This window comes from Tachypleus tridentatus, chromosome 5 (assembly GCF_004210375.1).
Source record: "Tachypleus tridentatus isolate NWPU-2018 chromosome 5, ASM421037v1, whole genome shotgun sequence".
Lineage (NCBI taxonomy): Eukaryota > Metazoa > Arthropoda > Merostomata > Xiphosura > Limulidae > Tachypleus > Tachypleus tridentatus.
Genome location: NC_134829.1, coordinates 33,306,473 through 33,450,651, shown reverse-complemented (window position 1 = coordinate 33,450,651; position 144,179 = coordinate 33,306,473). Strand labels below are relative to the sequence as shown.

General features: G+C 34.0%; 3 protein-coding genes across 6 annotated transcripts; 1 reads left to right on the top strand and 2 right to left on the bottom strand.

Moving 5' to 3' along the window:
* Positions 1-3,398: 3,398 nt before the first annotated feature.
* Positions 3,399-49,910, bottom strand: LOC143250880 (CKLF-like MARVEL transmembrane domain-containing protein 4). The gene is made up of 4 exons (XM_076502034.1): positions 49,486-49,910; positions 16,058-16,222; positions 11,759-11,893; positions 3,399-6,656 (listed from the first exon to the last, which is right to left on the bottom strand). The coding sequence occupies exons 1-4, from the start codon at positions 49,657-49,659 to the stop codon at positions 6,570-6,572; spliced, it is 561 nt and encodes a 186-aa protein (XP_076358149.1). The 5' UTR covers positions 49,660-49,910; the 3' UTR covers positions 3,399-6,569.
* Positions 49,911-93,893: 43,983 nt separating this feature from the next.
* LOC143250260 (uncharacterized) lies at positions 93,894-101,479 on the bottom strand. The gene is made up of 5 exons (XM_076500728.1): positions 101,159-101,479; positions 99,099-99,161; positions 96,335-96,443; positions 95,934-96,210; positions 93,894-94,567 (listed from the first exon to the last, which is right to left on the bottom strand). Exons 1-5 carry the CDS (start codon positions 101,457-101,459, stop codon positions 94,358-94,360), a joined length of 960 nt encoding a protein of 319 aa, XP_076356843.1. The 5' UTR covers positions 101,460-101,479; the 3' UTR covers positions 93,894-94,357.
* Positions 101,480-103,959: 2,480 nt separating this feature from the next.
* Positions 103,960-136,890, top strand: LOC143250879 (anoctamin-6-like). Of its 4 annotated transcripts, XR_013028417.1 has the most exons (7): positions 103,970-104,740; positions 105,545-105,642; positions 107,045-107,200; positions 113,740-113,832; positions 117,497-117,557; positions 121,263-121,411; positions 124,646-124,780. XR_013028417.1 is itself a non-coding variant. In XM_076502032.1 (6 exons), exons 1-6 carry the CDS (start codon positions 104,692-104,694, stop codon positions 136,143-136,145), a joined length of 651 nt encoding a protein of 216 aa, XP_076358147.1. In that variant the 5' UTR covers positions 103,966-104,691; the 3' UTR covers positions 136,146-136,888. The 4 variants fall into 4 exon arrangements, 3 of the variants coding, with proteins under 3 accessions (XP_076358148.1, XP_076358147.1, XP_076358146.1); XM_076502032.1 differs by lacking the exons at positions 117,497-117,557; positions 124,646-124,780 and adding an exon at positions 136,040-136,888 and having other exon boundaries at positions 103,966-104,740; XM_076502031.1 differs by lacking the exon at positions 117,497-117,557 and having other exon boundaries at positions 103,979-104,740; positions 124,646-134,982.
* Positions 136,891-144,179: the final 7,289 nt, after the last annotated feature.

The following is a 144,179-nucleotide window of genomic DNA, read 5'->3' as shown; positions in this document are numbered from 1 at the left end:
AGCAAAACACAGAGAGGACCAACTTATTGAATCTTACAGTTGCATACCTGAAGATGATTTTCCAAAGCTGAAGCAGTTCGCATCTGGTATGGCATCAGTGTTCGGAACAACTTATGTCTGTGAACAAGCATTTTCAAAAATGAAGTATGTGAAGTCGGTACATCGATCAAGGTTGACTGATGAACATTTGAAAGCAATTCTAATGATTGGATGCAGCAATTCAAAACCGAACATTGAAGATATTTTGAAAGCCAAACGTCAATTTCATAAATCTACCTTTTTTGCGGCTTAGTGAAATTCAGATATGTGCTCACTATGTGCGATGTGACAATTGTTTTTGCTAATGTCATCTTCTTTGATAACCTTTTGGTAAATAAAAATGTTGGTTATATTTCTGTCTGTTTTTTATTACATGTGTGTATTGCATGCTACTCCCACATGGCTAATGTGGCATCCTAAACTTAGTGTTAAGTCTTTTACAGAGAGCTTTCGTTCTAGTTTATGAGTGTTGAACGTAATTATCAAGTGACCCGCGCTTCTCATTCCCCAAGTAATCTGGCCTTCTGTGAAAAAAGTTTGGTGACCCCTGTTTAAAACAATCAGACTTCTAAAACACGAGGGAATATGATTAAATTGGTTAAGCATAGTTTAATCATTACCGCAACTAAAACAAAATTGTCATGTCATTTGTGTAAGTTTTTCGTAATAGTTAAAGCCAAATGTGTTTGTTAGAGGTATTAACACAAATCTACAAAAGGACTACTTGTACAAGGCATCCTAAATTTTGAACTAAAAGACTAGAGATAAGGAAGAAACTCAACAGCTCAAGCCCTCAATTCTTGCGCTACTGTAATCGAATAGTAGGATTTCACCATCTTACTTCTAACGTACTCAAGCTTCGTAGCTAGGTGGTTAGAGGACTTGATGTGTAATCCGAGGGTGACGGGTTCGAATTCCCGTCACACTAAACATGCTGACCCCTTTTAGGCGTGGGGGCGTTATAATGTTTCGGCCAATCCTACTATTCGTTGGTGAAAGAGTAGCTTAAGAGTTGGCGGTGGGTGGTGATGACTAGCTGCCTTCCCTCTAGTCTTACACTACTAAATTCGGGATGGGCAGCGCAGATACAGCCTTCGTGGATCTTTGCGCGAAATTCAAAACAAACATTACATCATATTGAGTACTTACATTTTTGGCCTACTACAGCACTTAAAAATTGTGAAACTATTTTCTTTAAAACACTTAGGTAGCACTAGTAGTCATAAGTGAAATTAAATATAATGTAGAAAGTACATATCTTTCTTTTTTGTACGTGTGGTATATGACTTATATGTTATTATGAAACGTGTGACTAAAAAAATCATAGAATTATGAGTAATTTGATGCATAAATAGTTTAGAAAATAAGTATTTAAAAAGCTTAATGTGTTACATGCATCATATCGGTGATTCTGTGGTAAGAAATCTGGGATTAGACTGAAACAAGGCCTCGTGTGAACGGCAACTGCTTTTAAATAATAGCAAGGTTCCGTACGCGGGATTGAATATGATTGCATCTACTGTTGGGCTTAAAAAGTGTGAGCCACCAGCCAGTCTTTAAATTATCCAGATGTAAGTTTCCATTATAGTGGTTACAAGGTTGGAAAAGTTTGTGCCATATGACTAAATGGTGTTATTGTGAATATGTAACGCATAATAACTTGGCATTCGATTTTTGTTTGTATTATGCTTGAATATCCAAGTGTTCTGTGTAGAGTCAAATTAAAACCTTTGTTTTGTAGAACAGATGTGTTATGAAATGGGCTCGTCCAGGCCCGTTATGGCCAGGTGGTTATAGCGCTTGACTCGTAATGTGAGGTTCGCGGGCTCAAATCCCCGTCACATCAAATATGTTTGCCCATTCTACTGTGGGGACGTCGTAATATGGCGATTAATCCCACTATTCGTTGGTAAAAAAGTAGCCCAAGAGTTGGCAGTGGGTGAGGATGAATAACTGACTTCACTCTAGTCTTACACTGCTAAATTAGGGACAGCTAGCGTAGATAGCCCTCGTGTAAATGGGCATGAAAATTCAAAGCAGGCTCGTGCAAAATTTCTGTTTTTGTCATTTGGCAAGAACACTTTGTTATTGCTAGTTACCAGATATAAAATCATTCTTGTTTCATATGAGTTGTTCTAATACAGTTCAAACATTTGTGTACTTTCAACAGAACAGCAAATTGTTACGATTTTTTAAGGAAGATGTGATTCAGTCAAACAAAAATGTTTAAGTTTGGTTTCACAGTTCCGGGCGTGACTTGGTTATTAGCAAGCTCGGCTGTGGATTAGAATGTTCCATATTTGCGATCGCAGTATGCCGTTGAAGACTTTCCTTCTTTTTTTTTTCTTCCATATTTGGATGTGTTATAAAAGTAACAGTCAAACCCGTTATCTACATAGACAGCAGTTCTGCTCAAAGGTTGACTTCCTTATGTTTACATTTCTAAGATAGAGAAGACTGTGTAAACATTGTGATCTCAGGCCTGTCTCTTTAACTGAGAAATGCACTGGGTGCTGCTCTAGTTGAGAACGTCGAACACCCAACATACTATGAAAGAGTCAATAACCTTCTAAACAATGCGTATGACGGACGTTTACTGAAAGCCTTCCATTAAAACTTATTTATATTCGACAAGTTGTGCACCTTACTTGCTGAAGAACGTAGATGGAAGCACCGGTGAAAATAAACGGAATACAAAATCGTTTCTTCATTTTTGTTATATTAATTCGGTCATTCTACTTGTTTCTTCGTCCGTCTGTAAACTGTAAAAAGGTACAGTGAGCTTCAAAAGAGGGGATTTCATCCTGAAGAGAATAGAATTGAGTTTTAGTAACGCTGTAAATATAAACCTTCTCTGTTGAGAACAACAAAATACCTGTCAAGCTTCTTCAAGTAGTTTTTCTCCAAAATGAGTGTAAGAAAACACTGACACTGCAAAGTGAAAGGTCTTGTACAACATACAGATATTATGAAGGGAAACCTCGTTGGATACAACTTCCACGAGTACAATGTGGTATCGATTTCTGGTGAAGTTATAAATACTATTTCAACTGTATTGTTTTATTAAATTTAATTACCACGTGTTTTTTTGTTGTGCTTTAACCATTTAACGTTATCCTGACCCACGTGGAAATTTCACATTTGTGGTTATTCTACAAAGGCTTTCAAACAATATCCGGCAGTATACATAACAAACTATAACTAACCTTCACACAAATAAAATTAGATATGTTTCACGTGCTCCCTTCTGAAAACAATACTTATTTGAAATAAGACGATTTCCAATTATGTTTAAAGTTAATTTAGCTAGAAGAATAAGAAAATATGGAAGATATACCTAAAAGAATTACAATAAATGCTTCATTTGAAACTTTATTCAAAACACGAACATTTACAGTGTTATTTAAACATTTAGAAACAAATTAAAACTTCAACTTACAACAGCAACAATATTAGAATGCCAATAAGACCATTTTATAGATGTATTTATACATATATAGTAACAATCTGTTAAATATAAGCTTTTGTTTCAATAACCAATCAACATCTTTAAAATGATTTACGTACAATCATAAACCTAACATAATGTGAAAATCTTATGTGAGCCTCATGTGGCGTGAACAGTACAATCTCACACCAGAAGGTATTCTTATACATATCTTGATTAGCAGAAAGGCTTTAAACCCTTATCCAAGACAAGGAACTATAAGAATGATCTGTTTTGTTTTTCTTGTAATTATTCGTGAGACGGAAGTTAACTTAGTTGTACATTTGACGTTCCAGTTTACGATATCATTGGCGTTTGTCTTCAACCAGGCTAATGTTCTTATAAATGAAATTTCATACGATGAAATACTAACAAGTCTTTTGCTTACACAGTCAAATAATATAACTTTACCATAAAAAAAAAACATGATCTATTAATTTTGGCCTTTAGTTAACTGTAACGTTTAAATTCTACTCAAAAGCGCCGTAATTATATAAAAAAATGTTTTTTATGGAAAGCAACTGCCTAGACATTGCTTACACTAAAAAAGGTTTGGATTCTATATTGAGACCAGAAGATAGCTCCAGAGTGGATCCGAATCGGCTACAGTGTCAAACGTTCCTAGAAAATCCTTGCCCACAAATAATGTTCGTTTGTTTACTCAACTGGCTAAAATATTGCCTATTCGGGTTGGTTAGTAAAACTTCTTTCTCGAAGATACTATCTTGATCAACATTGACCATTGAAACAAAGGTAATTAAGCTTTTATCAGTTCTGCTAAACAAATTAAAAACGTCTGAGATTACGTTTTTCTTAAAATCTATAGAAAGTTATAAATTTAAATCGGTTGTTTTCAGATGCTATAGAAGTTTTATCAGTGAGCCTCTTGAGACTACCATGAAAAAGTCTGAATGGTTAGTATTTTATTACAAAGTAATATATATTTAGATAGTTTTTTTTTTATTCTAATTAAAACACCACGAATTAGGTTTTCGTTCCATGTTCCCTGAGCAAAGGGCGTAGGGTTTGCCCTGTGAAAAACTTTGGATTTCAGAAGTGATGATCCGGGTTTGAATCCATGCGATACCACAAGATGTGGGTGCGTTATAAGAATGACAGTAAAACCCTTAGTATGGATGGTAGGGGTGTGCTGCCTTCACTCTGGTACGTGGTTCAAAATTAGGGAAAGTGGGAGATGGCCTTAGTAGCTTTACCACAAATACAAATACCCTGAGCAAAACTAAACCTCAAATTTAAGATAAAGCCCTTAAAAAGCGTTATAAACGTTTGTTACGAACGTAAAAAAACTAAACGCTATTCTCTTATAGATATACAACTAGTAATTCTGTCAAAAAAGCAAATTAGACGCGTATTCCCTAAATTGGGTGTGACCTTTATAATCCTTAAACAACAGTCACTGCTCAAAATAACTTTGTAGAAACTACACTTTGGATATATATATACATAAAATTTAAGTAAACCATAGATATTTGTTGGAAAAATAAGATATATAAATGTGTGTGTTAAATATTCAAGATATTATTATTTTATTCTGTTTTTAATAATTAATCATATTAAAATTAAATTTGTATTTTAAGATGTTTAGTGTTAATACTGATATATCTTTCTAACAAATCTTGCTTATGGTCTGGAAAGAAGATTGATATTCTCGATAAAGCAGTTAAGAATACCAACTTTAATAACACTAGAAAAAAGAAATGAAACTAAAACGAGTATAGTAAAAAAAAAACTTTTCAAAACTCATTGATAGTTAAGTAACCCCTGGTTATATATATATATATTTCTTTGTTGGATGCTCTCAATGGTTCAGCTCTTAATATTGAATGCAACGCTAAACATTGGTTTTTTTTTGGTATCCGTGGTAGTCATAACACAGATAGCTCATTGTGTAACTTTGTGCTAACAATAAACAAACTTTTGTGAGATTAATATTATACTCTGTCACATCCTTACATATTGTAATCCTAACTCATTGTAATACGTGATTTGTTAAGATATTTACAACCAATAATATTGCATATAGTAGTAATGATCCTAAATCAAAAACAAATGATTAAATTTGTTGAGGTAACCGAGAGCAGCGCGCGCACACACACACACATGTTGGCTCCCCATGAAAATGTGTCATATGAAAAATATTTCCATTTTACACCATTCTGATTATGAGTTAGAGAAACCATGGGCGTAATTTTTTTCACGGGAGACGTGACCCCCGCACGTTTTTAAGGACAGAATATCTTGTTTTTATATAATATCAGGTACAGAACTGTTCCTATATCATCCACACTTACGAAAACAAAGTTAGGCCGCTAAATAAGAGGAATGGTTCACATATACAGAGGAATATATCAGCTTTCGTTGAAAATACTTAATAATAAACACATTTTCATTGACATTTACCTGAATATAAGTTAAAGAAATAAAAACAATATACACACACATATCAGCTTTCGTTGAAAGTACATAATATAAAAAAACAACATTAATCTGATTATGAATTAAATAATAGAATATAAAATATAAGAATTCATTTGTTTACGAGCATGGTGTCCTTTAAGTGCGCTAAACTACAATTCTAAATTATTACTAAGAGATAACCCTCTGAATTATTTAATAAAGTCATTCCAAAAAATATCTTGTTTAAATGACGTAGTTTCTTTAACTTTAAATTCGCCATGACATCAACCATCGATAAAAAAAAGACCCTGGTATTTGATGTATTAATTATCATAGCTTTTTCTGACGTAGTTTTACTTAAACTTCATGAAAGAGTAAACAGTAATTTAAAGAAATACAACCACTATTAATATAGTACTCGAATTAAGTTTGTCTGAAGACAGTATGCGTTTTGCATGCAGGACAAACGTAAGCGTCTCTGAAAATATTTATTTAATTAAATATGGAGGCAATTTTTTTAGCACGAGGGCTGCCTCTGAAACATCAACTACTCAGAGGTCCCACCACATAATCCCACTTCCAATAGAAACTTTTCGATGTGATGGCGCGATGAAGTCTCGTTTTCTTACGGTGTCTGCCTCAGTTCTCGCCATTCTTTAAGGAGGAAGAAGAGTCCAACGCTATAGGCTAAGACGTTGAATAGACCAAACACCTAAAAAAAAAACGTAGGCTAGTAACATCATTAACTTAAAATAATCCTACAGTTAAGACTGTGGTGAAAAGAGTATTACAGTAACTGTCAACTTGTAGTTACCATCACATTTACCACAACAATAACCACCTAAAGGTCACGTATTAATTGAATCATAACCTTATTATCAACTGAATATCACATATAGTTAGTTCACGATTCTTACCAGCCATAGATTTCAAATTATTAAAGTTGCACTAAATATTGTAAATGAGACTTCAAACCACAGCTACTCCACCTTAAAGTTTGAATTACTGTATTCACAGAATAACACACCACAGCTACTCCACCTTAAAGTTTGAATTACTGTATTCACAGAATAACACACCACAGCTACTCCACCTTAAGTTTGAATTACTGTATTCACAGAACAACACACCACAGCTACTCCACCTTAAAGTTTGAATTACTGTATTCACAGAATAACACACCACAGTCACTCCACCTTAAGTTTGAATTACTGTATTCACAGAATAACACACCACAGTCACTCCACCTTAAGTTTGAATTACTGTATTCACAGAATAACACACCACAGTCACTCCACCTTAAGTTTGAATTACTGTATTCACAGAATAACACACCACAGCTACTCCACCTTAAGTTTGAATTACTGTATTCACAGAATAACACACCACAGTCACTCCACCTTAAAGTTTGAATTACTGTATTCACAGAATAACACACCACAGTCACTCCACCTTAAAGTTTGAATTACTGTATTCACAGAATAACACACCACAGTCACTCCACCTTAAGTTTGAATTACTGTATTCACAGAATAACACACCACAGTCACTCCACCTTAAGTTTGAATTACTGTATTCACAGAATAACACACTACAGTCACTCCACCTTAAGTTTGAATTACTGTATTCACAGAATAACACACCACAGCTACTCCACCTTAAGTTTGAATTACTGTATTCACAGAATAACACACCACAGTCACTCCACCTTAAAGTTTGAATTACTGTATTCACAGAATACCACACCACAGCTACTCCACCTTAAGTTTGAATTACTGTATTCACAGAATAACACACCACAGCTACTCCACCTTAAAGTTTGAATTACTGTATTCACAGAATAACACACCACAGTCACTCCACCTTAAAGTTTGAATTACTGTATTCACAGAATAACACACCACAGTCACTCCACCTTAAAGTTTGAATTACTGTATTCACAGAATAACACACCACAACTACTCCACCTTAAGTTTGAATTACTGTATTCACAGAATAACACACCACAGCTACTCCACCTTAAGTTTGAATTACTGTATTCACAGAACAACACACCACAGCTACTCCACCTTAAAGTTTGAATTACTGTATTCACAGAATAACACACCACAGTCACTCCACCTTAAAGGTTGAATTACTGTATTCACAGAATAACACACCACAGTCACTCCACCTTAAAGTTTGAATTACTGTATTCACAGAACAATTTACCACAGTTACTCCACTTTGACGTTTAAACTTTTGTATTCACAGAATAACACACCACAGCTACTCCACCTTAAGTTTGAATTACTGTATTCATAGAATAACACACCACAGTCACTCCACCTTAAAGTTTGAATTACTGTATTCACAGAATACCACACCACAGCTACTCCACCTTAAGTTTGAATTACTGTATTCACAGAATAACACACCACAGTCACTCCACCTTAAAGGTTGAATTACTGTATTCACAGAATAACACACCACAGTCACTCCACCTTAAAGTTTGAATTACTGTATTCACAGAACAATTTACCACAGTTACTCCACTTTGACGTTTAAACTTTTGTATTCACAGAATAACACACCACAGCTACTCCACCTTAAGTTTGAATTACTGTATTCATAGAATAACACACCACAGTCACTCCACCTTAAAGTTTGAATTACTGTATTCACAGAATAACACACCACAGTCACTCCACCTTAAGTTTGAATTACTGTATTCACAGAATAACACACCACAGTCACTCCACCTTAAAGTTTGAATTACTGTATTCACAGAACAATTTACCACAGTTACTCCACTTTGACGTTTAAACTTTTGTATTCACATAATAACACACCACAGCTACTCCACCTTAAGTCTGAATTACTGTATTCATAGAATAACACACCACAGTCACTCCACCTTAAAGTTTGAAATACTGTATTCACAGAATAACACACCACAGCTACTCCACCTTAAGTTTGAATTACTGTATTCACAGAATAACACACCACAGTCACTCCACCTTAAGTTTGAATTACTGTATTCACAGAATAACACACCACAGTCACTCCACCTTAAAGTTTGAATTACTGTATTCACAGAATAACACACCACAGTCACTCCACCTTAAGTTTGAATTACTGTATTCACAGAATAACACACCACAGTCACTCCACCTTAAAGTTTGAATTACTGTATTCACAGAATAACACACCACAGCTACTCCACCTTAAGTTTGAATTACTGTATTCACAGAATAACACACCACAGTCACTCCACCTTAAAGTTTGAATTACTGTATTCACAGAATAACACACCACAGTCACTCCACCTTAAGTTTGAATTACTGTATTCACAGAATAACACCACAGCTACCCCACCTTATGTTTGAATTACTGTATTCACAGAATAACACACCACAGCTACTCCACCTTAAGTTTGAATTACTGTATTCACAGAATAACACACCACAGTCACTCCACCTTAAAGTTTGAATTACTGTATTTACAGAATAACACACCACAGTCACTCCACCTTAAGTTTGAATTACTGTATTCACAGAATAACACACCACAGCTACTCCACCTTAAGTTTGAATTACTGTATTCACAGAATAACACACCACAGTCACTCCACCTTAAGTTTGAATTACTGTATTCACAGAATAATACACCACAGCTACTCCACCTTAAGTTTGAATTACTGTATTCACAGAATAACACACCACTGTCACTCCACCTTAAGTTTGAATTACTGTATTCACAGAACAATTTATCACAGTTACTCCACTTTAACATTTGAATTCCTGTATTCAAAGAATAACTTTAATAAAACTAATCCAAAGAAAGAAAAGTTTACTTGATAAACCTTACTACACAAATTCACCAAGTTGTTTACATCATAACATCACCATTATCCTTGAAATATTTAAATACATATAACATATCAGGACACAACTGTTATTCATACACAAAACTGATTTTTTTATAAAGTGAATTTATTAATACAATTTAGCTTTGCTATTAAAAATTTACAGATTAAACTATAGTTAACAACCTGAAATATGCCTGTGTTAGATACAGTTATTCATAAAATGTAAAATAAATAATTGTTCCTGAGCAAAATTTGTCATTTGATAAAAGAATTGGTGTCAATATGCCTTAAAGATATTCATGTCATATCTTCATAAAAATTTTATTAATTTAATGATTAATATGATAATTGTTTACGAAAGTACTACATCCTTCCCACATCACAGTTCTCAAGATATTGAACATCAGAAGACACATACAATAATAAAAAAAAAACTTTGTTTCATTTAGTCATCACTGTCATGTGTATCACTCTCGTCAGCAGAATCCCTGGATAGATGAGATGTATCGTTTCTTTTTCACAGGATCTATAGAAGGAGAGCAGGAATATATCTCCTCAGTAAACTGAAATCCAAAGTTCCATACAACAGATGTAACAAGAAATTGCTCTTGGGTGAAATCAAGTACTTATTGGCTAACCAACTGAGAGAAACTCCAGAGGCTTTTGATGCCATGTACTATGATTGGAGACTAAATGATATAAGTTTCAGAAGAAATAGATTTTTGATCCCACAAGCAGTGATCAGTATTTAATAGATAGGAGCTCCAAAGTTTTTTATTGCAGATGTGGTGATTAGTAATTAATGGACAGGACATCCAGAATTAGTAGAGTTTTGGTGTTCATGTCAAGCTTAGAGATCAATTGATGGGAGTTCCAGAGGCAACATATTTTAATGCCAAATGTGGTACCCAATAGTGTTGCATATCTTCTACCATGTTTTACCATTTCCACAGGTCTTTAGTACCTTCAGAGTTAAGGAAGATCAAGTTATCCATGGAGTACACAGTTAAAACTTGTTACAAGCTGATGTCTCCACATCCTCATTATCAACAAGTATTGATATTTATACCCCACAAGTTCTCCTTGGAGTAAACAGTTAAAACTTGTTGCTAGTTAACATCTCCACATCCACATTATCAACAAATATTGACATCATGCTCAACAAGTTCTTCATGGAGTAAACAGTTAAAACTTGTCGCGAGTTAATATCTCCACATCCACATTATCAGCAAATATTGACATCATGCACTACAAGTTCTCCATGGATTAAACAGTTAAAACTTGTTGCTAGTTAACATCTCCACATCCATATTATCAACAAATATTGAAATCATGCCCTAAAAGTTATCTATGGAGTAAACAGTTAAAACTTGTCACGAGTTAATATCTCCACATCCACATTATCAACAAGTTTTGATATTACACCCCACAAGTTCTCCTTGGAGCAAACAGTTAAAACTTGTTACAAATTGACATCTCCACATCCACATTATCAACAAGTATTGATACCATACATCACAGAAAGCCATTCCATATCAAGTAATGCCGTGTTATTCATACCTTCTATCTTAAAGCCAAACAGTGGAGCATGTTGGCTTAAACCGGGTGTGTTCCACGTGTCTGTTTTATATGTACAATAAAGAACATGTTCCAGGTTACATACAGTCGTTCAAGCCACATTTATATCCTACTGAACATTATTTTTTGGTACCTTGAGCCATTTTAGATCCTTAATAAAACTAAAACTTTAAACACTGGCTTAGCTACAGAATACTTAAAAACAATCCAAGCTGAAAGAGATTTGAAAGCGAGCTAAGTCAGAACAAGTATATTTAAGAAAATGAAAAAGTTGGCAGCTGTGGCAAAGCTTACATTGAATTTCAACCATTATGACAGTATCAAGAGTTCATGTCACGCAATTTTACCACAGAAACATAAAAATATATTATAATTCAAGTTATTACCCCAGCAGCAATGTACGAGCGGTAGTACCCTACAAGACGAAGAAAAAATTCAAACTTGGGATCTGACGTCATCACGAGCTCGACTATAGCAGCTATTATATAAAGAGCCGTGGCAACGGCCGTGTGGATGAGCTCCTGAAAATAGGAAAAAATAATTATAAAAATTAGTTGTAATCACAAACAGCATAACATCTAAATTAACAATAAAGAATTGCCTGTTTTATTCAGATACCTAAATTAATTTAGGTTACAATTAGGTGAAGTAAAATGGACCCAAACTTCATACTTACAAAATGTCCAATTCTTAAAAACTTGAATTTTCGAGAAAACGTTCAGCTATGTTATATATACTGATATGAGACATAACTGCACTTGTAATCAAACATTTCTGATAAATACTCGGGCCTGACATGGCCTAGCGCGTTAAGGCGTGCGCTTCGTAATCTGAGGGTGGCGGGTTCGCGCCCGAGTCGCGCCAAACATGCTCGCCCTCCCAGCCGTGGGAGCGTTATAATGTGACGGTCAATCCCACTATTCGTTGGTAAAAGAGTAGCCCAAGAGTTCGCGGTGGGTGATGATGACTAGCTGCCTTCCCTCTAGTCTTACACTGCTAAATTAGTGACGGCTAGCACAGATAGCCCTGGAATAGCTTTGTGCGAATTTCCAAAACCAAACCAAAACCAACCTGATAAATACAAGGAAAGTGAAACTTAGAGAGAAACCTAAAGCAGTTGCTGACATTTAAATAAAATTTCTGATTTATAGTAAATCAATATCCTCTGGTATTTGAAATTATCGGGTTTGGCCAAATAGGTACCGAGTCTAGCTACATATTGAAAGGTACAAAGTTTGTGTCCTGACGCCACTAAACATGTTCTGCAGTTTCAGTTGTGTGTGTATGATAAGAGTGACAGCCAAACCCAATATTTTGTTCAAAGTCCTTGTGATGGCGGATACTTCTGACTGCTGCTTTCCCTTTGGTCGGCAGTTCAAAACTAGGAACGGCTATATCTGAATTTTACGGCTGAAAATGTGAAATACCTTTTTAAATATATACACAGATATATAAACTTAGAATAGTCATGGGACAATGCTATCACTAACACATTTGTTACAGAATTGTCATACAAAGCTACACAAAGCAGGTCGGCGTACAGCACTCCGTAATATTGAATTGATAACACATCGAATCAACAGTACTCACCGACAACTCTTATCGGACCGAATAGTGGGATTTGACTGTCAGACTTGTAGCGCAATCAAGGCTCGTAATTGTGTAGTGCGCTTCTGCAACAACGGGATGCAAATTATGAACACACAGATTCACGAACATAATAATAGCTGAAAGTGAATAACAAAACTTATATTAGTAACTGAAATCATAATCAGTCATGTCGAGAAAACCCACTTGTAGAGAAATATGTATGCAAAAACGGCTCGTTTGGGTTGAGAAAATATTTTACGTAGAAGAGCGAACAACGTTTCGACCTTCTTCGGTCATCGTCAGGTTCACAAAGGAGTGATGGAGTGCCTAATCATACTATACTAATAAATAATGATTAGGGTTAACCATCAATTTTAGTATTATGTGTTTATGAAGTAATTTACTATTATTGACTAACATCATAATCATCTACTGAATTTTAATAAGAAAAAATCCTAAACAGTCGCGTATGTAATATGAAATCAAGTGGTCAAGAGATGAAGCTATGAGCTAAAAGTTTGTATTTGACAAAATGAAAAGAAAAGAAGAGGGTATCCTCAATAGCTGTGGCACTTGAAATTATTTTAGGCATGATTAGAGTAAAATAATCTATGAAACCTTGGACATGATCAAATACATTAATAAAAAGGGTTGGGCCTCCTGAGTCCAAAACTATGATTAAATCTCGACTCAGTCAAGAGATTCTGGAGCTATAAACTATGATTAAATCTCAATTCCTAATCCGAGTGTCGCGGGTTCGAATCCCGGTCGCACCAAACATGCTCGCCCTTTCAACCGTGGGGGCGTTATAATGTGACAGTCAATCCCACTATTCGTTGGTAAAAGAGTAGCCCAAGAGTCAGCGGTAAGTGGTGATGATTATCTGTCTTCCCTCTAGTCTTACACTGCTAAATAAGGGATGGCTAGTGCAGGTAGCCCTCGAGTAGCTTTGCGCGAAATTCAAAAACAAACAAACAGTGTCGATAAATAGTACCTTATAATAGCTTAAATTGAAATATAAGGTGCAATAATCCATTGTTTTAAAAAAGCTATATAGAATTATGTTTATATCCCATTACAGAGTACAGTGTTAACACACACCTCGGAGATATGTTTCTTCTCATTAGTCACCGAAGTTATTTATATTTTAAAACTGTTTTGAACTCCCGATTATTAAGCCGTACTGACTCATTAAATCGTTTTATCACGTCAGGTTGAACATAAATAAATGCTTTAATTTTATTTTTTTTGTTATTTATTTTAAAAATACTAAAAAACAACGACAAAAAAACTGGTGATCAAAGAGATGACCTGTTCCAGTTTCTTAAGGCAGCTCGCTGCACGATTTCTTTTGTTGCAAAAAAACAATGTAAATGTATTTGTTTTTCTTATAACAAAGCCACATTGGGCTATCTAATGAGTCCAACGAGGGGAATCAAACCCCTAATTTTAGAGTCGTAAATCCTAAGACATGCCGCTGTACCACCGATGTAAACGACAAATGTTGGAGTAATATTGTCATGAAACTCTACGCGCGACCTGCCTGTTTGCGACCAACTTTGAACTATCCTTGACTGTTGTCATCCCTCGTACGAGCATATACAAAATTTGGGAAATACAAAACTCTCTTTGGGACTAAGTCTTCAGGACTTTACTGAAAGTTTCTGAAATATCAACATGAAATATTTAGTGATTATTCAATATTAACTTTTTATTTACCCAGCATTCTATGTAAATATCCTTATGAATATTCTTTTCTTTACGAAAAAATATTAATATGACAAAAGACAATTTTGTATAAGTGTATAGTAGTTCCCTCTATAGTAATGATAAATACGGCTTCCATACATTTATTGTTATTTCTTCTTAACAATTGTCAGATGTGACAGAGTGGTTTACATACCGTAGTGTAAATCCGAAGGTTTTGTGAAGACAAAAAAATAAGATGCATACATTTATTTTGAATTATGTGGTTAACTAATACTAGATGGCAGCACGCAATCTGACTAAAAATAATAACACGGAACAATGATCACTACTACATATACATTTTTATAATTTTCTGCTACACTCATATTGACATAAAACAGTCAGTGTTTCATGTTGCTAACGCTAGGATTAGCACATATCATAAAATTAGCCAGAGATAAGGCGAAGGCTCCTCTGATCATATTTGATAAACGTTCAAGATGCAAGTTCTCTATCTAATCAGCTACTACATCGATGTCCTTACCTTCCGGAGTTAACACCGAATAATAACGAAATACGGGTTGTTGTAAAAGCCATTAAAAAAGAATATTTTTACATTTTTGACAATCAAACTTTGATGCAAAAGCGAGAACACTGAACTTTTCTTTTTTATATTCATATCACGAAAAAGAATAATACATGGACCAAGGGTTTTTTTTTATTGCTGGACATTATCTTGGTGATTGAACATTTCTGGATAGTTTCATGTGGCTTAGACAAAAAGAAAACAAAGCTGTTGTAAACGACATTTTGTAGACCTTTTCTAAAGGTGCTAAATGTTCAAAATAAATGCCAAAAAGTTTGCCATATTTAGTTCAAACCAAGTAATAAGCATCCATCATTTACGAATATTTAACGAAGTATGTAACATATCAGTTGTATTTGTTATTCTCCTGTTTTAGTTTCGGCTTACAAAACTACCAATTTCTTTGATTCTGTGCGAAAGGTATAAAAAAATAATTCCATGTAATAGATGAACCAATAATAATATATTGTACATATATACACATATGAGCCAGTGATGATACATTTTGCATCAAAGGTGGCTCACTGATGATAAGATGTTACGCAATAGATGAACCAAAAATGTTAGACAGTACATAAGATATACATCAATGGTGTCATTGTTTGTCATATAAAAAATGATTCATGGCGTTAGGTTTCTAAACTGATTCAGTAAATTGTTCTGTGGTGATTGCTGACACGGGAAAATTTTTTTCCAGTTTATTAGGACGACATTATACACTTTGATATATCTTTCGTTTGCATAATAATAACAGAAAAACAAGAGCAAAAAAGTAGAATTAGTTTTTTCAGTTTTTTTTACTTTGTTTAAATTTACTTACTGCAAATAACCAAGGGAAGTTAGGCAGAAGAGCATGAAGTCCGATGAGATGAATGAAGACAAGGAAGATGGTGAAAATGAAGCAAATGGAGATGACAAACAGGTAGAAACGACTGTAGCTGGTGATTGCTGGAGATCCACATCCAAAACATATGATGGCAATTAGCTAGAAATGGAAGAAAGAAATAGTAAGTTAATTTATCAGATAGATTAAACACATAACAAATACGAATCACAAATATTTTATCTGATCAAAATATTTTACAGGTACAAAAAAGCGAAGTTAGAATAAAGGGGTCAACCATGTAAAACTGTAATATCAATATATATGTAAATTACAGAATGGTAAACCCTGTAAAGACGAACAAGTGAATAAATCATGTTTATTGAAGTAAAGCAAGGAGGAACATGAAAACAAAAAGGGAATTACGAATTTCATTATTTTTTTCTTTTTGGTGTGTTCTTAGCCACTTTTATGTCACATCTTTTTACATATTTTTACCAATACTTTTTATTTTTACTTCAAATTCAATTAAAAACAAAATCCTTCCTCAAATGGTATTCCAAGTGTAACACCCCCTAAATGGCACAGCGGTATGCCTGCGGACTTACAACGTTATGAAATAGCCAAACAGACCGTATATGTGCAATTATATTTCTATTGAGATGATAATATTACGACAGTTATACCTTCAAACACTACATTATTTATTCGATCCATTAGGGTCTTTCCAAGAAGAAGGGTGTGTAATAATATTCCAATCACCGAAGTCCGCCATAGCTGTTGCCAATGGCGCGTTTTGCTCAATGACACAAACTATTCATACCAGTTGGAACACAACAAACAGTGGCTGAAATATTAATTATATAGGCCATTTGTTAGTATAACAGTTGTTATGGTGTCAACCGTCTTTTGTTGGTTGATATCCACAGCTACCCACCCCATGTAATACTCTAATGTGTTACAGGATAATTTCCTGTATAAGTCTACGAGAGTCTTCAATATAAATCTGTCCATCTGTTGTACAGCATAAGATGTAAACTAATTGTTGTTTTGAAGTGCATTTGTCGTCCTACCTTGAAGTGCAACCTATACCAGGACAGGAGGAAGGAAAGCATAATTATTTTTTTGTCAAATGTTTCAAGTGAAGTTTCTTATTCTCATTACAACCACTGCATTTCAGGATATTTTAACAATTAAGCTGTCATTAGCAACCGGAAGTGATAAAGTGAATCAAGCTTTTGAAGCAACGTATTCTTTCCACGTGTATTTATCGCTTTATTAATGGTGCTGGTTGCGTATCCATGTTCCTGCAGCTGTCGTTTAATTTGATCTGTATTCCTTTGTTTGATATTGTTATGACTGGCTCACAACGATTCCAAGTGAAAAGCTTACTGTACTCTTGAAACCGGATGTGCAGGACCCAAGTTTAAAAGGTGTGAAGGTTTCGTGTACAGGTCGTACCTCTCGAAAACACCAGAGCTCAGCGTGAACTGAATATCCAGGAACAGCTGTCCCGTTTTTACTGAGGTGTGCACAGTAAACACGCTATCTGGGTGAAATACATTCATGAAAAAAACAATTCAATGAGAACGACATTATCATGAATATCTTTGTGGACATCAAAATCGTGTCCTCGATTTTATTTTATGTTTTTACTTTCTTTACTCACTTGCGCACGCACGCACGCACATATATATATATACATTAGTGAATAGCCCGCGAGTAGCTATGCGCGAAATTCAAAACAAATTAAATAAATACATTTAAATGAAGTTAAATAAGTAAACATAATCAGTAAATCCCAATACCTAATTCATTATATTGTAACCATATATTTTTTTAAAAAACCAAAACGAAACATTAAAAATTATAGTTTTATATATATAATTGGAAGTTATGGCTTAAAACCTAAGTTTGACCTTGATAAAATATTGTCTCTGTTACGGCGCTGCTCCTAACCTTGAGTCCAAAAGAAAAACATGCCTTTTTTTTTATAAAATAGTAGCGTTGTAAAACTTTCAGACAGAGTTTTAGTTTTTGGAGTTTGCATGAAAATAATGGAGAAACGGATACAGTATGGTCGCCCATAAGTAACTCCCATTCATGAATGTTAAAAGAATATCCAAACCAAGAAAATAATTGTGGGATAATTTGCGTATTTATGAATAATCAGTTTAGTATATGCATAAAGATACAGAATTTAGTTGTACAACACTTTATCTTACGTAGGTGCCCGACATGACCAGGTGGTTAGGGAACTTGACTCGTGATCTGAAGGTCGCAGGTTCGAATCCTTCTCCCACTAAACATGCTCGCCCTATCAGCCGTGGGGACATTATCATTTACAGTCAATCCCACTATTCTTTGGTAAAAGAGTTGGTGGTGGGTGGTGATGACTAGCTGCCTTACCTCTAGTCTTACACTGCTTAATTAGGGACGGCTAGCACAGATAGTCCTTATTTTTGGTGGAGTAAGTGTAACGTTTCATATTGTTATCAAAGAATATCATATTAGATTAAGAATGTTATCACAAGTAACACCCCAGACAGAAGATTTAAAAGAGATTACTTGAACAAGATTAAAGCTGCATGCATTATCTTACTTAGAGTAAAATACACGACGTCTCTGTCATCTGTTAAGCTGTCATATTACGAAAAACATCAGACATTGATATAAGTACTTTGTTATTTGAAGGTAGTATAACTGAACTTTTGAAAATTACGCCACTTATAGCAAGTTACGTGTACATGAAATACCCTGGACATTAAAATACCATATTTTATCTTTAGTGTAAAAGAAAGGTAAAGTAATTCCCCTTGCATAAAATATTTTTACATTTGTTCAAGGTGTGTCAGAAATTTGAGTACTAGTTTATTCGAAGTCAGTATTCTAAAATGGAAATAAAACCCGTATCGTTTTAACCAAATCCATATTTCTATGTTGTTGTTTTTATTTCGCATTATTCTTGTTGTTATTGTTTTGTTTAATATAGTTAGGGAAATCCTCAGTTCTTACAGCTCATAATGTCGTTCTGACGTCATTATCTTATTTTTAATAGAAGAACTTTGGTCACGTGCATTTACGGTTTTTAGTATGCAGAGGTATCACGCAAACCTGTATTTCAGTTAGTTTATATACACACTACGGGTCAAACGTTTGACAAGTAATGCACAGGGGTACTTCACAAGGGTTTGAGTTGAATTTCGTGCAAAGTTACTCGTGGGCTATCTGCGCTAGCCTTCCCTAATTTAGCAGTGTAAGACTAGAGGGAAGGCAGCTAGTCATCACCACCCACCGCCAACTCTTGGGCTACTCTTTTACCAACGAATAGCGGGATTGAGCGTCACATTATAACTCCCCTACGGCTGAGAGGGCAAGCATGTTTGGTGCGACGGGGATTCGAACCCGTGACCCTCAAATTACGAGTCTAACGCCTTAACCCACCTGGCCATGCCGGACCTGGGTATAAAAAGTACTTGTACCTAAAGGTTACATACCACATTCATTGTTTTTGGTAAAGATACCTATACAAGTTATAATGATTTGGGGGTTTATCTCTCACGTACAATTGGAGGGATCGTTATCGTTAGTAATCTAACATTTGTGAAATACCGCACCAGGATTTTGATTCGATCTTTATTCATATTTTGATTTCGTCTAATATAGGTGTCTCTGACTTGTCTCGACAGCCACTCTAAGTTAAAACTCCGAACACAAGCCGATCACCTCCACTGTGTGATTTCTGTAAGCCTAAATATTATTAACTCATTCCATCACATTTTTGGTTCATTTTTATTTGGTTTTCCTGTTTGACATTCTTATTCCATGAATAACGTTTCCGGAACCTATGAAACTTGTAAAATATCAATGTACCTGAATATCGTGTGGGAAAATATTGGTAATTATTCTGTAAACTGCACAAGGTTTGTATAGTAAGTTAGCCATTTTAGTTCTAACGAAAACTAATATCCATGGTTTTCGTTAAAACAACTACTGATAACCTTTGTCGTTAGTGTAAGTAGTTCTAACGAACTATAATACCTTTATGTTGTTTATACCATTAGTCCTAACAAACAATGCCTCTATGTCGTCTATCCAACTAGTTATAACAAACAGTATCTCTATGCTGTCTGTCATAGTAGCCCTAACAAACACTAACATCTCTGTGTTGTTTGTCCCAGTAGTTCGTACAGACAGTAATACCTCTGTGCTATAACGAAAAATAATACATCTTTGTTGTCTCTGTTAGTCATTTTAAGAGGTCTAGTTTCGCATATTATGTCAACACTTGGAAATTATTCATGAAATTCTGCTTTATCCTGTTCATATCATACAATGAAGACATTAACACAAAGAACCATCAAACTTTCCACCTTACTGAGATGACTGTTCCACAAAACCGGTATTTTCAAGTTTCATTTGCGTTCACGTTCTTTTTCATGTGTTTCTGTATGCATCATGCAAATAGTTTCGAGTTCTATGAAAGTGCAAGTTGTTTTTCGGCGTTGTGTAATTCCAAATGACGTAGCAACGCCTCATCGCCTGGCAACAGCATTACCGTGAGTTTAGCCTCCAGATATTTATTTTGGTTTGTTTTGAATTTCGCGCAAAGCTACTCGAGGGCTATCTGCGTTAGCCGTCCTTGATTTAGCAGTGTAAGACTAGAGGGAAGGCAGCTAGTCATTACCACCCACCGCCAACTCTTGGGCTACTCTTTTACCAACGAATAGTTGAATTGACCGCGTCACTTTATAACGTCTCCACAGCTGAAAAAAAGCGAGCATGTTTGATGTGATGGGGATTCGAACCCGCGACTTTCAGATTACGAGTCGAGTGCCCTAACTACCTGGCCTCCTTAGATGCAAATACACCCTTTGAAGTCATTATCGGTGGGCACGGCATGGCCAGATAGGTTAAGGCGTTCGACTCGTAATCTGAGGGTCGCGGGTTCGAATTCCGGTCACACCAAACATGCTCGCCCTTTCAGTCATGGGGGAGTTATAATGTGACGGTCAATTCTAATATTCGTCGATAAAAGAGTAGCCCAAGAGTTGGCGGTGGGTGGTGAAGCGTTTTATGTACAAAATGAAAGTGTCGTTGAAAAATTCACTAACATTTAATACCCTTTGTGAATTTTGAACCAGTGAACCATTTTAACGCTGCTCTGATAACCAATTCTTAGGCTACGGTTAAGATTCCCAAAGAGCTTGGTGATATAAAGTAACAGATATAGGGAGTAAACCTTGCTGTATTTCACGATACAAATGAATAACGATTAGTGAGATTTTCTAGCTTTACCACACAGTTCTTCAGCAGGAAACATGTACATGTCTTTCTTCATTCCAGTTTTAACTTGCACACGTTTCCTTCGTTGATTTCTCTGATTGCCTCTTTTATCATTTTGTACAAAAAGGACATTCTTACGAAACAATTAAAACAGTTTTATACATTCAACAGTGGAATAAGAATTGCTTTCAGTTTGCACGTTTTTTTTCATTTTATTTATCGATATGAAGTCGCGGGTTTTCAGTGAAATTCGAATTATTTCATAAGACACCTTCTTTCTTTCATCATACCGTTGACAACTAGTGTGTCTGCCACGGAAGTTTCTGCACATATGTGACAATTACTGCGTGTTTCTTATCAAAGTGTTTAAACATATATGATAACCGCTACATCTTTTTCAAAAATTATTTCGTGCACATTTTCGTAACCTGTGATTTGTGGATAGTTGTAGAACATCACTGAACCTTGTGTGTATGTTATTATTTTGTTAACCATAGTTTATGTAGAAAGATAGCCATTCCAGTTCTAACGAAGACTGATACATCTATGTTGTCTGTGTCAGTAGTTTTAACAAAGACTATTACATCTCTGTTGTCTGTGTCAATAGTCTTAACAAAGACTGATACATCCATGTTGTCTGTGTCAGTAGCCTTAACGAAGACTATTACATCTTTGTTGTCTGTGTCAGTAGTCTTAACAAAGACTATTACATCTCTGTTGTCTGTGTCAATTGTCTTAATAAAGACATATATCTATGTCGTCTGTGTCAGTAGTTTTAACAAAGACTATTATATCTCTGTTGTCTGTGTCAATAGTCTTAACGAAGACTGATACATCCATGTTGTCTGTGTCAGTAGTCTTAAAGACTATTACATCTTTGTTGTCTGTGTCAGTAGTCTTAACAAAGACTATTACATCTCTGTTGTCTATGTCAATAGTCTTAACGAAGACTGATACATCTATGTTGTCTGTGTCAGTAGTCTTAACGAAGACTGATACATCTCTGTTGTCTGTGTCAATAGTCTTAACGAAGACTGATACATCCATGTTGTTAGTGTCAGTAGTCTTAACAAAGACTATTACATCTCTGTTGTCTGTTTCAGTAGTCTTAAAGACTTACATCTCTGTTGTCAGTGTCAGTAGTCTTAACAAAGACTATTACATCTCTGTTGTCTGTGTCAATAGTCTTAAAGAAGACTGATACATCTATGTTGTCTGTGTCAGTAGTCTTAAAGACTATTACATCTTTGTTGTCTGTGTCAGTAGTCTTAAAGGCTATTACATCTCTGTTGTCAGTGTCAGTAGTCTTAACAAAAACTATTATATCTCTGTTGTCTGTGTCAATAGTCTTAACGAAGACTGATACATCCATGTTGTCTGTGTCAGTAATCTTAAAGACTATTACATCTTTGTTGTCTGTGTCAGTAGTCTTAACAAAGACTATTACATCTCTGTTGTCTGTGTCAATAGTCTTAACGAAGACTGATACATCCATGTTGTTAGTGTCAGTAGTCTTAACAAAGACTATTACATCTCTGTTGTCTGTGTCAATAGTCTTAACGAAGACTGATACATCCATGTTGTCTGTGTCAGTAGTCTTAACAAAGACTATTATATCTCTGTTGTTAGTGTCAGTAGTCTTAACAAAGACTATTACATCTCTGTTGTCTGTGTCAGTAGTCTTAACGAAGACTGATACATCCATGTTGTTAGTGTCAGTAGTCTTAACAAAGACTATTACATCTCTGTTGTTTGTGTCAATAGTCTTAACGAAGACTGATACATCTATGTTGTCTGTGTCAGTAGTCTTAACAAAGACTATTATATCTCTGTTGTTAGTATCAGTAGTCTTAACAAAGACTATTACATCTCTGTTGTCTGTGTCAGTAGTCTTAAAGACTATTACATCTTTGTTGTCTGTGTCAGTAGTCTTAAAGGCTATTACATCTCTGTTGTCAGTGTCAGTAGTCTTAACGAAGACTGATACATCTATGTTGTCTGTGTCAAGTCTTAACAAAGACTATTACATCTCTGTTTTCCGTGTCAATAGTCTTAACGAAGACTGATACATCCATGTTGTTAGTGTCAGTAGTCTTAACAAAGACTATTACATCTCTGTTGTCTGTGTCAATAGTCTTAACGAAGACTGATACATCCATGTTGTTAGTGTCAGTAGTCTTAACAAAGACTATTACATCTCTGTTGTCTGTGTCAGTAGTCTTAACAAAGACTATTATATCTGTTGTTAGTGTCAGTAGTCTTAACAAAGACTATTACATCTCTGTTGTCTGTGTCAGTAGTCTTAAAGACTATTACATCTTTGTTGTCTGTGTCAGTAGTCTTAAAGGCTATTACATCTCTGTTGTCAGTGTCAGTAGTCTTAACAAAAACTATTATATCTGTTGTCTGTGTCAATAGTCTTAACGAAGACTGATACATCCATGTTGTCTGTGTCAGTAATCTTAAAGACTATTACATCTTTGTTGTCTGTGTCAGTAGTCTTAACGAAGACTGATACATCTATGTTGTCTGTGTCAGTAGTCTTAACGAAGACTGATACATCTATGTTGTCTGTGTCAGTAGTCTTAACAAAGGCTATTACATCTCTGTTGTTAGTGTCAGTAGTCTTAACAAAGACTGATACATCTATGTTGTCTGTGTCAGTAGTCTTAACGAAGACTGATACATCTATGTTGTCTGTGTCAATAGTCTTAACAAAGACTATTATATCTCTGTTGTTAGTGTCAGTAGTCTTAACAAAGACTATTACATCTCTGTTGTCTGTGTCAATAGTCTTAACGAAGACTGATACATCTATGTTGTCTGTGTCAGTAGTCTTAACAAAGACTATTACATCTCTGTTTTCCGTGTCAATAGTCTTAACGAAGACTGATACATCCATGTTGTTAGTGTCAGTAGTCTTAACAAAGACTATTACATCTCTGTTGTCTGTGTCAATAGTCTTAACGAAGACTGATACATCCATGTTGTCTGTGTCAGTAGTCTTAACAAAGACTATTACATCTCTGTTGTCTGTGTCAGTAGTCTTAAGGCTATTACATCTCTGTTGTCAGTGTCAGTAGTCTTAACGAAGACTGATACATCCATGTTGTCTGTGTCAGTAGTCTTAACAAAGACTATTACATCTCTGTTGTCTGTGTCAGTAGTCTTAAAGGCTATTACATCTCTGTTGTCAGTGTCAGTAGTCTTAACGAAGACTGATACATCTATGTTGTCTGTGTCAGTAGTCTTAACAAAGACTATTACATCTCTGTTGTCTGTGTCAGTAGTCTTAACGAAGACTGATACATCCATGTTGTTAGTGTCAGTAGTCTTAACAAAGACTATTACATCTCTGTTGTCTGTGTCAATAGTCTTAACGAAGACTGATACATCTATGTTGTCTGTGTCAGTAGTCTTAACAAAGACTATTATATCTCTGTTGTCTGTGTCAATAGTCTTAACGAAGACTGATACATCTATGTTGTCTGTGTCAGTAGTCTTAACAAAGACTATTATATCTCTGTTGTTAGTGTCAGTAGTCTTAACAAAGACTATTACATCTCTGTTGTCTGTGTCAATAGTCTTAAAGGCTATTACATCTCTGTTGTCAGTGTCAGTAGTCTTAACAAAAACTATTACATCTCTGTTGTCTGTGTCAATAGTCCTAACGAAGTCTGATACATCTCTGTTGTCTGTGTCAATAGTCTTAACGAAGGCTGATACATCTTTGTTGTCTGTGTCAGTAGTCTTAAAGGCTATTACATCTCTGTTGTCAGTGTCAGTAGTCTTAACGAAGACTGATACATCTATGTTGTCTGTGTCAATAGTCTTAACAAAGACTATTACATCTCTGTTTTCCGTGTCAATAGTCTTAACGAAGACTGATACATCCATGTTGTTAGTGTCAGTAGTCTTAACAAAGACTATTACATCTCTGTTGTCTGTGTCAATAGTCTTAACGAAGACTGATACATCCATTATGTTAGTGTCAGTAGTCTTAACAAAGACTATTACATCTCTGTTGTCTGTGTCAGTAGTCTTAACAAAGACTATTATATCTGTTGTTAGTGTCAGTAGTCTTAACAAAGACTATTACATCTCTGTTGTCTGTGTCAGTAGTCTTAAAGACTATTACATCTTTGTTGTCTGTGTCAGTAGTCTTAAAGGCTATTACATCTCTGTTGTCAGTGTCAGTAGTCTTAACAAAAACTATTATATCTGTTGTCTGTGTCAATAGTCTTAACGAAGACTGATACATCCATGTTGTCTGTGTCAGTAATCTTAAAGACTATTACATCTCTGTTGTCTGTGTCAGTAGTCTTAACGAAGACTGATACATCTATGTTGTCTGTGTCAGTAGTCTTAACGAAGACTGATACATCTATGTTGTCTGTGTCAGTAGTCTTAACAAAGGCTATTATATCTCTGTTGTTAGTGTCAGTAGTCTTAACAAAGACTGATACATCTATGTTGTCTGTGTCAATAGTCTTAACGAAGACTGATACATCTATGTTGTCTGTGTCAATAGTCTTAACAAAGACTATTATATCTCTGTTGTTAGTGTCAGTAATCTTAACAAAGACTATTACATCTCTGTTGTCTGTGTCAATAGTCTCAACGAAGACTGATACATCTATGTTGTCTGTGTCAGTAGTCTTAACAAAGACTATTACATCTCTGTTTTCCGTGTCAATAGTCTTAACGAAGACTGATACATCCATGTTGTTAGTGTCAGTAGTCTTAACAAAGACTATTACATCTCTGTTGTCTGTGTCAATAGTCTTAACGAAGACTGATACATCCATGTTGTCTGTGTCAGTAGTCTTAACAAAGACTATTACATCTCTGTTGTCTGTGTCAGTAGTCTTAAAGGCTATTACATCTCTGTTGTCAGTGTCAGTAGTCTTAACGAAGACTGATACATCCATGTTGTCTGTGTCAGTAGTCTTAACAAAGACTATTACATCTCTGTTGTCTGTGTCAGTAGTCTTACAAAGGCTATTACATCTCTGTTGTCAGTGTCAGTAGTCTTAACGAAGACTGATACATCTATGTTGTCTGTGTCAGTAGTCTTAACAAAGACTATTACATCTCTGTTGTCTGTGTGTGTCAGTAGTCTTAACGAAGACTGATACATCCATGTTGTTTGTGTCAGTAGTCTTAACAAAGACTATTACATCTCTGTTGTCTGTGTCAATAGTCTTAACGAAGACTGATACATCTATGTTGTCTGTGTCAGTAGTCTTAACGAAGACTGATACATCTCTGTTTTCCGTGTCAATAGTCTTAACGAAGACTGATACATCCATGTTGTTAGTGTCAGTAGTCTTAACAAAGACTATTACATCTCTGTTGTTAGTGTCAGTAGTCTTAACAAAGACTATTACATCTCTGTTGTCTGTGTCAGTAGTCTTAAAGGCTATTACATCTCTGTTGTCAGTGTCAGTAGTCTTAACAAAAACTATTACATCTCTGTTGTCTGTGTCAATAGTCCTAACGAAGTCTGATACATCTATGTTGTCTGTGTCAATAGTCTTAACGAAGGCTGATACATCTATGTTGTCTGTGTCAGTAGTCTTAATGAAAACTAATGCCTTTATGTTGAAAGTGCCAGCTTCTCTTTACGTGCTAATACATGGAATTTTTTCTAGAATTTTGCTGTGTCTCTCATTGAAATGTTTGTATTTATAGTTCAATATCGGAAGTGAATAAGTTAAAATGTTTTCTACGACCAACACGAAGAGGTAGACGTCCCGTTTGATAAGTAATACATCATCTTTGCGATGTGAAACCTAAATGGAAAAGTTAAAGGCGTTGGTGAAGGAGACGTCTTTTGAAACCCATTCTGTCACCGATAGAACATGATAATTACAAGCTTTGTTTGTTAATTAACAGTTAAACTACAAAATGAGCTATCTGTGCTCTATCCACCACGATTATAGAAACCAGGTTTCTAGCAAGCATTACTTTTAACACCACGAATGAAGAAAAACAAAACGGTAGCTCCTGATCATAAAGCCAAATATTTGGTTGTGTAGATAATGAGCGGAAGATGAATAGCCAATGTCGTTAACAGCAGTATTTACCTTTTAACCAATCAAATGTAAATCAAAAAGTTGAAGAAAAACTTCTGTCTAATCGCTGATAGGATGGCCAGGTGATTAGTAGGTTTGACTCACAATATGAGGATCGCGGGTTCGAATCTCACTCACACCAAACATGCTCGTTATTTCAGCCGTGGGGGCGTTAAAAAGTAATAGTCAATCCTACTACTCGTTGACAGAGGAGTAGCCCAAGAGCTGGCAGTGGGTGGTGATAACTAGATGGCTAACTACCTTCCGTCTAGTCTTACAGTGCTAAATTACTGACGGCTAGCGCAGATAGCCTTCGTGTAGCTTTCCGCGAAATTCAAAATAAACAAACTCTGATAAGATGGAGGTGTACAGAACCAAGACCAGCAAACATTCTGAAAGTTGCAGTTAGAGAATCATATAAAATGTAACCATGAGCACAAGTTATTATTATGTGTATACAAGAAAATCAAGGTTTAAACGAGTGAATGCACATTGAGAACACTACTGTTTCTCGAACAATAAATAACGTTATCAAATACTGTTCTTGAATACGATTTAAAGACATTTTTATTTCTCCATATCGCTTGATTTGTATCATATTCCTATGACCGAGCGTTTTGGTTTGATGTTTTATGGCACAAAACAGCTACGCTATCTGCACCAAACATCCGTTAAACAGTTAAAGTAAATTTAGTAAAATTCATAAAAGGAAATCAAGGTAAAAAAAAACAAAGTTAAAAAACATAAATAGCATAAAACCAATGTTTACATCTCGTCTACAACGTCAAGAGAAAAGCTACAGTAATACATAATAGCATAATTGTAATTATCATAACTCACCAGGAAGACTAACAGGAAGTACAAAAACCACCGTCAGTCATCTGAAGTTGGCCTTTCTAGTCCTGGTTCCGAGTTATTTGACGTTATGACCATTTTCAGAAAGTAAAGTAATATAAATTTTAAAAGGCTTGTGGCAAAATGCTAATTATTATAACTCGCCAGGATGGCTAAACTAGTCTGCAAGTTAGTCCAGAAGAAATAAAAAATCGAAGAACTGATTGTCCTGGAAACTTGAGGTTTTTATTTACACACAAGCACGGAAACTTATTCCTTTAAATAATAAAAAAAATGTGAGCGTGCCCTTCCAGGACGAATTCCTTCTCATTTCCGTTCACGGTTAACATTCTTCCTTTGAAAAATTATATAAAATGCAGAACAAAATAGCTGCACGTAAACTTACACGCACTATTCAAAGTAACGTGCTTAAAAATTTGCTATGGGGAAGTTTGAATTTTTAATTATGCTTAGGAACAACACTTTGCAACACTGAATGAACAGGTTAAATATTTGGAATTTATTTTTAATAAAACGTACTAATATAAAGTTGTATCCGTGTGTGCAAAAAACTGGTAGAAATAATCGAGAGTAAACTAATTGTACTAAGTGCATTTTCAAGTTCGTGGCGGCCCGGCATGTGGGGTTAAGACGTTCGACGCGTAATCCGAGGGTCGCGGGGTTCGAATCCCCGTCACACTAAACAAGCTGGCCACTTTTAGGCGTGGAGGCGTTATAATGTTACGGACAATCCCATTATTCGTTGGTAAAAGAATAGCCCAAGAGTTGGCGGTAGGTGGTGATGACTAGCTGTCTTCCCTCTAGTCTTACACTTCTAAATTAGGGACGGCTAGCGCAGATAGCCTTCGAGTAGCTTTGCGCGAAATTAAAAAACAAACAAACAATCAAGTTAGTGGGTTATTTACCAGAAGCTTTATGGGGTGGGTATTGATGAAACCACTCACCTTGGGCCCTGTGTAGAACGGTAGGTTGCTATATCTTGCTTATAATATCATTGTAAAAACTAAATAATGTAATGTCCGATTTACTATTAAACTTCAACAAAAAATATGAGACCTTATAAGCTAGTAACCTATTGATTTGATATCAAGATGGGATAGGATAAGAAAGTAACAATGTTTAAAGCGTACTTTACTCTTTAAATATAAAAAATAAAACTGAGAACACTGAAAGTAGCTCCAGTACTCACCTACAAAGGGCACACTCTACAATCACAAGTACATTTATTTGAGATCACACAATCTGAGAATTAAAGGTTTACATTCTACACCTGGAAACTTGTGTGAAATGCATCTTACACTTACATACACAAATTAACATACATGAGCTTACACCTGCATACATAAGTGATCATGCTTAAACGTACACATGCATACACAAATGAAAATGCTTATGAACTGAGCCACGTGCGAGACTACACATTAAGATTTTTGTGCCCTTTCAACTGAAGATATAAATGCAGTTAAGAATTATTATCTAGATAATTATAAAGGTCATTAAAATTTCCCGCAAGTAAAATTAAATCTTGGATTATAACGATATATTCCTTAGAACGATAATAATTATATAATTCACGATCCAAATATTGCTGTATTCAAACAACAAGCGACCCGATTCATTATATATACATATATATAATTACAAGATTTGCTTTGATGATGTGCTTCACAGTAATTACCTGTTATATACTGTGATTAGCCCTTAACACTTGTTTATAATGTAAAATCAGGTGCAGCTTTAAGATTACACGACATAGGAGATTTCATACCTGGGGTATCCAGCATTAGTACGGGAGCAGACTTAATTTCTACCTAGGGCGACAGATGAGCTATCACTAGTCCTGAAAATTTATAACTAACTTTTAATTATATTTCTACAGGGAAAACAATTTAAAAGAGTGAGTGAAAGAGTCTTAGAATTAAGCTTTTTCTCAAAGACGGAACAACATCGAAACACAACAAGATGAAAAATGTATTGTTCCCCATCCTCTCAAGCGTAAAGTGAGAGTTCGAAACTCTCTGTGTGGCGTAACAGGTAGATTTCTCTGAATGTGGTGAGCTCTGTGTAATGGTTTGTTTGTTTTGAATTTCGCGCAAAGCTACTCGAGAGCTATCTGCGCTAGCCGTCCAGAATTTAGCAGTGTAAGACTAGAAGGAAAGCAGCTGGTCATCACCACCCGCCACCGACTTTTGGACTACTCTTTCACCAACGAATAGTGGAACTGATCGTCACATTATGACGCCCCCACAGCTGAAAAGGCGAGCATGTTTGGTGTGACAGGGATTCTCTGAAGGACGCTGATTGTAAAAACTTAGGTTTATCGACTTTGTTTATCACAACAGCGAGAACTTGATAAATAAATTAATTAGTTCATTCATACTGTCTGAACTTTGTTGCCAAAAATTTCTGTTTATATCTGTGAAAACTGTATTACGAGTAACACAAGAACAAGTTTTAAATAAAAATGTCCAAACACCAACCTACCGCCTCTTCGAATGATGAACCTATATTCTTTACAAATTAGGAAGACGCTGTGTGTCATGATGACACTGCTTTTTTTGTCAGTAGAATGTCTGAAGACAGATATACAACTATAAGTCTCTCTGATAGCCACTTGTCATTGCTTAGAATGTTTGTTAAAAGATTGGTTTGTTTTGAATTTCGCGCAAAGCTACACGAGGGCTATATGCGCTAGCCGTCCCTAATTTAGCAATGTAAGACTAGAGAGAAGGGAACTAGTCATCACCACCCACCGCCAACTCTTGGGCTACTCTTTTACCAATGAATAGTTGGATTGATTAAAACATTATAACGCCTCCACGGCTGAAAGGACGAGCATGTTTGGTGTGACGAGGATTCGAACCCGCGACCCTCAGTGCCTTAACCACCTGACCATGCCGGGCCTTTGTTAAAAGTTACTTGAGGAGTACATGTGCATTGCCGTCTATAACTCTTAACTGATAGATGAAAAGAAAGGTAACTACTCAATAGTGACTACCTCTGCTCTTGTATTTTCAAATAGTGGGTTTCGACTGTCACTGTTATACCGCACACACAACCCTAAAGTGCTAAGTGCGTTATTACGGCTAGAAACATTAAGCCATGCTCAACTCCTAATGAATACAATTTTTAATTATATCAATATCACTGTGAATTCATATGGTCTGGCTGAAACGCCTTATCATCAACCATGATAGTAGTTCAGGATAGAAATCGCAATGAATTGCACAAAATGCTAATAGAACGCTTGGGCAAAATGCACGTTAATTAGTGAATATTCAGTTTAAACGTTTTAATTAAAACCTTTACTATAGACTTCTAAGACTGCACACGTGTAAAAATGCACAAAAAAGCACGCATGTTAGACTTACAAGGAAAGGAAAATCAGCTCAAAACGACCCACTTGTATGTTTGTTTGAAATGAAGCCCAAATCTACAAAATGAACTATCTATACTCTGCTCATCGCATCACAGGTATCAAAACCATTAAACGAAGTAAACCTTTGTGTCTTATCTGCAATGTGTTACTCAGTCATTACAAAGCCAGTAACTTGAAACGCCACTATGAAACAAATCACAAAAACGTTTCCTCTGATTATCCACCTGAATCAGAATTACGAAAAAAACAAGTTAACTCTGTTAACATCATCACTAAATAACCAGCAGACATTGCTGACAACGGTCAGTAGGGAAGTTGATAGAACGACTGAAGCTAGTTTTGTTATATCATGGAATATTGCTCGTGCTAAACGCCCATATTCTGATGGCAAATTTGTTAAAAAGAATATAGCTGAAGTTGTTGCAGTGTTAGATCCAAATAACACAAAACTTCAGTGACTAATAACACAAACATCTGCTTCATGCCACACTATAGAGAGATGTATTTCTCAGAGCAGTGCTGATGTTGCAGACAAAATGATTTAAAGAATTCCCTTGCATTCAGCTTAGCCCTTGACGAATATACAAGCAAACAAGACAACCTACAACTGGCGGTATTTATTCGTTATATTTCCTCTGATGTAACTGTGAAAGAAGAGATGTTGGACTTAGTGGCACTAAACAAAACAACTCGTGGTGTTGTCATTAAAAAATGCTCTTAACAAAGCCTTAACAAATGCTGATATTCCACTGGATAAACTCATCAGTGTTGCAACAGATGGAGCACCTGCAATGGTGGAGGAAAATGCAGGATTAATTGCACTTATGAAAAGTGATCCCAACTTTCCAGAGTTTCTCCCTTCATTGTGAGCACCAGGCAGCCAGATATGTCTAGTATAAAGATGTTATGAAATATGTTCTTGAAATTGTCAATTTCATACGCTTAAATGGGAAGACCCACCGACAGTTCAAAAGTTTTATTGAAGAACTGGAGCTTGAAGATAAACCCAGTGATGTCTCTATCTACTGCACTGTGAGATGGCTGTCAACCAGCAATGTCTTAAATAGGTTTGTGGCTCTGTTGGAACCTATTATTACTTTTCTTGAAGAAAAGAAAAGATTCTATCCTCAGCTGGGAAGTGATGAATGGATGCAATGTCTAATGTTCCTTACTGGTATAATGAATCATCTATAAACTCTCAACTTGGCACTTCAGGGGAAAGATATTTTTTTTCCAATCTTATTCAGACAATTTTCAGCTTTAAGAATAAAATAAGATTTTTTCAAAGAGACATATTGTCAAGAAACTTCAGTCACTTTCCCAATCTCAAAAGAAGATTAAATACATTTCCTGATATTGAAATAAAATACCACAAACTGGAAGAATACAAAGATAAATTACAAGGACTGCTTGATAAGTCCCTAGACAGGTTTGAGGACATGCAGAAGCTGAAGCCCTGCTTCGCATCTCTTGTAAATCCATTATATGGTTGATGTGATCAATGATGGTTGTCCAATTCTTGAATCTCTGGTTATAGAATTATCTGCTGTGGAATGAGAACTAAGAGAACTACAAGAGGACCTGGGTCTAAAGATGATCTATAAATCCCATTCCACAATTCAGTTCTGGAAGCAAGTTCCAAAAAATAAAATATCTTGAACTGAAGAAATCTAGTGTGCGACTCATATAAATTTTCAGCACAACACACTGCTGTGAATCACTGTACTCTGTAATGAAGTTTGTGAAGTCGAAGCATCGTGCAAACCTTACAAATCAACACCTGACGGAGCTAATTCGTACAGCCTTGACAACATATCAGCCGGAATTTCAACGACCCACAACCAAGATGGAAACTCACAAGGCCTATACCAGCAGTAACGAGGCTGATTATTGTATCAATGTCTGTTTGTGTCAGTATTATGATAAGACTAAAATTTTGTAAGGTGGTATCTGATTAAAATATCTCTAATTTTATTGTTTTACATATTTTCCTCCATGTTTTGACCAGATATGTACTGAAACAAATAAATATCATTAAAAATATCTGTTTTACCCCTTTTATTTGTATTTTTGGCAGTCTCATTTAATGTTAATGAAATGCAAATTTGCATATGTTTCTTAAATGTTTCCGTAGTTCATTGCCGTATTAAATACGCTCAGTATAGTTAAAACAATAATCAGCTAGGATTTTGGAAACATTTGGTGTGTATATATGTGTATTAAAACTAATACAAATTAACAGTTTAAAAACTATATACATGAATAAATATTATTACGTAAACGTATTTCTTAAAATTTATTTATATATAAAATTTATGTAATAAAATGTGCATGTAACAATAAAAACGTGTGTAATAATTGTTCATGGCTTGCGGCTGTCAAACATGTGAAGTTTATCGGATGTGGCGCTTACGTTAAGCAAATTTGGCGACCCCTGGTGTAGATATTATTCACTCAGACTACAAATAATTATTTAAACTCCTCTAAATGTAGATTTTGGTAACAACATGCAACCGGAATAGGAATTTGCAATGTAAGTAAATAACGTCTACAGTATTTCCAGGTTTCATTCTTTAATTTTTACAAATCCTATTTGCACGTCTTTTAATTTTCAATTTTTTACTTATCTTGTCCAAAATTTATTAATCTGAAAATTCACATGAAAATTAAATACAATAAGCTGTAATAATTTAACCGTTACCCAGCATTCTAATACTAAATTTTAAAAATCAGCTTTATCAGAACTGTAATTCGTGATGACGAGAAACCCAATTGAAGTAAAAAGTATTCTTAATACGGCTGGTATTACAACTTTAATTAAAATAAAGTACAGAACAACGTTTCGAGCTTCATAGGTCATCTTCAGGTTAATTTCTATTCCTTTACTTTTACTTTTTTGTACAACACTAGAATCCGGGTTTCGATACCCATGGTGTGCAGAGCAGAGATAGCTTATTGTGTTGCTTTCTGCTCAATTGAAACAAATAAACAAAGCAATATCGTAAAAATAAAACTGTTCTACAATGTCGAAAAAGGCCCGGCATAGCCAGGAGGTTAAGGCACTCGACTCGTAATCTGAGGGTCGCGGATTCGAATCTCCGTCACACCAAACATGCTCGCCCTTATGAGCCATGGGAGCTTTATAATGTGACGGTCAATCCAAGAGTTGGCGGTGGGTAGTGATGACTAGCTCTCTTCCCTCTAGTCTTACCCTGCTAAATTAGGGACGGCTAGCGCAGATAGCCCTCGAGTAGCTTTGCACGAAATTCAAAAACAAATCAAACTAATGTCGTACAATTAAATCACCTCATAGTGTCATGAGAATAAAATCATTAGACGGTGAAGTCCGTTCGTCATGTTGATGAGTTTCGCCTTCCAGTGTTTTTAAGAATACACGAACTTATAAACAGTTAAAAACTTTCAATACTTTGCTGTATTTGTATAAAATAAAATGATGAATAAGTTGTAGTCCTGTTTTTCTGATACGACATATTATAATGCTGTTCATTTCAAACACGTATTTACATCAACCTTTCCAATGTTTTATCAAAAGATGGTACCTTATCTTGATTTAGATCAAATTTCAACCACCACTAACACATTCCAAAGTAACTAAGGTTTGTTGGGGAAACTGTCCAAAGAACGAAATAATTCCAAACATATTTCATCATTTTCTGCTCCCTTCTCTATTCAGATTATAAATTCCAATTACTCTCTTGTTCCAAATTTAGTAGGCATTCTCTTACAATACCTGTTATGTTCATTACAGTGACAAAACGCAGAGATCCGAAGACTTTATAATAAGTTAACCCTGTTTATTTCTTCGTCAGCAAAACACTTGACCTTTTTTTTCTGTGAAAAAATTGGTCATTAAAATAGTACCTGGAAGTACTAAGGTGAATAATATAGAACCTGTACATTAAAGGTTTACATCTCCCATAAGTTAGAGTAACTTAAGTGGGGCAATCGTGGCCTTGAGGAGTCACGATTCACTTCTCTATGATGTGGTCCACTATGAGTGCATCACAAGAGATAAGACAAAAATACCACTGTTCAGTCAAATAACAGTAGTACAAAAGCTGGCAGTGAATGATTTGGGCTAGCCATTTTTCCTCCAATCTACTAGTTCAAAATTAGGAACGGCTTGTACAAACAGTCTTCATGTAAGTTTCAGCACAAATTCTAAAAAATAATGTTACGGTCTTGCAATGGTTAATGACGTCATTTAAACATCAGTGGACAAGAAGGAATTTTGTTTCACCTTGTATAATCAGAACATATTACTGGCATTTGGATGATTTTGTTAACAATATATATTTTGATTACGTTATGACAGACGTCGTTTGCATATACCTCAAAGATATATAAACCAATAGTTACACATTTGTCCATAACCATGTGTAAATTTACATAAGTAACCTAAATATATGTGTCAGAAGGTGTAAACTTTTAAGTTGTTCACACCTTACAGCCACTATGTGAAAACTTACGAAGTTTTTACGTTATTCGTATATTAAAACAATTATGTCAGATTACACAGTTTAGGCATAACAGCAACACTCAAAATTAAAAGTTTTCTTGTATTTTATGTATTACAGATATTAGATCAGAACATCAAATGTTTCCTTTACATTATGAATTACAACAACAGTATCATAACCTAAGCTTTAAATAATCTATGCACTACATCAACTATGTCAAGAGATAAACTTTGACCTTAGCTTCTTCCAATACAAATTTATTAATATAAAATCTAAAACTGTGGTTAAGCTCCATATGATTTTTATTATCAAATAATACGTTTTAAGCGCCCCATGTGGGACCACGAGACAATCGCCATACCTAGCAATATAAAATATACAGTAAATTGTGTAAACGTAGTTTATGAAATGTCAAACCAAACGAGTTGAAATTTTTATCGAATAACAAAATGACATGTATATACATGATAACTGGCCCCATATTAGTAAACCAAGGTGTTGGTGTGGTCATCAAATAACTTATTTGCACATAAACGTATATAAACCTATCTTTCCTACTATTGACCATTATTAATTACATGACCATGTTGTCATTAGTTCACGAAGCAAAATAACTTGGACAGCGACTAAGCAGTAAATGAAGAGAATGCATTGCATGACATGTAAAAGTCTTTAACAAGAGCGTAGAAATACGTATTATAATATTCACATGCTTGGAGTCGTCTCTACAGAGCGCTCTTGTTAAAGACGACTTTTACACGTTATGTCATACATTCTCTTCATTTACTGCTTAGTCGCTGTCTAAATTATTTTGCTTCATAAACTAATTACAACATAGTCATGTAACTGATAGATTTGGAATTTAATACCTTTCCTGAGAATGCGGTTCAAAACACACGTGCTCCGAAAATTATGAATCAAATCATTTATTCGGGTAGCGTCGAGGTTAAGAAAAACTCCAAAAAGGGCGTGGTTTGGGGTGAAAGGAAGTAGATCGTAGTGTTTATTGGTGAGACACAAATGAAAATTACAATTCATACATCAGTGAAGCCTTTGTGAATTCGCCATATTGATGCAATCCCAGCAAAGCATCCCGTCAACCCGCATTTTTGTGTGTTAACCAAATAAACTACGGCCTGCTAGTGCAATGCTTGTAGACAACCAGCAGTTTTTGTGTGTTAACCAGATAAATTACGGGTTGCTAGTGCATGCTTGTAGACAACCCGCAGTTTTTGTGTGTTAACCAGATAATCTTAGGTCTGCTAGTGCATGCTTGTAGACAACCCGCAGTTTTTGTGTGTTAACCAGATAATCTACGGTCTGCTAGTGCATGCTTGTAGATAACCCGCAGTTTTTGTGTGTTAACCAGATAAACTACGGCCTGCTAGTGCATACTTGTGGTCAACCTGCAGTTTTTATGTGTTAACCAGATAAACTACGGCCTGCTAGTGCATACTCGTGGGCTTCCACACCTCATGATTTACTTCAGGCCAGCAAGTTCCCAAAACAAGTATATACCTGAGTTGGGAAAGACGTAACGTGTGTACAGGTTTACAAATCAGGCAAGACCTTCAGGCGTCCATGAAACCCATCACATTTATGTACGTGAACTAGAGCGCTATGCATTAAACATACAGGTGTTGTGAAGTTCATCCTATAACTGAGAGATATTTCTAAACTGCTGTAATTCAGAAACCTATTGTTTCACAGATCAACACACCACTCTAGTACAGTAGTCATTGCCGATACAATACTGTAGCGTGGGTAATATAACTTTGATTAAATACCTCTCTAGTATGGATATTAAAAGTACCACAGCTTCACTATAAGAACCATAGTATCACAAGTAACATAATTCTGATTACATACTACTCTGGTATGGATACTACAAATACCACAACTTCAATACCTCTACATATACTCTAGTATTACAAGTAACATAATTTTGACTACATACCACCCTAGTATGGATGTTACAAGTACCACAGTTTTACTACAAGTACTCTATTATCACAAGTAATATAACTTTGATTAAATACCTCTCTAGTATGGATATGACAAGTACCATAGCTTCACCACATGACAGTGATTACTCACCACCCAAGTACACGTATTTAAAATAGCTTTGCTACAAGACACTATGGTTTTCTATGTCATATTTTTGAAAGGCTACATGGAAGGACTTCTTTCCTAACAAATAATAAATAAAACTTCGCTCAACCAAATATCAAGGCATTTTCGTAGTCTTTTATATTTATATATATATATAACTTTTATTTTTCTTTATTTGTACAAATACTATTGTCTTCGATATATAAAAACTCTTCATATTCCTTATCAAAATATAAATAAAATATTATAGGTTATCAACTCCAATTCATTACACATATGTACTACTAACATGGAACTTTTGGTGTATGCCAAGACAAGCTTATATACAGGAAGGGCAATTATAAGGACGTCATAAGCATAACTTGAACCACACACTCGCATTTTTTATTGTCATCACAAGTAAGACAACTTTATTATAAACTATTCTATTACCACAGCTAACATTCTTTTTAATAAATACCATTCCAGCATAGATAGATACTACAAGCACCACAGCTTCATTAAAAGAGACTCTAGTACCATAGGTATCATAGCTTAATGCAAGTAGGTATAGAACAGCAATCAGCAGGGATTTCATAGTACAAAAGATAGGCCTAATCTTAGGGTTAGAGAACGACACTAGCTAGGCCATTTGTTCTGAAATGTCTTTTTAATGTTCAGGAACCGAACCCGTACCCCTAGCTTCTGCTTTTTAAAAATTCAAAGTACCACAACGAGAGGCGAACAACATTATAACGCTTGAAATAAACTGATTCATTGGTGAAAGGCAAACCAGAAGTACCAAAGGACGTCGGGTTTGGACTTTTTTAGATTTTAATTCATGCTCTGTAAGGTTGTTCTTTTTTCAAAACAAACATCACAGCTGTTTTGCATATCATTCCAGTACATATGTATATTGTGTTCTAGAGAAATAATTTAAATTATCTTTAAATTAAAACATAAAGAAATTTTAGTGGACTCCGCTGCTGTAGTCAAAAGTGTCGAACAGATATCACGAGCGGGTCTTGAAATTCGAACCCTACTTTAAATCATGCCATGTGTTCAAGGCGTGAGGTAGAACAATTTGATACATTTAAACCTAGATATACTGTTTGTTTTTTGTTAGACACAAAGCCACGAAATGGGCTATCAGTGCTATTCCTCATCCAATTTATAGTGTTATAATCCCGCAGACTTCAGTGTTGGGTTACCAGTATCAAACACACGAGAGATTTAATAAAAATACGCAATACTTCCAGTTGCATTGAACCTACTATTTTCAATTTTTATTGTAAATTAATAATAAATTGTTTTTTTTTCATTTATTTATTTATTACATACAAATAAAATTATTTCAGTTTCATAGAGACATCAAACAAATGTCCCCCGATAGGAGAATGGTAATCTTATGGGCTCACAACGCTAAGATTCAGGGTTCTATTTCCCGCAGTGGACGAGGCAGATAACTAAATGGGAATTTGCTCAAAAGGAAACAAACAGATCTACAAATTCTTTGGGTATCAGTTTACAAGTATGACTCCTCCAGTGGCACAGAAATATGTCTGTAGACTTACAGCACTAAGAACCAGGTTTCGATACCCGTGGTGGGCAGAGCACGGAATAGCCCTTTGGGCTTAGCTTCATACAGACATGCAACATAATACATAAATTTCCAGTTTCTACAATGTACAGGTGCAGACGAGAAAGTTGCAGCGTCACCTGTTTTAATTGTTGATTTAATACCGATACCTTATTACTAGAAAAACTGGCTACTGTTGATCATATACTGGCACGAGATGACTTGAAAAACAGTATAGTGTCCATAAATTATCTGATCTGTTTTAAAAATTAATTCAAAAATATTATGGAAAGAACACTCTGGTTTTACTTGACGAAAAACTCATAAAGAGTTCCTTAATAGCACATCCCCAGACAGATGAACCAACACGATGTCCCCCACTTTCTCCCGACATAACCCTGTTGGAATTTATTTGGGAGAGTTGGAGGTTAAAAGATCAGGTGTATTCGGCACCCGTGCGTGACATCATGGATCTTCGCCACAGAAAAATCAATACAATAATTAAAATGACTCCTGAGATATTGGACAACACCCTGAGAGAGGCCGAGTATCGCCTACATTCTTCGAGCAACAAGCAGTGCATTGATGGAGGTATACTAAGACGAGAACGAGCTTTTGGTCAAGTTACATAAAACTGGAGTATTCTATCTGTAATATGCTTAAAGTTATTAATTGTTTAAATGGGTCACATAACACTATGTAACAACCTTTTTACATTTTCATGTTCCTGGGCAGAAAGTGTTATTTCCCAATTGCTTATGCCTAAAGTAAATGGAAATGTTGCACCTTTTAACTAAGTTTATAGCAGTCTAATTTTTTTATTTCTTTATTGTGGTTTCTTTCTCCATGTTCTTGTTTATAATTTTAGAAAAGTGAAACTTCCTAACATTTTCACTGAAAACATAATGCAGGAAAGATTTCCTGCAAGTAATCAATTATTCAAAAATATTTATCATTACTGTCAGACATGCAACAAATGTATTCACCCCTGCAACTTTCCAACACATTTGTTTTGAATATAACAATAAAAATGAAAAACAAGCAATTTGTATTGTTATACACAAGTTTGTGATTCAGATTTAATTAAAAATAACTCGAGACAAGTCACTCTTTATTATCTTATAACACTATGTAACAGAATTTTTAATTTTTCTTGTTCCTGTGCAGAAAAGTGTTATTTCCCAATTGCTTGTGCCTAAAGTAAATGGAAAAGACCATATTTTTCTCTTCAAACTTTGCTTTTGTGACCCGGGAGCGTACAACGAAAACATGATGGGAGACTGTATTTGGGGGCTGATACATGAAAGTGATTTACATTACAGTCGCAAATCTCGAAAAACTACTCACTTCTAAACATTTTTGTATAACTTTAGTATAAATACATGTAAATCTTGATCCATATGTTGTTTTATTCAGACCTTATGTAAATGAAAATGTGCAAATTTGCCCATTTTTACATAGAAAATAAGTTAATTTCTAAATTTCATTATGCCAGTCACAAAAACAAAGTTTGAGGGGAATAATTGCCATTTTCTGTACTTTTACAACATAAGCAACTAAGAAATAACATATACTATCCAGGAACAAAATTTGTGTTACATAGTGTAATTTATGAACACCCGTACATTGTTCGTCGTACTCGATTGCATGATTTATACAAAAATCTCAAATTCTAATGCTAGTTATAAAACATTTTACAATTCTTTAATTAAACACTCAGTGTTTCGCTTAGCAACGTCTTCAGAGGGGTTCCACTAAAACACAAACCTGAACTTTTAGCGGAACGCCTTTGTAAGCAGCTGCAAAGAGAAATGTCGAGCGTCAATTAAAAAAATGAATGAATATATATATAAGTCGTATGTTCCTAGTGTTTGTTTCTTTGTTTTTTTAAATTTCGTGCTATTGAAAAAATCTTTCATAATCGAATATGCCCTCCAAAAAAAATATACTAGTTTGGTTTGAATTTCGCACAAAGCTACTCGAGGGCTGTCTGTACTAGCCGTCCCTAATTTAGCAGTGTAAGATTGAAGGGAAGGCAGATAGTCATCACCACTCACCACCAACTCTTGGGCTAATTTTTTACCAACAAATAGTGGGATTGACCGTCACAATATAATGTCCCCACGGCTGAAAGGGCATGTTTGATGTGACGGGGATTCGAACCCATGACCCTCAGATTACAAGTCGAGTGCCTGAACCACCTGGCCATGCCGGGCCTTTAACTTTCATTGTACTAAATATATATATATATATATATGTATATGTGTGTGTGTGTGTTTTGTGTTGTTTTTCTGTGCCTGAAAATACATTTTTGTTCTTACAGGTTTTTTTTACATTTCGAAAGCGAGTTCTTGTTTCATCAACACCATTGACTATTTTTAGATGTGAAATACTTTTGTCACTACCAATCAGAGTAAGACTGTGAAAGACGCATTTCCCACAAATTCTCAACCGCTTCCCTTTGCGCTAGAGTTACACAGGAAGAAATATTTTCTCAACAGATCGACAAACATTACCAAGCAGCAAAAAAATGGTGGACCAGATAAATAATTTGTTAGACGTTGAGATTTGAATTACATTAGCAAAAAGAAAGAAAAGAAAATTGAATATAAATTAAATTTGCCCAGTGTCACAGCGGTATGTCTGCGGACTTATAACGCTAAAAACCGGTTTTTGATACCTGTGGTGTGCCCACCTCAGATAACTCACTGCGTAACTTTATGTTTAACTAGAAACAAACACAAATTAAAGATGTTTTGTTGTATGCTAGAGTCTAAGATACGTTACTAAATAATGAAGTAAAACAAGTGTGAGAAACTATAATCTCCAGCTAAAAGGGCGTCATAAAGTTATAATCTATCCAACTATTCGCTGGTTTTAAAACAAGTAGACCAAACAGCCTTTAAATACCTTTTCGCGAAATTACAAAGAAACCAAACTACTGATTATATTTTTCTAATTTAAACATTTGTATTATTTTTAGAGGGAATTCCACGTCACGTAACAGGCGTGTCTTAATGGAAATCTTTTTTTAAACTATTGAAAACATAAAACGTGAAATATACTAGACTAAATAATTGTTCATTATGAAGTTAGCGAGTTTATTGTCTGATGAGTTGTTACTACAGTTTTTGTAAATATTAAGTTTATGTTTCAATGAAGTACTAGAGGTATTGTGTTTGTGTGTGTGTATCTTATAGCAAAACCACATCGGGCTATCTGCTGAATCCACTAGAGGTATTGTGTTTTTGTATATAAATTTCTCAACAAGTGGGTTTCTCGACATCACTGGGGTATTGTGTTTGTGTGTGTTTCTTATAGCAAAACCACATCGGGCTATCTGCTGAATCCACTAGAGGTATTGTGTTTTTGTATATAAATTTCTCAACAAGTGGGTTTCTCGACATCACTGAGGTATTGTGTTTGTGTGTGTTATCTTATAGCAAAGCCACATCGGGCTATCTGCTGAATCCACTAGAGGTATTGTGTTTTTGTATATAAATTTCTCAACAAGTGGGTTTCTCGACATCACTGAGGTATTGTGTTTGTGTGTGTGTTTCTTATAGCAAAACCACATCGGGCTATCTGCTGAATCCACTAGAGGTATTGTGTTTTTGTATATAAATTTCTCAACAAGTGGGTTTCTCGACATCACTGAGGTATTGTGTTTGTGTGTGTGTTTCTTATAGCAAAGCCACATCGGGCTATCTGCTGAATCCACTAGAGGTATTGTGTTTTTGTGTATAAATTTCTCAACAAGTGGGTTTCTCGACATCACTGAGGTATTGTGTTTGTGTGTGTGTATCTTATAGCAAAGCCACATCGGGCCATCTGCTGAATCCACTAGAGGTATGAGAAATTGTTTACAATAGAAGTCGCAAAATTAAAATGAAGTGGACTAAACTATTTTGTTTGTTTTTGTTGTTGTTTTTTTACTGGATAATCCAGAATATCATCTATATCAAAAGCGGGATTATTTCGGAAATAACAAAATCAAATTCAGACTGGCATTTATAAACGGGATTAGCAAATGCAAACATAAAATAAAGTGGACTAAACTATTTTGTTTGTTTTTGTTGTTGTTTTTTTACTGGATAATCCAAAATATCATCTATATCAAAAGCGGGATTATTTCGGAAATAACAAAATCAAATTCAGACTGGCATTTATAAACGGGATTAGCAAATGCAAACATAAAATAAAGTGGACTAAACTATTTTGTTTGTTTTTGTTGTTGTTTTTTTACTGGATAATCCAAAATATCATCTATATCAAAAGAGGAATTATTTCGGAAATAACAAAATCAAATTCAGACTGGCATTTATAAACGGAATTAGCAAATGCAAACATCAAACAGTTACAGTACCCTTTGATCTGCTGAATAAATCTAAGCTCAGATACCATTATATATGAAATATAGAATAGGAGAAACACTAATGCTGTACCACCTATGACTGCAAGATCTTCCTGACTCACTCCAGTTGTACCACTACTTCATCAAATTACAATATTTATTAGGACAGTTAAACATTGCCCAATCGAGAAGACAACATATTATGACGAAAAGGAACCACGAGAAACATAAAAAACAGTCTGAAATCATTTCCAAGACGACTAGATGGAGTAGCGTACAACGAGCTATTCATTTAGCTGAACATTGAAAATAGCCAGATTTAACATTAAGTAGCCTTCTAACAGAGAATCACAGCAACTATTGGCCACTGGTGGCTGCATCATAAAGTTTGTAGTGTCATATCAAAAGGAAGTTTTCAAAGGAAACGTCAGTAGCAAAGTGAGGAGGAAGGAAGCGAGATCTTACCCGAACTTGCTAAAATGAAAAGATTTACTGAACTATCTAGCCCAAATTCTATACGTGAAATGATGGATTTGTTGATATGTGACCAATTTAAGATGCCACAGTTGATAGTTTAGAGACAATAAAGAACTGTTTTATTAATCAAAATTGTTATTGTATTACTTTATTTCAGAAATTTAGTTAATGATTACAATGCTAGTTGGTAAAAGTTACTTTCTTGTTAGTTAAAGAAGCTTACACTGAAGCACTATTTTATACCACGTTTTTAATCTAAACGTTTAAAAGAAAGATGTATCGTTGTTTGGTAGAGGGATGTTCCACACAGCTTAATTATCTAAATCTTGAAAGCTTAGAAAAGCATTTGATGATATAAAATGAAATTTAACACAAGAATAACTGTTGTGTTAATTACTGAGTTAGTGAATTTGTTAGTCGGTTTATCTGTTACTTCAATTTTGAGAGTAATGTGTTTCAGCAAAGTTTTACAGATATGAGAAAGTATCAGAAGTGACACTTTAGTTTCGTTGGATGTTGGGCCTATCGCTCAGCATTTGTTAGGTTAGTACGTTAAATTTGTAGAACTTGTAATCTGAAAAACAGAACACTTTTGTTATCACTAATTCAACTGACTTTCCTTTCTTTCTTTTACCTAATAATAATATAAAAAAACTGCCCAACAAAAGCAGTTAAAAAGTAATGACGACTACATTTCTGTACCAACTGGTGCATGAATGAATGCATTCAAATCTTTACAAGTAGAGAAGAAATATTTATCTAGCTATATTCGTAACTGGTTTAATTTTTGGTTATGAGCCACAGAGATGCCAACTATTTCAAATGACTGAGCGTAATGATTGTAGACAGAGCTCTTTATCATTTGCGACTACTAGGCCTGACCAATGTCTCTAAGCTGTTTATTATAAAAGCTATTATTATTTATTACTCCTATAGATTGCTCATTTATGACTGTTTTGTGTATTTAATAAATAAATTTTTAAAAAATCTTTTGAAATTATGTCTTTTATTTAGTTCAGAGTAACAAACATACTGGTAAAACAACATTGAACATGCACAAACACTAAGCAGAAAAAGCCTTTGTGTGAGGACTAATTTATATCATGTTTATGACACTTATTGTAATAGTTTTGCAGTTGTTGCAGCCTTTGCTTTCGTAAGAATGTCTCTGGATGGTTGGAAGTTATAACAACATTGTTCATTCGACTGCATACACATCTTGTGTGTTATAATACTGCTCAAAACTGAGGTGCTCAAGTTTGGTCTGAACTTGCTTTTGTTTTTAGTCACTAAACTAAATATATGTTCACTGTCAGCATCAGAATGGAAGATTGTAAAATTCCAAGCATAACCCTACACAGAATGTCATACTTCTGGTTGCCATTTCCATCCTTAACTGTAGACAGCTGAACCCAAAACTTGTCAACATTCAACTGAAGAACAGTTTCTGAGAAAGTTTCAATTTGATAGTTCAAATATTGCCCTTCCAACTTGTCAATAGTGTCGTGCTCATGTGTATTGACAAGGACAGGATACCTGTCTGTGAAGCGTAGAGAAGAGAAATCTTTGTTGACTTTCAGTTTTGGATCAGCAACCTCTGTGTGAATCAGAAGTTCATCATTTAGAGGGAAATGTTTCATCATGTAATTTGTAGCTGCAATATAGTATTTCTTGACACTGGTGTAGAAGCTGATCAGGTCCAGGTCCTTTTCATATTTAAAAATGTATTCCTTGGCAGCATTTCCAATAGAAACTGCCTCATCAGATTTGTGTGAGGATTCATTGTTGTAGTCAAGTTCAGTGATGTTGCCTTCAAGATATTCTGGCTTGATGTATCTGACAAGTATATTTTTAACTTGTGTAATCAGAGTTCTATGCATAATGTGTATGCAAGGTTCTTCTCTTTGTAATATCAAATTGGTTTGCTCAAATAGAGGAATTGCAGACTGCAGAAAAAGACAAAATTACAAGTTAATTTTGTTGTCCAAGAAAACTGTTAACTTATCTAACTTGCTCTGTGCATAACTTTTCTTGGTTACTTCCTTGCAAGCTTTCGTTTTCTTCGCTTTTTTCATTGATTGTCTCTTCTTTAGTTCAAGGTCAGACTGCCTAAACATATATTGAGTTATATCAAATGTTTCTTTGTCTGCTTTTGGAGACTGTTGTCTTGTGTCCCTGTGTAGCTGAGAGGATATCCTGACTGTTAGAGTCTTGCTGCCTGACTGAGCTGCACGTTTAGATCCTTTTGAATCTAGTTTTTCCTTTTCACAGTGAAAATACTTCTTTAATGGCTTCCACATGTTCAATATTCTGTTGAGGCACACACCAAGTGATAGCCATCTTGTGTTAACAAGTTGTAGAATTTTTCTTGTTTCTTTGTCATACAATCCTTGAAACTCTTTGAAATGTTGTTTTCTGCAAGCACTTTTGTCCAGAAAATAGTAGATATCTATCAATCTATCAGAAACTGGGCAGGGCAGTTCTCTGGAAGCTTTCTGGGCAGCAATATTTGAGGTGACAGGCACAGCCCATGAAGTAAATGCGAGGTTGTCGTCTTGAGATGTGTCCCATCACACCTTTACCTATACCAGACATAACTGAGGCATTGTCTGAAGAAAAACTAAGACAGTTTTTCCATGGAATTTTCCTCTTTGTCAGTTCGTGGTCCAAAAGCTTGAAAATATTCTCTCCCATTGAAACTTCTTTCCATTCCTCCATTGTCAAAAGAGAACAAACAATTTTTCCAAGCAAAGGGTCAAGATATCGTACAACCACCGGATACAGTTTTGAACATCCATGTCTGTGGATCCATCTGTGGCTAAACTGTTAACACTGTTAGTATGCTTGAAATCATTTTGTCATCTTCACAACCCAACATTTGTACAATGGCTGTAGTTTTGGTTCTAGCTCAGCCATATTTTTTTGCTATATCAGAGTCTGGGAATATTCTTCTGAATAGATGTCCTGCATGATCGGCTACAGCTAGGGGTAAATTATGAGCAATATCGAATTGCGTGAACATCACTTCTGCATTTATGATTTCATATTCTGAATTTTACTCATAAATGTCGTTATCTGCATCGTTTTTGTCTTCGCCCCAGCCTTTTGTTGGTGAGATGGTGATTTTGTATGTCTGGAACAATCGTTTATCCCGTCATGCACCACAGAAAAATTGATGTGACAAACTGTACAAAACGCTGTTGTTGTTTTGAAATTTCGCACACAGCTACTCGAGGGCTATCTGTGCTAGCCATCCCTCATTTTGCAGTGTAAGACTAGAGGGAAGGCAGCTAGTCATCACCACCCACCGCCAACTCTTAGGCTACTCTTTTACCAACGAATAGTGGGATTGACCGTCACATTATACACCCCCACGGCTGGGAGGGCGAGCATGTTTAGCGCGACGCGGGCGCGAACCCGCGACCCTCGGATTACCAGTCGCACGCCTTACGCGCTTGGCCATGCCAGGCATACAAAACGCATGACTGTCACTAACTTTTGATGCAATGATCGGATATTTTGTACTATACTCTTTCCTAAGTTTTTGATTCACATAAAATACCCATCTATGCGAGCGCTGATTGGCTGACAAGCACTGATGACGTAAATATGGATTCCCCCACGTACCCAGTATGAAGAAGTACAAACTATTGGTAGACGTCGGAGAAACAAATATTTTTTATTATTTCAAGCACAAACATGATTATCGCAAGTAGCTATTTGAACTATGTCTTTTATTTATTATCAAAATTTATTTGTATCTCACTAGAAGTTTTCTTTTCGTCCCTTTCAAGCCCTGGGGGGAACAATTTGTCACTTTACTGTATAGGCCTATATTGCAACAAGTAATATTTGTCTGTATGAGCGTATAGTCGTAATGTATACACCAAAATCGTAATGATTACGCTCAAATCCTAATGGTTAGCATCTCTGGAGCCAGTGACAATTATTATATTACATCATAACCATTAAAGGAATTGTCATGAAGGAAATATGGTGAAAATAGACACTAAAAATAACTATTAAACATACGTGGTAACATCCTTTTAATTATGTTGTTAAATATGTATAATGTGTGCCTCGGTGTTATTGTATTTTACTACTTAGACGTATTATTAAATAAGTTAACACGTTAGATTGTTTTTCACGACATATATACTTAGTTCATTCTTTAAGACAACATTCATTTCGGCGTAAAATGGATTAATTAATGTTGAAATTTGATCTAAATAGAGAAAGGTTGTGACAATTGTTATATATTTAGGTTTTGTAGTTATTTGCTAAATGATAATTAATACAGTAGGAATAACACAAACGGTAGTAGAAGTTTTAAATATTAACTTCAGTATAAATATAAATATCACATCGCATTATTTGATAAATATACATAATTCTACATTTACCTACAACGTTAGGAAAACAGAAAGATTACTGGCATTATGCAGCTCTACGGTAAGCTTCAGAGCTAAAGTTTGGGCACAACGTACATAGCTCACTGTTCGGCGATAAAACAACCATCAAAAATGTTGACTCAAAGTGCTAAGAAGGTTTTATGATAAGAATGTGCAAAAAAAAATGAAACTATTCCATTGAAATTGCAAAGTAAACTTATAAAACTTACTTAATTCATGCTCTGACTCAAAGTGCTAAGAAGGTTTCAAGATTAGAATGTGCAAAAAAAAATGAAACTATTCCATTGAAATTGCAAAGTAAAATTATGAAACTTACTTAATTCACGCTCTGACAACTTAAAACATTTTATAAAATGCAAGTACAATAACTTACGAAATATACTGTAGTTCAACTGAACTGCGTGGTACGATAGATTCAGATGTAAGTTACTTACCACTTGGACAAGTTTTATGATTCCTGGAATAGATTTGAAATACCACGGGTTTAGCTTGATTCCTTCTCCTAGTCCTACTCTTGTTGGCTCGGGCTTTACAGTGGCTGTAACTGTGTGTGTATTGTCGTGGGGTTCTTTTTGTTGCATCTGGGACTGAACATTTAGTTCTGCCATACTGCTGAAATTTTGCTTTCAGTTTCAAATACTGTTATTGTTTGTTTGTTTTTTTAAATTAATAAGATTATTAGTAGGTTTGTACACTGCTGCTTCTTCGTCAGATTCCTAAGGTACTTGTGTCACCTAAAATTAGTAGAGCTGCGACACACTTCGCTACATACGTACTCACGCAAACCGGTTTTCCAGCTAGGGGTGCTGCTGCGTTTGTTTGAACTTCCGCCAATAGCAGAACTTTCGAAGTTTTAAATCTTCCGTGAAGAAACAAACACCCTTCCTAGTGATCTCACGGGCACGTTAAAATACAGAAATTCCATGAGGCAGTGAACCTCTGTAAACCGGAAGGTTTATGCGAAGTAACAAACTAATTCTTATTGGGGCGCACAATTTCACGACCGTTGCCAGTTGCAAAAGCAGTACTTGTAAGTTAACAAACAACGATTTGAAGGATTTAATGTGTAAAATGTACAATGTCTAAAACATATAGGTATCATCAAAACATGTGACACGTGGTTATGATTACAAATCACTGTTAGTTAATTTATAAGTGTCAGCACAAAGTGTTCCCCCTATATAAGCGCAAAAGCAGTGTTACGATATCGTTTAAAATTGAAACATGAAATTAAAGATACACAGACAAGGCTTTCACACATCATCAAAACACTTAGTTTCACTTCGGTTTTAGAGTTTTATGGATGAGTTTTTTTGTGAGCCTTATTACACGATAACTGTTTTCTTTCATATTAAAAATCTGTCATGGTTGAACATTACAATTCCAAAATTATTTGTGACGCCCAGAATAGCTAGTGTTTAAGGCACTCGACTCGTAATCTGATGGTCGCGGATTCCAAGTGAGTGCTGGTGTTTGTGATTGGTCTCGTCGTCACGTGTTATATCAGACATGGCGTGATTCACAATTTATTATACACTTTTCTCTACTTTCACTCATAAATTCTTATTAGTAATTAGTAGCATTTCACTATAGCTAAGCCCCGGCATGGCCAGGTGGGTTAAGGCGTTCGACTCTTAATCTGAGGGTCGCTGGTTCGAATCTCCACATCAAATATGCTCACCCTTTCAGCCGTGAGAGCGTTGTAATGGCAAGGTCAGTCCCACTATTCGTTGGTAAAAAAATAGCCCAAGCACTGGCAGTTGTTGGTGATGATTAGCTGCCTTCTCTCTAGTCTTACACTCCTAAATTAGGGACGGCGAGTGCAGATAGACCTCGTGTTGCTTTGCGCGAAATTCTAAACAAACAAACAATTATCCGTGACTACACCAAGAGCTGCTAACCTACGCTGAACTACTATTATACGTTTCACTTAATAGGAAATACACTGGATGGGTATACAAACATTATCTGATAACAACTATAAAACATAAGAAGTACAAGGTTTTGTGGTCTAGAAATACATAAAAACCGAAATCATACAGGTGTCCCACTGATTTCGTTTTGATAACACAATAAAGTACTACTTTTTGTAGCGAACTTCCAATATAAATGCTGCAAAGGATGAATTGTGTATATCCGTTTTTATGGACGTCAAGTAGAGCCAAGATTGAACTTGAGTTTTAGGCCCGAAGCTGTTTTTTCGAGCTTTAGATCCGTGCCAATTCGAATTAGAGGAAAACGAAACCTAGTTAGATATAACTAAGTGTGCGTTCAAATATTAATATCCTTTTCTTTTCAGATCCGAACATATTCCAGTGACTGAACGGTAGGCCTTGAGATCTTACTACGCTAATATTCGGTCTTCCGACACAATCAGGTGATAATTACTAGCAGTCATCAACGGTCACTCCTAAAACATATATAGCATATTCCAGCAATATTCTATACTAGTTACAGCATTGCCATGTGGACATAAGTTATTTAAATTCTTGATTAATCTGATGTTATTTTAGGACATGAAAAGTTGCTTTCCTCTTATGTAAAAACTAGAGAACACAAGATGTGAAACTTTTAGTTTGTATGTATCTCCCCATAAAGTCAACAAACCTTGTAAAATTTGGTGAATATCCATCAACATGGAGTGAAGTAGTGGTAAAAAAAAACATCACAAAATGCAAAACTGAAAATTTGTAAGTACTCACACATGGATCTAAAGAATTTCCATAGCCATTTTAGTGAATATCCACCCACACCCTGCAAAGTGGTTACACAGACGTACAGTAGACAGTATTATTATAGTTATATAGTTAAACAGATGTGCAATATACAGTATTATTATAGTTACATAGCTAAACAGATGTGCAATATACAGTATTATTATAGTTATATAGTTACATAGGTTACAGTAGACAGTATTATTATAGTTATATAGTTACATAGGTTACAGTAGACAGTATTATTATAGTTATATAGTTACATAGGTTACAGTAGACAGTATTATTATATTTATATAGTTACACGCATACAATAGATAGTATTATTATATTTATATAGTTACACAGATGTACAATAGACTATTATTATATTTATATAATTACAATAGGCATACAATAGACAGTATTACTGAAGTTATATAGTTACACAGGTATACAGTAGACAGTATTATTATAGTTACACAAGCATACAGTAGATAGTATTATTATAGTCATATAGTTTACCTTAAACTTCAAAACACAGTCTAATAAGAATTGTCTGATATTAAATTAATATCAGATTATGCTGAGGGTTTAAGTATTGACAAAGAACAAAATTTGATGAAAAATAATCATCCTACTAATTCTCTCATAAATAAGAAATTGCACCACATTTTCTAGTAGTACATACCAAACACAGTAGTTTAAATAAACCCTACAAAGCATCTTCAAATACTTATTACAGCAAATTTTCACTGATTATTTTCCTGACTGATGAAACACTAATCTAGAAAAGTTACAGGGTTGGGAGTGTTCGAATCCCTGTCACACCAAACATGCTCACCCTTTCAGCCATGGGGGGCATTATAATGCAATGATAAATTCCACTATTTGTTGGTAAAAGAATATCCCAAAAGTTGATTGTGACAGCTATAAATTAGGGATGGCTACCACAGAGAGCTCTTGTGTAGCTTTGCACGAAGTTCAAAATGAACAAACAAATCAATACTAAAACCCAGTTAATATTCATAACAATTAAATTTGTTTTTTTATTGTTGTTTTTTTCACTGATAATGTTACAGTAATTAACATAAAAATTAGACTATGTGTCCACACCTGAATTGTTTCCCTGATTAGTTTATTAGGTTGTGATTGTTCTGTTTAAAATACTTTATTAATTTTCCTTTGTTTGGCTATCCTGAGAACCCTCAATTGTTTTCAGGTAAGAATGTCAAGCCATGTTTCAACAAATCCTACATAATGATGATAAAAATGAAATACTCTTAACCTTTAAAGGCTCCATGCTTTAGAAACAGTATTTTGAGCTGAAAACAATGTTTTAAATCATTAATTGTCTAGGTTTAAATTATTTTAAAGCATTACCACATACTTATGGGTTAGAAAAGATTCACAGTGATATATGATATTTCACATTTATAAAATATTGCTAAAACTTAATAGAAAATACTGACAAAATAACTGGAGGGATAACAAACATCAAAAGGAAAATGATACATACATATCCACTACCTCGTAAATCCTTCAAATGAGGATAAGCTGGTATTAGTATTAATGATACAGTTTGATATATTCTTCCAAGATTCCTGTCAGATATTTCAGTTAGTTTGGTGGACTAATCAGAGCTTGGTTTCAGATACCTGTTCATGCAACATTTACCAGCATATATAAAACAAAATTACTAACAGGTTATATTTAGCATAACAGTATCTTTAACTATTGTTCTGTGGATAATCCAAAGTACTTATTAAGTTTTTTCTCAACACATCATCATCATACAGCCAATTTAAAATTTGTTTTCTCAGACCAGGTGTAATTTTTCCCTTTGGCCTAATAATACGTAGTGGGAAATCTGGGAGGTTGTAAAAAACAGCCAGCTTTTTGCAGTAAAAATGAAAAACACTCACCAGATGCAGAGAAAGAGAATGCCTGGAACAAAACAGTGTACAAAACTTCTGCTCTTTGATAGCACCATATAGTTGCATATCAAGCATAAATCACAGAGATTGGTACTGGTTAATCTGTATTAATGAGCATTACAATCAGTTTACAGTAAATTGGTAGTTTAAAATCTTGTTAATGTTTACGTCAAAAGTTTAAAGTTATTAGAAGATGTTACTGAAGTGCTTGATTGATGTTAAGTAATGACAACCCAGAATATTTCTCAGTTCAAAAAAGTTTTTTTAAAAATATATGCTCTACATTGCTTGCTTCTTAAAAACACAAAAAGGTACCATTCTCTTCAAAGGAGGATACACTGAAATAGTAAATGACTTTCCAAAAATATTACATTAATTAAGTTAGTAATTCTTGACATTTGTAGATAGCACAAAGTACTACTTTTAAAGAAAACTAAAAGACAACAACAACATACTAAATCTCTCATCAAATTATTAATAATTATTATTAAACTGGACATCTTATCTAAATTATATATATATAAATAAATATATAAATCACATGTATATATATATACACATACATACATACATATATGTGTGTGTGTGTGTCTGTATATATATATATTAATTATCGTGTTTGGAATGTGTAAGCATTGTAGATGATGTTTTAGCTTCTTATGCTTTCCCTCGCTAGTACATGTGGGTTAAGGCATTCGACTAGTCATCTGAGGATCGCGGGTTCGAATCCCAGTCGCACCAAACATGCCCGTCTTTTTAGCTTTGGAGACGTTATAAAGTAACGGTCAATCCGACTATTCGTTGGTAAAAGAGCAGCCCAAGAGTTGGCGGTGGATGGTGATGACTAGCTCCCTTCCCTCTAGTCTTAAAATGCTAAATTAGGGAAGGCTAGCGCAGATAGCCCACAAGTAGCTTTGCGCGAAATTCAAAACAAAAACAAATAAACCAAGTACACCAGTAAGTCTACGGACTTACAACGCTAAAATCAAGGGCTCGATTCGCCTCAGTGGACTCGGCAAATAGCACGATGTGGCTTTGGTATTTAAAACACACATACACACTCCTTATGCTTATTTCACAGGTACGTGTAAAATGAAAAATCTGTAACACCTTATAATTTATAACAAAATACAAAAATTCTAAATAGATAAAGCAGATAAAAATAAACGGAATGAAATTTTTCCTAAAACGCATACATGAACACATAAACATCAAAACACCCTGTAAAAATAACTGGGCAAAGTGGTTTAGGCACTCGACTCGTAATCTGAGGATCCCGGGTTCGAATCCCTGTCACACCAAACATGCTTGCCCTTTCAGCCGTGGAAGCATTATATTATTAGAGTCAATTCCACTATTCGTTGGTTAAAAAGTAGTCCAATAGTTGGCAGTAGGTTGTAATGACTAGCTGCCTTCCCTCTAGTCTTACACTGCCAAAGTAGGGACAGCTGGTGCAGACAGCTCTTGTGCAGCTTTGCGCGAAATTAAATAAACAAACATACCTCATCTGCATCAATGCAGGAAATCAGGACTTACAATATATACCTAGAAAAGAAAGTGGGCTCGAATACAGACTCGTCAAAACTTTGGGGAAGGGGACGGAAGGAACAGAAAACTATTAAAGCCTTTTACCATCTATATATTATACATTACCAAATTGCGCCCAATGGCACAGCGGCATGTTTGCGGACTTATAACGCTAGAAACTGAGTTTTGATACCCTTGGTGGGCAGAACACAGATAGCCCATTGTGTAACTTTGTGCTTAACTTCAAAACAAACAAACTTTTCCTAATGCTGACGTGACATTAAAAATATACAATGAAAAGAGATCTTTTCTAAAACGGCTGTAGTAATAAATGAATTGCTTGCTCGGATGTTAAATTAACCCTTAAATGCCCTTTTCCTGCTCACAATAGAAAAGCCATTGCTGAAGCAAATAGATAATGAAGACGTAATTAGAAATTCTGATTCCGAATTCTGAGTAAGGAAAAAACGAATTATGGTAATGTTTTGGCATGCTTTCATAATATTGTACAATAACTATATTGCTTTCTATATACCCAATTCCCCTCGGTGGACTCAGCAGATAGCCCGTTGTGGCTTTGTTATACGAAAACACACACACACATATATCCAATTCATTATTACTTGCTATGGTTGTACAAGTAAATAATTATTACTATATTAGTTTAATTTTAATATATCATCCTTAAAAGTTAGATGCATCATATTCTAATTTACTTTGAATAATCGCTCATATTCTATAATTAACTTGATATGTATTAATTATAATTAACTTGATATGTTTTAATTATAATTAACTTTATATGTATTAATTATAATTAACTTGATATGTTTTAATTATAATTAACTTTATATGTATTAATTATAATTAACTTGATATGTTTTAATTATTAACTTTATATGTATTAATTATAATTAACTTCAAATGTGCTTGTACCTTTTTCAAGGGGCCTTAAATAACCTCAATGTGCGTTTGACAAAAATGTATTAAATATGAAAACAATGCCATTTTTTTTTCAATATGAAAAATTCTAGCCATAAATCGACTGAAAACCAACAATAATTTTATACAAAATGATAACTACATTAAAAAATCGTCAAAAGTTGCTTTTAATACAAAGCGTAACGAATTTTAATACATCCTAAGGTCATTCTTAACATTATGGCCTCCTGTTTCCTTTAGGAAATTCTAAGTTCCGGGATCATGTTGGTACTGTTGACCAGTTTTCTCGCCAAAAGACAACGTGAGACCAAAGAGAACACAAATGTCGATACTAGTTTCTACAGCATCAAGATTTCTATCAGTTTGTTCCATTTACTGTGTAACCCACCATGCTACGTACGCTAATACGTCAATTCGCGGAAGTTGTTGGGATTGCAATGATACAACAGTTTTAGATTGGTACAATAGCATACTGTATACACATATATTGTATGATTTATTATGAGGGCTACGCTACTAAAAATATTTACAGATAAAATGATCCTTTGCTTCCACTAATTCAAATTCTCAGTATTCCGAATCGTACTTATAATAATCACAGTTTAATGTAGACAAGATACAAGGTTCCATCAAGCCCACAGTGAATAGCACAGGGGCTTTGAGCATTTTGGGTTTAAGCATATGTGCCCAACAAACATACTGTTGATTATTTACATGTGATTTGTTGATACTGATGGAATAGCATATCTGTGATCTCTTTGGTTGATATTACTGTATTATCCAACCAAATTCTTAGTTACAGCTTTTGCACTCTTTATATTCATATAATTCACTATTTTTTGTATTCAACATTTATTGCACTTGTCAGTTCATCACCATTTTCTGGTGCTGAGTTCATCAGTCACTTACAATTATTTTTGTTTAGTGATGATAAAGTTAAACAAAGAGTCAGTTAGCTTTTCTCTATAAAAACGTTTCTAATCCATGGTAGGCATCGACCTCTGGTATATTGTGTAATATGTAAATGTTCATAAAGCACCAACACAAAAACACTGTTTATATTTTCATTAAACACAGCCCACTTCTTTAAAAAAAAAAAAAAAAAACTTTACTGTATTACCATTTTCTATGTCATATTTTTGAAAGGCTACATGGAAGGACTTCTTTCCCAAGAAATAATAAATAAAACTTCGCCCAACCAAGCATCAAGACATTTTCGTAGTCTTTCATATTTATATATATATATAACTTTTATTTTTTCTTTATTTGTACAAATACTATTGTCTTCGATATATATAAAAAACTCTTCATATTCCTTATCAAAATATAAATAAAATATTATAGGTTATCAACTCCAATTCATTACACATATGTACCACTAACATGGAACTTTTGGTGCTAAACTAAACTAACGTGGCAGGGGTTCAGTTTAGAGAGAGAGAAATCAGAAGAGTTCCCTCTCCAACTGGGGTGTTCAGGAACTTTATAGTTCCTCTTCGTCCCCTTACGTGAGAAATGTTTTAAAATATCCATGGAGTTTTTACTTTATTTTTAACATTTCAAAAATATTTGTGAGTGAGAGAAAGGACGGGAGAACTGGACGAAAGCAGCGAAAGTGAAGTGAGCCAGACTTTGGCTCGAGGATGGAGAACCCTAGCGGCTGGCGAATTGGTTTTTAAAATTTACTGTAATTGATTAGATACCCTTGACTGGGTAAACGGCCCTTTTCAGAATGAGGCTGGGACCTACAGGTCCGATGCCAGAGATTTTGCTGTGGGGGGAAACGGGAGTACCCCGAGAAAACCCACTTTCACGGCCTGGGCGCCGAATAGTCTACCCAGACCGTGCCCGGAAGTAGCTGGGAAAGAAAAAAAAAACAAAAAAAAACAACACAAAATTAATAAAAAAACAAACAAAAAAAACTGATGAACTACGTTGATGGTGTACGTGAAAACTGTTAGCTGCAGTCTTGTAGATCGGGTGGCAACTTCATCATGAACTTGTTTCCACACTTGAAGCCCATTGGTGCAACTGAGAAACGTGGCCTTGGTGGTGGAACTACTGGCTGTTCTTCGGTGATTTGTTCTTCGCTGGTCTGCGATGCTTTGTTTCTTCTCGAGATTTTGGTTTGAGTATTCTGCGTGGAGGTAGATTGTTTTTCAGTTTGTGCTGTCGCGTCGATGGTTATCTTCGTAATGGTTTGAGTCTGGCTGGTTGTTGAGTTCTGTGGAACTGGGATTGAAGTCTGGCAGGAACTGTCCTTTCTCTTTCTTGAACTACTGCAACTTGGCGTGTTACCAACAATGGGTGTTGTCTTCTTCTGAGTCGGGTTGTATGAATCCGTCTTCGTGTTTCTTCTAATACGGTCTGGAATCGGCGGTATTTTGGTATTTTCCTGTTGGAAGATTTCCGTTGGTTGTTTACGATATCTGGGTGCTTGGTTTGAACCATTCTTGAGTGGTCGTCGATGTGGGCGTTCGGCTCTAAAATGAAATATATGATAATAGCAGCCATCTCGTAAAATACAGTCGGCACTGTACTTCGATGTTGTCACTATCTTCATGAAGTGTGTGGGATGATTACTGTTCTTAGAATAAATTCGATGAACTGCGTATACCTTGGCTTGTATTTGGGGTTCTATGGTTTGTCTAATTTCTTCAGGTTGAATTGATGGGTCGACGCCCCCTGAGGAATACAGAATAAAGATTGACTGGACTTTTCGTTGGGGAACAACTTACTTTAAATTCAGTGTTCCATGGCTGGCACAGATAGGTTTGGTCTGCAATAGTGGCTGGTTGGATGAGGATTCCTCCCCGGCGTAAAATACGGGTCCTGGACGGTTCGATGGTTGCCCCAGGCTTGGCTCGGGCGATCAACGTGGCGACTTGGTACGGCGTGAGGTTCGGCGGTAAGCCGTCGACGATTACAGGCGGCACTAACGGCCTGACTGGCGAGGATGAACGTTTCGTTCTATTCAGGAATAGCATATTGGCACGTCTGACTTGCTCGGTGGCTAGCTCAGGAATCTCCCTATGTATGCCAAGACAAGCTTATATACAGGAAGGACAATTATTCCGAAAATTTTCCGCCAGTAGTACTGAAATTTGTTTTATTTTTTCTTACTCACTTTATCATTCTGTTTCTGCAATAATGATACAATCGTTATAATGAGAATTATGAAATAATTTGTCAAACGATGACAAAGCTTTAATTACAGGTAAGAATAATAAGGTCTCTGGAACGATTACAAATATATTAAAATGTTATCATTTAATGTCCCTAATATATATTGTTTGTTTGTTTTGAATTTCGCGCAAAGCTACTTGGGGGGCTATCCACGCTAGCCATCCCTAATTTTGCAGTGCAAGAGGGAAGGCAGTTAGTCATCACCACCCGCCACCAACTCTTGAGGTACCTATATAATTATGGAATAAAATATGTAATAAAATAAGCCACTGATACACAGTGAATGATCTTATGAGCTATATATAATTTGTTATGTATATTAACACATACAAGCATTTGATAATACAAGATAATTAATTAGATAAAACAGCCCTTTAGAAAAGCCCTCCGCTAGTACAGCGGTAAGTCTACGGATTTACAACGCTACAATCAACGGTTCGATTCCCCTCGGTGAGCCTAGCAGATAGCCCGATGTGGCTTTGCTATAAGAAAAACACACACACACTTTTAGAAAAAAGGTAAAAAAAATCAGTGCTCAATCCTAACGTTATTTTATTGTGTAAGTATTATTTTAAAAGACTGCTACATCATTTACGTCTCCCACAAATAACCTTGAGCAATGTACATAAAAAGTTACTAACCAACTTTTTAGGTTCGAAAAACGTTTTTTTTTTCTGCAGTACTACAGGTACCATGGTAATAAAATATACTAGTTTGGTTTGAATTTCGCGCAAAGCTACTAGAGGGCTGTCTGCGCTAGCCGTCCCTAATTTAATCAGTGATGTCGAGAAAACCCATTTGTAGAGAAATATATATGTAAAAAACGGCTCGTTTGGGTTGAGAAAATATTTTACATAGAAGAGCGAACTACTCTTTTACCAACGAATAGTGGGATTAATAGCCACATTATAACGTCCCCACCGTTGAAAAGGCAAGCATGTTTGGTGCTACTGGGATTCGAACCCCCGACCCTCAGATTACGAGTCGAGTGCCTTAACCCACCTGGCCATGCCGGACCTAAATATACTATCGCTTGATCGATTTAAGTAAAATTTAGTTAGACACTTATTTTGTTGCTTACCAAATAGTAAAAACAGTATAATATAAATGCACACCTAAAGAGATAAAACGTTTGTAGATTATTTCAAGATAATTCTAGGGGGGGGGGGAATTCGTGCTTCGCGTACGAAACGTTTTGTGTTTGTGGCGTTTTGTATTTGAATGCGCAAGGTACATAAAATGTCAAGACAGTGCTGCATATATAGTGTAATTGAAACATTTAGGTGACGTACCTAGACTACCTAGGTATGAGGCTAGGTACATATCATTCTGATCTCAAGGGGCGTCCCAATAACTACGAGGTTAAACCAAAGTAGGTTACACTGACTCCACGGCACGTGATACTCACCAAACATCTCTAGTACCAAAAAACCCTATGAGCTGAAAAATAGCAGATCTATCGACGCTTTCAAAATATTGAAGGTGGCGGCAAGTATTAAAACTTAGTAATATTACACTCCATCTCTGCACAACAGGGTAACGTTACTCAAAGTATCTGTAAACAAATAAAGAAATTCCTACAATAGTATTTGCAGTTCATAGCACTATCTATGCCCATCTCTCTCTGACAAATGTGGCGATGACGTCTGTACGTCCCTGTGCGTAATTTTATTGTTGCGTACATAAATAAAGCTCACCGCGCATGCACAATACTCTTTTAATTATATAGATTACTGTATAAATTTTTTTAAACTGTCGTAACTTATTATATTACAACCGCTCTAATCTTACATTATCTATAAATTATATCTGTAACTTCTAAATCTTAGCAGCACAGCGACATGTCTGTGGACTCGTAAATCTAGAAATCTAGTTTCGATATCCGTAATGGGTAGAATACGGTTAGTCAATTGTGCGACTTTTTTGTATAATTATAACCAGACAAACCTTAATCTACTTCTTGTAATTATATATTGTCACGTAATAAGTTAATTATTGTTTTACAAATTAATCTCTATTTTAATTGTTTGTTGTTGTTTTTTATTTCGCGCAAAGCTACACAATGGCTATCTGCGCTAGCTGTCCATAATTTATCAGTGTAAGACTAGAAGAAAGGCAGCTAGACATCACCATTCACCGCCAACTCTTGGGCTACTTTTTATATCCAACGAATAGTGGGATTGATTGTAACATTATAACGCTCACACATGCTTGAAAGGGCGAGCATGTTTGGTGTGACAAGGATTCGAACTCGCGACCGTCAGATTGCGAGTCGAATTCCTTAACCACTTGACCATGCGGAGCCTTTCCATTTCAAATCGTCACATCGATGCTTGATAAAACTACTAAATATTTATGTTATATTTAAAAATGAATATTAAATTAATAAACCTAAATTTCAAAAATAATGGTTGAAAATTATTCTGAGTTCCGAAAAAAATGCATGGAGTGTAAACCAAGTCTGGCCTGGTATGGCCAGTGGGTTAAGGCGTTCGACTTTTAATCTGAGAGTCGCGGGTTCGAATCTCCTTCACACCAAATATGTTTGCCCTTTCAGTCGTGAAGGAGTTATAATGTTATGGTCAGTCCCACTATTCGTTGGTAAAAAAGTAGCCCAAGAGCTGGCGGTTGGTGGTGATGACTAGCTGCCTTCCCTCTAGTCTTACACTGCTAAATTAGGGACGGCTAGCGCAGATAGCCCTTGTATAGCTTTGCGCGAAATTAAAAAACAACAAATCAATAATAGTCATATTTTTATGACGCAATGAAATATAAAGAATATATAAATAAAGCAAGAATCTGATTAGACTTCAAATGTTGTTGTTTTTATCTCAGTAATATAGTAGGTAATTTGGAAATAGTGCAGTTTGTATTTGTTCGCTAACGATGTTGTAAGTGAGTGTAAAATATATATATATCCGAAATGCCCTTGAATGCTTTTGAAGGGTGAATCCTTCATCAGAAAACAAAAATGTTAACATAGGAGGTTTGAACATCCACCAATGATGGCGTATCTTTTTTATTGAGTGAGCCACAATTTCGAAAGCTTAGAACTTTTTGGATCATTTTGTGATTATAGTTTTTGTACCTGATCAACTGTTCATTTTGCCAATTTTTTTTATCCTACTGTGATGAATTTACTGATATATATTGATTTTAACATTGATGTTTGTTTCAGTTAAATATATATTTAGAAAAACATGTAACTTATACTATTAAATGCGAACTGTAAAATCCCCGCCTATTCACTAAATTTGTGAATTTATGTTTTATGTTTCATGAAAGCACTGGTGTATCGCCATTATTGTTGAGTTAATTGAAATTGCTATAAACTCTTCTTTCAAGCTTATAAAATTAATTAACACAATGCGCCAAGAGACAGTATATATTGTTGGTATGCTGCAATTGGTACACTAAAAACAAAAACAAAAAAGGCCTCGGAAGCTATAACTGTTGTTATCTGTTAGTAATCGTGAACTTCACCAGTAACGTTTGTAGATTTCGAACGTTACAAAGGTTTTAACTTCAACGGATTAACATCGGATGTTGGTATTTTTACAAAAACATTACATAACTTCAGTGGAGAAATACTCGTGTGATCAGTGAAAATTTAGTTACCTCTCCGTTAACGCTGTACAAATGTCAACACGAAATTAATTCACTCATCGTAGATCCTCGATAAGATAGATATCAAGGAAGTTCCAGATTGTATAGAAAACTAAGTATTGTTTGTAAGTTCGTAAAACTTTTGTATATAAATCATTATTTGTAATAACCGTTAAAATAACTTGTGTTACTGTTTGTGTATTAAAATATATGTCCTCCACTGGAAGAGCAGTAAACCAACGAATATACAACGCTAAAATCAGGGGTTCAGTTTCCATCGGTGAACACAGCAGACAACCCAATGTGGCTTTCTATGAGAAACACAAAACAAAAATTAAAATATATTTGTCTCAAGAAAGAAACTGTGTGTATCAATCTCGTTGGTAATCATCATAAATTTTGTACGTACTGACATTTAATTAACTTCTGCATCTAAATTACAATTTAACTCAGTTTTAGGCTATTTGAAATCGTAATACGTAGTATAAGCTGGCGACTCATTAAAAATAAACTGTAATCGTAACACTGCGTCACTTCATTCTACAAACCACTTTAGTATTTAAATATTACGTTCCACGTATTTTCAGCTATTTAAGTTGTGACGAAGAATGCGTAGAGAATGCTGGCTGAAACATATTTTCGCTAAAGAATCCAATAAAAGTTGACTGAATAGGGAAATTTTACCAAAATGTTGTCAGAATTTAAATATTAATTGGAATGATACTTGTATGTAATATTATCATTATTTTTCATTTCACTGTGAACTTATTACATATAATTCAATTTCTCTTTTTGTATTTTAGGTAAGCAATTTCTATATTCCAAAATGTGTAGGTTCAGATGATCGTATCAAGTTGTTTTACATTGTAACAATGAAATACAATGGTTACACCATTTTTACCAACTTGTTGTAAACTTATTATTTAATCATAATAAAACTGTATGTTTGACTTGAGTGTGAGATATTTGCCTTTCGTCCACTGAAACAACACTATTCACACTCAAGTCAAACACATAATTTTATTTTGTTATATTATACAATTATGTGCATGACCTGAGTTGAGAAGAGTTATTTCAGTAGATTAAAAGAAAGTACCTTGCTTCACAAACTCATAGAAGTATAGCAATGGTAGGAAGACTGGTCACTTGATTTGTTATAATGCAAGCTCATAAAAATGTACAACGAACTTTTAAAATATGTTATGATTATTGAATATAGAATTATTCTAATTGTTATTTAGCAAGAATATTATACAGCTTTTTGTTGGGTATAATCTGTACACCAACAGACAACATATAGTAATATATTTGTATATATAACATATTTTTAAAAAATAAAACGAAAAGCATGTACTCTACACAACCAAACGCCTGACACCAGATGAACATTATTTCAAACATTTAACCTTTCAATCAAAGTCACGAGTTTTATATTAGTTGTAACATTCTTGCCTATTACCCTCGCCTCGGAATATTGCAATAAGGTGCGTACATGCGTGTGTGTGTGTGTGTGTTTGTATGTGTCTGTCTGTGTTTCCGCGTGTATATCTCGAACATTAATGGACCGATTTACACAAGTTGTGAACTGAGTACGGGATATACCTTCTTAACTTTAGTCCAAATCCGGTTTATGGATCACTTTGAAGCGTTTTTATAACGGGAAGATAGGACATATTTGCGATTTTAGTTTAATAACTCTGTAAAGTGTGATCGTATTTGTACCAAATATCTTGGGCACATTAATGCTGAGACTCCTAATCCCACAACAACAACAAAAAAATCTCTCTGATTACTTCTGTTTTTTTAAGTATCTGAAGTCTTTTTTGAAGTGTAATGACCTTAGTAACAGAAACAATTGTGTTTGTTTGTTTGCTTTGAATTTCGCGCAAAGCTACTCGAGGGCTATCTTTCCCAAACTCATTCACTCAAAATATTTAAGAAGTTCAAGTTATCTTCTTATACACATCAGTATGTGTGAGTAAACATTTTTATTTGTTTATTTTGTGAATTTCGCGCAAAGTTACATGAAGCCTTTCTGTGCTAGCAGTCCCTAATTTAACAGTGCAAGACTAAAGGTAAGGCAGCTAGTCATCACAAACTCCTCACTAACTTTTGGGCTACTTTTTACCAACGAATAGTGCGATTTACCGCATCATAATAACGCCCCACGGCTGAAAGGGCGAGCTTGCTAGGTGTGACGGAGATTCGAACACACTACCCTCAATTTACCATTCAAGTGTCCTAACCACATAGCCATGTCGCCTTAAATATGTTTATTTTCAGAAGGTTGCGAGCAACAATTTCTTTCCTCCCACTAGATGGCAACACCAACCATTATACTGTAAATTAAATAATCTTGATAGTTCGTCTTCCCTTAAAGTGCTCAAAAATACTGCTTGAAAATTATACTTTTTGTAACTGAACTAAATATCATTGATTATTATAGTACAGGTACACGGGCCAATCCAAAACTTCAAGCGCCATAAGCATCTAGCCTTGCCGGGCCCTTTGATACTTTCAACCCGCCCCTTTGGTGAGACAGCAATACAATTGTCTAAGTTCAAAAAACATCCTACAATATGATGTTACATTTTCTTAAATAGTTGATAATCGATAGAAAGTTAAAGTTTACTTGATGTCCCGGATTTTTTTCATTATCAGAAATATTCAACTTTTAATACACACTAATTACAACGTGATTTCCTTGTTAGTGAATAAAACCGAGATCATAATCGTCTGCTGAATTTTAATAAGAGAAAATCCTCAACAGTCGCGTCTGTAATTATGAATCAAGTGGGTCAAGAGATTAAGCTATGAGCTAAAGGTTTGTATTTGACAAAATGAAAAGAAAAGAAGAGGTATCCTCAATAGCTGTGGCACTTGAAATTATTTTACGCATGATTAGAGTAAAATAATCTATAAAACCTTGGACATGATCAAATACATTAATCAAAAGGGTTGGGCCTCCTGAGTCCAAAACTATGATTAAATCTCAACTCAGTCAAGAGATTCTGGAGCTATAAACTAGGCTCGGCATGGCCAGGTGGGTTAAGACGTTCGACTCGTAATCTGAGGGTCGCGGGTTCGAAGCCCCATCGCACCATACATGCTCGCCCTTTCAGCCGTGAGGGCGTTATAAGTTTTGGTCAATCCCATTATTCGTTGGTAAAAGAGTAGCCCAAGAGTTGGCGGTGGGTGGTGATGACTATTTGCCTTCCCTTTAATCTTACACTGCTAAATTAGAGACGGCTAGCGCAGATAGCCCTCGTGTAGCTTTGCGCAAATTTCAAAAACAAACTATCTGCTGAGCCCACCGAGGTGAATTGAACCCCTCATTTTAGCGTTGTAGATCCAGCGAGGGACTTATATTGTTATGAATTATTACTAAAAAAATCTAAGTGCAATGCTAACTAGATATCCTATAAAAAATACCAGGCATAATTTACTGTTTCTGTGGACTTATAACACTAGAAACCGAGTTTCGATACCTGTGGTGTACAGAGCACAGATAACATATTGTGTAGCTTTGCGCTTAACTGTGACAAACTTCGAACAAACAAATAAATAAAACCACAACATTCAAAAAGAAAAGAAAATTTATTTTACTTAGACGTAAATTTCTCATGTTATTAAAGTACTGACTAACGATCTTAATCGTCGAAAACATAAACAACAAAAATGGCGACACGCACATGAAGAATGGTCAAAATATGTAACAACATTAATTTTCTCTGTCACAGGATATAAAACTCATTTGACCATTGTTTATTTTAGAGACAGTTTGACCACTTTTGTATTTTCATGTTTTAACGTTCTGGAACAGTATTTATCCGTTTTGGCCCGGCATGGGCAGATGGTTAAGGCGTTTGACTTGTAATTTGAAGGTCGCAGGTTTGAATCCCTGTTGCACCAAACATGCTCACCCTTTCAGCCGTGGGGGCGTTATAATGTTACGGTCAATCCCACTATTCGTTGGTAAATGAGTAGCCCAAGAGTTGACGATGGTGAGTGGTGATGACAAGCTGCCTTCCTTCTAGTCTTACACTGCTAAGTTAGGAATGGCTAGCGTAGATAGCCCTCATGTAGTTTTGCGCGAAATTAAAAAACAAACAATTTATCTGTAATTTGCAAATGAAAAAGTTGCTTTAAAAATCCATTCATAGTGCCTCCACTTATTGAGCTTCTAACGCAAGGTCGTATAAGATCGTTAATATACCAACAAACTTTTGATTTCCTCAAAATCTGTCACAAATAAGCAACGAAGAACGGCGTTCATTAACTGTGGATTAAATCGATTGATCTTTTATTTCTCAGACAGTCCCTAATCTAGAAGTGTCAACTGTCAACAAAAAATTAGGAATATTAGAATGAGATCACGTAACATTGAAAACAATAATTTAATTGCATTTTTTTAAAGTAAATGTTTTTATGAATGCACACCAAACATGGTGGCAACATAAAGTGTCCTCAAAAATAGTTATTATTTATTTAAATACGAACTCTGAAAGCAGTATTTGTAACATAAGGAAATACTGTATCTGTTAAAATCTCATGGCTTTAACGCATCACTAAACTAAAAATGCAATCTCCAATCATCTGTTAAATGACACTTGACTCCATCTTTATATTTGATGCGGCTGTTTATAAAGCATCTAAAAAGTAATTTCTAACGTCAAAAATAATTAAAATAAACGTACTCTAGAAACTGCGATACTTCCAAGTCAGATCGCTACTATTACTCTTTGTAAGGCGATGCTGTAGACAAAACTAAAATAAAGTATGTGTATGTTTCGGTGTGTATTGTTGTAAACACAATCTAAAACAGAATCATCACTTAGATATACCTTTTCAGTGCGAACGATATCACTACACTTCTGAGTAAGATTGGATGTGTAAGCCACGTGCTACTATTTTTTGTCCTTGAATAGTGGACAGTTACCAAAGAATTAAAAAATAGCTAATACTGTCCTCTTTTCAAGAGAGGTGATGAAAATTGTCCGAATAATTATTGACCCATTACTTTTACATTAATTCTTGGAAAAGTTTTGGAAAGTCTGATAATAGATATTTTTCAAAGTAATTTAACAAAGTTTAAATTTTTATTGAATAGTCAACATGGTTTGACTAAGGGAAAATCATTCCTTTTAAATCTTTTGACATTTATTGAAAAGGTTACTGCTGATTTAGGTGAGGGTAAGGTTGCAGATATGATGTATCTGGATTTTCAAAAAGGTTTTGAGAAGATGCCACATAAAAGGCTTATAAAAATTATCCCTATAGGTGTGGCGGATACGTTAACTAATTGAATAGAAAAAAGAAGATTGTTGCTACAAATGGAGCTCAGTCTGACTGGATTAATGTAACAAGTGGGGTACCTTGGGGCTCAGTCTTAGAACCTTTGCTCTTTTTGAATTTCATGAATGGCATAGATGAAGGAGTAGTCAATAAATTACTGGATATTATGGTTTTGTGTATTTTTGTCTGTAAAAATAATGCTGCTGATTTACAAAAGGATTAAGATCAATTTGTGATTTGGGCAGGTAAATGAGTTTTAATTGTAATAAATACAAAGTAATGTGTGTGAGATGTCATAATTTTAATTAAATTATAATTTAGATGGGAATAACCTTAACAGTGTCGGGAAAGAAAGGAATCTTGATGTAATGATTGAGATCAGTGTTTAAAACCATCTAAACCTTGTGTTGTTGCTAGTTGTAGAACAAACAGGATTTTAGATTGAATCCACAGAAATATTTAATACAAGTATAAAGACGTTATAATTTCATTGCATAGACTAAATGTGAAGTATTGTGTTCATTCTTGGGTTTCTTACCTTAGGAAAGACATTAGATTGTTGGAAATGGTTAAGAGAAAGGTTACTAGAATTGTGCCTGGGAAAGAAAGGTTGCCATAATACGAGACGTTGAAAGCTCTCAAAGTGTTTTATCTTGAAAAAAGAAGAGTTAGGGGAATCTGATTGAAGTGTTTGAAATTTTAAATGGAATTAATAATGTGGATGTATCATCTTTTTTTCGCATTTAACAGTGAGATTAACAGGACTAGGGAACGCGAATATAAATTTTAGCAGGGTGAAAGTCATTTTCAGTTAAGAAAATTTTATTTTTCTAACAGGGTAGTTGGCCTTTGGTGTGGGTGGCATTCATATATTTTAGAGACAGCAAATTTAAGTGAATTTAAAGAAAGTTTGATAAATATATGAATGATAAGAAAACTGGATTGAAGATTTTTTCAATTTATTAATTTAACAGTTTTAACTTAGTTTAGAGAATGGAACAGCCAAAATTTTCCTTTGTTGTCCCGAAACATTATATTATGTTAGTTTTGTCTATCCTTGATTAGGAGATTAATTAATATCGTTGATGTACCTGTCGTAACTGTATAATTAATACATTGTTTATACGACAATAAAAATGTTTTTAAGTTGTACGAAGAAATTTAATTATTGAAACAAAATATATGGTCCGAGAAGCTTCTTTGGGATTTTACCAACTTTTTAAATGAATGTTTGAGCTATAGATGAAAACAAAAAAAGACTTTAGTAAAGTTTACATAACTGACATAATTTTATTTCTTCTATGAACGTTTATTACAGACGCTGAATATTTCAACTGAAACTAAGCTACTGTTAAGTTTAATGTGACATTTGAATAATTTATTTACTCTTTTTAACATCAATATTCCATTTTGCTTTCCATTTTTGCACATAGAGCATTCATAAATCACAAGGAAGCATTCAAAGAAATCGTACTGCTAATATATTGCCTCTCTCAAATAACATTAGCAAAATCTAAATACATTAAAGTCGGTTAATAAGCAAACATCAATTTGGAGGTACTGACTGTTCATTTCAATTAAAATTAAAAATAGATTCCTCATGCTTTAGAACTTTTCAATTTCGGCACAATACGGCATATTGCATTTCTAATTTTACACATGCTTGAGGTAGATTGTGTATCGCGGATGACACACTGTCTGTAAAGCAACCATTGGTTGTTGACATTTCCAGTTGTCCTATCTTTCCAATCAGAAGCACAAGTGACGGTGAATCCCAGTTTGCACATGGATCAAAATAGGATACAAAAATATAAGGGCTCTAAAACTGATTATATTTTACGAAACACATGGACACCTTCCATTCCATATTTTTAAACTGTTGATTAGCCTTTGGTTTTGTATTTGAAAAACTTCCTTCAAGCTTTCCTTTGAACCGAAAATTGTTATGGAATATCCAGTGACTGTAACTTCTGTCTGAAATAATGAAGTTTTATCATTCAATGGCATGATCCTTGATACATTTTGAAAATTTTGAGTTAAATGATACTTTGTGTGTGTGTGAGTGCACTTTAATTGTGTCTGTTTGGATTATTCATTTTTGCCTTATCTTTGTGTTTGACAGCTTTTTGTTACATTTTGTTTTGAAAAAAAATGTGTGCCAGTTACATTTTTTTTATAATGTCATCAGTAAAGTTATTATATGTAGTTAATTAAATTGTTTTGGTGTCATTTAGTTTTCTCATTTTAGCAACTGAGCTATGCCTAGTACTATAATAATTGTTTTGTTTTGTTTGGTAAAAGTACAATTTTTTATTTTATTTATTATAATATATTAATATAAAAATGACAATGTGCCATACTGATGTTATTGCTGTCAAGTCATACAGTTCATTTATGTAATGCTAAGTTCTTTAGGACTGGCCCGGCATAGCCAAGCATGTTAAGGCTTGCGACTCGTAATTTGAGGGTCGCGGGTTCGCATCCCCCGTCGCGCCAAACATGCTTGCCTTCCCTCTAGTCTTACACTGCTAAATTAGGGACGGCTAGCACAGATAGCCCTCGAGTAGCTTTGTGCGAAATTCAAAACAAACCAAACCAATCTTTAGCTCTTGGTCTCATAAATTGGTGATACAAATATAATGTAGAGAATTATCTATCAAAAATACTACACTAAGTTATGGAATGGAATTGGTAAAGTTAATTACTCAGCAGAAATATTTTAAATCCATACATTCAATTGAACTGCTAAACTTGATTATTCTACGGATTTTACCACTACAAAATTATGCAATACAATGTTCTTAAAATCTTCATATATGCTTTTTAGTTTCAGCATCACATTTTTTATAAATAAAATAGGTTATTAGATAAGCTTGCTGTTGCAATGTTTAGTTGGAAAGTTTATAACCATACAAACATTGAAAACATTCTCATTACTGATAACTACATAAAGTAATACTGACTATAAATTATTATTATATACACTAGTTACAGAATGTAACGTATCTGATCTTCAATTATTTTTTTAGTTTGCAATTAAGTACAATAAAATGACATTTATAATAATGTTTTAATAGTGAAAGTTAGACTTTTAACCTTTAACCAAATGCTTGCAGGTGAATTTTCACAAAATTAATGCTAGCAGAGGAAAAGATTCTTAAACATACTTGTAAATGCTTTATGTAAAATTGATAATAATTACATCACACACATGAAGTACATTTATTGTAGTGTGTCAAAAATTATCCGTGGGTTATTTCATTCTTATATGTAGTGCTTAGGCACTGCTTTGTCTGTGGTATCCCATTTAGCTTGACAAGCTCTAGTATTTAAACACAGTAACAGTACAAAACTGAAGATTTGAATGAATATTTATCTTGTGTATAACTGATATTGTTGTTCCTCCATCTGAAGTAAAGAGAATTCCCAGTGAAATTCATAAATGCTAAAAAAGGTTAAATGTAGCTGGCAAATGAAATCAGGATGGCAATAAGTGTAGCAAACAAATATCTTGATATAACTGATAAAAGACTCTCCAAAAATCCAGTAAGTATCACTACTAGAAATATTAAAATACATATCTGGAAGAAAAGGAAATCTCTCCTCAGCAAGGCAATATAGACAATATCAATAATATGGTATAACTGTCAAACAAAATCTCTCTTCAGTAGGGCAGTAATTACAGCAACTAAAAATATTCAGGTATATAAATACCAAAATAAATCTCTCTCCTGAAGGGCACTAAGTATAGCAAATATCAATATTGTGGTACAACTTACCAAATTAAATCTTCAGAGGGAAGAGTAAGATGTAACTAGCAACATCCAGGTATATTATTGATTTAAAAATTAAGAAAAAAAACTCCAGTATTAATAGATCACCAGAAAGCTGATTGTTTTGAAGTAGTAATGTTTGAACAAATAAATTAATTAGCTACTGCCAACCAAAACAATAACATCTATACACAAGAGAATCATTTTGAGTGAGAAAATCTCTACCAATTGACAAATCTGTATATCTGATGGAAAAAGAAAATCTATTATGTGCAAATCTCAGAAAACACAATTCCATAATCCAAACCATAAAAATAACAACTGAAATTTCAAAAACCATCACTGTGTAAATTCCTTAGAAGTAATATACAACATTTGTTTAACAAAGAAACTTGCAAAACATGACACCACAAACACCTAAAGAAAACAAAAATAATTTGAGCTTAGTTCATATGCTGAATAAAAAACTATTTGCATTAAAACAACATGTACAAATTCAGTAAAAGAACAACTAGCAACTTTAAGGACATAATATAAAACAAATTATTATTGGCCATCACAGAAAAACTAAAAGTGCATGGCATAAATAAGAAAACTCAAACTTATCAAGCACTCCACAGAAAAATACAGTTAAAATAATGAACAATTCATGGACTGTCAGAAATTAGAAAATGCAATAAAACAAAAAGCCAGTGATTGAAATAACATCAAATAGAAATGCAAGACAAAAAAAACTGAAAGAAAACTTCTAATAGTGACACGTATTAAAATTTTCATATGAAGAAACATAGCATTCTGTATAATAAGTACTGATATCTAACAGTTAAGATTTGTGAAAGACATATACAAATCCAACCTCCAAAGGACCAACATGACAAATATAACAGTACCACCAGATGTTTCAGTAGCAAAGATAAGACCATTCTGAAAATACATTCTATCTTCTCTCTCTATCCAACATACAACACCCATGTTATTTTATTTACAACATTACAATGAACCTGACATCAAGAAATATATAAATAAAAACTTGTAACCATAATATTTTTCATAAAGCTTCTCTCAAATGACAAAATTTAAGTACAACTATCAGTAAAAACAATTTATGAAAATTTTATGTCTTTGGTCCTATGCAAACTGCATCTATTGGAGGTAGCAAGTACTTTGTTACATTTATTGATGATTACTCAAGATGCTGCAGAGTGTATTTCTTGAAAGAGAAGTCAGAAGGCTTTGAGAAATTCAAGGAATTTGAGAAGTTGTACTCAAATGAATCTGAAGAGCGATAAAACCCCAAGCACAGATAGTGGCAGAAAATATACGTCAAATGAGTTCCAGCAATATTTGAAGTCAAGAGGCATTCATCATGAGATGTCAATAGCATATTATCCAGAACAAAATGGTGTTGCTGAGAGAAGGAACAGAACTCTTGTGGAATCAGTAAGAAGCATGCTGTCACATGCTAAGTTACCAAGAATGTACTGGGCAGAAGCTGTAGCTACTGCAGCGTATGTGGGTAACAGAGTATCCACATCAGCAATAAAAGATGATTGTATGCCATATGAGAGATGGTATGGGAAGAAACCAGATGTAGAACACATGAAAGTGTTTGGGTGTCCTGCATATGCACATGTGCCAGATGTGTCAAGACAGAAATTAGACATGAAGGTACGTTTCATTGGATATGATAACTGCATCAAGGGATATCGACTGTATGATGAAAAAATCCAGGAAGATTTTCATATGGCGAGATGTTATCTTTAATGAAACAGAATTTGGTCAAGAGCCTGTGATAAATGAGTATATCTCATCAAGAGAACAGATAGTGGACCAAGAAACAGAAGTTAAAGCTAAAGATAAAGCTGAATAACCAACAAGAAACAGGAACCCCCCCCCCCCCCTTCCATCAGCTATGGATATGATGAGTATGCAGATATGGCAGCAGCAAATGAATCAGTTTGTCACACTGCAAACTTATGTAGTATGTTAGAGCCAAGCACATTAAGTGAAGCAATGTCAAGTGACAATGCAAAGGAGTGGAAGCCAGCCACAGATCTGGAATTTGAGTCTTTACAAGAAAATGACACCTGGGATCTGGTGGAATTACCAGTTGGAAAAAAACTTATAGGTTGTAAGTGGGTATTCAAAGTTAAGTATGGAAATACTGGAAATGTAGAGAGGTTCAAGAGTAGGCTGGTGGCCAAAGGTTACTCGCAGAATTATGGTTTGGATTATGAGGAAACCTTCTCCCCAGTGGTGCGCTATGCATCAATTTGCTCCTTGATTGCATTTGCTGTGCAGAATAACTTGAAAATTCACCAGATTAATGTCATAACTGCATTTTTGAATGGAAATCTGGATGAAGAGATATACATGGAACAACCGGAAGGCGACGCGGTTCCAGGGAAGGAAAATCTTGTGTGTAAACTGAAAAATCACTGTATGGATTAAAACAGTCACCACACTGTTGGAACAAATCATTTCATGAACAAATGATGGAACTAGAATTTCCAGTTCCAATGTTTACATATGAAAGGGTGAAAATCTAGCAATAGTTGCAGTATATGTGGATGATATTATTTTGGTTGCTGATAGTGATGACGAAATAATCACTATAGAGGAAGCACTGAAGGAAAAATTCTTCATGAAAGACCTTAGAAAGCTGCATTACATCCTTGGACTCAGTGTTATTCAGTTTGAAAAGAATGGCTGTGTATGGTTAAATCAAAGACGGTATATCCAAACTATGCTGATGAAATTTGGAATGACTGAGTGTAAGGCAGTTGCAACTCCATCAGATGTAAACGTGAAACTGCAAAAGGACGATGGTGTTAGCACTCAGGTTGATCGCAGTTTGTACCAATCGTTGGTAGGCAGCCTTCTGTATGCTGCAATGGGAACAAGACCAGATATTGCATATGCAGTGGGAGCAATATCGAAATATTGTGCTCAGCCCAACACAGCACATTTTACAGCAGCAAAGAGAATCCAACGTTACTTGAAAGGAACAGGTGATCTTAGTCTTAAGTTTGAAAAGGTACCAGGAGACGTCGTTACTGGTTACTCAGATGTAGATTTTGCTGGAGACCTGGATATAGGAAGTTCACATCAGGAAATATCTTTATTCAAGCAGGAGCAGCTGTAAGTTGGATTAGCAAAAGGCAATCCACGGTGGCCCTATCCACCTCAGAGGCAGAGTATATAGCCTTGAGTCTTGCAGCACAGGAAACAGTATAATTGAGAACACTACTGCAAGAAATAGGTTCCGAAGTTGATGACCCTGTTCGTATCATGGAAGATAACCAAGGAACAATCGCAATGGCACAGAATCCAGTGGGTCATGCAAGAACAAAACACATTGATATTTGTTACCACTTCATTCGCCGATGTGTGCAGAACAGATCAGTAAAACTGGAATATTGTCCCACAAACAGTATGACTGCTGACATTCTTACAAAGCCACTTGCTAGAAATGTATTTGAAAAGTTCAGAGATAATGTTGGACTGGCACCAATGGATAAATGAACCAGATAAAGTGACAATTATAATAATAGATTGAAAGTAATTGTAAAACATTTAGAATAACTGTAAGATTATTGACAGTAATTGTAATTTTGTGTAAAACTTAAAATTAAGTGGGAGTGTTAAGAATATTGAGATAAATGCTGCCACCTGTAGTTAGGTTTTTTTTTTATACGTGTGTACTCAATGAATAGACACGTATTAACAGTATTGGCAGGTTTCAGAAATGTTTTCTTTAAGGAAAGGCATAAAGGATGGTAGGAAGCAATCAGTGTTTTGATGTCATTCAGATCAGAACGTAAACCTCGACAGTTTCATTGTATAGGGTGGCCATTTTTATTTATGTGTAGGCCAACTGGGTGGAGAACCCTTCGTTCAGTTTACGACCATGTCTTTTTTCTTTACTGTCTTTATTCGAGAGAGGTCTATTGATCTCTGTGGATCCTGCCCTGGGTTGATTGGGCAGAATAAACTATTTAGAAAATGAAATGATAAAAGTATGGATCAAACCATTAACACTGCTTTCAGTACCTGATTTATTTGTGCTACACCTATTACTACTACTGCAGTTTCATCTGTGATTGCAGGATTGTTATGAATCACTCCAGTTGTAACATTAACAAATCAAGTTCCAGAATTTAGCTGTTCACATCAACAACATTACCCAATTAATAAAAAACAGACTATGATGGAAAGGTACTAAGACAGATATACATTAGACGCGGTTCAAATTTCCATAGTGGTATAACAATAAGCTATTTATCTAGATACCCACTTAATAGAAACAGTTTTAATGACAACTGGCGTACCTTCAGCCAAGAGTCGTAACAACTATTAAACACTGGTAGCTGCCTTGTCCAGGTCCTGAATGACACACCAAAAAGAAGTTTCCAAAACAAAATCCCAGTGCAGCGTACGGAGAAAAGAAGGCATATTTGCCAAACTTGTGAAGAAACATGAATTTGTCATATTATCTTACCCAAATGCTCTGTATGAAATGATGGGTTCACTGGCACATTATTAACTTAAAAATACCATAACAAATGAGAATGGCAAATTAGACAGAAGCAAAAGTAGATATACATCTTTAAAGAAAGTTCTCTTATGAACAATAGCATAGTCATCATTACTCATATTCTGAATTTATTTGATTCACGTAAGTCTGGGTTTGGTTTGTTTTGGAATTTTGCACAAAGCTACTCGAGGGCTATCTGTGCTAGCCGTCCCTAATTTAGCAGTGTAAGACTAGAGGGAAGGCAGCTAGTCATCACCACCCATCGCCAACTCTTGGGCTACTCTTTTACCAACGAAAAGTGGGATTGACCGTAACATTATAACGCCCCCACGGCTGGGAGGGCGAGCATGTATGGCACGACTCGGGCGCGAACCCGCGACCCTCAGATTACGAAGCGCACGCCTTAACGCGCTAGGCCATGCCAGGCCCCGTAAGTCTGGGATTACTGCATATTTAAAATCTCTTGAAAAAAGAAAACCACCCAAAAGTAATTTGGTGAATGGACAATTTAATGTAGTGTTCACTGTTTTATTTGTATATGAAGATTATTCAAAGGACTTTACAAACTGGAAAGAGTGCAGTGCTCTATGCTATGTTTTTAATATTTTTTGTTTGTTGCTAAAGTGATTTCTAGATGATGTAATGATACTTTCAATTAAGTTATTAATCTGGAAGTTTTGTGTAGTAACTGAAAAAATTAGAGGGTTATTCAGTGAAGCATTTGGTGGATCAAGTTCAGTTAATAAGCTAAACAGAAAGTTAATTAGCATGTTTATTATCAATCAATTAGCAGTATGAAAATTAAGAGAATTTGCAAGTTGGGCATACCATTAGTCTCCATATTTCTGTTCAAATGTTGATTATGAAATTAGACCTAAAAAGCCTGTATAAAATATAATTTAAGAAACTTGTTAATTGCCATTACAAGAATTAGATAAGACAATACAATGCAACATTATACGATGAAAGTAAGTAGTATGTTAAGTAATGCTAATCAAATTACTATGATGCTTCTTTACGTAAACCAAACTACTTTCATAAAATTCAAGAAAAAAATACCTCCAAGATTACATTTCATCAAATGCCAATTGTCAAGCAGTTCTAAAAATGTTTTATATTTTAGGGTACATTGTCTTTAATGTTTCACTTTTTTTATAGTTTTTGGTGAGAGCCACTTCTTTTTCCTTTTAGTTTTTAAATAATAACTTCTATTTTCAGAGCAGCACATACCCAAATGTCAGTTTAGGATTAGCCCTGCATTGATAATTTAACATCTGTGTGACAAGGCAAAATTTATAACTTACACAGAAAAGTTGTTCATTACTGTCTGATTCCAAGAATAATGAAACAATTTCAATTTTCTAGTGGTAAGGATTTCAGATTTAATAACAGATATGCACCAATTTCAAATTAGATAAAGATGTTAACAACATCTGCTCATACACAAGAAAAATGCTACAACAGTTGTTAGGGTCTTGATAACAACATATGTTGTTCATCTGAAGGCAGGTGGGATAAATAAATCCTATGCAAGAAACACAATGGTGTTGTGTATATTTTAGTTCTACTCCAACAGAAAGCCACAAATTCTAATCAACCAGTGCAAAACTGAAACATTAAGTTAAAAGCTAAAATAATAATAGATTACTAAAGTCAAGAAAATACTCTATAATATAAATAAAGGCTAATCTACAAATTGTTCATCACTAGAATATTCAATACTAGCCAAGTAGTTCAGTGTTATTTGTAATTTACAACTTTGAAGTATTGGTAATTTATGCTAAATATTGTAACACATATTACAAGTTATCATAACATGCAAAGAGAATGATTCATGTCTTGTTTCAAGAGATTTTTCTTTGTCAGTGATTTTATTACTAAAGCATTCCCCCATACACCCCTAGTGGAAAATCTGAAGACTTATAACTTTAAAAACTAGGTTCCAATACCTCTGGTAGACACATCACAGATAGTCAATCCATTGTGTAGCTTTGTGCTCAACATTAACAATTACTACAGACCTTTCTTGACACATTTATGATGACATATGCATTTAGTTTGAAAAAAAACAACTAAAGCCAGAGGTTGAAAAAGTTTGCTAGAAGAGCTTCTAATTTATCCATGTCAACATAGAGTAAATAAAGTGGTTTAAACAGTAACCTGTACATTCTCAAGATAGTAAAGAAGAGAAAGTTTCAAATGAGTAGTATAAAACATTTAGCAACAAACCAGGAATTTGAGAAATTTATGTAATTTCCTTTTATATTACTTTTATTCATGAAAATGATTTTGTGTTAAAGTATATCAGTTCCAGAGCTACACAAATTTTCTTACATAACAGATGTAAGCTTAATTTATAGAGCATGCTAATCAACTGCAAATTAATTAAATGACTGTTGGATTCAAGGAAAATTGCAGGATCATGGGAAAATAAAAAGTAACAATTTATCAATTAACCAACCAATCTGAAAAAGTTGATAGGCATTGAGATAATTAATGAATGTGTAAAATGTACTCGCATCATATTATTTATTATAACACCATTACACATTACTAGTCCCAGGCTGATAATGACGATAATGTTCAATTTATAACAAAACAAAATACAACACAGCCAATGCTTGCTTTACTCTTGAATGCATGCAATATTTTCCTAATTCTTTTCAAGAAATTATTTTCCTTCATTTCTGAAATGTTTGTTTCAAAATAGTATTGTTGAATTTAGCTTTTAAAATGCACACCATAAATCACGTACACTAGTGTCAACTTTCTTTCAAAGTCAGATTCATAAATGTGTGACACATACACCCTCACCTTTCCCTAAAACAATGTTGTGCTGGCAACTCAACACATACACTAAGCAGACTTTGCTCAAAACAACCTTAAACTTGTGTTATAAAAAGCATGGGCTAATAATAACTCAACATTAAAAGTCAATCACGTTATACAAAATGTGACTGTAATACATATTAAAGGTAACAGGGCATACTACATAGGGTAGTCACAAAAATCTTTTACAAGTTGTGTGTTTGACACCATTGGCATATATTTTATACATACATACACACAATTTTATCTTTATCAACATATCAACATTCTTTCTGTGCTGTTGTTTACTGATCTATAAATATTCTCCTATATTTAAATGACAAAAAATCTTATAAAGAATTACAGATGCTCCCTATTTCAAACTCAGAACTTTGTTTAGACCTATCAAATAACTGTTTGATAATTTTTCAACACTGCAGAAAAAAACAAATTTTGGTCCAAACAAAAATCCAATCAAATTCCACTTTTATCAGCTGCAAATGTTGTTTCAAAAGAGATTTTCATTATTTGTCAGTCTCTAAGGTGGTGAATTTTAAGAATCACATAATCCAAAACACTTTGATATGTGAAGTGAGTTGAAAGTACTGCTTTAATGATTCAATAGTTGCACGTAGATTGCACAGGGTATATCCCAATAGGCAATGGGTATATCTAGTGTAAAGTGTAACATTAATTTGCACTTTGATGGATTTTCATTCTGCCTCATTGATTTTCAAGTAAAGACCATGAGGACCCTTTTACTGTGGCCTGTATAACACATTCCCAATGCTGTGTTTTTTAGTGGAGTTTATCAACCATGTACAGTGTGACATTCCTAGCCACACTATACATGTAGCACTTCTGTGAGCCAGTTCAGATTCTGGACTGTGCTTATTTCCACTCTTTCTAGCAACTCTTTATAAACAGAGAGGGTATCTTGATACCAACAAGGTGTGGTCTTCCACAAGTATGTCTGTATACAATGTCTCATACTATTGGTTCATTTTGAGTGCTTCCTCAAGGAGATTTATTTATATAAGTAAATTTTGCTTTTGTAATCCCTTCACTGTTTCAACATTGGATTCACACTTCCTTTAGTGCATCATTTCTTGCTCTTATAATGATGGTTGAAGACAGAGGGAGTGAGCTGTGCTATTAATGAGTCACACTTTATATAGTGGAGGATTTTCATGTACTTATTAGTATGCAGCAATGTCATGTATAAATATGTGCTTAGGTGAAAGTCTTGAAGCTAGTGAGAAGTGAAAACATTTGTATAAAGACATACCTGATTTATGTCCCCTTCTGAATGTAAACAAAGAACAAGGATAGTTTAAGCTGCTTAAGCATTCCTTATCAGAACACTTACAGTCAAAATATTCCTTTGAATGAGAAAATTATGTGTCACATATTTGTCACCAATATAATTTCAGTTTGTGTGAGCAAATTGGAAAATGCTTACGTTAAAATGAAATTCCAGTACCTCAAATTTGAAGGCATTTGATGCTCTTTAGTTTAGTATTGTGGAAATATTTTGGGTTTTTTGGCTGTGTAGAAAATAGTTGAGCAAACCTTCACAAAAATAAAAATTTGTTTTAGCTGATGAAAATACATGTCAGTGACATAGGAGTGGAGTGGAATCAATGTGTCTTTGTACATATGCTGACATTATGAGAAGGTCAACTTGCAGAAAGTGTAGAGAAAACCTGTAAAAGGAATTGTTAGTTTTATCTTTAGTGTTGTAAATTTAACAATTTCAAAGTCTTTTTTTTTTTTGATGGAATGGTTGAACTGTGTTAAATTCAAGTAAATGACTTATTATTTATCACAAATGTTCTTTTGTTAAGATGGTTGTGTATGTTGTTTGAAAAATATTTGTTTTACCTCATTTAGTTACAGGTGTAGTACAGATTTTGTGTGTTGCAATGTATTTATCTTACTGTTGCTTATGTATCATGATATGATAAATATAAAACTATAAAAGATCTACCATCTGACATCAAATGCAAGTTTATAGCAGTTTTTTGTCAAAATATCAGAGATTGCCTGTTGTTACTCAATAAATCTGATTACCATTGATGCAAACAACCCCCAAGTAAAACATATTTAGTCAAAATTAGTACAAATTTAAATATGCAAGATGATATATACAAATACACTTATGATAGTTATCTAATTATGGTGTTGCATTAATTTCTTTCTTGAAAGTCAAAAGGCCTCATTTACTTAACGTGATATTAATACATTATACTTGTCTATAACAGAGTTCAAATCAGTTTATTTATAACACTCATAGGTATATATATAACAAGCTTACACTTAGTTATAATGTTATTTGTAAAAAAACTATTTTGCAGTATTTGTTGTGCTTGTTTCTGTAGCTCAATGTAAAGAAACAACAACATTTAAGCAAATATTAAACATTTTCATAATTACTTGTTTTTGCACTGACATTATTGCAGTTATATTTATTTTAGTATAAAAAGTAAAATGTTTGATACTCAAAATAACCTTGTTTTCTACAGTAATAGAGAGTTTGCTAGCCTTGGTTTTATTAGCACTGACAACTGTGTTTTAATGCTAAACTACCAATATTGTTTTGCAAACATAGACCTTAAAATTAATTATAAACCCTAAGCTATATTTTGAAATAAAAATATAATCATTCTGATAAAACTTATTCTTCTTAAATTTTATACAAATCCATGTTTGCTATGGTTGAATAAAACATAACTAAACATGTCATATGTATGATGTATATTTAAGGATAAAAATGTTTAGCTTTGTTCCTTTAGTATTTATCCTTGACCAGCATTACAAGTGAAAGACAAAATTCCATGAAACTGTTATAATTTAATGACAAGTAGTAAATTGAATGATACCTTGGTTCATATTTATTTTTAAGTATTAAAAGTTTGTTACCCAGAAAGGTTAAGATTTTTCTCTTTTGTTTTATGTGTATACATGGTTGTTAAATTGTGTTATATTAGCTGCTATTACAGTAGTTTTATTAGTTGTTGATTTTGTTGATGTTTTGAATCAGGTCTTAATATTTCAAAATTATTATGAAAGACACTCATTAAAATATCTGACATATACTCATAGCCCCATAAAATTAACAAAAGTTGAGTGCTTAAACTACTGTAAAGTCTGTCTTAAGATCTCTTTCACAGTTAAAAGAACACAAATATATGTATGTATATAAATAAGACACAAAAAGGACAGTGCTACAACAGGGGATAACTGAGAAAGATTATAGTCACACCAAACTGCAATAATTATGACAATGAAATGTTTCAAAAAACTGCTTTGGTGATAAATTAGCCTTAACAACATCAAATAAACATTGATTTGTTGACACAGCTTGAATAAATTTCTAAAATTTGAGTTTGGTTATGTTGAGATCACTTTGACTTAGAACATAGTGGTGAGCACTACTGCCATGCAAGGTAGGTGCACTGATCAGACAAAGAATATGTTGGAAAGGAATCCAGTTTCATCTTTATGTGACCTTGCAGGCCATGAGAACAGTTTGTTTCTTGATTTCTTCATAAGTGACACCAACACAACAGAATGTTCATCTGATCTATCTTTTATGTTTTCCACATACCATTCATGATAGTATATGCATGCCACATATTTCCCTGGCTGATAATTGTCATTGCTATCATTAGACTCTATTTGAGCTGTTGCAGCATCACTTTCACTGTTACTACCAACAGTTACAACTGTGTACACATCATCATCTGATAACCTTCTCATATACAATGTGTTGGTAGAGTGGGGAATAAAGCTATGATGTGACCTAATACCTGCCACTGTTTTGCATTTTTCATAGCACTCAAGTAGATCAAACTTTACACAATTCTGCAGGACTGATTCCTGATTGACCATAAAGAACTGAATGCCCTGAATGTGGTCCTTTGCCCAATGGTACATATCAGAGACACTTAAAATTTGATAATTTATTAATTTGCACAACCTTGAACTTTTGAGGATCATGTTCTGAGATGTAAGAATATATGGTAAAGGCTGATAAGAATATTTCAATGGTATTCATAAATTATTTCAAAATTGTATGGATATATTTGCACACAGTAACACACCTGAATTGAAGTTGTTTTTTTCAAGTAAACAACGTATGGTCACAGGATACTTTAAAAAATTATAACTCAAAAGTAGGTTGAACACCATCCTGATTTTTTTTTTGTTAATCATATTCAGAGATGTAAGAATATATGGTAAAAATCTGAAAAGGCTGAATAACTGGTGACATGGTCAAACTGAGGCCAGAAGTAGGGCTATTTTTAGCTAAATCATACAAAGTTGCATGCAACTACATTTTTTTACAGGAGATCTAATAGACTTTTAACTTCAACAATTGCCGATTTATCAACTGATATGTCATAGGAAATTTGAAAACAAAATTCAGCTTTGTATCATATTATGTCTTAAGAGCTATGACTTCTTAAATAAACCAATGTTTTTTATGATTTTTGGTTTTCAGGTGAGTTTACAGCCTCACTATGCAAATCCTCAGAGAGATAAACTTGGTTTGAGACCATTTTTGAATTTTGTGAAATTAATTCAGTCAGTGCAGCACATTTCAGCTTTCTACCACCATTACTGTTGCAGCTTTAAGTGGCTAAGTTTGCCCGAAAACGAATTTGTCACAAATAAACACAAATTAACTAAATTTTACAGTGCTGTAAATCAGAAACTATTAAAGATATTGATCTAATATTTGGCAATATTTCATTATATGGGTAGATGAGCATATGTGAAGGTTTTCAAGGCATTCTGAAGGGGTCACATGGAAAATTTCCAAATTGTAGATGATTTGACATGGAATGACCCTGTACCCTCAGACTTCACCACCTTTAACTTATTACATTTGTCTCAAACATCCTGACATTTTTCTGTTTTCACACAAGATATCCAGATTTATGCAGCTTCTTTTCTGTGGCATCTTCATGTTGAATCTTGTTCGCCTCAACAACAAGTTGTAGCAGTAAAATCACATTTACATGAAATGTGACAAAACATTATATTGACTAGATAAGACCTTGAGGGTTATATATGTTCTGTATTGTTATTCAGTATTACATTGCTGTTGTAATTTTACTGAAGATTTTCATTTTATGTACTTCTGATTTATTATACCTTGTTAAAAAACATTTCTATCATGTCTGGACTGTGACTCACACTTTGTAAGAAAAACTGAAGTATAAATAAGCAATGTAATCTTCACTTTTGGTATAATGTAATTAGAATACATTAAACATTCAAAACTTGCAATTCTGTTTATTTCTTTTTACTGTTCTTAAAATGTTAAGTTGTATATTCTTAAATGAGTAGATTTGTGGGAGTACAACAGCTCCACAGAATAAAGCACATTTATCAATAAAATTTTACACTTAGCAATATGTTAGAATTTTCTGTTCATCCCAAAGTATAGGTCCTTATTTGTTAAGAAAGTGTCATCCGTTAAGAATACAATTAACCAGTTCTTGTTTCTTTTATGGTTTGTTTTTTTTTGTATTTGAAGACTCATTATTACACAATTCAGTTCTCATCATATGTCTCAGAAGTTTATTATGGTATTTTTAGATATTGTCTTCATTCCTGCAAATGTTTTCATATTAGGCCTATTTGTATGTGTAGGTGTTAAAACTCGTATTTTTTTACTTTTTAGAGAGTACCATTCAATATAGTATTTTGTATTTGGTGTCAGTTATTAAATATATATTTATTTTATCATTTGTCACTGATTTAGAAACATTTCATGGTAGAGGAAAGTAAGTAACAGGTGTAATGTATATGGTAGTATTTACAAAAACTTTAGATATGCATTTCAAAGGCTGTGCAAATACAATATGGAAATTATACAATGATAGAAAAGAAACCTTGTTTTTCACATGAGTATTGCCATGTGCTTTGATATGTTAATCATAGTCATACAGATATTATCAATTTGCAAACATATATTTGTGACTCATCTGGATTTTTGTGCATAACAGACTTGTATGTTTTATTAAAAGCTTGCTATGTTTCATGTACATGCATCTGATATTTTATCAAATATTCCTCTTTCAATATCAGGTCAATCGAATGGATGAGTTACATGCATGCTGGATTCAGTTGTATTTGGTCACAAATTATGGCAATTTTTGTGTATGAGAAAACCTTATACAAGTCTTTTTATGTCTTGAGAGTGTACAATAATAATAGTAAAATATCCAAGTGGGTCAAATGTAACTCAAATCCATAAGTATTGAAAAGTATTGTTAAATATATCATATTCAAATAACACATATAAATAAAAGAAGTTTTAATTTATATAGAAACAAAATATACATAAATTAATTATAATGAAGAATATTGTTAGCAAAATTTTTGTTACAGTAAACTGTTGTTCTTACATACAAGTCTTATTTTTTCTATATATTTTGGAGTGAAAACAACAGATATCCTGTATTCATATTTATGATTGGCCTTCCTGCTGCATTTTTTTTTAACTTGCAGTCAGTGTTTTATTATTAAAGCCTGTGCAACAATACTGGAATTGTTTTTATGCAAAAAGAATGGAACAGAACTTTTCCAACTAATGAACTGTTAATGTGACATTTATATTTCCTGAATAAATCTGAAATAAATTCCAGGTTTATCTCATTTTTATTGAAAATTAGATTTTCATTTTTTGACAATGAAGTTTTATCTTTCATCAAATTGTGAAGATTGTAGAAGATGAACCTCAGAGTGAATTGGAAAAAGTTCCACTTAGTGTTTAAAACAGTTGTCCTGTTGAAAATCCCTTTTAACAGATCATCCACAGGAATAATTCAAGAAAATTCAACAAATCCATAAAGTTAGTTAAGCTTAGTTTTAGAACAAGCATAGAATATCTGGTCTGTACTGTTGTGCTCTAAAGCACTCTCATGATTTGTAGAGACTCCAATGTACAAGAAATTTATATCTTACTTGAAGAAGGGATTAAACCCATGATGAAATATTGTTAGAACATCCACCCATGATCCTTCAGTACGTGCCCCACATTTTGCACCTTTAACTTGTGAGAGTCATATAAATCAATGAGGGGACTAGGAACACAAAATCCAATACCAGAATCAGGTAAAAGATCCCTGAAACACCTGCTCCTAGACCACTATTATACTCTATTTAACCTTCTGGTGCATTTTATGTTCTCTTAGTGAGAGGGGTGGGGGGTGGCTATACCATATGGATAATGACCCCACTTGCGTCAACCTAAATCTCACTCAAAACATTTTGTTTTGCCATCTTCAAAAGTGTGGGAAAGGTATGTGGACAATTGAACAAATTCACAAACATGTCCCCCAATGGAACAGCGGTATGTTTGCAGAATCACACTGCTCACTACCAGGTTTGAATACCCGTGGTGGCAGAGCATTGTGTAGCATTGTGCTTAATTCTAAACAAAAAACACATATAAATTAATACAAGACACATTTCTGCATTTAATATTCCTTAGACCATCCTCAGACTGTACTTTCACACAACAATCCTTGGCAGATTCAAAATTATCTTAATTAAAGCATAATATATAGAGAGCTATTCAATGTTTAATTCTGCACGCGTGTGAATAACTTATATAGAAAATAAAATTAATTTGATTCTCTACGTTCTCAGATTCTAAATATACTTCAGTATACAGCAAGCGATAAGATGGGGCATGACAGACATCACAATTTTTAACGTTTCGTCTGAAGTTGCCATTGCAACTGTGTAACACAAAACAAACCGAAACTGCATCTTTTTCCCGCGATATCGATTATAGAAAAATGAAAATAATCCACTTAATAAAGAAAACACACAGTAACAACTACAACGATTAAAAACCAAAATCGAAGGTTACCACAACCTAAACGGGTAAAATTACACACAAACAAAGCTCAGCCCTACTATGTAACTACTGGCACGTTCCTTCTTTGAGACAGTTAAAATATGAAAAAACAAAATGTGCAGATGAAAATACAGTTGCCTTTTATGCTAAAATTCGAATCAAACTATATATATTGTCCATGTGTTGTTAATAATGTGTACAGTAAAATATGCGACACTACACTATTAACGGCCTTGAGAAACATCTACACTTGGTTTTGAAAATCATCATTATTTAAATTACCATTTTTTTTTATCATCAGGAATATAAGTCGGATGAGAAGTAAGAAACAGTAGATTCATCAATAAAGGAGTGAATATATCCAATGTTTGTACCCTCAATAAAGACAAAACATGTACTTTGATAAACTGTACAGATGTTAGTGTTTTTGGTGAAAAGATAAAAGTGCATTCCAGTCCTTGCAAGTGAGATGATAGAGACAAAATTCGAATGTACACTACATAATTATAGAAATGAGATATAATTATAGTAATTTATACTTTGATGATTAAAGTTATAAAAATAAAGACCACAGGACAATTAAAGTTAGTAACGATAAATATTGATTTAAATTTAACTAGAAGATATATGTAAGAGAAAACTTAATCACACTATTTAAGAAAATGAAAGAAAACCTGTAAAAGACGGAAAACACAAAGTAACGTAAAAGCTCCACTAAATTTTTAAAGTAGTTATTAGTCTTTTCAATAGAAAAGGTCCGGCATGGCCACGAGGGTTAAGGTGTTCGACTCAAGGTCGAGCATGGCCAGGTGGGATAAGGTGTTCGACACGTAATCTGAGGTTCCAATCCCGGTGACACCAAAAATACTCAACCTTTCAGCCGTGCGACCGTTATAATATGACGGTCAATCATGGTAAAATGTTGGTAAAAGAGTAACCCAAGAATTGGCGGCGAGTGGTGATGACTAGCTGCCTTCCTTCTAGTCTTACACTGCAAAATTAGGGATATCTATCGCAGATAACAATTAAGTAGTTTTGAGCGAAATTAAAAAAAAAAATCAATAGAAAACTAAGTGCTTTTCAAAATACGCTCCTGTTTTCTTCCAAAAATCTCTAGGTGTCTGACGGATCGTATCTGTTTTACAAAGATGTATAAATACTTTATATGTGGGTGTTTTATGAGTTGCGGATATAAAGTTTACCACAATTATAAGAGCCATACAAATATATACATGACTCCAGCATACGAATCTTAACACCTCCGGAAACAGCAATATTATTTGATGCCCACAGGTCTTACATCTCTTGCTACACATAGCTTTGTAGGATATCAGCTTTTTCGAAAATAGTAAAGATAAACCCATAAGATGCCGGATTTACAACGCTAAAATCAGGGGTTCGATTCCCCTCGGTGGGCTGAGCAGATAGCCTTTGTGGCTTTCCTAAAAAGAAAACACACAAACACAAACACACTCTTGAGAGTAGTACACAAAATTTCTTTTACGAAAACGCACTAGAACATTCTTGAAACTTCGAACGACACACTTGATTCATATAAAAACCGAGAGACAGTACTACGTAAAGAATGTTGTTAGTCACCATCAGAATGCAACATTAGAACTGTGGTTAGCCCTAACTAAACGGAAAACTACACAATTTGGCTAGCAGCATTTATAGATATTAGGCATTACAAACAGTTCAACTTCAGTTAATCAACTTTTACATTTTTATTACTTCGAAAATGTTAAATATATGAGGCGGAAAAATTCAGCTTGTAAGGATGTTCAGCCAATCAAACTAAATAGCTTAAACGAAGACTAGCAGTATTAACGTCTACAAGTTTATAAAACTGTTGTTTTTAATCCAGCATTTGTAATAACTCTTAGTGATAACGGTTTTCATACGTTATAATTTTTGTATTAAAATATATTTGTCTTAAAAAAGAACATTGTTTGTTTCAAACTTGTTACAAAATATCATAAATTTAATACGTATTAACATTTATTTATCTTCTATTTTCAAATTCATATTTGTACTGATTTGAATCAGTACAACGTAAAGTAAGTAACGTAATAAAGAGGAGACTCGTCAAGGATAAAGAATAATACGTAACAAGTTGAATTTTATACACGTCATGTTCTGATAGAATCCAGAGATCTGATAAACAAATGTATATATTTAAAGCAAGGTCTCTCTCAACGTGCCATTGCTTGTGAGATTGAACGTAGTAAAACTACTGTTGCAAATATTTCAAAAGACCTTGATCGGAACGTGAATTTCAAGTGGTTGACCAAAAACATTTCGCTAACGTTGAGCAGTAGGATTCGACGGTTTGTCAGGCAAGACAACACCAGGCAATCGTAGAACCAGATTAAGGCCCTATCGGACGCAGAATGCAGCTCAAAAACAATAAGACGGCATTTACAAGAGAAAGGCTTTAGAAAACGTAAACGTGTTCAAAGGCCACGCCTCCTTCCACACCACAAAACAGCTCTTTTAAACTTTGCTGAGAAGCACCAAACATGGGACGTAAAAAAGTGGAAAAATGTTTTGTTCTCTAATGAGAAAAAAATTTAACCTGCGTGATCCAGATGGCTTCAAACGTTATTGGCACGACAAGGATATCCCACCGAAGACATTTTCTACACGACACAGTGAAGGAGCTTCCATCATGATCCGGGGTGCTTTCTCCTTCCATGAAACAATGGAGCTTTAGGTCATACAGGCGCGTCAAACAGCAACTGGCAATATTGGCAGTCATCCTTATTGACTGAATACCCTCGCTTGTGTGAAAATGACTGGATCTTTCAGCAGGACAACGTTGAAATCCACAATACCCGCAGGACAAAGGACCTTTTCATGGCGAATAACGCGTTTATTTTGGACCATTCAACGTGTTCTTCCAAACTGAACCTCAATGAAAATGTTTGGGGTGGATGGCAAAGGAAGTCTATAGAAATGGACGTCAATTTCAAACAGTGCATGCTCTTCGTAAAGTCATCTTCACCACTTGGAATAACATTCCAGTCAGTCTTCTGCAAACGTTTTTGTCAATCATGCCAAAGCGAATGTTTGAAGTTATTCGCAATAACAGCCGTGCAACTCACTACTGAGACCTTTTGTTGGGCATTTCCTATCCTGTTTAAAACTTCTTTTTGGTATGGTCTTAAACATTTGACCAGATAGTATTTAGGCTTATTTCATAGTTTTCACATTTTCCCTAGTAAATGCTAAAAATGTTTTTTTTTTTTCCTTTTCTTATTTCCATCTTTCGAAGCTCTACTCAAATTAGTGGTTGAGTCTAACAACGCAAAATGCATATTTTTTCTTTATGTTCATTGGCCTTAAGATTTTGGCTAGCAGTGTATATATTTTATCTACAAGTAGCGTTTCTCGTCATTAAGATGATAGAAAAACGATTAACTTTGCTTACACATTGTACAAAATAAAGGTGCTGAAGGAGTAAGGAAAATAGATATTTATTGTTATTTACGTTTGTGAGTATATTAATTACAGTTAGATTAGAGCTTAATTTGCAGAATCGATTGTTAGACACAGTTTTTACCATGGATTATGATGTTCATAAGATCTCAAAGACACTCCTAAATTATATCGCCGTCACAATTTAGTTTATGAAAAATGTCCTTAGTGAAAAGAGAAGCTCTCTTATAAATAAGGTGAAATAACCTCGAATGTTTCTTTTTGAAGTGATTGATGAAACATAAAATACAAAGGTGTCATCACGAAAAGTATAATAAATAATCTTAGGTGTGTGTTTTTTAGGCTCATAAGAACGAAGTGAATGTATTTTTGTTTGTTTCACAATTTTAGCGTAAAGCTGAGCAAGTACTTTGTGAGTTCAGAAGTTTTGTATTTTGAACTAGAGAAAAGACAGCTGGAAAAAGATAATCATTGTCAACTGTTTTACAAATATTGGAATTTTACTGTCCCTCTTGTAGCGAATCCATTTTCCTAAAGTGTGAGAGAAATTTTTTAACAGCGGAAAGCGAATAATAAACCTTCCAGGTACGCTAACACCAGGACGAGCTCTCTCAGTGAATAAAGAAACGATAGATTAAATAATCGAACTCCAATTTTGTGTTAATCAACTAAAAAAATGTACTTTACGAAAGCGCGAGAACATTTTGTTAACCTTTATTTTTTTGTCTACTGTGAATTATACATTTGTGGAGAAATGAGAAAAAGTACCTAAGGTAAAGAAAAATAAAATGAGAGAAAACTTCATTTCTAAGAGTTTCTTGTTTGATTTGTTATTTTCATCATGAAAAATGATATTTTTCTACAATATATTATATAGTGTACATAAATACCTAGATGTATTTATAGCCTGTACTGAATAGTTTAGATGATACTTTTGAATGATGACGCGAGTATTAGAATAAATTAGTACTTGAAATATCTGAAACTTATTAACGTTATTCTTCGTCAATAGTCTTTGATATAACTAGACGTGCAAAATAAAATATAAAAGAAAAATAATCATATGAAATACAAAACAAAGAAGCTTTATTGAATTTAAGTTTGATAACTGTACAAGTCAAAAAATATAATAAATAAAATACAATTCAAATTTTGAAGCATAATAGGAAGATAATTTTGTTCAAGGTAAGTGGAATACGCCATTATTTGAATATGATTATGTTTTGACTGAAGGTAAGGGAGCAACCTGATTATTTGAGTATAAATGATAAACGTTTCTACGAAAGTGGATTACTTAATTTTATTGTAAATACAATAATATATTTTTGTATTATCAAATTGGACGACATTTTTCAAAATTTTCATAATTTATTAATTGGCTAGGTGGTTCGGACGCTCGTTCCATAATCTGAGGGTCACATAGTCAAATCGACGTCACACATACTCGCCCATTCGCCGGTTGGGGAAGTTATAAAGTCATGTTAAATACCACTATTTATTTTTATAATAGTAGTCCTACAATCGTCGGTGGGTCTTTAACTGCTATATTAAGGACGGCTAGCGGAAATAGCCCTTGTATAGCTTAATGCGAAATTCAAACAAAAATTATTTATCAACTGACATTTTCTGATCAGGCATTTGATCAATAAAATAGAAGCTCCCTCTTTTACAGTTATTAAATTTGTCCAATATTTCTAACAATTCTCTTAAAAATAGTGAAATTAATATTTAATCAAATGTGAAAATTATTAGAAATAACCACTTTATAATGAAGCATCTGATTTTCTGAATCTATCCTCCTATGTTTAATAGCATGATGGCAGTTTTTGGTAGTTAAAATATTAGAATTATTCTGCACAATGTATCAGTACTGCTGTTGGTTGAAAATTGTTTTTCTGAAAAATGTAGCTCATGAGAGAGTAAAAATCTGAAGTTTTCGTGGTTGTGGATATTCTACATCGGATTTAAAAGTTAAATGACGGTTTAGTTTTAACATTTCTTTCTTAAACTAATAAAATATTCGTTTTATCGTGTGATGAATTGTATTAAGTTTTTGTCCGACATTTTCTGTCAGGACGAATTAATTAAGATCAAACAACCACGAAATTAGAATATCTTCGACTCCAGCCACTAGAGCAACAACAAAGTTACAGGCAGAGCACGTGTATTGAATTTGATGATAGTAAAACTGATGATAAGAAAATTCTAGTTGATTATTAACTTACACTCCAAGAATGTTGCTCAGTTGTAAAAGAGATTGAAAGCATAGTTGCCTGTTTACATTTTGATCGACTTTTAAGATGCGCCAAATCAACAATAATCTAACTGAAACTTTGATTTTGAAAACACGACCTTCCAATGTTAGACTGGCGTCCTTTTCAAAAAACAAAACATGTCTCCATGTTATCAAATGTTGGAGGAAGAAGTCTTGGAGGACCTGACCCTCCAGGGTATGTACCCAAACACCGACGACATTCATTCATTCATTATCAGATGACGGAAAGAGTGTTGTTCCTTATGCAGAGGACACGCTATACATGCACGTGAAACACGTGAACTAGTTAACTATGGTCGAGAGTCAGTTAAGCTATCTTTATTTAGAGTTCTAGCATATCTGATGGACACAAAGTAAAAATATATTTCAAATTTTAGTTTATTGATCTCAGGCATAAACTGTAACAATCAGTGTGACGCAACCTCTAACAGCTACACGTCACTCTGAAAGATGACACATGTCAATAATACTTTAATAACCGAAAATGGTGCATGTAAATTATATCTTAACAGTATTACACGTTAATCACTGAGTACCATTTGAAAACGATAAATATAAACTGTAAGATAAGAACAGAATATGTCATAGGCATATCACAACAATTCTACTGAAAATGTTGTATAATTAATACGTAATTCAACATGTAGACAAAGCACAAGAAAATTATCAATGTGTAATAATTGAAGAACCAATACGTGGCTTAAGCTCAGTAATCAACTATGTCAAACACATTAAACGTAGAAATTGAAGAAGTTCATGAAGATCGTACGTTTCAGTAAAAAATGTCGCATGTAAATCTCAGTGTAACAACTGTGAATTGCTGGACTATATCATGACAGTAAATATACTTAGAGCTATATTACAAACAATATAAACAAACACACAATTATTACCGAAATGAGCATTTAATGTATAATAGTTGTTACATATAAATGGGCGAAAAATATGTACACAATCATTTCGTTACTTTTGATTTAATATTATAAACAAGTTTTAACATTATACATTGTAATGAGTAAATGATGCAAAGAAGGAAATAATAAAAAAACATGAAAACAACGTTTGTGAATTGTTGAACTAAAGCCACAGTCTCTTAAATTTCAATAATAGTTATGAATGTTCAGATAAAATGTTAAGACTGTAAGTTTTCACAGTTTATATTTAATTTGCTTGTACATAAATGTAAATAGCTAAATTACTATGTAAGTTTCTGCTAAACCAATAATATCAATGATAGTGAATTTAAAAATTTTGGCAATTTTGTGAGTATCAATCCCATTAGTATAACTGTATAGTGCGGAGATAAAAGCCATCTTGATTTCTCTTAACTCTAGAGTGAACATATTAACAATGGCTGTTTTATAAATTCGTTTATTAATTATATTTCTCAGTTTTGAAGAAAAATCAGTTTGGTTTCCGAACTTTTCCAATGATAAACGTATCTTGGCTGTCAGAATTTTCAATGAGAATAACAACCTTTTTTTTTCGATGTCCTTGTTTACTCTTTGGTTCAACGATAATAAGTTCATCGTAATTGTTCACATTTCTAGGAAACAGAGGTCGCTGGATGTATTCTTTAATAGCTTTTCCTTGTTTTGACGCTGGTGTTTCTGTCTGAAGATGTAGAATATAGTTATGTTTAGTGGTGCAACACTCAAAATTTGAGCAATAATTTTACTATAACATGCATAAAACTAAATAAATGTTTCTATAAAAATTATAAATTATGAAATTGGTTTCAGTTATCTCATAAATGTTTTCTGGAAACAAGGAAAACTATTTCAAACATTGTTTCACGCAGTGAATAAATAATGATATACAGCAGACAATAGCTTAAATACTGTTTTCCATTTATATTTTACACGTTCACAAAGGATAACTAGATTGTTTATATTATTGTCTAGACAAGATGATAGTACGGTTACAATTAAATGTCAAGTGTTTCACTCAATTTATTGTTATATAAAAAGACAAGATGAAAGTGCGTTTATAATTAAATGTCAAGTGTTCTACTCAATTTGTTGTTATATAAATTAAGCATGAAAAGCTACGTCATCTGAACTACAAATATCCGGTTATTTACTTTACATTACAGAGAGAAACAGTTTTCAAACAGTCTTATTTTTTTGCAACTTTGGAATAAATCACGCACCATATTGCGTTTTAAAACAATCAATAATCTTAGTAAAGTCCAAAAGAAGAGAACTGGATATTTCACTAAATGTCTTTCAGACCAATGAAAGTTGGCTGACAGTAAAAGAAGAAAAAAACTTGTAAAATGTCTCAAAGCGTCATTAACAAAATATAGTAGAACCACTTGCAACAAAATGGCACAAATACACTGGAACTTGGCTAAGAAGGTCCCAATCCACCTTTAAAGCAGGTTGCCGTTATATACCGATTATGTGTAACCTGGTAATATCTGAATCAGATGTTCAAAGCTCCAACATGACGTCATTTCAGTGAACATTCAGTTAAAAAATGAAATAAAGTGAGCAATATGAGCGGAAATGATATATTATGGTGCCACTAATGTACAAAATAATACGCTTTTATTATCAGTAGTGGTAGTATGTACGTGAATGAAAAATTACGAAAGGGCATTCTGATCTTTATGTTTTCCAGATGTTACTAATGCTGTGGACATCAGTAAAGGTAATGCGTACTTCTTACACAATCATATATTGTTGTGATTGGCTCTGTGTTCAGTTTAATGGATGGTAATTGTCTTCCAACATGTACTAAGATTGAAGAAGACGTGATTCATCAATTTAACTAGCATATAGACTTATTAGACCTCAATGGTATCGAACATGTATAAGTCTATTTTGCAGAAAAAAATTGCACGCATTCAAACGACTCTGAACATTAAAGATTCTCTGAACGCATCTTTTTTTTTTTAACTGTAAAAATGTGAATTTACTTGCATCAAATATTAATTATAACGTAAGATGAATAAGAACTTAATTGAATTTCGAACCAAAGAATTTCTTTCTCCAAGGTCGTTTTCATATATCGTCTCCAGGGTTGTTCGTTTGGTCACTTTTTGCTTTCTTGGTACATTTGTTTTTGTCTTCTTAACATTCTTTGCAGAGACCTTCTTCTCACATTCAGGGATCAGTGGCATAGCCTCCAATATATCCAATTCATCAGTGGTTATCTTTTCAGCACCAGGCTGTTTGTGTTCGACACGGTTTTTCAAAACATTCCGTTCTTCCCGAGGTTTATATTTCCAGGCGTAGAAAACACAAAGTACGCTGCATGATCATTACAGAAAATAAATAAATAACAATCACGTGTTTCAAGTCCATTAAAATACATATTGTAATTAAATAAGCTATGGATAATGCGTCACAGTTAAAACTTGCAGTCGTAACTTACCACAAAGCACTAAGACACATCAAAATGAGTGCTGTCCGCCAAGCACATTTTGGAACTGTAGATTTTGAAGTCAAGTGGAGCGTAGCCTTCGGAACCACTTCAATTCGATCTTAAGACAGAAAGTCGTATTTAAAATCAGTTTATGTAAAACAGAAAAATAAAACTTCAAATGTAAGTTAACAATAATAGTAATGTGTATAATTCTTTAAGTTCAACAATAATCTTCATTAACATATTAAAATTTCAATTGAATAAATATGAAATTTCTTACATTTATAATATATTTTCATATTAAGCACTGATAACAACCTTTACAATTTCACAATTGTATATATACATTTTTTCTTTACACGTTAAACAGATAATTAGCAAAGAAAAATGACGCCTGTTATATTATTTGAGCTCCTTACTGGTAGACAAATGGTACATTTATATAATAACAACAACTATATAGTTATATAACATAAAATCAGCTAAGTTTTCCAACATATTTACATTAATAGAGAATACAACAAGAAACCGACTGACTTTCCATTCCAAACACACGTGATCAGACGATATAAGAAAAATCTCGACATTTCTTTACGATAATTGACATATTATACAACTCAGTATAACACAGTGAGTTAAATCAACTTCGATTCATTAAAACTGTAAAGACGAATAACACAAATTAAACAAACTGTCTTTCCACTGACTACTTAATAAAGTCAGTTTGTTTAATGGGTATTTACTTACTGTGTTAAGTTTTATAATTAACTACTTCATTAATTATGGTGCATAATTATATTTTACTATCGAATCGCATCCACTGAATGGTAGTTTCTGCGTCTTTACAACACTATTAAAAACAGTAATTTTTAAAATTTCTCTTTACTCTAAATTTCCCAGATAAATAACGATACCATTTTGACCACAAACACTGAACGTCCTACGTCACTGCTCATGAAGTTTTTCGTTTACTTGGTAACAATTGTTTTGAATAGTTTTATTGAGAACTCATGAAACGCTGCTAACGTTTTGATAATCCAATGTTATTATAAACTTATAGTAAAACATTTGTTTTGCATTTGAACAAATTACTGTATTTTATTACAAAAACGACATTATGAACACAAAATAAACATATTAAACATAGATTTAAGTTATGTTTTGGGACATACACTGTTTTAGTTAAATATCTTTAGGTTTTTTTCGTAATAATGTTTTGTTTGTTTTTCAATTTCGCGGATAGCTGAACGAGGGCTTTCAGCGTTAGCCGTTCCTCATTTTGAAATGATACGAGGGCTGTTCAAAAAATACGCGGACTGACGTCATAAAACAAAATGTATTTTATTTAGAAGTTACAGGTCTGGGACCCCTTCAAAGTATTCTTCTCCCCAACGCACACTCTTATCCCAACGGTGTTTCCACTTGTTGAAACACTCCTGGTACGCTTCTTTTGTAATGTCCTCCAGCTCCTTCGTCTCATTTGCCTTAATCTCGGGAATCGTCTCAAATCTTCTTCCTTTCAAGGGTCTTTTGAGTTTGGAGAACAAGAAACAATCGCAAGGAGCAAAGTCAGGTGAGTAGGGGGGTGGGGAAGAACAGTGATCGAGTGTTTGGCCAAAAACTCACGAGTTCTGAGGCACAAATTTCGCAGCAACGCGGTGCATCTTCAATTTTTCGGTCAAAATCTCGTAACAAGATCCAACTGATATCCCACACTCTTCAGCAAGCTCCCTGACAATCAGACGTCGACTTGTCCGCACCAGGGTGTTGATTCTGTCGACGTGTGGGTCGTCAGTTGACGTGGAAGGACGTCCAGGGCGCTCATCATCTTCAATGGACTGTCGACCATTCTTAAAACGTTCATGCCACTTGAAACATGCCGTACGATTCATAGCAACATCACCGTAAGCCGTGTTAAGTATAACAAAAGTTTCAGTCGCAGATTTTCCAAGTTTAACACAAAATTTCACAGCAAGTCGTTGCTCCTTCAGGTCATTCATTCTGAAATCCGCCAAACGAAAAAATCGCACTTCACTTAAAACCGCGTAGCTAATACACAAATGAAGATATCTGCAATCCGTAAATGGCGTCGTAATCAGCTGATCTGTGCAAACCTAGCGACACCAAACGGATTCCCATGGAACCATCTGGAGCCACGCAATTCAAACAGTTCGCGTATTTTTTGAACAGACCTCGTATACTGGAGGTAAGACAGCTATTCAATACTATTTGTCGTAAATGTTTCAGTCCATCTTTAAAAACGAGTAGTAGGATTTCCCAGTTAAAGGAAAGCTTTTTAATGCATTAAAAACCATGAAAGTTATGAAGAAGTGTCTTAATATAACAATCTGTTTGAACAAAAATAAACATTTTTAAAATGTTAAGGAAACAATAAAAGAAAACTTTAAAACCCTTTTGTTCCATTACTTTTACAAAGATCTTTATTATCAGCTCCTTCTTCATCAGTAATTTCGTCTGCAGGACAAGCTACACAGGCGTCAGCAGCAAAAGATATCATGTAAGTCCCTCCTGGACACGGCAGGCAGTGAGTTTGGGATCCGTTATCATAGTGTCCAGGAGGACATGGATCTAAAAGCGTTAAAAGTACATAGCTAAACATTTATTTACCCAGTGTTAATTTTTATTGTTCTAACAACGTCTTTAGTGTCAAAAAACGTATTTGTTTAACCAAAATTCCATAATTTTAAAAGTCTTTCATCTATTTGTGTTCACTGTGAACAGTTTAAAGTAATTGAGTGTCATGTATACTTACAACACCTCTCAGCATCTCTTCGGTATCCCCGAGTACAGTTGAGATTCTCGGCTGGAACATACACTGGGGAAAACAACAGAGCGTTAATATTTTTGTTAGCACGTTTTGTGTCACCATTGGAATTTTAAGGTTTTTCACAATGAGCACGACGCACTAGTTATAATATTAATTATGACTCACTCTGTAAAATAACAACATAAATGTTACCTATCGTGAGAAAAATAAAACGTGTCAAAACAATTTCTTAACAGTAGAGTTTTGTTTCTTTATGTACTTCCTAATGGAGTTAACTAATGACACTAATCACACAAACTTGGAAATTTATGAAATTACACACGATCTTTTTTTTATTGGTACATTTGATTTCTGTTGGTGTTTCCCCTGTAAAATTCTTAGTTGTCACAGTTAAACGTTAAACTGTTGTCATTGTTTATGTTAATATCAGTTATGAAAATACAGGTTTTTTTGGGAATATTACGTTGGTAAAATGTATCAGTATATGATTGTGTCTTGCAACAACAAAATATCAAATAATATCCTCATAATGCAGAAGTTGCATGAAATGCATTCCGAGAAAATTTTTCATTTGAAGTTAATATAAAAGCAAATACTTAATTTTTTGTGGATTTATCAAGATAAATAATATTGCGATCTAACACCTTTCACTCTAAATTTAAAGTATTGTTTATTCAAAATACTTTCTTAAAAACTTCGAAGATATAATTTGTATCTTTACAGTTCAAAAGACTTTGCTTCAACATTCACAAGTTGAGTTCATTATATCAAAATAACTTTGGAGCCTCATCACTTATCTCTGCAGGTTTTCAATAATCCATCTGGTCTCTGATCACATAGAAATCTATAATTACTACACCAGTGACGTGACTGGTAAGTGTGTGTGTGTACAATAACATGCATATCTATCTAATTACTCAGCGGTTAGAAGACTGAGATTTTTTTTACGTACTGTCGCCTGGGACACTACAGCGTTTTTTATCCTAACATTTGTGTTCGTACGACTTGTTGCACGTCTTTTTATGAATTGTTCTGGCGAACCAAAATTATTTTTTCGATGCTCTTAAGTACAATAAATATCTTTGTTTCGAAAAATTTAAATTCTCATTTGAATATATTTTCATATTTGGGCATATAAAAATTTACATTGGAAAGGTCTGTTTCAAACCTTTCCCAAAAGCAACCAATTTTCGGTTACCTCACACCATTTACGAAATGTTAAACAATGTCATAAAGTTGTTCTGATAAATTTTGTTCTACCGTGACTTACAAATAAATATCACAAACATATAGTAAGATTGATAAAATATGGTTTATCGAATTTTTAATGACAATTAAACTAATTTCAAATGCTTTACAAACGATAATTAATGACAGAATTAATTTTCTTTTTTCTTCGTATGAACATTCCGCTTGGTTGTTTACAAATAAGTAACACATAATATGAAATTTTTATTGTGAAATAATTAAGTTAAAAGTGATACTATTGTCATCATAATCTTATGTATACATGGGCAACATAAATAATTTTGTAGTCAATACACGTGTAAAAACGGGCACATTTACATAATGTCTGAATAAAACAACATATGAATCAAGATTTACATGTATTTATACTAAAGTTATACAAAGATGTTTAGAAGTACTTTTTCGAGATTTGCGACTGAAATATATAAATCCCTTTCAAGTGTCAGCCCCCAAATATATTCCCCCATCATGTTTTCGTTGTACACGCTCCCAAGTCACAAAAGCAAAGTTTGAAGAGAATAGGCCTTTTCCATTTACTTTAGGCATAAGCAATTAGGAAATAATATTTTGTCCCCAGGAACAAGAAAAAGTAAAAATTTTGTTACATAGTGTAATCTTACGTATACACAGGCAATTATTTTTATAATCAATACACATGGTGAAATATCAAACGAAAAGGTTATGGCTGAAAGAAATTTAAAAGCAAGATGGACGATTCAGATTTCGATGTTATTTCTGTTAAATTACTATCGTTTAATAAATAAAAATATGGTCTACAAAAAAAACTTTGAATTTACCTCTGACATCATGTTTGTAATCACCTTCACGATTTTTGCATGTGTAAATTCCCGCGTCTTCAAATTGCACGTCGGTTAGCACTAATTTGCCACCGTATTTTATTTGCGTTCTTTCATTATTAATAACTGGTTCATTGCGATTTGAGTACCAAATAACTGGTTCTTCTCTCATTCTTTTATAAGCTTGGTTTGAACATATTAATGTAAGAGTAGAACCACGTTCAGTTTCGTAGACGAATTTAAAACCTGAAACAAGCAGGAAACTACCGAAAATATAAAATAATCGAGTGTAATTAGCCATTGAAATCTCTCTGCACTGTACGCTTTGTAAGTCACTTTCTGTATTGTTTCTAAGTGAAATATCAGTGTTAATATGCTTACAAAGTATTCTTGTTTGAATGACGTCATGAACTCAAGTGATATCGTTTGGTGGAAAAATTTTACTAACAATTATGATTGCTGATTACAAAGTTTATTGTTTTCTGTTATTGGTTGAACTGAGAAATTATAATCATGTTTATGTTATGCAGTACCAACTCAAGTAATTTAGATTTAACAAACAATAACAACACTTTCCTGAGATTTCAACTTGAAATTTAGTTAAAGCAAATAAAATTTATACGAAGTTTTGCTTTGCAATTTCTTTTGACAATACAAGTCTTGTCGGTATTTATGATTTCAACCGCAATAAGACTGCTAACAGATGTCTCATGATACATATAAATTATAATTGAGTAGTTATAAATGTATAAACATTGTAACCATATTTAAATTTTAAAAAAATCAGTTAAAGAATATTCACATATATAACTTATGTGACAAATACTGCATTCCATGGTGTTATATAGGGATTAATAACTACAATTAGCTGTATCAAATATTCTGTTATTAAAACTAATAAGATTTCAATAGTTTGTTTTTGGTTTTGAATTTCGCACAAAGCTACTCGAATGCTATTTGTGCTAGTCGTCTCTAATTTAGCAGTGTAAGACTAGAGGGAAGGCAGCTTGTCGTCACCACCCACCGCCAACCCTTGGGCTACTCTTTTACCAACAAATAGTGGATTGACCGTCAAATTATAACGCCCCCACGGCTGGGAGGGCGAGCATGTCTGGTGCGACTGGGATTCAAACCAGCGACCCTCGGGTTACGAGTCGAACGCCTTAACACACTTGGCCATGCCGGGCCAAGATTTCAATAGATCTTTCGTCCTAAAAACGGTAATATGTTCATTACCCTGTTCATGGTTGCCAGGCAAAATACTATCATAGTTTTGTTGTGCTGTAACAATAAAGTTAATACCCTGGATCAAATAGGCCTAAGATTTATAATAAATATTATGTAAATTGCAAATTCTACTTTCCCCTTAGGCCCAGCATGGCCAGGTGGTTAAAATACTTGACTCATCATACGAAAGTCGCGGGTTCAAATCCCCGTTATAATGTGACGGTCGATCCTGGTATTCATTGGTGAAAGAGTAACTCAAAAGTTGGCAGTAAGTGGTGATGAATAGCTGCCTTCCCTTTAGTTTTACATTGCTAAATTAGGGACGGATATCACAGATAGTTCTCGCGTAGCTTTACGCGAGATTCAAAAACAAACAAACCTATCTCTTTTTTGACGTTAAAATATACTTACTTCTAGATTTTTAAGTTGTTCATTTCTCAGTTAAACTGAAGACTAGCATGCAAAATTAACGTGTAAATCAATTACAAGGCAGTACATGAATGAAATTCTTTGCTAAATGTAATTTTTGTTACTGTGACACTTCGATTTTTGAAACGTTGATTTATATTTCTATAAATGTTCAATTTCATAAATATCTTGTGACATATTTCTCTTCGTCTTTGAAGTGTGTTCTTGGATATTAATGGAGGTCCACAGTGCAGCTTAACAGTATGGGATTCACTATAGTGGGACTTCACGTATAAGTCTTTGGGCCCTTTTTATTATGGTTGACATTTTAATAAATATTTCTAAAAAGATGTCTACAAATTTGTGTCATTGACTTATTCTTGATCTTTCTGGAAGCCTATACAATGCGCATGCATTTATATGCTGTACAGTATAAATCTGAGCATCACTTGCTGTCAGCGACAGTTCAGTTTTTTCATGTTAAGGGCGGGAATATACTTTTTGCAGAGATCCTTTTATTATGCGTGAGAAAAAAATGTGTGATGATACCGAGCCAAAGAAAACACTCTGGTATGCATAATATTCGTATTGCAGGCGAAAGTTCAAGTGTAGACAAAGATGCTGCTGAAAAATTTCCTAATGAATTTATAGAAATTATTAAAAAGTACGGTACAAAGATAACCAAATATTAATGTTGATGAAACGGGTTTATTTTGGGAAAAATATGCCTTCTAGAACTTTCCTATCAGAAAATGAAAAAACCTCAGCCACGTTACAAGCGCTAAAAGATCGTTTGACACTTGTTAGGAAGAAATGGATCTGGCGACTTTAAATTAAAATCTATGCTTGTGTATCGTGCAGAGACATCCCAAACATTTATCAGCTGTGCAAAGAAGACTCTCCCAGTTGGTTGGCGAACAAAGAAAAAAACATGGGTCATGAAACCTTTGTTTCAAGACTGGTTAAAAAGTTATCTTTGTCCTGCAGTTGAACATTACTGCAAAAGAAAACAACCTAGACTTTATAGCCATCCAACGGGACTTTGTGACTTTAATGAAAATGTCAAAATTCATCTTCTTCCACCCAATACATCTCTACTGCAATTAATGAATCACAGTGTCATTGTGACGTTTAAAGCTTATTATTTGAAGCGAACTTTTTCTCAAGCAATAAAGGCTACAACTACAGAATTTGCACTATCTTTGACTAAATTCTGGAGAAATTACATCATCAGAAGTGCAATCGAGAGTATCAACGATTCGAGAGTAACATGAGAGCAATATGGAAGCACGTTCTGCCTAATTGTGCAAGCGATTCCTGCGGCTTTGAGTCCTAAAACACAGTCTTGGATTTGAGTCTTTGGAAGTGGCTAATATTCGAGAGTGCACTTGCACACATTCTCAAGCTCTCGATAATGATACGGTCCTTAATTTATACCAAGATCGGGCACATCAGGAAGAAAAAAAGTCCAGAGTGTAACGAAGGTGCCAGTGAAGAGCGGGAAAAATAATTTCCCTTACATAAACTTCACAAAATGTTTATAGCAATGGAAACTGCTTCAGACTTAATTATGAATCATGATCCAGACATAGAGCACTGCATTAATGCCAGACGAGCGTTAAGTGCTTTTTATGTAAAGATAGTTGACATGGTTTTATAAAGTTAAAAGCAAATCATTGTTGCAATCTGTGATCGTACATGTTGATATTGATTCAATAGCTGGATAATATTTGTCATCTACAGTGCTAGTTTTGTGTCTTTAAAACATCTAATAATTCTCAAATAACTATGTAATTTGGTTGAATAATATATGATTATATTTAGCAAGTGTAGTGTGTTTTCAAGTTTCTGTAAATGTCACATTTGGTTATCTAGATTAGCTGTTCAATATTAAGAAAATGAGTGGGGAAGAGCCTGTTGTGGAAACAGGCCAAAGAATTTTAACAGGTAAGTACCGAATAAGAATATTAAATACTTCAGGACAAATATTGAAAAAGAAACATGTTTTTCATGTTGTAATGGTATAAGTTTTTCTTGTCGTTTTATGTATGTATTTAATAATTTTGATTTAATATCATCATTTAAACTGTTTCTAAAGAAAAATGTGCTTTTGCCTGTTCCACAAAATGTTTTGTATGTGTATAAAATATGCTTAATGTTCTTAATTTATTCTTTGAATTATTTAGCAGAGGCATTTAAAATTATAAATGTGAAACAAGATCTCTCATTTCATTTATCACTTGTTGAAATATTATACCAGTTTTAGGGAATTTCACCCCTCAATTTGCCCCTGTCGAGGCTAAATCATGAGTGGTGAAATTCTCTGAAACTGGTATAACTCAAGTGACGAATGGTAAATCAAATCTTTGAAGAGACACTGTAGTTAAATGACATTTATAATTGTTTTGAGACTGAATGTTTTTTAAAATATCTAAAAAGATTTACAGCTAACAAGAGATTGTTTTCAACAACCAGTTAATTTGGAGCCAATTTTTATGATTGATTGGTCACTAATTATAGTTTGTCATTATCTCATTGAAAACGTCACCTGGCAGATATAAAAGACTGGTTAGTGTAGGTAGTGTTTGTTTATTTATTTTAAGGATTAACATTTGAAAAGTAAGAAAAATTTGGACATAAGAAAACCAGATTTTCCGTACAATTTACTTTTTAATTTCAACAGTGAACAACATTAAAAATTACCATTTCTGTGTATTCTTTCATTGTTTTAATTATTATTATTTCTGTCAGATTCAGAGTTAGAGTCAAGCACTTATGAAAGTGCTGAAGGTGTCAGATCAGCATCAGATGAAAGTTCAGTAGAAATACAGATTGAGGAATCCACAGAGGTATCATTACATTGTTCAATAGTTAAAAAGAGTTTATGAATCTGTTTATTATTTATTACATAATGCATGTTTATTAGCACTTCTTCTGTTTTATCATTACAAAATAGTTAAATTGATAACTTTTTGCATTTAAACTATCAACAAATATTCAAATTTCTTGTATTTTAAAGTTCTAATGGTATATGTAAAAAAATCAAATCTTATTAACAGTTTTTAATGTACAACTGTCATGTGAGTTAAGTAGTTCAATAATTGAGGTATTGAATGGTGGAATGAATTTGTCTTATATACACCATAACCCTTTTGGTGCTGAATAACAACTTTTAATGTTTGGCATGGTGCTGAATATACATGTTTGATACTTCAACTAATTATGGTATCAGTACTAAAAGCATGATATCTCGGCAATAACTCAACAAAAGTTCCTGAAATATTCAGTGGTTGTACCCAATACTGTATATGTTAAACTCAACACATAAGAATAACAGTAATAAAGGAAGGTTGCCTGCCACGCTGAGCCTTCAATTTGACTGCAGTCGCCAACCACGCCGAAAGGATTAGGTTGGCTTGATTCTTTCTAGCATTTTATATACATATATATAGAACACTAGTGTAATTTTCATGTGATTATATTTTGTATATTTATTAAGAATATTTACTGTACCCTTTTGTGTATATAACATGTTTTTTATCAAGGAAATTGATATTACAGGTTTAATGTACATGATATAATTTTTTTATACCAATCACTGAAATTAAATGCTTATTTTTCAAAATCATTAACTATTCTGTAATATTTAAAGAAAATTATCTTTCAGAATTATTTTCTTGAGGGGAAGAATTGTAATTGGTGAATTCTGTGGTGCAGAACATTCATGTGCTAAAGACACACTATGTCTATAAACATTGTCTAGTTTTATATCTAAAGATCTTTTGTACAAGTATGTTTAAAATGGCCCTGTTTTAAGGGCCCCTTACTTTTTATTACAAAAGTTATCATTTAGAAATAAAACCCTTAAATTTGGAAATAATTTTTTTTTGGGTGAGGTTAGTTTAGGGAAAGTTTCCCCATGTTCTGTGGTAAGAATACTTATTCATTTATGCAACTCGTGAGCTTTACATGTACAGAAATTACAAGCTGCCACTAGGATATATCAGTAAATATGTTCATATACTATTTAGAAGCCTATTAATATTTTTTTAATTAATACAGATTCACTTTTGATTGGTGAAAAAAGATCAAGTGTATATGTATATATTGAACTATTTTTGTTATGAACAAGAAACAGAACATTTAGACAAACCACTAATACAATTCCAAAATTTTGTAATTCTAACTAGGTTTTTATTTCATCTAAACAAAACATTTAGACAAACCAATAATGATTTTTGTATTAACTAGGAACCTTCTTTGTTTGACGATGGATACCGTCGAACTGACTTTGTGTTAGTTTACAAGCCATCATCAGAGAAAGACAGCGGTCCTCATGAAAACATTAGACAACTTTTTGAGGCAAATCTGGAAGATGAAGGGTTGGAACTGGAACATGTTCATCAAGTAAATGTTGTTTTTTCATTATATATCTGTTATTTCATGATGAATTGTTAATAGATGGTTTAGGTGTTTGTTTTACACAAGAAAATAATGTATGAAACATAAAATTGTAAGAAATTAAAATTTAACTAAACTAACATTTTGTGTTTGGTTACAAGATTTCATGTAGTTAAAGTGATAAATATAAGTCTTCAAAGTTTTTGCTTATTTGCAAAGCTGTTGTTTTACTGTATCTTTCATTATTGTGTTTTTAATGTGTCTTTCTTCAGACTTGTTTTTATTTATATTACAAAAATATTCCTGTTCTGTAGCTGTTAACTCTGAATAGTTTATTATATATTTAACAAACAACTTGTACTAAGGAAAAAAAAAGGTATTTATTTCAAGCATTAAGTCATATGAAATGTTTAAAACTAGTGATATAATTATTAGTATAACATTTATTTTTATTAATTACTTGAGGTAAAAGATAGCTTTGTGCATAGATCAACAAATTATGTAACTAACTTGATACACTGGTCTATCTAATGGTATAATGTATCACAGAAATAATTACAATGATTATATGAAGAGTTGGGTAACCTGTTTTTATTAATAATTTTACTTATAATCCTAGTAATATTTTATGAGGTTTATTAGGCTTAAAAGTTGTATATACTCTGTTTGATGTGGAAATGAATTTTTACCCCAAAATGGGTTTTAACTTAATAATATTTGACAAAAGTATATTAAGAAAATTGCATATCGCTCATTCTTGCTTTTGTTCCCCTGGTGAGATAGTGATAGGTTTAGTGATAACACTAAAATCCAGGGTTGGATTCCCTATGGTGGACACAGCAGATAGCTCGATGTGGCTTTGTCTAAAACAAACAAACATTATACTCATAACAAAAAATGATGTAGAAACCACACTAAACATCTTTTACTGTGTGAACCATAATATTCCTATTTTATTTAATCAATTGCTTAATGTATTAAAATATAGAACCAGAACTGACTTTGAATAATAAAGTAATTACATGATGTGATTAGTGCATTTAACTTTTCTCCCCCCACGGTGTGGATTCCTGTACATGGTGAGGGGTCCTCCCAGTGAAGGTTCTGTTTTTTCTGGTTACCTTCTCTGGGATCTAAACATCCACCCACGTGGTGACCCATGAAGGAGAGGAGAGGATCCTGGTGGTTGAGGGGTCCAACCCTAACACATCACTTTGGCCTTGAATTCCTGTAGACGGGCAGCCTTTGGGTGGCCCCCTTGGGTCAATTGGCTGGTCCACTTGGGCTGGAGTCAACCAAGTACCAGTGTTGGAAGTTCTCAACGTGTGTTTTGGACATTGTGTCTGATGCTGGTGTTTGGGTATAGTGCTCACGAAACCATGGCATTGCTGCAGTGTCCTTGCTTGACATTGTAGTGCGTTCCCTCGTAGAGCTCCATGGTGGGTGGGGTCAGTGGGAACCGAAATTTTCTTGTTTTTCCTATGGATCCTCTTACTAAAAATTTAAGTAAAATAGTAAAAAAACAGTCAATAGGTACGTCTTGAAGACTCTGAGCAGCAATCTTCAACATCTGTAACACCTGTACCTCATTTTCTTATATTACATTCTCTTTCAGAAAAACTTTAGGGCAAATGTCCCCCTTTTTTATTCAGGATGGATTAGAGGGACTTGCTGGCTCTCCAAAGTCAGTAAAGAAGCTTCGATCTGGAGACATATTGGTTGAAACATCCACATCCCAACACAGTGAACTCCTCTTGAATTCAAAGGCAATTGGGGATGTACCCATTGAGGTTACCCCTCATGCTACCTTGAATTCATTACAAGGAGTTATTTTTGAGAAGGATTTGAAGAACGTCCTTGAGTCAGAGATTCTCGTTGGTTTATCCACTTGCAAAGATGGAGTTACACTGCTGACAAATATCCTCGTTTTGACACTTACATCACTATGTGCACCTGCCACCATCAAGGCAGGTTATCTAAATTACAAAGTATGGCTGTACATTCCAAACCCTTTCTGATATTTTCAATGTCAGAGGTTCGGCCACTCAAAGACGTCGTGTCGTGATTCCCTCACATGTGCTTGTTGTGGTGGCAAGGACCATGATGCCTATGAGTGTGACACAGACCCACATTGTGTCAACTGCAATGGTTCTCACCCTTCCTACTTTTGTTCTTGCCCAAAATGGTTGGAGGAAAAAGAGATGCAGCGTTTGAAAACGACTCATAACATCAGTTATCCTGAGGCTTGGAAATTGCTGTCCGCCACTTCATCTCCGAGATATGCTGCTGCACTTCATTCCACAACTACAGTGGGAGTGCAGACAGATCTCTCTGTGCCTCCAAGAGAATTGTTTTCAAAACAAATGAAAAGCATCAGACCTTGATGCTCTCGTTGAACAGTTGCCGTCTCCCTTTCTAATCCTGGGGTACTTTAATGGACATCATCCTCTCTGGGGAAGTGCTGTTATTGATTGGAGGGGTCGCTCTGTAGAGTGTATGCTGTCTGATCACGATCTTTCTCTTTTCACTACTGGTTCTTCCACTTATTTTCATGCACCTAGTCAGTTCTTTACTGCGACTGATCTCTGAATTTGCTCCCCTTTACTATTCTCCCAAATCCTCTAGACAGTGATCATTTTCCTATACTTTTGAGAGAAACTGGCCGTGGTCGATGTCACCTGACCCGCGTGCCCCAGTGGAAGCTGGATCAGACAGACTGGTCCACTTTCACTGCTCTCGCAGAACTTAATCCTGCCATCATAAGTCAGCCAATAATAGACGACTGTGTGGCAGTGGTAACTGACTGTATTATACAAGCAGATGCTCAGTGTATTCCAAAAACATTAACACATTTTCCACGATATTCTCATCCGTGGTGGAATCCTGTCTGTCACATGGCACGAAAGGCTCAAAAACGGACCCGGGATACTTTCCTTAGATATCCCACATTTTTAAACCGCATTGCTTTTCAACAGGCCCGTGCACATGCTAGGTGGGTAAGACGTCAAAGACAGAAGGAATCTTGGATTAAGTTCACAAATAGCATATCTTCTACCACCAGTTCCAAGGTCATATGGAATAGGATTTGAAAGGTCAGTGGGCACTACAATTCTGTTTCCCTCTCAATCTTACTCTCTGATGGCCAAGAGGTAGTTGATGTCTGGAGCATCGCCGATACTCTAGGTGAAAGCTTTTGCCGAGTATCTAGCACTTCTGCTTGTTCCTCCAACTTCATGGCCATCAAGACTCTTTCCTTCCGAACTGACTGTCTCTTCGACTATAATCGTCCCTTTACACTGGTGGAACTGAAAATACCCCTTTATCAGTCTGGCAGTACATCTGTTGAACCTGATAATGTACACTATGACATTCTGTGTTATCTCTCTCCTGCTTCTCTTGATAGAGTGGTGTTATGTTTGTGTAACACTCAAATCACTGTAAGAAACATTTTACTTTCTTGCCATCGTTACGATTCTCAATGACGGCACTATTTTAAACATGTTTTTTCCCAGGGATAATCTGTAACATTGGACAGTGTTATTGGTGATGGTAACACTGTCCACCTTGATAAAGTTTCTAGTTTTTTAATGGCCATTAATCTTTTATAATCTCAGTTAAGTGTTGGATATTTATTCATTACACCTTTTTAATTGTTGTTCCCTTTTAAGAGTCTCAATCTCTCTAGTTCAATTTTAAATTGGAAAATGGCCATAACATTAAATAACTCGACACCAGGACTGGAAAGGTCAACTTCAGGTGACTGGCGCTGCTGTTTGAACTACCCATTAGTCATCATGGTGACTTGTTTTTACAATTTTGCTGCATGTCTTTTAACACTTTTGTTACTTTACCTTTTGGTACTGGCCATAATGACAAATAACCAGGACTGGAAAGACCAACTTCAGGTGACTGGTGGTGGTTCTTGTACTTACCTGTTAGTCTTCCTGACAGGCAATGATTATTACCATTATGCTCCAGAAAGTCCTTTACAACTTTGTAGACTGGATGTCAACATTGGTTTTATGCTGTTTTATGTTTTTAATTGCTGTTTTGTTTTTACCTTCATGTCCTTTTATGTATTTTACTTCATTTACTTTACCATTTTACTGGACATTTGGTTAATTATTATTACAATTTTGCTACATGTCTTTTAAAACTTTTATTACTTTACCTTTTGATAATGGCTCTTATGACACATAACCTGGAACCAGAACTGGAAAGGTCAACTTCAGGTGACTAACGCTGCTGTTTGAACTACCCGTTAGTCGTCCTGACGAGTTGTTATTACACTTTTGCTGCATGTCATTTAACACTTTTATTAGTTTACCTTTTAGTACTGGCCATAATGACACATAACCCGGAACCAGGACTGGAAAGGCCAACTTCAGGTGACTGGTGGTGGTTCTTGTACTTACCTGTTAGTCTTCCTGGTGGGTTATGATCATTACCATTATGCTAGAGAAAGTCCTTTACAACTTCTCTTACTCTGGTTTCTCTCTTAACATTGTAGACTAGTTGTCAACATTGGTTTTATGCTTTTTCTGTTTTTCAATGATATTTTGTTTAATGTTCATTTCCTTTTATGTATTTTACTACATTTAATTTATTTTTACCTTTTTACTGGATGTTTGATGCAGATAGCCTAACTGCTTTGTGCCAAAAAACACTAAATCAACCAACCAACTTTTCTCCTTTTGAGACCTTTTATGGGCTGTTTCAAAATGAGTTAAAAATAAATGAAATGCAGCATGTGGTAAATTGGTTAATCCTTATGCTGAGGATAGGTCATAAGTCTTATGTTACATTTTCAGTTATATTTAAAGTGTAACTATCTCACTTTAATATCATTGTACATGAATAAACGTGATATCAAAACATGTTTAATAATTAAAATATTAATATTACATAAGTTTTAAATTCTTAATTTTATAAGGAAATACTTTAAAAAATCCTCAAACTCCCATAGTGTGAAATTGTGTAATTTACCCTCTAGTTTTTGTCTCTTCTCTTATTTATTTTTTTCTCCTAAAAGTAGATGTGGTAGAAATTATTTGTTGTAACATAGTTATTGCTCAAGCAAAGCCTTCTATATAATTAGTTTACAGAGTAATAAATAAGAAAATCAGATCCACTTACCACACCTGCCTCTCACATTCTATCTTTCACAAATTACCAGTAGTTCTTTCTGATGTCATAAACTATATTTATTTACATGCAATAAAAAGTCAAAGATTTAATCTAACAAATTATATATTACATCGTTTTTTGTCTCCAGTTCAAACATTATTTCTGTGTGAAATATTTTGATGCGTTTAGCTGAAGTTTTATCTAGTAGGTGGAAAGCCAGAGAAATTGTGATAGTTGTAGGAGATTGTTTGTTTTCCATGTTTTATTATGTTGTGTATGTAAGTGCATTAATTAAACAAATCAAAATTTTTTTAATCTGTTTGTACCTCTAATACAAAACACTAGGCTTAAATTTTGTTGAAAACAAAAAAATTGAAGATCTAGTGAAGTACTGTAATTTCTTGTTTTTCATATCTATTTTTTATTCATTAAAATGAAAGTAAATAAAATGTAAAAAAGTAGAAACTTGTTAAATTGAAGAAGGTTTAATTAGGTAAGATAACAATAGTACCACAAATGCTTCACAAGGTATGCTTGTGAGCAGTTCATGAGTTACATTATTTGATCATGTAATATATGATACACTTTGTCATGGGATTTTCAACTTTTGTGGTGGGATTATTAGTTAGACACAGTTCAAAGAGCAATAAAACAAAAATATTTTAGTAGAAATTATATTATTACAATATTTAAGCTACTTATGATAAAATCATAGTTTCCTGTTATAGTTTGCAGTCATTATGGAAAGAACATAATGGTAATTTTGATTTGTTTCATTTATTTTTATCATGATGTTTATGAGGAGTGTCAAACAGAACAAATGCAGAGAGAATTAGGGTAGAGAAAATATAAGATAAAATATGAAGTTTTACTGAGAAAAACTTTTGATATTTATTCAAGAAGTTTTGGAGATTACACAAATGAAATTTTATAATTTTCAGATGAAGGAAATTATTTTTTATCCTCATAACCACCATGATAAAAAAAAAGGAAACAAATTACCATATGTTCTTTCCATAATGTAAGAACCACTTTACACTTAGAGCAGTCAATATTTTGATTTCTTTCTGGTGTTTGTATACAAAAATCTTGTAATGTTTACCAAAAACTTGTGAAATTTCAAAGACACACAAAAACATTAAGTCACAGTATGAAAAGTAAAGGTCAGTTTGGGGTCACAAACAAAGTTGATTTGACTGAGCTTGTGGTAAGAGTGCTAAAGTATGAAAAAGTTATTTATATTACTGAAAAACATATTTTTTTATTATTATCTTAAAATTTTCAAACTTTTTTAATTGTGTGAAATATGTTTTAAATCATATATTTATTTATATTTTTACTCACAATACCATTTGTATTGAGAATAGATAATAAGATAACCTCAATGAGGTTACATCTTATTTTTTATGTTTCAATAGAGCACAGTTGGTGTAAACTTTGAAATTCATGCCCCGTGGGAAGTTTTAACCCGATATGCTGAAATAATAAAGATGAAAATGCTGATGAAAGAGGTAAGATGATTCAGTGATAGCTTGCTGTATAGTTTACAAGGAGTATTTGTTCATTGTTTTGTAAAGATATGTTAGCTTATTATGACAGACTGATGAAAGTGTGATGGAAGTTTTACCAGTATTTAGAATTATGTTAAAAACTTGTACTATATTAATTATAACCAAATATTTATGTAATTATTCTTTTTCAACTTTGTATATTCTACTTCAAATTGTCCTACTGTTTCAACTATATGCAAGTTTGAACTAAAAAATATTAAATTAATTAATTAATTTACATAAGATAAGTATATTTATGATGTGATTAAAAAAGTATCTTCATTAATGGCTTGTTATAGTTTTTACCTCCCAAACAAAACACTGCATCACTGATATTATTAATCACAGCTGAAGTTATTATACTATTACTGTATTTAGTTGTAATACATTTATTGTTTTGTATATTCATGGATTTCCCTTTTTGTCTGGTGGAATGTGTTAAGTTTGTTTCCTTTGCATGACCATAAAACACAGTATGATGTTCTTTTTTAAACGATGTTCAGCAGCTGTGTTATTAATCCACCACTTGAAGTAATTCTTTAATTTAATCATGTGATTGCACTGAAAGACTGCTAAGGGTGTTAAGAAGAGAACAGTTTCGATTTTCTCATTTTTGGATTTAGTAAAGTAAAATGCAAATAAATTCTGAGCATTTACAGTCATTTCTGAAGATGTAATTTTAAAGTAACATATCAAGGGAGCTGAAATCACTTATGTCTTAAATGTTGCATTTTGTAGAAAAGAAATATTACATATTTGGATAGGGTTTTTTTGTCTACCATCACATCCATCCTGGTTGATAAATCCTTGTGTTGAAAAAATGTTTGTGTTGGCACAGAAATGTTACATACAAAAGATGGATTTAAAATCCTGTTTTTACATACTTTTAATTTGGAATCTATAATAAACTAATTAAGAAAAATTTACAGTTTAATGTGATATGAAAAATTTCTTCATGAAATTCCACATAGTGGTTATATTCCCAGTCTTTGCTGCTCCTGAGATATCTTAATGTTAAATGTATGTGTAATGAAGAGGTCAATGGAACAGTACTAACTTATGAATTGTAAAAGATATATCACAGCTTTTATAGTTTGCTAATTTTTTTTCATATATATAACAGGATAAATTACTTTTTATGAAATTTTAACGGGTTTTATTTGTTCCACAATATTTTGCATAGAATTGTCTGCTATAAAACTTAACTACTGATTGTATAACAACTATAGCAGTGACAGTTTGAAATAATTTTCAAAATGTTTGGCAAAATTTGTGCATTTTAGTTTGGATTAAAATGATAATTATAACATTCTTTTATTATTTTGAAAATGATCATGTTGTTATAGTATTCCTTTGATATTTTGTATACATCAATACTGAAATATTACACATCAGAAAGGACATAAAATGCTAAGATACGTGAATTCTGATGAATCATAAGTTAGAAAAAGTGTTCTTTCTTGCACTCTTTACATTTTAGAAATTAATCTAACTTTTGGAAGCAAAATGTAAAGGTCAGTGCCTATAAATGTCTTCCTGAGAACAAGAATGTATAAAAATAAATATATTTATATTAATATATTTGAGAAGTGTTTCAAATAATTGAAATGTTGTCAGTTCTTTCTTTAGAGTTATGACAACACTTTATACAATCTTTATAATAATGAATCAACTACTACTTGCCACCTAAGTGATGTAAAACACTATAAAGCTGTGGTTTAAGACATGGATAGATTTGAGATAAAAACTCTTAATGTAGCATCTATGCTAAGTTTGTTTGTATATAATTTATTTTTGACAAGTAGAAAGCTTTTATTAATAACAGATGAAGGTGTGGACATTGGCTTTTAAAAACTTAGTTTATGGTGATTATTGGTTCTGAAGTAAAGGACATAATGGGTATGTTATTGAATGGAATTCCTTTAATTCCAGCATTACTTCATCTTTTGCATGTAATTAAACATTGATTTTGTGGTATGGCTGAATGCCATATCCTTGTTTATTATCTTTAGAGTAGAAGGGTACATTTTCCTAAGCCAAATTTTTAAGTTTGCTCTGCACTTGTTTGAGATGTGGTTTTGAAGCTTATTACTGTTTTTGAATATATTCTTGCAAATTTTTTCATGGCTTTTAAATTGTTTTCAATTGTTTTGCTCTTCTCAATATTCTGTATAAACATCTTTCCTCACAGAGGACTGTGATGTATTGAGTGTATTCAGTAAATCCTTTCACAGCTGTATTGCACTGTCAAATTATTTAAACTGTGTTGTCGTTATAAACATTCCGTATTAATATTCTTCTTCATAAAGGGCTTTGACAAACATTCTGGAGTCTGTTCTGTAAGTATATTCATGACATTTAATATTGTCAAAGGACCATAGATTTGCCATAAACCAAATGTATACAAGTTAATCATTTTACGTACAGTGCTGTAACTCAAATTTATCACATCATACTAGAGAATTAACATGCGGACCTTTCTTTTAAAGTGTGATTAACCATCTGTATTAGTGATAACTCTCATTCTTTTCATTCTCTAAATTGTAGCAGATACCTATTTATATCATCTTTTACAAAGTGGAACCTGATACTTAATATTCACTTGAAAAATAAATTACAAAGGAGATAACTCATTATATTTGCACTTAAGCATTATTTTTGTACTGCAATGACTTTCATTCATTCTGAAGCAACTAGTGCTACATACCACTTATATTCTTTAAATATGTTTACAAATGCAGGTTTACTGTGGTGAATAAAGGAAAATTCAATCATATAAACTGTAGTCCCCGACTACAAGGAGTTTAGTTTTCTACTTTGCCCTTTTCTGGGTTACTGATGAGGGGAGCTGATTTCGAATAAACTGCTCTAATTTGGTGAAAAGTAATGTTTCAAATTATAAGCTTGGCTTCATGTTTTTTTCTTACTAAAATATATATATATATATATATGATAATGAGAAAAAGAGTCAACATTATTCTAAAGACCACAGTCACTCCTTGTACCATCCCTAATTGTTATGTAACGTAATACATTCAACTGGTGGGAACTTATTCAGTGTTACATCATCACTGTTTACAAGGAAGGGATGATAGGAGGATGTCAACAGTACAATGTGGAGTTGGTGTGATAAAAATTCTATTGTTGTGATACAATACTTTAACAGAAGGCTACATCAAAGTCAAGACCATTATGTAATTAATTTGAATGTCTGATACAGGGTAGCTGTCCACATAGAACAGATGAAAATCAACTGAGTAATAAATATTGCTAATTAAATATACGGTTTTACATTTTTGCTTGTAATCTCTTTGTTGTTGTCAGTTGAGTATTGTTGTTTGTTAGTGATATTCTTGGCTGTAATCCCAGTAATACCTCATGATAATAATTAGCTTAGGTGATTTAGGATAGGCTTAATTCCATGTAATAAGCTAGCAATGTAAATTAATTTTTATAATTAAAATGTAATGATAAAGCTAGTACTAATAAAAATAGATTTATAAAACAAACTCACCAGTACTGGTACCACAAAAATCCATAAAACAATTCTCCACTTTGTGCATTGAAGATTCAATAAATTAGGAAAATAACTAAAATTTATGCAACAACTATTTCTTTATTGCAGAGCATAGTTTCAAATAAAAGTACTCTGATAACAAGAACATTACTTCACTGTGGCTGCACATGTGAGTTTGATTATATTTTTATTGATGTGTAAGTAAGGAAGTAATGAATAAAGTCAAACTGTAAGAAGTAGCTGGAAAGCTAACATCATTATTATTATTATGACTAAGGACAAGATGTAGTACTAATGGTAAATACATTTACTATAACAAAATTACTGTTAGTACTGTAATAATACACCATGCAAAGAACATGCTTTAATTATATATAGTAAGATATTAAAGAGAAGTAAAGCTAATCGTGGCTGCAATATAACAGTGATTCATTATTACCTTAAAATTAATTTTGGAGAAATTATATTGTTGATTGTTATGTATTGTAATTTATCTCAGATCAGTCTCCAATTTATTATGTAACGTACATAATGTAGTACAATTTCAAACAGCTGGAAATTTTAATTTAAATGTTAATTAAATGTTTATATGTATTAAATTTATGTCATTTGTCAACAAGATTAATACACACAAAAGATATTTAATGTCCTTGTAGATATACTAATTCCATAACTTAATTCACTGAAGTTAAACAGGTTGTGATATTCAGTATCTATAAAGATTCCTGATCAAATTCTATCATTTTCTGATTAATAAGCATTAATCTCAATTATAGCTTCTGTGGCTTGTAGTGATAAAAAAAATTGTTCTGGTTTTTGGTGCATTGATTTATATGGCTTAAGGAGATAAGCTTGAATGTTAAACCATTTTAAAAAATGTGTAAGCATTTTTGTAAAACAAATATTGTTGATTCTTACTCTTAAGAATCTTCTACAAAGTTAGAAAACAGCTGGGACTTGCACAATACACATCCAACAATATACACTACAAGCATCAAATTGAAACAAACGTAGGCATCAGAACAAATGCATAACAGTAAGTCTGTTGCATGATGTGTGAAATATTTGAAAAAAGTTTTATTATTTTGTAAAACTGTTACTCGTGTTATTGGTGGCAAAAAAGATTATTGGATTTCTAACAATGTTGAAAAAATATGGTGTTCACCTCGTGATAGGGGAAACATCATTTGTGAAACATTAGAGTGAGCATATGAGCTCTGTCTGTGAAATCTTGTAATGTTGTTTAACATAACTGTTATTTGTTAATATAGATTAATATGTTTTGATTGTTTTTTTCTTTTCCCAAAGTGAATTCGGGTAAATATGTTTAATAGTGTTTAGAACTCTGATTATTACTTTCATAAACACAATTAATATGCAAAGATTTATTAAAGTCTTTCTTACTTAGATTTATTGTGTAAGATATTGAAGTTTGAAGAAATATAAATCTGAAACTTGTGAAAATAATTCCTACAGATATTTCCTGTATTTCTTGGGAAACATGTTGGACAAATTGTACATGTTAAGTAAAAATACATAGCTTATAAGAAATTGTCTGTTTTAAAACTGTGATAACTTTAATGGAAAATATTATCATAGAAAGATCTAACATTGAGTGTTAATTCCTGTAGTTTGTAAAATATATTGAAATTATTTATGAATGATATTTTTAAAATTTTAATTAAAATAAAATGGTGTAATTATTACTATTATCAAATGTTTTTATTTGGTTTGATTTTTTGAATTTTGCACAAAGCTGCATGAGGGCTATCTGTACTAACTGTCCCTAGTTTAGTAGTGTAAGACTAGAGGAAAAGCAGCTAGTCATCACCACCGACTGCCAACTCTTGGACTACTCTTTCATGAACAGATAATGGGATTGATTGTCACATTATAATGCCCCCACCACTGAAATAGTGAGCATGTTTGGTATGATGGGGATTTGAACCCACGACCCTCAGATTACGAGTCGAGTGCCTTAAAAATATGGCCATGCTGGACCGAGTGGAAGTATCAACATCATCATGGCTAGGAGGGTGGTTTACACTGATTGAAGAATGCTGTCAATGCTGTTTGTCTAGCATGCTCACATTTTATCTCTATAAAGTTCTTTAGGGCACTTTCAACATCGTGTTCAATTATTAAGGCTTCAATCACAATTTTGGTCATTTTTAGTCTGGATTTTCACAGTTTGATAAAATAGTAAAAATGAATTTGACAGCTTTTTCTGTTTTAAAACAGTTGTGGTTCTGGTTCTTAGTCGTCTTTCTATTCATAATCAGCAAATTTTTGGTCAGTGTTTTATCAATTCTTCATTGGTCATTTGTTTATAGTATGATTTAAGTAAGTCATTGATGAATTGCTCTTCAATTCCATTAAAATCCAAACTGATGTGCTAATGATGTGATCTTTTTTCCATAGAAAAACATCTCTCTACTGCAGAGCAGAAAAAGTTGTAAACAAATCCTCAAAAATTGTTTTTGTTACTTAAACCTGTTCTGTTTGGCATCTTCTTCCAACATAGATCAGTCTCTCAAATGTTGAAAACTTGATGGGTCACATATCCTCTTTGTTTAATAATATCTTTTAAAACTGGTTGGCACATTAATGTTGCTTCCATGTCAGCACTTGCTGCCTTTAGGCTGTGTAAATTATGCTCTTTTTGGTTTTAATCTGTCAAGTCAGCCTTTGTTATCCATTATCTTAGGGCAATACTGATTTAGTAACTTAACAGATGCAGGTGTGGAAGACTTAGTACTTTGGATAATTTTTTCTTTCTTGATAGTTACTGTAGTTGATGGTGAGAACTTAAATGCTTTGGAATTTATTGCAAGTCTGGCTTCTGGCTTTTGTCAAACTTCTTGATGGTTTCCAATTTTGTTGTTACTGAAATGGCTTTTATTGCAATTTTTTGGCTTACTGCTGGCACTGGAATCACTTGCAGTATGCTTACTAATCATTTTTTATTATAGGGCCTAGTACAGAGTAAATAAAACTTTATGAGTACATTGGTTAACACCTATCACAATTCAAACAAGACACTTGGGATGTATGAACTCTTCGCAATTGGGCTGGTTAAACATCATGACGTGTCATGATGTTTAAGCAAGTTACATTCAAAATATAATTAAACCACTTAACTACTATGATGTACGAACAAACTTGACAACAAACCATAGATGATATTGCAGATTTTAATATTATATAAATTTTTAGTTCTTAATAATATAAGAAAATATTTAACAACAATTTTAAATTACCCTAGTGTGAGAATTTGAATATAATAATATAAGAAAATATTAAAAAACAATTTTAAATTACCCTAGTGTGAGAATTTGAATATTTGTTCTTCAGTTATTTCCTCTTTTGAACTTTCCCCTTGAACTATGAAATGTTATGTAAAATGTCATTAATATTCTAAATCTTTATCTTGTATCCTTCAATCATATGGAACTACAGAGTAAGCAATGAATATGCAAGAACCTCTTGCCACACCCACCTTCAACTTGCTAAAATTTACAAATTGCTAATACAAGTCTTATTAAATTTATAATCAACAGGAAGTCCAGAATACAAATGATTGATTAAAGAATGATTCATCCTATATGATCTTACAGATAATTGATAAATTTAGCTAATTAGAGAGCCAGAGACAGTGAGACAAACTGGGTATATCTTGCTTCAAACATAAATTATTGTGATATTACATATTTCTTCCTTTCTCTCTCTCTTTTGAAGAATGGTTTCAATTTTTTCACTGGTTATAAATTATACTGTGATAAATTTGTTATACATTTCACATGTATTTCTGAGGAGTTCAGCATTTCTGAAATCATACACCAGTTTAAAAAATGTATTTTTGTATTTCTTTTAGGTACCAGAATTTCAGTATTCAAGGTGTGATAATAAAAAATTAAAAAGAGGTATAAGCAGTGTTTGTCATACAATTTCAAACCTCTTTGCCTCCAAAATATCAAAGAGGCAACAGTTTACAACTGAATACAGAAGAGCTAGGGAATACTTGTAAGTACACATGTTTGGGCTTTTTGGATTTTATTTGCTATAAATCTTTGTGATTTTTGGTCAGGTGATATTCTGTACATTTAGTTTTTTAATATTTTTTAATGTTTGGTTAAATGTTGGGCTAACTGCATTAGGATTTTAATGCTACAACATCCCAATGGGTAAAAGTATGAACATGTTTGGGAACAGGGATCTGAACTCACAACCAGCGAGTCAAACCGTTACCATCATTTCTTTTTACTATGGGCTTGGTTGAATCAGCCAAGTTTGTGACCCCAAATTTATCTTTATAGTTTCAGCACAATAATTTCTAATACGTTTTGTGTATCTTCATAAAAATCTCATCAACTGTGAGTAATCACTAAATCATTTGTTGAGAAAAACATAATTTATAATGAAGTATCTTTCACTGCAAGAGTCTGTGAATATGTGGAATCAGAAAATTGACTTCTGTGGGTGCAAAGTGATTATCATGTAGATTAAAAACACTTAAATCATCTGAAATTTAAATTTAAACATCATAAATAAACTTAAAACATTTTAGTCAGTAAAACTAGACTGAATTTTGTATTATTCCACCCAAACTCTGTATGAGATTTGTCAATATGACCAATTTTGTAACCATTAAAATAAATCAATTTTTTTTTCTATTGTGTGTAATATATACTTACAACACCTGTCAGCATCTCTTCGGTATCCTTTAGTGCAAGTGAGGTTTTCTGCTGGAACATACACTGAAGAAAACAATAGAAAGTTTAATCTTTTTTTAGCTCATTTACTGTCATTGATAGGAATAGAAAGTTTTACAGAGTGCAAGATTCGTGCGAAAAATAAAACGTGTTCTTCAAAACGGTTTCTTAACAGCAGACTTTTATTTCTTTATATGCTGAGTAACTGAGTCAATTCATTAAACTAATCACAGAAACTTGGAATTTTATGAAAGTACTCACAGTTCTTCTCTTTATCAATTATGTTATACCTTGAGGTACGTTTCATTTCCTTTGGTATTTCACTTGTAAAATTTTTGTTTGGCAAAGTTGTGGATGTATCAAGATTTCTACCTTGAGTCGACTTGAATACATAATATTACTTATCGTAATTTTAAGTTATTGATTATTCAGATAACGCTAATAAAAATCCACTTCGTAAATATGGTTTGTATCTTTCCATTTCGTAAGATTTCGCTTGAATATACAGAAGCTGAGTTCATAATATCAACATTCACTTTGGCATGGTTGATACAAGCATTTGCAGAAGGCTGGCTGGAATGTAATTCCAAGTGGTGAAGGTGGCTTTACGAAGATCACGCACTGCTTGGAAATTATGTCCATTTCTATAGACTTCCCTTTCCATCTACCCCCAAACATTTTCAATGGGGTTCAGTTTGGGCAAATACGCTGGATGGTCCAAAAGAATCATATTATTCGCCATTAAAAAGTCCTTTGTCCTGCAGGCACTGTGGATTGCAGCATTGTTCTGCAGAAAGATCCAGTCATTTCCACACAAGCAAGGGTCTTCAGTCAATAATGATGCTCTCTCCAACATGCCAATGTAGCCAGCTGCTGTTTGACGCCCCTGTATAACCTAAAGCTCCATTGTTTCATGGAAGGAGAAAGCACCCCAGATCATGATTGACTCTCCTCCACTGTGTCAAGTAGAAAGTGTCTCTGGTGCGATATCCTTATTGTACCAGTAATGTTGGAAGCCATCTGGATCATCCAGGTTAAATTTTTTTCTCATCAGAGAACAAAACTTTTCTACGTCCCATGTTTGGTGCTTCTCAGCAAAGTTTAACCGAGCTGTTTCGTGGTGTGGAAGGAGGCGTGGCTTTTTGAGGCATTTATGGTTTTAAAGCCTTTCTCTCGTAGATGCCTCTTATTGTTCTTGAGCTGCATTCTGCGTCCGTAAGGGCCTTAATCTGGTTTGATAATCAGCTGGTGTCTTGCTGGACAACCCATCGAATCCTCCTGCTGAACGCCGGCGAAATTTTCTTGGGCCAACCACTTGAAATTCTCGTTCCGTGTCCCCCAGGGTGTTTTAAGAATTTACAACAGCAGTTTTACTCTGCTTAATCTACTAGCGATGGTACGTTGAGAGAAATCTTGCTTTTGCAGCTCGACAATTCTGCCAGTTCAAACTCTGTCAACTTTTTAGCCTTTGCCATGTTTTTACCCAATGTAACACAGGAGATATCAGTGGAAGATGTTGACAATGCTAATGCTTGAACACAAATGACTAAATTTCGTGACGTGTTTACCAATTAACGCTTCATTTCAGTATGGTCTTAAACTTTCGACCAGCTAGTATTTAGGCTAATTTCACAGTATTCACATTTTCCCTATTAAATGCTAAAAACGTTTTTTTATTTTTTATTTTTCCATTTGTTATTTTCATATTTTGAAGCTGTACTCAAATAAGTGGCTGAGTCTAACAATGCAAAAGGCATATTTTTCTTTATGTTCATTGGCCTTAAGATTTTGGCCAGCGGTGTATATAGTTTTCTTGCCCTTGATCTATATCAACATAAATACACCCACCACACAAGTTATAAATAACTCGGGGAACATATAGCTCATGTTGTCATTATGAATGATGTGATAAGTGAAATGTTCATGAATGTACATTGTGGTTTAATGTTTTACTTCATGATGAGTTTTTGTTTTGCAGAAGTGAAAACATGAGTCAGTCAGTAATGGCACTTTTGATATTACTTGCCCTTTATGATTTTAAAAAAAATTACAGAGTAATAAATCACAATTTACTTCAAGAAACTAATAACTTGGATGGTTGTTATAATGTTGTGTAAAGCCATCATATGTAAAGTTGGTTAGAAAGGAATTTAGATGTAACAAAGGATTTGTCTTTATTATTAAGCCTGTATGGTTCATCAGCTTCTATATTAAAGATTTTATATTGACAAGTAAGATCTATATAATAGTGCATGTAATGTTACATCACAATAAGATCAATAACATAAATCATAACATCCTTTACTGGCCCAGTACAGGGTTCCAGTAAGAAAAGAATATTGTCATATTACTACATCTGTATCTATTAATAAATGTAGTGCATCATTATTTAATGTGTTATACATCTAAAGGAACTCTAATAGTTAATTACTTTGTAAATGTGACTTGTTGCTCTAACAGGTGAAAGAGGTTTGTAATTTTAAAAATATTTTGTTCACGTATGTTCATATTTGTGTAAAAGTTATTTTTCCTGGTCTTGTTAAAGATTTGATGTTCCAGCGAGGAAAGAAGATTTCTTTAACCCAGCCCAATGTGCTCAAATTGTGAATTTTATTTTGAAGCAGAAAAGATTTAGTAATAATACAGGAGAATTTTATGCATTTGGCAAGTGAAAAAAAAATTATTTCCCGTAATATATTTTAACATAATATGTATTTAATTTCCTCTCTGTATAATTTACTGTGCATCAGAATTACTGAAAAAAATTCATGAGCTGAATTTATACTTTTTGAAAATAAATTTCTTTATTATGAACTGAGTCATTAGATAATCTAGAAGCAAAAACTGAATTTTTTCAATTAATTTTATATAATATGAAATTATTTTATGTATCATGCTTATATGTTTTTCCTTGCATTTTAATGTGATAACACTTAGTGATGAGTTTATAATAATTAAAATGCATGTAGGTAGCTTTTTTTGAGAGGTGCTAAAAGTATAAAAAAAAGTTTCCAAACAAAGAAAACTTTTTAAATTGACTTTTGTAATATTTTCTGTAAGTCTTCCAACTATTCCATAAGGCAGTTCATTGTGTTTACTTGTAATAAAGTTTTACACAAAGTACCATCATATACAAGTGGTGATACAAATTTCAGTTTTGAGTACAAATTAGCTGTCATAAATTATGTTTACAGTTTTGCTGTGACCTCTGCTGTGGGTGATTCAAAGTGCTCGTGCCACAATTGCCTACCATGTTGTACACAAAAATGAATTAAACACTTTTATGAAGAGTCTATATTAATAAATTTAGTTTTTAATTCACTTTTATGTTTTGGCCAATCAGTTTTAAATTTTGAAAAGTAACATAACAAAGGTTGTAAGATGTAACTTTTCAGTATCATGTTAGGATTTACTAACACAAACAGTAAGCTACTAAAATTTATATTAAGATACAAACATGAGCTAAACATTATCACAAGTAAGAATCTGAAATTTGCATAGCTTACCTTTCTGATTTACTGATATATCCTTAAGTTATTTAGTCCAGCATGGTCAGATGGACAGGGCACTTGAATCACAGTCTGAGGGTTGCAGATTTAAATTCCTGTGACACCAAACATGCTTGCATTTCAACTGTCAGGGCATTATAGTGTAACAGTCAATCCCACTATTCATCAGTAAAAAAGTGGCTTAAGAGTTAGTAGTGGGCAGTGATGACTAGCTGCTTTCCCTCTAGTCTAAATTAGGGACATCTAGCACAGATAGTCCTCAAATATTTAGTAGAAATAATGTTAAGAAATCTGTTAATTAAAAGTTACAGTGTGTATTTTTAAATATCTGTGTCTTAAAATACTCTTTGGGTTATAATGATTTATACTTGTCATCATTATATTTTGTTTTGACCTTGTACTGACCAGCTGCTGATTTGTTTTCTCATGTATATATAAAATCCCAAGATGGAATGTCCACCTGAACTTTTCTGTCATATTAAACTTTACAATTTAAATTCAGAGACTTGTATTTTTTAATGTAGTTTGACATAAGACTATTAGTGTGTACTAGAAGTTTTGTTATTTATCACATGATGTGAACAGTTAATGAATCTAATTTTATATAGCAAACTGACAAGAAGTGTTTAATATTCATAAGTTAATACACAGAAAACAAGAAGCTATAATTATTAGAATGTACTGATTGATTGGTTGGCTACCTTTGCTTATTAACACTTGATTATATCTCATAAGTTCCAACTAGATTAAGTTTTAGTCCTAAAATTAATAGTGCTGAATAATATCCATAAATATAAAAATTAATAGTGATAAATAATATTAACACTCTTTGTGTATGGGGTCAGTCCAATAGGAGGGGAAAGCAGCTAGTAATCATCACCCACCGTCAACTCCTGGGCTACTTTTTTTTAATCAACGAATAGCGGGATTTACCGTCACATTATAACACCCCTACAATTGAGAAAAGGAAGAACTAGGTGTTACTTTTCATTGATTTAAACTTATCACGCCCGAACTAGGTGTTACTTTTGATTGATTTAAACTTATCACGCCCGAACTAGGTGTTACTTTTGATTGATTTAAACTTATCACGCCCGAACTAGGTGTTACTTTTGATTGATTTAAACTTATCGTGTCCTTTGATTTAAAATGGATTTTCCCCTTTCTCTCAACAGCTTGTGAACAAAATATCCTCACAGAGATTTAAATTTATTCCTGGAAAATCTCAGAGGAAAAAAATGGCTATAAGTGTAATCAGTTGTGCAATTAGTTTAAAATAAATCAATAAAGCTGGACTGTAATGTGATCCACCAGAAAGAGGTGTGTTTATATTAACTAATTCAAAAGTTCTCTCAAGAAACGTCAGTAGAACGAGGCATAGTGCTTATTGAAAAGGAAAATTAAGCTTATAATTGCATACCCACAAACACAAAATCTTACTTTTGTTCGCTTGTTTGTTTAATTTCGTACTAAGCTACAGGAGTGCTATTTGCGTTAGCCATCCCTAATATAGTAGCGTGAGACCAGAGAAAAGGCAACTAGTCATCAGCACCCTCTCCCAACTCTTGGACTACTATTTTACCAACGAATATTGGGATTGACCGTCCATAATAATGCCCTTGCGGCTGAAGGGGGCGAGCATATTTGGTGTGACGGGAATTCAAACCTGCGACCCTCAGATTACGACTGAAGCGCCCTAACCATCTGGCCATGCCCGGCCGTTGCTTGTGTTTTTCGACAGTAAATATAATTGCACACATAAAGTACACACGTATTCCAACAAAAGTCGACAGATTAAGTCCTAGCTATTTTTCCGTTACTAACGCCATTGACATAGAATTTCAGGCATTTCATAACATGCGAAAACAAATAAACGAACAAAAAAACGTGTGTTGCTTTAACGTCAGCACAAAAACTGCTCAGTCCTAGAGTTTGAATGCATATTAACCTTAGTTCATGTGCCAGAACAAAACGTCACACACACACTAGAATGTGAAATGTGAATGTAAATATTGAAGTTTTCGACTCTTAACGCTTATTACTTGACATGTACTTCTTCCGGCGGTTTCATTTTTATTCTAAACTCTTGGGTATATACCCTTGGCTACTCGGACTCGTTTATTATACAATGTCGGCCAAACAGCCATATCAAGTCACTTGCACTGACTCTTACCGAAGACCGAAAACATGAGTGTTCGTTACTTAGAAGCAAGATTCTATTAAAAACTACATATAAACACCAGTACCGATTTCCTTAGTGGACACAGCCTACCAGCGGTAGTTGGCGAAATCTATTCAACTAAACGTGTTTCGGATTTCTTTCACGGGCTACAGTTTCACATCCGGTTTAATAAAAGAAAGTGATGAACACTTAAGTATTCAGTCTGGTGTATGTCACAACAAATCCAACAATATCACGTTCGAACTTCATTATTTCAGTTCAAACCCGTTAACCAACTCATCTTATGTCAAATTGTTTTTAAATTCAAAATGCGCCACAAAAATGTAAGTAAGACTGAAACTAAAAAGATGCATTTTTTCTTATTTTATTTATCTTTTATTTTTAGCGAAAAAGTTCCACGTGTTACGTAGAAATATTCACGAGGTTACGATTCTTAATGTTTTACTAATACAAAGAATGTTCACTGCAAGTTTTTCATTTTAATAAATCTTTTATAATCTTAACTTTCGACCAAGACCAGAATTCTAAACACGCCTGTTCATAGGGACGCCCCCCGCTTGTACAGCGGTATGTATACGGATTTCCAATGCTAAAATCAGGGGTTCGATTCCCCCCTCGGTAGGCTCAGCAGATAGCCCAATGTGGCTTTGCTATAAGAAAACACACACACACACTCATATGGATTGCGTTTTCCTACAAATAAGCTAAACAACTGTGATGAACGCACATGAGTTGTTTTGGAATTTCGCACAAAGCTACTCGAGGGCTATCTGTGCTAGCCGTCCCTAATTTAGCAGTGTAAGACTAGAGGGAAGGCAGCTAGTCATCACCACCCACCGCCAACTCTTGGGCTACTCTTTTACCAACGAATAGTGGGATTGACCGTCACATTATACACCCCCACGGCTGGGAGGGCGAGCATGTTTAGCGCGACGCGGGCGACGACACATTGTAAACTAGAAATCACTTTTTTGGGTGACAGATTTCTAATAACAGCTGTGTGTTTTAACCAAAGAAGATGTGTTTTTGTCCACTGTATGACGTACTTGCATTTAGATTTCACTTGTTGAAAAATAACCATATTAATTTCCACAAAACGTTATTATAAACAGCTGGTAAGAGAAAACTTTTAAAAAACTCAAACTGCTATCAAACATATTATAACACATAAGTTACACTCACAAAAGAATATAACTTGCTTATAGCAACAAAAGGTGAACTTTAGTTGGCGCATTTCTTAAAAACATTATACAGTATATCTTAATACACGAAGAAATCTTGTAGTTAGAATGACGGAGGAAATCCGTGTTATGCGAGTTTGTTTTAAACCTTTGGAATGTTACATTGTGAGAAACAATAGTGATATTTTATTTATAGCTTTTCACTTCAACAGAAGAATAATTATCAGATAGTAACCATTACATGCAGAAGTTGTTAATATGACCAACTGCAGTTATTGTAAAAGATGCTGACATGGACATTTTAGTTATCTTCAAATGTAAAGGTTGCTGGTTTGAACAAGTGTAATTACCACCACTTGTAACAGTAAGTGTAGTCATTATTACGTGTAGAAGTTGCTGGTTTGAACAAGTGTAATTACCACCACTTGTAACAGTAAGTGTAGTCGTTATTACGTGTAGAAGTTGCTGGTTTGAACAAATGTAATTACCACCACTTGTAACAGTAAGTGTAGTCGTTATTACGTGTAGAAGTTGCTGGTTTGAACAAGTGTAATTACCACCACTTGTAACAGTAAGTGTAGTCATTATTACGTGTAGAAGTTGCTGGTTTGACCAAGTGTAATTACCACCACTTGTAACAGTAAGTGTAGTCGTTATTACGTGTAGAAGTTGCTGGTTTGAACAAGTGTAATTACCACCACTTGTAACAGTAAGTGTAGTCATTATTACGTGTAGAAGTTGCTGGTTTGAACAAGTGTAATTACCACCACTTGTAACAGTAAGTGTAGTCGTTATTACGTGTAGAAGTTGCTGGTTTGAACAAGTGTAATTACCATCACTTGTAACAGTAAGTGTAGTCATTATTACGTGTAGAAGTTGCTGGTTTGACCAAGTGTAATTACCACCACTTGTAACAGTAAGTGTAGTCGTTATTACGTGTAGAAGTTGCTGGTTTAAACAAGTGTAATTACCACCACTTGTAACAGTAAGTGTAGTCGTTATTACGTGTAGAAGTTGCTGGTTTGACCAAGTGTAATTACCACCACTTGTAACAGTAAGTGTAGTCATTATTACGTGTAGAAGTTGCTGGTTTGAACAAGTGTAATTACCACCACTTGTAACAGTAAGTGTAGTCATCATTACGTGTAGAAGTTGCTGGTTTAAACAAGTGTAGATATATCAGATGTCGAACTTGCTGGCACTTGTAAAAGACGTTGATCTAACCAATTGAAACTCAAAAATACCATAATTTGTTAATATTTGTATTGAAAAAATCCCTCCTTGTAGTCACAGAGATATGAAACCCCCTTTTTATCCATATGTTACCTCCATCAATGTAACGGTAAATTTAGAAGTGAGGAATGGACACAAACAATTTCATCCTCTGATAGAACAGCTAGTTACCAAACTTGTTGTTCAATCTGTCTACTGTGTTTACTAATTAATTAGGAATTCAGGAAACCATTACTTGCAATATCGGACAATTTAACTAATGATAAATTACTTCATTTCATATAAAATGTTCGATATTAAAAAATATCACAATCACAACCCATATTTCGATAGAGAAGAAATCAACACAAACATAATCTGAATTTGAAGTGAGGGAGAGGTGCCCCATATACATAAAGTTAGGGGTCAACGTTCCCTCTTGACCTCACAGAAGAACACCACTGACTGCTTCTATATTAAAAATGTTATTTTCGCAATTCAGAGCGTGCATGGAAGTTTCTTGTTTTTTTTTATAATTTGACATGAAATACATCATTGACAAACCAGCTGACATGATTCGCGATTTCAGTCTACTGGATATTATTGTTTTGAATTAAGCACAAAACTGTATCATGGGCTATCATGGCCATCACTGGTATCTGAACCGGGTTTTTAGCGTTGTAAGTTCGCAAACATACCCGCTGTGCCACTGGGAGCAAAACGAGAGAAAGACGTGTAGCTTTGTGCTTAATTCAAAAACAACAACTTCCCTCGTTTTATTTATGTGTATTTGTTCTTTCTCTAAATCTCTATCTTACGCTCTTTCTACTTACACCAAACAGCCCGGGTTGTTTCAGTCACATTAACGTTTCTATATTCACAGAAGACATGCTGTCTGGTTGACAAAGGTTCGCTTATTATTTGAGGTAACTATCTCAAGCCAATATATTTTTTCAACATTTGTTTTAGTTTAGTTTTTCTTATGAACAGAACATTCTGGTTCTGAACAGTCACTAACTAGACAAACGTTCTAGTTTCGCCTTAATAACGTGCTATTTTTAGTACACAATAATCCTTGCAATAGAAATAGTAAAAATGGAACATTTTAGTGCTGTGGTCGTGATCTATGCGGCGTAGCGATCACAGCAGTAGTTCATAAATTACATTAGCATGATAATAAATTATCAGTCCTGGATAGTTTTTGAATATGGCACACCTAAATATACAAACAACATGTCATACTATTACCCTTAATATTCGTAACTTGTATCAGGGGCGTCTCCAGTTTTGCACTCACACACGCAAGGCTATGTGTATGACAAAAACTCGATAACGAATAAATTATGTTAAATATTCATGCAGTTTTAACAATAAACTGAATACTATCTATTCCACCTGGCAGCCCATTAACTAAAATCACCAATATATGAAATTTTGAAATCTATTGAGTATTTCGAAAAGAATAGCTACTGTTAAAACTCAATTTAAGTCCGTAACTGGATCACACTTCAAAGTAAAACATGAAGTAGAAATGAGCTGAATGATGGCCACACCCAGTTTGAGGTCGCACAATGTCAAAAAATCCCAAGTGTTGTAATGTTATCTCGCCCATTCCTGTCTTGTTTCTTTACTTGTTTGTGTTCCCATTCCTACTTCCTAATTTATTTATTTAAAAACATTTTGGACTTGCCTCTTTTTTTTTTTTGTACTAAGTCTTGAGAGTAACTAGATTCTAGGCCTGTCCTTCTTGTAGCTTCTTGGTGATAAGTCTTGAGTGACTAGACTCTAGGCCTGTCCTTCTTGTAGCTTCTTGGTGATAAGTCTTGAGAGTAACTAGACTCTAGGCCTGTCCTTCTTGTAGCTTCTTGGTGATAAGTCTTAAGAGTGACTAGACTCTAGGCCTGTCCTTCTTGTAGCTTCTTGGTGATAAGTCTTGAGAGTGACTAGACTCTAGGCCTGTCCTTCTTGTAGCTTCTTGGTGATAAGTCTTGAGAGTGACTAGACTCTAGGCCTGTCCTTCTTGCAGCTTCTTGGTGATAAGTCTTGAGAGTGACTAGACTCTAGGCCTGTCCTTCTTGTAGCTTATTGGTGATAAGTCTTGAGAGTAACTAGACTCTAGGCCTGTCCTTCTTGCAGCTTCTTGGTGATAAGTCTTGAGTGACTAGACTCTAGGCCTGTCCTTCTTGTAGCTTCTTGGTGATAAGTCTTGAGAGTGACTAGACTCTAGGTCTGTCCTTCTTGTAGCTTCTTAGAGATAAGTCTTGAGAGTGACTAGACTCTAGGCTTGTCCTTCTTGTAGCTTTTCTTACAGATATCTCTTGACACCTAGCTTTTGCTATAGTTTTTTCTTCCATCTAACCAAGGTGGTGTCCCCCAGTAGGACAGAGGTAAGTCTTTGGATTTACAACACTGGAAACAGGGTTTCGGTTTCCTTTGGTAGACACAGCAAATAGCTCAATGGAGCTTTGCTATAACAAAACACACATTAGCTACTTTGGCTGAATTAATGGCTAAGGCCTGTTTTTTAAATTCAGCATTACTGTTTCTAGCCTTATCCATATTCTTGCAGTAATGTTCTCTTTGCTGGGACAAATATTTTTCAAGGTTATCAACGAGTTCTTAGTTAGAACCGAGATCTAGAGAACCTACGAACTTCACTTTTTTTTCTATCAAGTTGATACAGATGCAAGCTGATCGTATTGCGTGTGTGCGTAAACAATTGTAAACCCGAACGTGATGTGAGAACGAATTGTTATTTGGCAACTCACAGAGCGTGTTCGTAATCATAAAATATGGCTATTAGCGTATTGTAAGCTCGTTAGTAGTATTGCAATTTTTACTTTACCAACATTATCCAGTGTATTGGTAGCTTGTTACTCTGTAGTTGTTTTGTTCACTACTTAACACTGTGTGTAAATTACTTAAGGTTTAACTTACATGCTGTTTGTAACGTGTTTGAGATTTTCATTTATACTACACGTCAGGCCCATTCTTACAGTACCTATCTATGATGGTCACGCTGAATAATAAAGATCATTTTTTCGTTGTTAAATGATATGAACTATGGCGACTCCTTTAATTAATGTTTATACATAGTCAAAGAAGGAGTTCTCTCCCCCTTCCTGTGTGTACGTATGTCCACATCACTTTATAGGTATGTGTGTCATTTTGGTGATAAAGAAGACTAATTTTGAACTAAACGTTCTCCAATGGACAGTGGTAAAATTCAACGTTCGATACCCCGCAGCAGACACAACAGATAGCGCAATGTGGCTTTGCTCTGGAATAACCAGAATCAAAATAATCTAGATACCCTGTTTATTTCACAAGAGATAATTATAAATTTCAATTAGAAGAAGCATTACTTACAGTGGAAAAAGTTAAATGTTTGTTTGTTTTCAATTTCGCGCAAAGCTACACGAGAGCAATCTGCGCTAGGCGTCCCTAATTTAGCAATGTAAGGCTAGAAGGAAGGCAGCTAGTCATCACCACCCGTCGCCAACCCTTGGGCTACTCTTACCAACGAATGTGGGGGGGGCACTGATCGCCACATTATAACGGCTGAAAGGGCGAGCATGTTTGGTGTGACGGAGATTCGAACCTGCGACCTTCAGATTATGAGTCGAATGCCTTAACCATCTTGCCATGTTGGGCCTACCAATGTTTATCAGGGTTTTTATTTTATTGTCAAGCTTAACTTTTCAATTCGAATTCCAAGTAACTAAAATGTAAATATTTTTCTTGTGTAGCCAGTGAGAGTAACTTGTTTAACCTTAAGATAAATCTATCTTAAAAGGACTTCAGATATACTGTGAAACAAATAAAGAGTAATTGAAATTTATACTCTTTTATTAATGGCAAAGTTAAACCGCTGATATAAAGTATTACTCGCTCCTCCCCATTTCATTTTTAAGTAAATGAGGTATTTGATTATCCTTCGTGCGATTTCAAATGTAAGTTACTTACATGACAACTCGGTAAGTCTGTTTCTAACCATCTACACAACGATACAGTTTTTAGTTGCGGCTACGAATATCTGATTCAGTGTTGGAACAAGTACCCTTGAATTTAGGCGAATCATAACCGATTACTTATGTTGTGGTGCATGTTGGTTTGCCTTATCCACATGTCAGAGTAACTGTGCCCTTAGTTTTAAAGCAGTTTCACATTCTGACAATTCCATTTTGTGGTAAACTCTGAACAGCCCAAAACAGTTTATTGTAATTGGCCAACTTCTGTTTTTCTTCGAGATGATTCAATAAATGAGTAAAGCATATAAACGTCTCCTAAGAGTTTGTTTTATTTAATTTCTCACAAAGCTACTCGAGGGCTATCTGCGCTAGCCGTTTTAATTTAGCAGTGTAAGACTAGAGGGAAGGCAACTAGTCATCACCACCCACTGCCAACTCTTGGGCTACTCTTACCAACAAATAGTGGGATTGAGCGTCGTATTATAACGGTTGAAAGGGCGAGCATGTCTGATGTGACGGGGATTCGAACCCGAGCATTCGGATTGCCAGTCGAGTACCTTAACCACCTTAGAGAGTAGCTTTGGTTCATGAAATACTTGTTGCACTTCACATTATACAATTTACTTCAAAGTGACTAAACAAAATTGTCAGAGAAAATATTATAATTAGCCTAAACTGAATAATCAATCATATTAATGTCAGATAACATAACTATTAATCAGTTAGCCAGTTTGTATAATAGTCAAATGATAAAGTAACCAACGTTATGTTTTGTTTTGTTTTTGTCATGGCTGTGCATTTACTAATTTAAATTATTCCTCAGCTGCTTTATGCAATGTCTGCTAGTTTTTAATCACTTATAGTACAATTATATTTGCATTGTACGTTTTGCTGTTTAGTTATTAAATAAAGTCAGGGACGGTAGAAGTTTGTTTGCCTCTTTGTTTTAGTTTAGAATAAAGCTGCAAATGAAATATCTGCACTGTTCACTCAGCAGGGATCGGACCCAATATTTAGCGTTATAATCTTTCAAGCTCATCGTTGAGCCACATGAGGATCGGGAAATATAGTAACAGTGAATTTAAAAAAATAGATAAATTTCTCTTATCATTTCTAGCCAAAGTAAGATACAGTTTATTAGATCCGATAACACCTAATCACCACGAACCTTTTAAAATCACAAACACAACAAAAACGTTTTTTTTTTACATTAAGTTTTATTACTTGTTTAAAATGCAACGTGTTGCTGGAGACGGCTGCCATTGATGTTTAATCTATAAAGTAGTTTTTACAATGTACAAGTAAAAAAAGCAACAACTCAACTTAGTAACAATATAAGAAAAGGGTGATGTCAGATATCCAGTCTCAGCTAAAATGTTTACATACTGTTCTACACTGACGTTACTATCTATATACATGCAGTAGTTATTGAGTAAATGCCCAAGTAGGAGAAACATGTACGAGATGCTGTTTTGGTCTGCATAAGTTCGTATCAGCATTTGTTCGTCTGAACACATATGCAAACCTGTTTTGTATAAAAGGTTGTGCTTTTGGAATACGCTTTTACGAAAGAGGCCAACGCTTTCTTTAGATAATTTCTCCGAGATATGTGATGTAAAGTTATGCCTCATCACTTACAGAAAGTTACAGAGCGTCAAATTATTCGCTAGTTCATGAAGGGTTATTAAGCAAATGGATATTGGCAGAAACGTAGGGTATCCATAGTGTACTGTATCCAGAATTCTGAAACATGTTGGGACTACAGTAAAAGTTGTTCCAAAAATATCTAATGATTAATCGCCAAAAACTACTGCCCAAGATGACTGTATTTTGATCAGGTTAAAATATCAAGGTATAAAAATATATTGTAACACTTTACTACAGGAACTGCAGGAACACGTTTATTCCAGGGAATCCAGAAGAACAGCGAACAGGAAACAGGCCAAACAAGGTTATTTTACAAGAAGGGTTCTCTGCAAACTTATATTAACCAGAACTCATCCTCACTGTGCTACGTGTAGAAGACATCACAGGACACCAGCAACATGCCATCTTTTCAGATGAGTTTTGTTTCTGGCTTGCTAAAGCAAATGGTAGGATCAGTGTTCGTCGTTTGCCCGGAATACAGATAAAAGAAGACTATCTTTCCCCAAGGAACACACACGAAGTGGTGCAGTTCATGTTTCGGCAGCTATTCATCATGGTGGAGAACTACTCTTCATATCCTCCAGAGAAACGTTAATGGCACCTCCTACAAGTATCACATGGAAACGATATTTATGCCGTATGCTAGGAAAAAGTTTGGCAATAACTATATGTTCCGGAACGACAACGCAACTGCCCACAGTGTATTGTACAGGATTATCTCGACCAGGAGGACATTACAAGGTTACCATAACCAACAAAGTCTCCAGATTATAATCCCATTTAGAACTGTTGGACAGAGCTGTACCGGAGAACTACTAACTACAACCCTATACCAGCTAAAGTAGCTGGGTTCCAACGCCATCTGGTGATATTAGTATGAAATCACGGTTTATTAGAACGATAACCTCATAAACAACATACTATTTCGCCATATGGATGTTATTAGAATACAACGAAGACCAACCAAATACTGAAGGATTAATATAAGCTTACGTAAGGTTACAGACACCATTTATAGTAACTTGATGTTATATTTTGTCATTGTATATATTTTGGTAAAATTTTAGGTGAAATGCTGAATTACACATTTTTTACAGGTGTCTGATAAAATTGTTTCCTGTTCTAATAAATCGTTCATAATGTCCACAGAACCTGTCTAATTATACAAAGTACACATGCAGATGTTTAATACAATATGTATTTCTCAGTTTGGCAGCGTTAAGTGTATTTGTATCCCATCTTAATATTAATGACCTTATTTATTATAAAATATGCAAATATTTTGACCAAGACTACATACAGTAAAAACCTTCCCATATAAAAAATCGATCAAAACATTTGAAGTATGTTTAAAAGTCTACTGTAAATAGATTGTGTTTTTTTTAATTTCGCACAAAGTTACTCGAGGGCTATCTGCGCTAGCCGTCCCTACTTTAGCAGTGTAAGACTAGAGGGAAGGCAGCTAGTTATCACCACCCACCGTCAACTCTTGGGTTACTCTTTTACCAACGAATAGTGGGATTGATCATCACATTATATCGCCCCCATGGCTGAAAGAGCGAGCATGTTTGTCGCGACGAGAATGCGAACTTACACAACTCGACTTAGTTTGTATTTAAATATTCAGTTGTTCTCCACCAGGTAGTAAAGTACGACGTACTTCTGAACTTAAAACAAGTTTATTGTCGTAAATAACGGTGTTTCATCACGAGTTGTTATTGCATAAATTAATATTGTGTTTTTATTTCAACGCATAAGGTTCAATTTCTATCGTTCCATGGAGCGAAACTCTTAAGGAACAAGTATACTAATATGTATTTGTTCCCTCAATTTGAATTCTACCAGTGTTACTAACCTGCTTAATCCTACTTAAATTTAAAGAACGCATTTCACATGAAATACAACTTCTATATAATACACAGTAATAAAATTGTTTGGCATTTTGCCAATACAATGGAGTACGAATTGTAATTGGAAAAGTTTAATGCTTAGTATTCGTGGAGTCCAAGAACAAATAAACTAGTAGGAGGCGATGAACTTATTATTCTCGCAGTGTGCAATTATGTCGCGTGCTTTATTTTCGTCGCTCATTGTAAGTGCTGTTTCTATTGCGGTGTGTGAATAACAACTCTGGTAATATTTCACATGTAAATAAAGTTGCCTTAGTTTATAAGGTTCATTGTTATTAAATGTGAATCCTATATGCTAAAAAAGTTTAGCTGATACAAAAAAAAAAAACAAAAGAGAAAACAAGTAAGCAGCAAAAATCGACGAACCAGGAAAAATTATAAATACAGTTGGTTGGTTTGTTTCAGAGTGAAGCCACATTGGAATTTTAACCTTTACGTCCGTAGGTTTACCGCTGTCCAACCAGAGGCCGGGGTAGTAAATAAGCTTCAATACGTTATACCAAAGCGAATTTATGTAAATAACTCAGCGAGTAATCGCGTGACAACCACAGCTGATATGAAATCACGGTGGAATGGCATGTATCAGAAGCACGTTATGATATTGCTTAGTTTTATGTGGATAGTGAGACGTCATAACAAACAGGTTGGTTTTGGGAAAGATATATAAATTATTTGTACACTTAGATCATAATGTATTTATACCGTGAATTTCCAAGACGGGAATATCCACTGTAGTTAATAATATTGGAAAACAAAAGAAATGTACATCAATTTGGCCTATCACGACCTATCCAGAAAGAACCCTGCAACAAGCCGTATTCCAACTTTAGTAAGCAAATTTAGGTGCGTTATAATAGGCGAGTATTCATAAACAAAAAAAATGACACACAAGAGCCGTAAACACGTAGTACGAATAAGACATGTATACAAGTTAACAAACGAAACGTCTTTTCATGCGTCGCATACTTCAGGCAGCTGGAGAATGGAACGGATATACTTCCACGAGAAGAAACATTGCGAGGTAGGACTGTTGAACCGAGAGCTGGAAAACAGACATACTGACTTTACGGATAATCCTTTTCCAATGGAAATTATTTCACGCTATTATCAAGACATGTTATAAAAACAGTATAGCGAAACGTGGTGAGGTCTCAGAAGAGTTAATTAGACGTTATTGGTCAATCAAAACTTGATGACGTTTGTAAAGCTTCCAGAACTTACGATATTATAATCCCTGTGATAAAGTCAAACTTTTTTACTTCGTTTCGAATTCGAACCCCAGACCTTTCGCCCGCCAGGTGAGTACTCTATCATCAACTATGCCACCTAGCACTTGCGGCTAAGCCACTCACACTATTACTGGTACGTATACTGGATGTGTGGCTTCACGGGGTCAGTGTACTACCAAAATTACCTTTTGGGAATAAACTTACAGGCATTAGTTATTTTTATAACTACCAATGCAGTGGTGATTCAAATACATGAAATAAACACTTGAATGGGAACAAAGAATAAATATCATATAAACACATTTCAAACAGGAAGTGGTGGAGACACCTATACAAACACGTTTTTAAGTACTAGTTTCTCTTTTTAATGTCCTCTATTTTCTTCAGTTATTATCTCTTACTTTACAAAGACTTTCTACAAACTTGGGAGTGCCTGATAAAGGAAGTATTCATTGAGGATGAACGTTGAAAAACACCCTCTGCTGAGTGAAATTAGAAAATCGTGACAGCACAGAAAACCTCGATGAATCATTTGAAGAACGAGTTTTTGTTTTCTCTTTCATATAAACAGCAACCTGCATTTGGTTTTAAAGATAGTACTATTTTATAAATAAAATGTTGAGTAACTTTATCACATGTAATGTATTTATTTGTCCATTGTTAAAAAAAGCTTTTTCCTCGTGTCTTTTGCCGATTATTTTTAATTAAGATGTTTTACAAAGAAGTCATTTTAGTAAAAAACTTTTTCAGCAACATATGACGAAACACTTTTTAACATTCTTATTGATATGTCATTAGAGAACGCTAGTTCCTTCTAGCGTGGTTTAGTGGTTGGTATATCGGAATGTACATTTCGAGTAGCAGCGCAGGTGGTGTGTGCTGTTGGCCAAGCAGTTCTGAATTAGGGCCGGTTATTCTTGAATCTCGAAACTCTAAACAATTTATATAGTCCATGTTTCGTGTATGGTGCAGTTCACATTGTAAATGACAAATATCTTATTACGGATCCTATAGGCAGTTTTGTTTTGTTTTCTGAAGCGAAAACTGACATGATATCAGAAAATAGTAAAACGTATCGAAATTTCCGTCAGGAAATATACAATGTATATTTAGCTATTGCAACCACGTTCGTACATCCGTCCTTTAAAATTGTGGTGTTAGAGAAAGAAAAAAAAATTCTAATGTCTCATATTTAGTGCCCCTAGATTCAGTACTATTTTAGAAATCTCATGCCACTTGCCAATTAATCAAATAAATCAATAGATACAGGCGGTGGCACACAGCCGCATTTACCCCCTCTCCCCTATTTAACATTAGATTACATTGTAAAGTCCTTCGTAATTTTGATTAGAACTTGGGACCCATTAATGAGAGTTAAAGGGATGAAGCTAAATGTCTTTTGCTCCCTGCTTATTGCTTCCGTGGTCAGTAGCCAAAACTGGATTGAATACGTAATACTGAAAGGCGAATAACCTGCCCCCCACCGGTACAGCGGTATGTTTGCGGACTTACACTGGTAGAAATAGAGTTTCAATAGCCTTGGTGGGCAGAGCACACGTAACATCTTGTGCTCAATAACAAGCAGCAACAGAAAATAACCATATCAGAGACTTAAAATTTGAGAAGCTTGGCGAGAAATAAAACTAGAAGTTAAAAAATCTAGCCAAAATATTTCAATTATTTTATTAACCTTCAAACAAACTACTGACTTATTTTTATTTCGTTGGTCCCCTAGTGTGCCAGTAGTAAATCTATGAACTTATAACGTTAAAATCCGAGTGTAGATTAGTTATTATGTAGATTTGCGCTGCCACAAATAAACAGTTATATAGTTTATTATACGTGGATCAATATATTAAATCATATTCAGTAATTTGATATACCTGTCTGTTACAAGAATCAATGTAAGAAACTAACACAAAATATAATAAACCCACAAGCAATTTAGTACAACAATAGTCTAGAAAAATGTTTAAAAAGATGATACAATCTGATGCTCAATCGGTAATTTCATAGTTTGACATGTGTGTGTGTGTGTGTGTATGTGGGTGGGTGGGGCGCATATACCAGGTGTGATCAAAAAGTTCTAAGACTTCACTTTTATTTTTAGTATTATATGCTATCCCGTTGAAAGTAATCTCCCCCAGCTGATGCACACTTGTTCCAACGTTCCTGCCATTATGCTGGAAGTCTTCAACTGTTATGTGACTAAGTTCTGCTTTCACATTATTATGGATGATTGGAATGCTATTAAATCTCTTTCAACTTAATTTTGATTTTTGGGAACAGAAACAATTCACCCGCAAAGAAAATATATACAAAAAAGACGTATAATCAAATATATTCTTAGTAGTAACTAAAAGTTGTGATTTATGCATCCTTTAAACACAATAAGGCGAGTTCAACTACACCCTAACTTACAAAATTGGAATTTCACGCGATAAAATATATCAGAAAATCTAACGAATTCGTGTATGTCAGTTACAAAATTTTAAAGTAAATTTTCATCAGCTTGTATTTCAAGTCAGTAGAATTTTATTTTTGAAGCTCATGATGGCGACCACGGTGTTCTATTCTGACTTTTTAAGACACCAACAGGGGATTTGGGTCACTATCAAATAGAAACGCAACCATCGCCTAGCGACCCCTCTTCTACCAAAATTAGTTAGCAACTTGTATTGATACATTTTACTTGCTTGTTGTTAAGGGCAATAAACATGGTGTTGGTGCTACTCTAATTACGGTAATTGAACTTCAAACTATAGCATTATGAACTCTCAAGCTCACCGCTAAACCATTTTATCTGCCCGAGAGGAAAATATCCTGGGGGTGGGGAATAAATCAGATTAAGTATCAGCTACGTTGTTGTGTAATAAAATGAATGTATCAAGGTTTATCGAAAGGAACATCCTAGTGGAAGGCTTATTTCAATAAATAATCTACATTATTAAAAATATATTATTGTATAATCTATGATCTGAAATACTAGGTTGGTTTATGAAAACTGATATTTGTAGAAGAAAAATCTTTTATTAATAAAAGGCTTTTTCAATAATCGTGGGCACAGCGATTTTTTACAAATGGCCAAGATGTAAATTCAGTGTTCTAATATTCCATAGAATATTTATAATTGTAACTTATTCCGTAATTTTTAACAATATTTTGTAACGCACTGTCTAGAATAATAATAAATGAGTCATCTATTTTACCAACACAATTCCAAACTGTTATCAGTATTCCTAAGCCTAATAAGGTTTACCGTAACGTGGCTGAAAGCTTGCTACATTAACATTTTTAGGAAGGTTGAAAAATTTAGGAGAAATTCATTTATGGAGTAAATTAAACAATATGAGAAATTGTTGTTGATGGATTAAAGTTCAATAGTTTGAGCAATTGTCTGCTGATCTCTCTCCCGATTCTGTGTGTATTAAAAATTCATTCTGTTTACAAACGCCATAATTCACTGTGAAACACACTTTGTGCCTTTTTAACGCCTGTTCTCTCTCCCAGCTGTATGTACCAATCTCACACGGTTCCCACCTTTGTGCTTTGTTATCATCGTCATGATTAGTGAAAAACAATCCTTTAAGACGTGTGCTGTAGGATTTTTCGTGTGTCTCTAACATCTGTACATTTGATCTTGGTGTATTATTCAAGTTGTATATGGATCCAAATCAAATTATTTTTCTTGTCTGCAAAAAGTAAAATACACCTTTCTTTACATCCTTATGACGCTCACAAGAGAAATTAATAGTTGTTAAATATACTGTAAAAGGTTTGTTTGTTTTGAATTTCGCGAAAAGCTACATTAGGGCTATCTGCGCTAGCTGTCCCTATTTTAGGAGTGTGAGACTAAAGGGAAGGCAGCTAGTAAATACCACCCACCGCCAACTCTTAATAACAAATAGTGGGATTAACAGTCACATTATAACGCCCCCATCATTGTAAGGGCGAGCATGTTTGGTGTGACGGGGATTCGAAACCGCGACTCTTCGATTACGAGTCGAGTGCCTTAACCACCTGGCCATGCCGGGCCGATTACTGTAAAAGGGGCTTTTGAAAGAAGTCATGGGCAGCCCATCGTTTTAGCCATAAAATATCCGTGTTGGCTCTTTGCAAGATAACGGTATCAGGCTTCTAATCCTAAATATTTCACTAGTCGACTGTGTTTTAACATACATGCATTCGTGAAGATACGTTCCTTCGGAAGAGATGGAGTTTGTTTTTTTTAAACGACATTTGAGATAATTTTTACTGACCCATGGCGTTATCGTATTCCAAATAATTTATTATATACCAAATATTTATTGGTATGCGAGAATCAAACGTGAAAGTTTAATGGATAAGAGCTGTTTTAAATATCTAGGTTTAACTGAATTATCCTCAGTTTTTAAAAAGTCAATTAATTTACAAAGAACAAAACACAAGTGACAAAATTTTACATAGATGTGTATGTTTTAAAAAACTTTCCTATGTTAACACACACTTCTTTACCCAAGGACAAAGTCGACGAGTTTCTCAAACTCAAGACTAATCTGTTATTAAATGGGAATCATCTTTTTGTGTTATTTTCCTCCTAAGTAATAGCAACGTGTGGGTTATTATCGTAACGGATTGAAAACATCAACGTACGTTGTTCGCGTCCCGTTGACACAAGTGTAATAAAAGTAACGATAAGATCCCACTATTATGAAAACCCAAAATTAGCGGTGTCTGCTGTTAAATAGCTGTTTTAACCTCTAGTATATCTAGTAGTAGGTGCCCTTGAGTAATTATGGTGCGAACACCCCACACCAATTCCAAAACTATTCTCTCATCAAGCACGTGAAGTTCATTTCTAACGATTACTCATGGGAACCATAGTCGTATACATTTTGAAAATAATATGTACCATAAAATAACTAGTCCCATAACAATAGATACACACAAACCAAAGGTCGAAGTACAATAACGCGTCACTTGTTACACACTTCTCTGGCTTTACAAACCGGGGAACAATGTATGGGAATGCCGATATCTATAGAAAATCAAATTACATAAAAATAAACTCGTACCAAGGTGCCTTGGTTAATTATGTTAAAACCAACTACACCCCCCTCCCTCTTAAGTTTTATAAATTAATATTTCTAATCAAGAAGTTTGAAAGTACATCACCAAACGAAATATTTTACACACAAGTGTCCACCTTAACCTTGATAGACGGTCAATATGAAATGCAAGTTGAAACAATGCTTCTAA

Excerpts from the sequence above, each read along its gene's own strand:
- LOC143250260 (XM_076500728.1), bottom strand. The coding sequence starts at position 101,459 with ATGGCTAATTACACTCGATTATTTTATATTTTCGGTAGTTTCCTGCTT. Across the intron at positions 96,444-99,098 it reads AAGAGATGCTGAGAGGTGTT|ATCGAATTGAAGTGGTTCCG; the intron begins GTAAGTATACAT and ends TTCTGTCTTAAG. Across the intron at positions 96,211-96,334 it reads ATGTGTCTTAGTGCTTTGTG|CGTACTTTGTGTTTTCTACG; the intron begins GTAAGTTACGAC and ends ATGATCATGCAG.
- LOC143250879 (XM_076502031.1), top strand. The coding sequence starts at position 104,692 with ATGAGTGGGGAAGAGCCTGTTGTGGAAACAGGCCAAAGAATTTTAACA. Across the intron at positions 104,741-105,544 it reads AGGCCAAAGAATTTTAACAG|ATTCAGAGTTAGAGTCAAGC; the intron begins GTAAGTACCGAA and ends TATTTCTGTCAG. Across the intron at positions 121,412-124,645 it reads AGAAGAGCTAGGGAATACTT|ATTTGATGTTCCAGCGAGGA; the intron begins GTAAGTACACAT and ends GTCTTGTTAAAG.
- LOC143250880 (XM_076502034.1), bottom strand. The coding sequence starts at position 49,659 with ATGGCAGAACTAAATGTTCAGTCCCAGATGCAACAAAAAGAACCCCAC. Across the intron at positions 16,223-49,485 it reads TCATAAAACTTGTCCAAGTG|CTAATTGCCATCATATGTTT; the intron begins GTAAGTAACTTA and ends TTCCATTTCTAG. Across the intron at positions 6,657-11,758 it reads GCTCGTACATTGCTGCTGGG|GTGTTTGGTCTATTCAACGT; the intron begins GTAATAACTTGA and ends TTTTTTTTTTAG.